This window comes from Mugil cephalus, chromosome 20 (genome assembly GCF_022458985.1).
Source record: "Mugil cephalus isolate CIBA_MC_2020 chromosome 20, CIBA_Mcephalus_1.1, whole genome shotgun sequence".
Classification (NCBI taxonomy): Eukaryota; Metazoa; Chordata; class Actinopteri; order Mugiliformes; family Mugilidae; genus Mugil; species Mugil cephalus.
Window position 1 is genome coordinate 2922957 of NC_061789.1, and position 144179 is coordinate 3067135.

A 144179-nucleotide genomic window follows, 5' to 3' on the forward strand; every position below is an offset into this window, starting at 1 on the left:
GAGTGTGTGCATTGTTCCGCTGAGTGGCAAAAACATGGTGAAATGTATCAGTAAATGTAGATAAACCGGGAAAACCGTGGATTATCAGATCAAATTAAGGACAATTGGACTCAACAATGATTCATATGACTTGAAAAAGGTGGATTAGCCTCAGTTTCAGTTAGGTTTAGTTCATTTCAGTTATGATAAATGTAGCTAAATAAAAGATGCTAACGCTAAGAGCTTTACTGAGAAGTGACGTTAACCATACAATACTGTAGCATTAAAAGGATGATGAGGAGTGATTACAAAGATTCTGTTTATTGTTATTTATCGTAGGAACTGGAATAGTTACTGTCGGCCGAAATTATTTCCAGTTGTTTCTTCTAATGCAGTGATTAATTTTTACAATTTAGACGTTATTAAAGCCTATGATTCAAACTAATGCTGCTAATCTCCTTATTCAACTCTCACTTTTTGCCGCTCAGAGATTGGTGACGTCACATGTATACTCTCTATTTCATTCTTCTGGATTACCAGTGCCAGCAAATTCATTGAACCAGAGTTACATTGATAACCATCATTAGTTCTGCATACTTATAGTTGTTATAGTTGCTATAGGTGTGCCCTGTGGTGTAAGGTGTCCTTTCACCACATTAGTCGTAGAGCTCAGAAATGAGCTGCCACTCACTTGATTTAAGGAATTCTTTTTTTAAAGCTCCATAACCACAGTTTGCTGTTTTGCTGCCGGGGCTTGACGGGAAAACCTTTGCTGCATAACAACGACAAGTTTACACAACCCGAAACTGATAAGGCCTGCAGCTACGAGAGCATTGTGACATAACAAGCCAGAGGCAATTGCCTAGGAACAGACCCAAGCGCACACACTCACACACACAAATAAACACACAGGTTGTCTTTAGTAAAGGTCACGCCTCGCCCTTTAGATTGATAATGTGATGTTGGCTTGGATATTATCACGTTGGTGCTCAGTGGAGGTGGGACGGAGCCAGATACGGAGGCACTAAACCAAATAGAGCCACTCCTGTAAAAAGAAAACAACTGGTTCAGCAGTGAGAATAAATGGATAAAGGAATGAACGACATTCCTTTACGGCAACGCTTTTCAGACCAGGGAAACTCCTACCTACTGTATGTGTTCTACATTAAACTCAGCGTAGTGCTTTTTATAAATATACATTATTATTATCATTTTGCATTCAATGTTAATTCAAATAACACACAGGTTCAAATTTCAAACATTAAGGTGGCCGTGCAACTTCCATAACATACACCTTTAAACAAGCTAAAGCTAAACTAAATGCAAACATTTTGGCCTCAGTTAGCTGCACTGTTAGCTTCTCTTCTGCAGCGTGCATCTGGATTTCACCTGGGGACTGAACAGACTCTCGGCCAATTGCAGAGAACCTGACAGCAGTGAAAGGGGCGGAGCCTAATGTGTACAGGAGGCTCTGATTGACAGGTCTGGGTTATTGCTGTTGAGACGGCTCCTGTATCGCTGAATGAGTGAAGTGCTGACTGACGGATAACGTCGATTTATTCAGGGAACCTGCAGGGTCTTGAAAGGTATTTAAAGTCGATAATGCAATTTTGGGGATAAAGTATTAAAAAGTCTTTATGAGTCGACTTTATGAGGTCTTTGAGATAAATTTTGCGTTTGAGTCCAAAGACATTGAAAAAAGCGCGTGGATTTATAATATAATTTCTGCGCTATACAGCAAAAATAATCCCCCGTGTCCACATATGAGGACATTTAGGTCTTACTAATCCCAAATACCTTGGAGAAATCAAAAATACATACACCAAACAAGAGCTCGGGCCTTAGGAGGAAAAGTTTGTAAGCTAAGAATGCAGTTAGCCTCACAACTTATATTACTTTATATATACGTATATATGCTAATACTTGTATATTTTTTATTCTATTCTATCTTATTATTTATCTTTTATACAGTTTTACTCTTGTTATTTCTCTGTCCCTATGTAAACTGTTGCAAACCACAATTTCCTAATTCTATGTTTTCTAATTCTAATTCTAGAGCTGTTAGCATGACTTTGCTACAAAATGAACTAAACAAATATTTATGTTTCCAAAAAAATGTCCTGGGATCGTTGTTGTGATTTAATTTTGAACTCTCGAGGAGGAAAGTTTTAATTAATTCCAGAAACTTTAAATTATTTTATTCTGTAAAAGTAAAACCAGAGAACTAATCTAACTGCTGCTGGTGCTTCAGTATGAGCTTAGAGGTCCAGATAAAATCCCCCATTTAGAGATCATTCTTCGCCATCGACCCGTTTGCGCGAAAATATTACAAGAATCTTGATTATTGTGACCAAAATTATCACAGTATTGTTGAAATGAGCTCAAAATGTCCAGAGTCCTTATACATCTCATCTCATTTAATCTTCTAACCAAATTAACCAAATTTTATTTAAATTTTGATAATAAAAATTTGAAATGGTATTATTAACCATAGGGTTTATCATGAAACCGGTAATTGTTACATCAGTAGTTGTATGATAATGTGTATAGTCTTTATCGTAAAATGTTAAGTTAAAGGTGTCGGTTACAATTTGAAAAAACATTGAGAAAGTCTTGACAAAGTCGTGTATATAGCCTGTGTCCCTTTACTAAAACATGGTGGATTTATGTTAATGTGCATTTAAACTCATTTAAATTAAAAATATACATAAAAAAAATGTCTAATCAACCAAAGATTTTGCGACCCTGCTGCAGTACCTTCACGGACACTCTAGGGGTCGCGGACCCCCTGTTGGAAAACCTACGCTTTACAGGTGAAACACCCCTAAGAGCTGCACTTATTATCTACACATCAATGCGGAAAAATCTGTAAAAGACGACAACATGTTTAATGGGAACGAGTGAAAATCTTCCCACAGTTGAAGTGAAACTGTGACACGTGATAATTCAAAGTGTAAAAACTGCCTCTTATTAACATTCTCCATTGATTTCCAGTCAATCATCAGTCTGCTCCTCGCAATCCTTTTAAGAAACCCGGCCACCGTGTCACGTTATTCAGCCCTTCGGCTCACATGTACGAGCTGTTCACCTCAAGCTGTCACTACAGAGACGGATGTCCCCGCGAGGCGTCCCGGAGGACCGGCGGCCATGTTGCCTCTGCAGCTCAACCTTGGCAGACGCATTAGTAGATTTAATTCTCCTCTGCCCTGCTGCCTGCGTCCTGTGCGCGAGCTGTATGTCACATACGTCTGAAACGGAGATAGGCACGAGAATTCATCTGCTTTGACTCGTTTGAAATATGGGTTCACGGCCCCCGGAGGGATTAAGGGTTATGGAGTTTCAGAGAGATTGGTGTCTTAACGCTGGGAGTCTGAAGATGAGCTTGGAAAAAAAAGAAAAAGAAAAAAAAGAATATTTTGAAGTTGTTTTTCTGGGATGTTTGAAAAGAACGTCAACATTAAACATGGAAGAAATAAAATCAAGATACAGAAGAAAGTCTGGTGTGAGGAGGAAATCTAACAAATACACAGAGAAGACAGAGGACGAGGAACTAGGAACTAAGAAGGGACTAGGAACTAGGAACTAAGAAGGAACTAAGAACTGGGAACTAGGAAGTAAGAACTAGGAACTAAGAAGGGACTAAGAACAAGGAACTAAGAACTAGGAAGGAACTAGGAACTAAGAACTCGGAAGGAACTAGGAACTGAGAACTAGGAATGAGGAAGGGAATAAGAACTAGGAACTAAGAACTAGGAATTAAGAACTAGGAACTAGTTCTATGGAAGAAATAGAGAAGACAGAGGACGAGGAACTAGGAACTAAGAAGGAACTAGGAAGTAAGAACTAGGAAGCAACTAGGAAGGGACTAAGAAATAGGAAGGGACTAAGAACTAGGAACAAGGAAGGAACTAGGAACTAAGAAGGGACTAAGAACTAGGAAGGAACTAAGAACTAGGAAGCAACTAGGAAGGGACTAAGAACTAGGATCTAGGAAGGGACTAAGAACTAGGAACAAGGAAGGAACTAGGAACTAAGAAATAGGAACTAGGAAGGGACTAAGAACTAGGAAGGAACTAGGAAGGGACTACGAAATAGGAACTAAGAACTCGGAACTAGGAACTAAGGAATAGGAACTAGGAAGGAACTAAGAACTAGGAAGGAACTAAGAACTAGGAACGCGTCTCAACACGACTTTATGGAGGAACTGATCCCTAGAAACAAAACTACATGAGGCAACTGGAAAAAATATGTCCTTCCTTCATTCCTTCACTTTCTTTCCTTCCTTCCATTCCTTCATTTGTTCCTTCTCTTCCTTCCTTCCTTCCTCAGAGTTCATTGGTCCACACGTCACTATTGTGATTCACAAACTACAGACTTGTCTTTGCCTCTTTTTGAAGCCGACTTCTCTTCACGGAGGGTTTTGTTCATACAGTCAGTGTTTCTCATTGATTAGTAGAGAAAACCCAGTGCAGATGCCTCATAACCTCAGAATTGATTCTTTATGAAGTGTTGAAAGGGACTTTGTGTAATTTGAAATTACACAACGCAACGGCCGCACCAGCTGACTTCTTTCTCCCACGCTCCCATACTTTGTACTTTATACTTATATCCAAGTTGCTCTGTACTTTCTCCAGAAATGTCTTTCCACCTACATCGTGTGTGTGTGTGTGTGTGTGTGTGTGTCTCCGTGCGGATTTTCCCTGACACGCTGGGTTTTCTAATGCTGGATGCTGCAGGTTGTCATGGGAACACGTCTTTGACAGTTTTTTTCTCGGCTCAGTCGCAGCAAAGACACAGAAACTCCCTCAGGGTGCAGAGAAAAGTCGAGGCGACAGCTGAACGCGTCCAGATTCTCCAGCAGAGCCGGGCGTTAGTCACACAGACGTTTAACCTCCACAGATCCACCGTCAAGGAAAAACTTTTCAGGTTGGGGGATTTTTTATTTTATTTATTTATTTATTCCCAAACAAACCCTAAAAATAAAATTAGGTTAAGTTGCTGTTGACTGAGGATGTGGAGTTATTACGGTATTATCCGTATCGTAGCAGCTCATGGCCACACAGCTCCATGATAAAGAGTTCTGGCTTGGTTTCATTTCTGCAAACTGACGACAATCATCCAAAGCACAGAGAAGATGCAGCTGCAAACAGGTGATGGTGGAACACTGATAAAAACCAAACAATATTAAAGAAGATGGAAAAGTCCCAAAAATGAAGCAGCAGAACGCGGCTGTTTGGGGTTTTTCTTCTTTTTTTTAATCGTGACAAGACGTCCCTGATTGCTAGGGACAGTCCCCGTTTTGGATGACATGTCCCCCGTCTAAAGATGTCCCTGAAAATGTCCCATATTTGAGCTTTTTATTAATGAGGAAAAAAATGTTGCGCGCAGACTACAATTATTACGGTAACACTCTATTGACATCACAGACATAACAGTTTAAATATGAATAAATACATCAATATAAATTAAAACATAATTGTTCCTGTTTCTTAATTTCATCTCGATAACATATAATTCTTTTTTTTTATTTTAATTCAGTAGTCAGTGCTAACACAGAGCTATGCTAACCTGTTTTACTACTAGTGTGGGATCATTTTACAGTATTTACTCATCATCACAGTAAATAAATCCATCCTTAGTCAATATACTGAATTAATTCCTCTCTCAACCAGGAGAAAATGTTGTGAACAACAACATCAAAATACCAAAATACCATCAGTATTTTGTAAAATACTGTGGTTTTTTCCTGGTCTTTCCTAACCCTCCACCTCCCCTGTCCCCAGTCCTCCTCCATCCTCCTCCATCAGGTCTCTGTAGTGGGCTCCATCCTCTCTTTTGATCGCTCTGTGTTGTATCTGAACGTTTCCCCGGGGTCCTCGCATGTCGCTCTCATCTGAGGAGCCCTGGAGAGACACTGGAGGAAACACTGACATGTTCCATCATCAGTAGAGACGAGTCGATGCCTGCATGTGTCCGTGGTGTTTGTGTGACTGATGCCTTGGATTTATTCTTTGCAGTAAACTCTGCTCTACTTAAAAGGATCTGGGGGTTTATTGTACATAGTTCTTGTCGTTGTTCCTCAGATGATGATGAGACTAAACAGCCTCGTCCTCTCGTGTCTTTAACGCGCCCCGACACGTGAATACATTTTCATAAGCGGCACGCTTAGAGCCGTCATGCGCCATGATGTGATTACTGAGCATCTGCGGGCGCGGCGGCGGCTTTGTGGTGAGACAGAGTCGTAAATCAGCGACAGGTGAGACAGAGACGAGCAGACAGACGAGAGCGGAGAGACCGAGTCTGCAATTCATTTAGTGTGAGAGCGCCGCACGTCTCTGCCGCTGCTGCTGCTTCCACTTAGCGTATTACACGCTGGTGTAGGAGGAGGCTGCCAACGTACCGGCCAACATGAAGAACCGCACCACAGGTCAAAGGCTAAGAGATGAATAATGTGACACAAACCCTTTAAAAGTGAAAGCAAGTTTCAGGTATTAAAGGCCTTGCTTGTTTATTCTAAAAAGATCAGAGTCACAGGACCAAAAACATGTTCATGTGTATTACGGTATTTATAGAGAAACTATGCAAACCATGAAACCATCTGCAAATGAAAAACGGTCCCTACAAACGGAAGTTCTCCAAACCTGCAGGGGGCGCTCTGAAGCTGAACCACTGTGTAAAAATACAGCGGGAACATTCATGGTTTGCATCGTTTCTCTATTTGCAGCGCGTTTCATGATGATGCAGCCATCTTTGTTTTCTGCAGAACGTTTTTTGCATTTGCACCACGTTCCTCTTTTTGTACCTCGTTTAAATCTGTGTTTGAGTTTGTGGTTTTGCATCGTTTCTATACTTGAAGCAGTTTTCTCGAACTGAGACGTGTTGTTGGGTTGTTGCCGTCCGTTTGGCCCTTGTCGGCCACCGTCTAAATTACTGCAATTTGCTGTGACCAGCAGACTTTACTGGTCACATTTATATTGAACATAACATATATTATATATATTGAACATAATTGAACAAGTGTCTGAACCTGCAGTTCCTTGAATGACCACTTGACGCTAACACAAAATCGAAGTGACTTTAAATTAAAGTTAAATTCCTACAACCAATCGGAGGCATTTTGTTATAAATAAATTAAACTCCACAGCGTCACTGCTACTGTTCTGTTCCTGAAACTTCCCAGGAACATTATCAGATCCCAATTAAGAGACAAGGTCTCTACAGGACCTTACTGGAGACTGTGACTTCCTAAGATACCTCTTTTCTGAGTGAACTGTATAGACATAGAAAGTTTCTGGAGGAAACTTACATGCAACTCACATTTAAAAAAAAAAGAAAAAAATTAGAGAAGTAAAGGATGCAAATAGTGTTACAGCCCCGTCCTTTATTCCGTGCCTTCGTGTGATGTTCATGGTACAACTTTAAAAGCAGGACAGAGTAACTTTGTCCTCTAGGGGATCTGGACTAAGCATTTTCTGGGCTATTAAAAGCAAAACACAACACCAACCTGCAGGTGAGGCCTCATCAGACGGCTAAACATCTTGGTAAACAATATGAGATGGAGCCGGTGGTGTGTGTGTGTGTGTGTGTGTGTGTGTCCATTTATAGCCAGTGACTGAAGTCGGGCAGAGGTTATTTATATTGTATACATATACATTGGTGCAGAGCAGTTCTCCTCACATCCTATATTTAGTAAACAAGGATGCAGTTTAACCTTGTTTGTGGAATGAGAAGAAACCAGAGTCTTAATCCATCCTCTCTTCTCTCATTCGTTGCAGGAAACTGTTAATAATTGACCAGCTGTGTCAAGGAGTGCAACGTATATAAATATAGTATGAATATGGTAAAGGCTGTGTGTGTGTTGCACGGCGAGAAAAACCTCTCTGAAAGTGACATCACCGCTCAGCGGAGCGTGACAGGCGGCCACAAGCAGCATCAGCATCGGCAGCAGGGATACGTGGATAATATTACCCACGCTCCTCGCTGCTTTATTTATCCCCCTGCACCCCAAGGGTCTGGTTACTCTTTCATCGGTGACGTCGACATGTTGCTGCTGCTGCTGTTGTCGAGCTCCCTCTTCCCCCCCTTCATCCCTTTTATATATTTATTTTTTTTTATTGCACTTTGCATGCAGGCAGCTCAGCTGGATGATTTTAGTCTCATGAGTCATTCCTCTTTCCTCCTTTTTTGTTTTTTTCTTTTTAATTTGCTTTTGAGTTGTATGATTCACTGGTCTGGCAGCGGTTTTCTCTCCCGGGAGGCGCTTTGAGTCACTCTTTGTGCCAGCTATTCCACCTCTGCAGCTCTGCCTTGTGAATCTACTGTAATCACGCACACATGTGAAAGAGAGTTGATGCAAACCTTACAATATATATGTGTGTGTATCTGTATGTATATTTTTAGGAGAAAAAACCATGCCAATTATAAAGTCAAGCTAATTATGAGCCTTGACTATGCTTTACTCAGCTTACATGCTAACATAAGAGGACTGACAGTACCCACTAAATATCCACATAATGTATAAGTTAGCAAGTTACTACTTGTATTAGCACATAACTCAATGTTGGTATATGAATATAAGCACTGAATGTAATGTTAGCATGTTAACATAAGCTCTTAATTGTATGTTACTATGCTTACATAAGCGCTTATGTCAATGTTAGCATACAACCTTTAGCCCTTACTTCAACGTTCTCATACAAGGATTGGCATTTACTTAAGTGCTAGCATGCTATTATTAGCCCGTAATTCAATATTAGCATACCAAAATTAGCACTAATGTCAGTGTTTTCATGCTAACGCATGCAATTAAATGTTACCATGCTAATACAAGTGCTTCTCCACTTAAGAACGCAAAGTTCCACCGGATGCTAACACACAATTGTCGTTCCTGTTTAAGCTCTTACAGAATTTGTTCGGTTTCTTCTCTACCTCCAAGGCTAAAATTCTACTGGATTAAAAAAAATATCAATAAAGTGGTGATAGTCACACCAAGGGAAAGTTCGAAAAACATGAACATTTACTTCATGTGCATTAGCTTCACATTAGCTTGACCCTACTAAAAAACAACAACAACGTCTACAGTAAATGAAGTTTTGGATAGGGTAACCAGAACGAGGACTATCCCCAGAAATCGGAGACGTCTGGTCACCCTAAAAATAACAATAAGTTAACTATCTAGCTAGCTACCGGTATTCGGTGTGAACCGGTATACCACCTAGCCCTAACTCGAACCATGCTAGCCGTCGGCGTGGCTCGTCCTAGCGAAGCTTCGTAGCCTCGCTGGGTTAATCTTATGACCTAGCTTTTGCATGCTAGCTAAAGCTGAAGCTAACTCAGCTCACCATGTGCCTATTTCAATACTTGATTAGAATCGAATTGTGACTCAGAGCTGCTGTTTCCACGTCCTGGTTCTCCCAGACGTGAGACTGAGCCGGACACAACACACCCCTCTCCTCTTGTTTACTAAGAGTCACCTCCTCCTCCTCCTCAGCTCCCCCTGTTATTCTCGACTGTTTGGATTCCTCACCTCCTTTCATCCTCCTCCTCCACCGTTAACCAGGAGTGGGTAAATCAACCCTGCTGCCATGTCGACAACCTCCAAAGTATTTCAACAATCCATGAACTGCAACTTGTTATGAAGCTGTAAAAGGAAAAAAAAATAAAATAAAAACCTTTCCTGCTCTCGGTCGTGATCGCCGTATTGTTGCACAGGGTCGACTTCTGCGTCACCGAACGTTTCGGGGCCTTCGAGCGTTTATGAAAGGCCTTGACTCTGGTGAGTGATAGGTGGACGGAGACGTGCAGGGAAGACAGCTGGGGGACGCTGCACAACAGCTAAACCCCCGTCTTCAGCTGCTGTGGGTTTGTTTTACTGTAATCTGTGCCTCAGTGAAGCTAAATAAAGCAACACAATCACCAACAGCTCAGCTGAACGAATAGAAATCATCTTTAGATTTGCTTTCACCTTCAAGCTGCTAGTTTTTGTTTTTTTTTTGGTTTGTTTTTTATTTTGCCCACCAGCTTGTGTTGTTCAGCTCAGGCCTGGCATCATGTCTCAGAATCCCCTGTCTGGGCTACAACGAGAGCTGTGACGTCAGAAAACCTCTTCGTATTTGTGTTCAGCCCCCGCATGGCTTAAGAGGAGGAGGAGGAGGTGGTGGTGGGATGGAGGGTGAAAGTGAGGTGGGCTTTACGCTGTGATGTAATTTCATGGAAGTTGTTATGTGCGTTTGTGGTGATGCACCAGTGGAGCAGCTCAGCCGCCTACTGGCCGAATCTGAGAACAACATGTTTTTTTTTAGCATCATCACAATCACACCGATACCTGCAGGAATCATGATGAAGTATTTGTCTTTGAGGAGGAAAGTGAACTGTTTGACATCGAGGAAGAATCAGGGTAAATCCAGATCACACAGTTCTTTATTTTTATTTTTTTGAGGAAGACGCTGGTCAAAGACAGAGGCTGAGGCTGCATCAACGCCCTTTATTTTGGATGCTGCTCATGCAAATCACTTCTGAACATGACTGCTGTGCAGCTGAGAGAATAACGTTTAAAAAATTGAAATGCAGCACCATCTGGTGGTTAACCCCAGTACGTACATAACATAATAGAAAATACATTGTTTTCCTTTTATTATAATTAAAAATGCTTATAGGACCCTTAACAATGTATCATTGTGTGTCTCCATTTCTTCTCTGGTTTGGTAAACGTGTATATATTACATTCTGTAAGTTCTAATGGTCATTTAATTGTTTTGGTGAAAATTAAAGACAATTATTAATGAGTTAATCTCTGCACACACAAGCTAAACAAACAAACAAACAACTAAAAATGCGTTAATTGCAAGAAATGCATTAATTATTCCACTGATATGGAATAAATTAATGCATTTCTTACCTACTGCTGATGGCTAGGCTAGTTAGCTGGTGTTTTCTAGCGTTTACTTCCGAGGCTAGGCTAATTAGTTGGTGTCTGTTAGTGTTTTATTTCTGATCCCAGCAGATGGTAGAGGAGTTAGTTGAAGTGTAGTTGCATGTCCCATCACCTCTATCACTTACTGATGCTGGCTAGGCTATGCTAGGCTAGGCTAGTTAGTAGCTGACTGCTGGGCTGCTAGTCAGTTTTTCAGTTGGACTCGGCCTCTAAATGAGTTTTACCTCGGATCATGGCACAAAACGTGTAACGTCTTGTCCTGTGTATTAATGAATATTACAGGATGACGGTTTAGTGTTTTAAACAGTTTAATTAATGTTGGAAAATATATATATATTTTTTGAGGTTACTGCTGCACAAGGAGGTGACAGCAGGCACTGAAAGCAGAAATAATAGAGAATATGTAAATAGAGGCGTATAATATTTCTGTCCCATGTGTTTGATTGGGTTCTCTTTATCTACTTTTAGGACTTAACAAGTAATAGATTACCACACACCGATCAGGCGTAACATTATGACCACCTTCCTAATATATAAATATCGATACGTCCGATACCAGATCTTTATGCTTTAAAGTTGATTCTCAAGTCAAAGTATTGATACTTTATCTGAGGTAATACATATATTATGGGAGGGATAAAATACTGATATGGCAAAATATCGCGATTCTTCTGTTTTTTCAGTTTTGAATGTCTTAATATTGACTTTAAAAGAAAAAGTCACCTCCACCACTTTTCCTGTAGAAGTGTAATAAACTGGAAGTGGATCATTTGGATTAACATTGTTTTTTGACTCAGTTTGTCCAGTGAATTATCACTGTCATCACATGTAGATATATACAACGTGTATTTGAAGCTGCATTTAATATTTCCCACTGAATTACGTAGATGTTACGTTTCACCCCCAAACAAAATCACAAACTGAGGTCGCAGTGGGGAAACTAACAAGAAATAATGGAACTGGGTCTTTTAGGGTCTAAAAGGCGACGGAGTCAAACTCCCAGTAAATCTATCAGAAAGATCAATGAACAAAGAAAGGCCCAAAAACCAAAAACAAGGAGTCACTGGGAGGAGGATTTCTGTTTTGATGTTAGGGGAAAATAAACCTCGTCACAAAAATAAAGATGCCACACCAACACACGCACAACGCTCAACGCACAACGCACAACCGAGAGAGCAAACTGATGGCGTTTACCCTCCGGTGTCACTCACACACTGAGTTGCTGGACTCAGTCTGCTTTATAACCCAGACAGGCTGATCGGCTGCAGCTGTGCAACGAGTGCAGGTGTAGTCAATTCAGGTGGATCAGGCAGGAGTGGAGCTTCCAACCGACCACTACACATAACATAGAATATTGCAATAATGCATCTTATCGTGAATTCCTTGCCAATACTCACCCCTAATGTATGTCATAAACAAAAACACAGCAGAAAGAAGCTAAACTTATTATTTATTTGTGTGTTTGAAACAACATTTTCAATATTTTGTTTGGTTTTTCTGTCATTGTATTAGCTCGGCTTTATAGTAAATGAGGCCACTACCTCAATATACTCCAGAGTTTAAAATAAATACATAAATTACTCTGTGGTCTTGTATTTTTTATGAAGCAATGATTTGAAATACACTATATTTTTTCCATTTTCCTAATGTGTGTTAATGTTAATGTGTTTTTATGACAAGTATCGGGTCGGTATCGCTGATATCAGCCTGAGTTTTACTCAGTATCGGATCAGGAAGGAAACTGGTGGTATCGAAGTGTCATCGCTATGGGGGTGGGAGGGTCTGGTCTGGTCTACGTGGGTGCTACATGTCTAACGAATGAATGAATGAATGAATGAATGAATGACAGGTCCAAACGTTTCCCAGCAGAACCACTTCTCCTGGTCATAATGTTGTGGCTGATTGGTTTGGTTACCTTCAAACGAGTTCACGAATAACGAGACACGTGACAACACAGCGACTTCTCCATGAAACTGAGTTTAATAGACTGTTAAAAATAAGGCTATGATGATAAACAGGTGTCAGGGATGTTACAGATGGACAGACGCACACGTACGTACACCACACACTTGGAAAAATCAAACACACACACGCACACACACTCACACACACAAACATACTCACGGACATCCACCCCACCCAAAAACGGTGGCAATAAGAACCGAGATTTAGCCGATAGCATAGAGTAGCGGTGCTCTCCTTTAAAAAAAACAACAGAACAAAAAGAAACATGCATAGCTCAGTACACGTACGTGGTTTGTTTTTGTTTCCTCTTTCATCTCACGGTTGGTCAAAAGGTTCCTCGACGTCATTACTATTTTATTTCACATGAATCATGTAAACTCCACTATTTTGTTCACAAGAGATTTGTTTTTCTTTGCTCGTGTAGAAAGTTACATTCTGAACCGGGAAAGGCTCGGTAGCAAAGGAAATAAATACTGGAATGGCAAAAAACAAACAATACGTTTGAAAATGGACTGAAGGAGCCGGACGTGGTCGCTCCGGGTTTACACATCTATAAAAAGAAATCAAATAATCTTCTTAACATCCGCCGTCATGTTACAGTCATGTTACATGATGAAAATGCCCAAAATAAGAACAAAAAACAAACAATTTCGAGGCTTTTAAACACATTTGTAACAACACAATAGGGAATAATGAAGCAATAATCAGGACAGAGTCTCTTAGTGTGTGAGGTGCCACACAAACATGTTATTTTTAGTCCCTTATTCAAAAAATAGACACCGCCCTCAAATGTTTCTTCCGTCCTTTGGTCACCTGGACTTAAAACGCTGCTAAATAATAAAAATAAAACTAAATACATGTTGTTCCCTTCGAATGAGTAGCACACAGCAGTACGTGGGTTTCTTCCGAACCTGGAGCTACAAACATCTAGTATTTTTTTTTTAAAGTGCCGACGAGCTGAAGCAAACAGGAAGCACCGAGTCGGGGGCAGATTTCCTTCACACACGAGGAGGCGAGAGGTTTAGCTTTAAAACGGCTGAGCGGACGACAGACGGAGGAGGATACGGAGGATTCCTCGTGCAGGCTAACGCTAACCTACAGCGCAGTTAGCTGCTTCTTCTACTAACCTTAAAAGTACTCAAAGTGCATTATTCATATAACCAGATACAGGCCTGTGGCAAAACAACTTCCCAAATAATGTTTCGTCCTACATCTAACGTTTATTTAGCGATAAAGACGGTGGGATAAAACGGAAATCAGCCTCGTATCCCACGTGACAAGTTTTTAAATGTTTGCGACCTGGAGGTATGCGACACCTATCCCTTATTGTATAGATTTAAAATAACATACGAATAAATTGTTAGTGAATGGTTTACAAACGTAGCCTTGCATGTGAAATATAAAAGAGCGGCCCGCCTTTTAAAGTCCCCATGAGTTTGGAATTTTAAAAAACAAAACAAAAAATGCTGATGACTCATGCTGCACTATGGGGCCATGATTAAGTTTGTAGCCAATTAAACACTTTCTGGAATTCTCAAGCCCCGCCCTCTCAGAGATTTTTTTTTCTTAACCAGTAGCCCGGCCGGTGTCAGGTTTCAGCTGTGTGGGCGGAGCTTGCCCTACAGCTTTTATGTTTGTCAAGTAAAGGCTTATTCTTTATTTTTCTGTAATAAAAGCCAGAAAATACATAAAGCTGAAGCTACTTATTGCAGATTAAAATAACACAGCAAAAAAATATATATATAAAATGTAGTCTTGCATGTGGAATAAACTAAAGAACGGCCTGCCTGTCAAAATCTCAACAAGCTTTTATTTCCTGGAAAAAAAAAAAAAACATTTGATAACTCATGCTGCACTTGAGGGCGTGTACCAATTTTGTATCCAATAAAATATTTCCTAGAATTCTCAAGCTCCGCCCTCCTGACTTTTTTTTCTCTTAGCTGTGTGGGCGGAGCTTACTCAGAACCTTTAGTTCTACAGCTTTTTCTGTCAAATAAAAGCTCATTTTCATTTAGCAGCAGAAAACGTGAGTAGTTTTCTGTAATAAAAGCCAGAAAATACATAAATCTGAAGCCACATTTCAAATTTTTGACATTTGTGACACTTATCACTTATTGTAAATAAAAACAACACAGCAAAAGAAATATAGTCTTGCATGTGGAATAAACTGAAGAACTTCCTGCCTTTTTAAACTATTTTAAAAAGTTGATGACTCATGCCGCACCTGGGGGGGTGTAACAATTTTGTATCCAATCAAATATTTCCTTGAATTCTCTAGCCCCGGCCTCTTGGAGATTTTTCTCAAGCCGTTGGAGATGACCAATCAGAGCGGATTGGGGTTTTTTATGGGAGGGGGAGGGGTGGGACTTGTACATCTAGTCGTTTCATGGAGACTTTAAAGAAAGCAAAGACCCTGCGAGAAAATAATAATCATCATTCATATCTAAACCCGACAAACAACAACCAACGATTACCTGATCAAACTGCCCGTACGTGATGATGCGTTAACCTTTTTCCTGTGTGCACCAGCTTCTCCAACATGCAGCCCATCAGAGCCTGGACGTTTTCTTCAAGTTAACATAACCTTCATCTTAACCGGTTTCAAATTCATAAAGAATAAAATGTACAAAACATGGACTAAAAATAATTAGTTGTTGTTCGTTTTTTTTTTTTTTGTTCGTTTTCTTTTCTTTACAAAGGAGTCGACTACTCAGGCATTAAGAACAATCATTAATATGAAATTAAAAACTTTGTGGAGGAGGAGGGCATGCGGGGGGGTCGGCGGTCGCCCAGCCCGTGACGTGTTTCAGTCGTGAGAGGTCATGACCTGCCAGACGATGAGGTGGCTGCGCTCGGCCTTGGTGGGCGTCGACTGCTGGCCGGCCGCCGGCTCGGATAAACCGTCCAACTCGCCGCCTTCATCACCTGAGGAGGAAGAGGAGGGAGCGTCAAACCAAGAGGAGGCGCACTCCTTTAGCCTCGCAGTAACTGTGGTGTTACCCACCCATTCTGAAGTCAATGTAGCCTTCTCCCCCGCTCATGACCAGGTACGTTTTGGGCTCGGAGGTCGTCGTGTCGGAGGATTCAGATGGGGGGTCGTCAGAGCCTGAATCTGCACTACCTGGAGGGGGCATCACATGCCCTGCGACAGCAGGAAAAACACGTTTACAGTTAAGATCAGTTGATGTTTTAGGAAGCAGTTCAACTTGAAGCTAAAGAAAACTATTAGCCTATATGTGGACTGGCTTATACAGTCACTTGCCACTTTATTAGGTACACCTTGCTAGTAGAATGTTTGACCTCCTCTTGCCTTCAGAACTGCCTTAATTCTTCATGGCATACTTCAACAAGGAGATTTTGGACCATATTGACATGATAGCATCACACAGTTGCTGCAGATCTATGATGATCTAACCCTAAGCCTAGCCCTAACGATATTCAGGTAGGCTGTGGCATTAAAACCATGCTCAGTTTGTACTAAGGGGCCCAAAGTGTCCCAAATATCCCCCACGTCATTACACCACCCCCAGCCTGAACCGTTGATACAAGGCAGGATGGATCCATGCTTTCATGTTGTTTACTCCAGATTCTGACCCTGACATCTGAATGTAGCAGCTGAAATCGAGACTTGTCAGACCGGGAAACGTTTTTCCAATCTTCTATTGTCCAGTGTTGGTGAGCCTGTGTGAACTGTAGTCTCAGTTTCCTGGTCTTAGCTGACAGGAGTGGCCCCCGGTGTGGTCTTCTGCTGCTGTAGTTCATCTTCTTCAAGGTTGGACGTGTTGTGCGTTCAGAGATGGTTTTCTACATTCCTTGGTTGGAACCAGTGGTTATTTGAGTTACTGTTGCCTTTCTATCATCTCCAACCAGTCTGCCCATTCTCCTCTGACCTCTCACATCAACAACATCAACTGCTCACTGGATATTTTCTCTTTTTCGTACCATTCTCTGTTAAACCCTAGAGATGGATGAAAATCCTAGTAGATCAAAAGTTTCTGAAATACTCAGACCAACAACCAGACCACGTTCAAAGTCACTTAAATCCCCTTTCTTCCTCATTCTGTTGCTCGGTTTAAACTTCAGCAAGTTGTCTTGATCACCTCTACATGAATAAATGCACTGAATTGCAGCGATGTGATTGGCTGATTAGCTATTTGTGTTAAAAAAATACTGAACAGGTGTACCTAATAAAGTGGCAAGTGAGTGTAGATTGACTCTGAGGCCTTGGTCAAACCAACACTCAACTTTAGTCACTGTCCATTAATGACGGCTTCATTCAGACCTTGGTCAGTGATCAGCTTAAAGTCCAGGGATGATCTGATCTCAGTCCACATGTGACCTCATTCTTTTGGTCAGTGTGAACACACAGTGAGTCACATTAAAGACCACCTAGTCAACAGGGCTAACCTATGGAAGAGGAGTTTAGCTCAATTCCTGATCTCTTACCTGGCACGGTCACGAAAAACTTGACAGCGTCCCGGTGTCCATGGAAACACAGCTGGGCGTGGGCCATGGAGCAGTACGGCACAAAGGTGCCTGGCACGGCACAGTCCGAACCGTCATCACCGGAGACCCGAACCGCATGGCCGGGCCGATTTGGCACTATTCCTGTTGTCTTGTTAGCTGAAGAAGAAGAGAAACTAATTCAACAAACAACCCGTGACATGCTTACTTCGTAAGAGAAGGAAAGGATGGTTTTGGTTTAGGAGTCTTTTGGGTTTATGTCACAGCCCTCCTAAAAGTTAGGAAACCAAAAGCCAACATTCAGCTGTCAATCTGGGTTGTACCTTCAGACAACGGGATGGAGATGATGACGCCATTTCCTGTTCCCACCCACAGTCGGTTGCAGGATACGACGAGAGCTGTGATTCTCACAAATGAGAAGCCCAGTTTACCTGTACCTGCAACACACAGAGATAGAAATAGTTTGTTTGTATATCTTTGTGAAATATACAGCTGTGTGGCAAGATCTAGAAAATGGAGTTAGAAGACAAAAGTGTTTCTAGGAGAAGCTGGCAGACAGAACAGTTGAGTGTACCTAGCATCTTGCTGACGTAGGGCTCGATGTCCACATCCTGGAGGTGTTGATAGGTGTGGGCGTGAAACAAGCGAAGGGTTGAATCCAGTCGGATGGACACCCAGATACCGTCTCCAACCCAGGCCAACTGCCGGACCTGGCTCTCCTTACGAGGATGGGCGTCAAACGACTTCTGCTCACACGGGACAGATTGAAAACGATGAAGAATTTGGAACGTAGGACCACAGGCTAAGGTTTACCGGTTTGTGGTCATACCTCTATCCTCATGGCCTTGGGCTGAATGACGTAGATCTTGTTTCTGTAGCCGCACCAGACCTTGTCGTGGACCACCGTCATACAGCGGATAGAGTGGTGGGGCCGTCCCAGATCCAACAGATGGTAGTTGGTTAGATCCCACTGACCATCTGCTTGGTGGAAACAAACATTAGAACTTAGATCTTTGTGGCTTTAACCAATCAGACTTAGGGATCAAACCTTTTTTCACCAATCATATGGAAGCGCAGACTTACCAACACCTCTGTGGAAAATAGCTAAGGTCCCATCAGCCAATGCTACCAAGACTCTTCCTTTAACATGCCTTAAAAAAAACAAAACACTTTTAATACATCTTTGTTCATGTGGTAGAAATGTCAGTTTGATGATTCATTAAGACTTTGTACTCACACTATGCCGAGGATGGAGTCTTTGAGCTTGATGGCGTGGAGACACTTCCTCCATCGAGCCACTGACGAGTGGACATAGAGACTAGGAAAAGAAGCGAGAGTAGAAGAGGAGTAAAATACCAGCACTGACTTCCATCTATTTGTACACTTATAGCTCCCTCTAGTGGACGTTGCCTCACCATCCGTTCTGAGCCCCCAGCCACATTGTCGGCAGAGCGCTGCTCATCCTTAGGACTTCACCCTCTGATGGGTCCAAGTCTTCGGGCAGTGGAGACGCAGTGTCCTGCCCGGAGCCCCTTAAGACAAAAGATCCACATTTACAATGGGTGAACTTTTCAGAATTTATCCAAATACTACGTTTTTCGAAATCCCTTAACGACGCTTTCAACAGTTTTTGAAGCCGGTCATTCTCACCTCTGAGATTCAGCCGGAGACGAGTCGGTGGGTCCGACTCCCAGCGGGTCGGTGAACACGTGCTCCGTGTAGATTCCCGGCTGGTTTTGATCTGCTCCCTGATCCTCTTCCTCGCCTTCTTCGCCCACACCGGCGTTAGCCTCGGTTGCTTCCGTCGCCTCCTCCGCCGTGGGAACGCCGTCTTCTGCCGGACTGTTCTCTCTGGACATCTCGACTGTTGGACATGTGCATCACAGGGTTTTAAAGGTAAATAAAAAAAACTTGAAACTTGGTGATTCAGTCAATCTATGCTCAGGTGAGGCCAATATTTGTCCAGCAGGGAACTACCTGAGCCTGAGGCGCCACTATACTCAGCTGGCTGGTCAGTGCCGCCTGAGCTGGCTGTCTGGGGGACGGCGGTAGCGCCCTCTGCTGCCATGGTGCCATCGCTGCCCGTTGATCCCACGCTAGCCACGCTGCCGGCCAAAGACACCCCGTCGCCTTGGCCAGCCTCCAGGTCTTGGCGTACCTCCTCGCCCGCTGGATAGTCCGATTCCAACACACCTGGAAAAGCAACAGCCAACAGTTAAACACTGACACACGAGGAAGTAACTCAACAATGCGAACGCTCTGACCTACCTGGCACACTGGCAATGCAGACAACGTGAGTGTTGCAGGCGTAGAAGCTGTCAAGAAGGTCGGAGGGCTGGCTGGCGTCCACCACCACCACTTTAGTGGAGGAGTGGGTGCTCGTGCAGACCCACACTCTGCTGGAAATCTCATCCTGGAGGATAAGCTCCTTCTCCTTGTCGCCTTTCTCTTGATCCTTAAAGCAAAAACACAAAGTCACTCAAACGTCTAAAAACTATTTTAAGTCCAATAAGATGTCAAACTCTTTGTTGTTCAAATTGTAATCTTTCCACTTGTTTCTTTGTCATGTGGAGCATGTGAAAGTCTTCTTGGGTGTTTCCTGGATATAATTCTTACCGACCTTCAGTTGATGCCTTCATAGAACCCAAGTTACATTCATAACCCTTGTTTCACCAGCATATGTCCACCATATGGTGTGGATCATTAAGGTAATTATTTATTTTTATTATTTATCAGAAGCTTCTGTTAAACGCTGCATTGGTCTCATTCATCCTGACCTCTAGAGAAGTTACATCTGTAACCCTTGTTTTACCAGAATATGTCCACCATACTACTATTTGATAAGGTGTGGATAATTAAAGCAGTTATGTATTACTATTATTCATCAAAAGCTTCTCTTGAACGCTTCCTTAGTCTCATTTGTCCTGACCACTTAAGAAGGTGTACTCATTGAACCCAAGTTCCATTTGTAACCCTTGTTTCACCAGCATAAAAAAAGTAGTGGGCCAGTGCATATAAATTTTCACAGACACCAGATTTAAAACTCAGGTGTCCAGCAAATTATGTTGCATCCCAATGCATCAATGGGTTCATTCCTCCTAAACGCTTGGGACCATGTATTCACAGAACCTAACCCTTGTTTTTCCACAATAGGTCTACCATACTCTGGCAAATAAAGGTTCCATATCACTACCAGTAACATATTGGCACAGACACTAGATTAAAATAAACTATGGAACTTCTAAAAATATTGAAAGATTGACCTGGAGTTCTTTAGCTTAATTTCCCTAGCTTCTCAGAAACCTTTCTCAGATGCTTCCTATGCTTCATTCTCCTCAACCACCAGAGTCTGAATTCATATTTAAATTAGTGGATGTAAGTCACACCGCTAAATTACTCACCTTACTGTCTTGCTCCAGCTGGTCCAGGCTACTCTGAGAACCCTTCGTCTGCTTAGAAAGATCTGATGAGGTCCTTCCCCCCGCCAGGTTGACGCCTGCAGCACACCACAGCTGGAGAACGGAGAACGTCTTTAGAAATACAAACGCCACTCTGCTCATATTTAGGTGCCGTCCACTCGTTCACCTACGCACCTTCATGGAAGCATCCTTCTGGTCCAGAGGTCTCAAGTAAACCGGGACTGGTAAGTTCATTTTGTTTTCTGTCTGTCCGCCATTCGCCACCTGTGAGGGTTTGACCAGACAGTCAGGAAAAATGGGTTTCAAGAGACTTTAAGCATCTAGCTTGAAAGAATGAAATAAAATTTTGCACAACAAAATTACAGCTATTGTAAGGAGGGAATTAAAAAAAAGATTCCAGGGCAATGACAAGAGCTATGTTCATTTTCATACCTTATCACCTACAGCAAGATACAAGTTTTTGTGTAGTATTTCAAATTTTAAACACATAAAACTACACTCAAAAGTAAAAAATTCTTAATTTTGCACATCTTGTCTCAAAAGCTGGCCAGTTTAAATAAATGGCTTCGTCCATGGAGTGCAGTAATACTTTTACATCTGAGCCTCAAAATCTCCACTTCGAATTTTTTATATATATAAAAAAAAATCACATTTTGCAAATTTTTTCCAGAATATTTACAGTTTTACTGCATGTTATAAGTGTAATAAGAGTGTGATAACCTTCTGTGAGAAGAGAGCAAGTGAAATTAATCAGAAACTGTTGGATTTTTGCCGATAACGTAAACTGTGACGTAAATTAATGCAAAGTGTGTTGACGTGCCACCGGTGACAGATTTTGTTTTAACAGAATAAAAACATGGTCTTGACTCCCATGTCCCACCTTGTATTTGCTGGGCAGACTCCAGCCATGCGCTGTGACCCGTCCGTCCTCCTTCTGCATGTGGGCCTTCACCTGCCTGTACTGGGCCCTCTTCTGCTCTTTACGTGACGGCGAACTGCACTGCTCCGCGCTGCAAGAACAGCAAAGCGATGTCAAGTTGCTCAGACTGGATTGAAAACACACCAGAGTCCAGACTACTCACTCTTCATTGAGGAAGTCAAAAGTCTTGGACTTCTCCGTGGGGAACTGGGAGAAGGTGCTGCTCCTCTTCACCATGCTGGAGGGTGCGTTGTATTTCAGGTTGGGCTGGAAGTCCGGCCCCTTCTTGATGGCGGGCGCGCTGGTGGAGGAGGAGCTAAACAGTCTGCTGAAGCTGCAGGTGGCGAGGTTACAGAAAGCAACAGAGCCGACAGGAGCGCGGGAGGAAGGGGAGAAGCAAGGGAGGGGGTGTCAACTGAGGATCACCAACATTTACTGTACAGTGACGTAAAGCATGCTGGGAGTTGTAGTGTGGCTTCCTGCCACAGCTAGATAGACAGGTTTGATGGAGTAACCACTGATTGTTTATACTACGGACAAACCCATCATGACCACTGGATTCTGAACCTCAAAATTGAAGCCTGAAGTGGGCGGAGCCAGCAGTTGCCATGTTGGATGAGCTTTACTCCGCCCACAATCGGATACTCCAAATATGGGCATGAGACCCGCCCACCAAACTCTCCGCTTTCTGTTAGCTCAGGCTACCACCTGTCACTCAAACTTACTTATGCAGAATTTTAAACCTCAATAAAAAATAAATGAATGAGTTAGAAAATAATGCGCCCCCCTGTACAGTTGTCATGAATAATGAAATAAACTATTGAGACCAAAACCATTTTTTGTACCAGGCTGTAAACACATTTAATAAAGCTGTAAAGTTGGGCTTTTTAACATGGGGGTCTATGGGGATTCGCATCCTTTTGGAGCCTCTAGTGGCCACTCGATGAACTGCAGTGTTTTGTACTTTCACATGGGCTTTATCTCTCACACCTGGAGGTTAATTAAGAGCTGCTGGATGATTTGACTCTACGGTCTACAGTCCTCTTTCTTCTTCTCTTCTTTTTAACGTCCAGAAGACAGATGGTTTCAAATTAAAGGAGTCTCTGGACATTGTTTGGGTCTGTAGAGCATCATTCATTAGAGAAAGGATGTTAGGATCAAAAGAGTTTTCTCCAATCACAGAGTAGCTGATAGTTACTGAAACTCCTCCAAGAAACTCAACAAGTCCAGTTTCAGCTTGTTTTTTTGGATATTGTTTGTTTTACCTAATGAATAAAAGTTTCTGTGCACCTGATAAACTAAACCGTTTGAATCACACGTCTAGTCCAAACTAACTGAAAGCAAGCAGCACCACCTAGTGGACAGAAGAAGCAACTTTTTTTTTTTTTTTTTTAGGTCTTGGGAACAAGTTCTCCTCATATTTACAAGTCATAAAACAAAAGGCACATGTAGATATTCAGCAGGCGGGAGACAGGAAACCCAGGGGGACAAGGAGAGTCACGTCTGAGTGGTTCATTATAACAATGACGACACGGAGAAAGAAAACATCCAAGTCGGATCCCTTTGGAACGAAGGAGCAGTTTAGTGTCAAGTAATGGGGCAGGGGCAGGGGCAGGGGGTGGGAGTCTATCAAATCATCTTTACCTAATGCTGCCAATTCAACGGCCGGAAGAGACGAGAAAAAGAGCGGATTTGAACATTTGAGACAAAATGTCAGGAGTCAACTTGGAAGTTAAAGACGAAGCCAGACTCACAACTGCCAGATGCTGGATTTCTTCTTCTCCGTGAGCGTTGGATTTTCTCTCGAGGCTCTGCAGAAGAGGAAGAAGAAGAAGAAGAAAAAGAAGAAGACAAGATAAAGCCATGTTAAGGTGTAGGTCAGAGACTATTGTTCCACTGGGTCGTATATAGTATATTGTTTTTTGAACAAATCGTAGCTCTGTACACGAGTTGTGTTTGAGTAAATGCTGCAATATGTCGTTGGAAAGCTCATTTTCTTCTGATTTCATTGATATAAGCCATTATAAGATTCAACCAACACAGCTGACACAACCAACAATCAATATTATTCAGGTCAAATCGCTCCTTTTGTATCAATAAGGGTCAATTTCAGTCGTATTTTCAGTCCAAAAACTACTTTTAGTTCCATAAAAATCCACAGAGAGCTGTTTTTAGAAGTTTTTATGGTGGAAAGAAGCCCCTTCCCCCTTCTTTGATTCATAGACTGACCCAATTCAAGCCAGCTTTGCAGATGATTGGCGTGTCGTGAAGCCAACGAGCTGCTCTAAACAATGATACGCGACATGCCCGGTAAAGTTTGGTTTCCTCGCAGATGGACCAGTGCGTATTGGAGGTGGACGTCCGTGCGTAAAAATGGGATTTCACTTCACTAACTCTCTACCAGTTACTCTAATAGTTATAAAATATGATTCCTCTGAGTGTCACCTTTCAGTTGAGCCCAAGATTATGATTGTAGACTGAAGTATTCAAGAGTTATGGCCTTTTTATTCAAGATGTGTCCAAATGGCACAGTTTGGAAACGCCTGGTTATACATTTAGACTAAAGGGTAAAACAAACTCAGTTTTAGTCATTTTTATGTCTAATTTGAACTGGAATAGGTAAGACTTTACGCTCTGATAATCTTGTGTTATCCAGATGAGATCTGTCCTTAGTTTCCTCTGAAGGCATCAAAAAAAATTCAGGCGAACTCAACAACTTCTTATTTTTTAACTGTGTGAGAACTTTGATTCCTCAAGAACAAAACAACTAAGAGTGATTATGACTTTTCTGATAGAAACTTCAGAGTCTCGGCTTTGAAAAGAGACCAAGACCATGAATGAGCTGCAAACTGGTCATGAACAGCTTTCAGTTACTCCTCCTCAGAACCTCCTCTTCACCTGATCATCTCCGTCCACCTCACGGCCTCCTGCAGCTCCATCAGTCTCTCTTTGTACTGGTTCCTCTCCATCAGGACTCGGGCCATCTCCACCCGGGTGAAGCGCTTCCTCTGAGCCGTCGGCACGTCGCTCTGTGGCAGCACAAACACACACTTAACTATTTCAAGAAGCTTCACTGCAAATGCCAAGTAACTACAGGAAAACATGAAAACGTGCCAACTCACATCTTCTTCGTCTTTAGTTTTATGTTTTACGTCCTCCATCTCCAGTCGGACTCTGGAATAGACACATGTTTACATTTAAAAGACAGAAAGGAAGAATCGGTTGTTGTTTTGCTATGAAGCAGCTGATGTAACCAACTCGTACTTCTTGAGTTCCTCCTCCAGCTCTTTGTTCTTGTCCTCCAGCTTGGTTCTGGCCTGGACCACAGCCTCCAGCTCCCCCTGCAGCATCTCCTTCTCACAGGTCAGCTCGTCCACCCTCAGGATCAAGTCTTTGTTCACCACGTTCAACGCGTTCCTAGAAGCAAAAGGCACAACCATTGATGTCTCAGCTGAAACAGGATCGAAGGGGACATCGGATGCATGTTTCCACCAGTCGATGTGTTTCTTCCAAGACTTGATGGAAGCTCTGCTAAAGGCTTTTGCTACAGTTAATGGTCACGATTAAAGCTGTCGTTCATCATCGTTCATACACAACTCAGTCCAGCTACATAACAACTCATTATTCATGGTAACGTTACTCCACTCTGATTATTGGACCTCAGCATTTATCCTCCCCATGTATATAGTTCATATTTAGATTCATTTTTCATTTCTTATATATTTGTAATTATGTAAATATTTAATTTATATATTTATTATTTTATATAACATTAAAAAAATATCTATTATATACTTTAATGTAGCTGTAATATATTATATATTTTATACTGTATTAAAAATAATTACATTTATTTTTATGTATAAATATATTTAATCTATATATTTATTATTTTATATAAAATTAAAACATATAATTTGATATTTATTGATTAAATATACATTTATTAAAAAATATATATGAAAAATACATTTAATGTTATATAAAATTAAAAATCTATAAATTTTATTATTATTAAATATTAAATATTATTAATAATAATTATTAAATGCTTATTGTAATTTTAAATTATTTAAATTAAATAGAAAAATACAATTATCATTTATCAACCTATTTTTTTTTGTTTATCAATATGGTCAAATATGGTAAATATTAATAAAGGTAAATATGCACCAAGTAACGCCACTAGGATTAAAACAGAACTGATGTGCAAACATCAAAGAAGTTTTCAGTTACTCACTTTGTCTCAAGCAGTTGTGAATTCTCCTGAATCAGATTTTCTACTTCCCGGCCCATGCCTGTAAAGTATCGAGAGAATTCACATCAGAATTTTATTTTTATCCCATTAAAAAAAAAAAAAAAACGACAACAAACTACTATTTCAGCGCTACACATGTAGATTATTATTATAACTCTAATAAAGCACAGAAAGTGACATATTCTCTAGTGAGATATTTGTTACTGGTGGTTTCACAGCACAAAAAAAAACAAAAAAAAAAAAACCACGACACACAAACACCCACAGTCCACAGCACATGACCGACGGGAAAAGAATGGATAGAGAGGATGAGGTCTTACCAATCAAACTAAGGTCTGAGAAAACCATGCAATCCAAGTCAGGCGGAAAGAGGAAGGAGGGGAGAGAGGAGAGAGACGTGGATACGGTTTGAGACAGTGAAATGACCAAAATGATGAAGGAGCCAGAGCTAAACGTGTAGCTGCTGACTCCACAAGCAAAACTGAAGAGATGCTGCCAAAATCGCTAAGGCTAGGTACATGTGCAGCAGCAGCAGAGAGAAGGAAAGGGCAAAAATAAAATATATACATGTATATATTAAGCTGTAAAAAGAAGAATTAGGCCAAAAACCACAAAAAAAAAGGTAAGAACTCCGTCATTCATGCATCAAATCCTGTCAGAGAAGTAGGAAATGTTTATCAGATATGGTGGGTGTGATTTCACAGGGTGTAGGAGTGTCAAAGGGAGAAATAAAAGAAATAATACATGTTTAGTTTAAGGAAAGGTTGGAGGTCATACACACCAGAGTACTCCACTGGGATCAGAGAATGAGACACGGGAGAAAGAGAGGGGATGTTAACACGGGTAGATGGCTAACGCTACGTTTAACAAGCTGGATCAAAGCAAGCGTAAGAGTTACAGTAGATTAACTAAAAGAACAGACACTGGTTACAGAGTAAAGAAACATGAAGACATTTAATATGAATATGGGGACCAAGGTGTAACAGGTTTAACAATCTTTTAGTTAGTTTTAGTTAAAGATAAAGTGCAGAACTTTCTTTACTCCCGCTTGGTGATTAATAATTGGCAAGGACTTCACGATACGATACGTATCACGATACTTGAGTCACGATACGATACGTATCACGATACTTGAGTCACGATACGATACGTATCACGATACTTGAGTCACGATACGATACGTATCACGATACTATGATATTGCGATATATTTCAATATTCTACGTAGTTCACTGAGAATTTTTAAATGCAGCTTAAAATACATAATCAGTGTTGCCACAGTTACCTTGAAAAAGTAATCCGATTACTGATTACTTCTCTAAAAAATAACTTTATTGATTACTTGATTTAAAAAGTAACTAAAATAGATTAAAAGTTACTTTATTAGTTACATTCAGCAGCTCCCGACCTCCTGACTTGTCGCATACAAGAAGAAAGCAAAAATATGTCTTTTTATTCAGGAAAATAGGTAAAAATTGGATTAAAGTAACTTAACTTACTGGTTAGGAAATTGTAGCGCATAAGATTACTATTACTGGAAAAAGATCAGAGTACCGGCATCACTGGTGATAATTCATTGGACAAATTGAGTAAAAAAAAAACAAAAACAAAAAAACAATATTAATCCAAATGATCCATTTACAATTCTGGCCCAAAATACGACTTTTTCTTTTAAAATCAATATTAAGACATTCAAAATGGAATTGTATCGGGAAAAAAGCCGTGCTCCATATCATCAGCTGGATCTCCACATGGGAACGTTTCAACAGAATAATAATCATCTTTATTTCTATAGCACTTTTCAAAATCAACGTTTGAAAATGCTTAAAAAAAAATCTGAAAAATAGGCAATTTAGAAACTATAGCAATCGAGACCTCTAACTAAATAAATATATGTAATTAAATCTAAATTATCACTCAATTAAAATCATTATGTATTTGTAACAGACACCTATTTATATTAGATTTTTTTTAATATATTTTTTTAAATACATTTTTTTTGATGTCCTGCACTGTAGCTTTAAGTTATGAAAAAGACATGATGAGGTTTGGGACAAATTTTGGAAAATATTCAGCAAGTTTAAAAATGATTAATAAAAAAAAAACATGAGGTCAAGAACAAAATGACGTAGGTTGAAGGCTGATAATTATTTTTTATCATGAGCACTTGCAAATAAAGAAAGAAGAACACATTAAAATTGTTAATCTTTAAATATCGTAGGTTCTATTGCTGCAAACTGGATAAATTATTACTTTTCATTTTCTATGTTCTATTATTTTCCAAACATAGTTTACATCTAAATAATCGACCGTTCCAAAACCAGGACATGTCATCTGAGTAATAGACTTATTACAGGACATGTTATGCCAGATGTTGATAGACACAACAAGGACACGGTTTCTCTTTAAGAAAAATAATCTAAAAATGCTAAATGAGTTCATGCATCTCATTCCAGATGAAACTGCTGCGGCTACATTTTTCAATCTCCCTGCTGCTTTGTCCCGACCCAGGTCAAGTTTTGTCTCACCCAGCAGATCAGCCCCTTCGTCCACGTCCCCGATGAGCCCGGTGCCTGCGGACGACAGCTCCTCAAACAGGGAGTCTGTATTTCGGTCGAATGCCAAGTTCTCGATGCCTTTGGTCGGAGTGCTGTAGGAGCGACCACAAGAGAAGGTGACGTTCTGCAAACCGGTGAAACTTTGATTTAAACCGGACTGACACTGTGCTTCTGGTTTCTACCTGCAGGGTTTGTACTCAAGCAGAGACATGTCCAGCTCAGGGGTGGACTCAATGATGTCCTGCACGTCGGCCATGTCCTCATTTTCAGGCAAACCTGCAGAAAATAACAAGGTGAGGACACAAACGTGCAAGAAACAAAATGTTTAATTAAATTAAATCACAGAAAATGGAGAAAACCGATTGAGCCTAATAACACGTGACCCTACCCACTGATATGGATCTGGTCCCTGGTGCAGCCTGCACCTCCATGCTCTTACTGTTCCCGTCGTCCTTCTCCACGTCCGAGGCGGTGGTGGACATCGGCGTGAAGTCTGACAGCTCATCCTGTAAGGAGAAGGAACTTAGATCCATGCAGTGTCAAAATAACCTGCTGCAGAAATGATAAAACAACCAAAGCCACATAAAGAGCACAATCTGGGACGCACATGTACAGGGGAAACAACAACAACAACAACAACAACAACATAATAACAGAGACAAAAGGTCCAATTTCTCTCAGCTCTTACAGGATGTAGAGAATTAAAAAGAAAAATCTCCATCGGACACTGAGCTTCTTAAGGCCGTGACACACCAAGCCGACCGTTAGCATCGGTGACCCCTAGCTGCGGTGAAATGTACTGCAGTGTTGAACCTAAGGCAGAACATGTTGGTGTGAGAGTTCACTCTGATTGGCTGATTGGTTTACTGAACCCCTAGCACGCCATTTGAATTCCATATAAAGCAAATGATTAGATTGGTCCGTCAGATCTTCGCCAAAGCATAGTTGATTCCAACAGAGCCAACTAGGCTCAACTAGGGAACAGGAATGGAGCGTCTGATCTGTCCCTCTATGCTGATTGGTTCTGAGCTGGTCACGTGTTTCATGGGCGCCATGTTAGATACATCTAACCAATATTCACCTATAGAGAAGTGGCAAAAACAGAGAATAAAGTTGGATTAAAAGTTAAAATATGCCACAGTGCGGTGCTCAGCTTCAATGAATGAAGTTTGAAGTTAGCCTAGCCTTATGATAGCCTTATGCTGGCTAGTTATCTAGACTAAAGGCTTAGAAAAATAGCAGCTAGCGTCATATATACTGTGAAACCCATGTGTTCATGTAATTTATGTCCATGTAGATAAATTTAATTGACACATAACTTTACCTCAGTTACAGTTATTATGGCTAGCGTGCTAATGCTATAATGATAATACTAAATAACAGTAAGACTAGTTTAATAGTATTTATAATATTTCTTAGCTTTTTATGAATGAATTTTGAAAAATACCTTGATATACATTATTAGTCCACCCAGCTCCAGTCAAAAGACTGAAATTCACTGGAGAAAGAAGACAAGATCAAACAGTCTCCTCCAGCAAAAGGTAAGTATCTGGATGATAGCGACATTAGTTATGAGAGTTTCTGATGGGTAACCCACAGATGTTCTTATTTAAAACTTCAACTCCCTACCAGCCTCTTATAACTGAACAAACTACTTGATTTAATAAAAGGCCTTCAAGGTACTCTACAAGACGACAATGAACTTTCACAGATACTTAAATCTCTCACTAGTTATTCGATGTCTGTTTGGTGTGTCCGTGCCATTAGCAACAATTAATTGCTTTTGTGAAATTGGAGCTCAAATAAACACAGAAAAACACATTTACATCAATAAAACTCAACACTAAACATTAAAAATAAACAGCGATGCAAAGAGGCAGCACAGAACTAATAGGAACACAAGGTCCACACGGACCTTCCCACAGCACGTCTGGGTTCTACATCCACCACACAGCACAACACAAACCCACAGAAGACCCAGGAACGGCTCGAGAAGAAACTGAAATTACAGCTACAGAAAATTAAGACCAATGCTACACATCTACAAAGGAGGCTAGTTTTAGATGTCGCAGCACAATGAGTGATGAATAACGTGGAAATTTTACATGAATGAAGCAAAATTTAAAAGTCATGCATTTTGACAGAAATGAAATCAGGCAAGAGGCCAGATGCAACCACGCCGTTTCTGACAGATTAATAATTGACCCGATTCCCCAAATGTGGCCGTCACACAAGACACGGTTGCATGTAGCTCTCTACGGCTCAGGTGATTTGTGAAGTGAAAGGCGACTCGATTTAAAGAAATGATAAAAAGATGAAACAGCGGAGGAAACTACTGAAGCCCACAAATAAAAAAAAAACTGCTGCTGAAACGACCGCCAACCATCCAACTACCTTGCAGTCGTCTGCGAGTGAATTCCCCCAAGTAGAGTCCTGCGCACCCTTACCCTCCCTTTCCTTTGGGGGGTCGGCAAAGTCCAACTGCTTGGGGGAGGGAGAGTAAGAATGAAGCTCACATGTGCAGAAGCAGTTCATCAGAAATGCGTACACTCCGAAGTGTGCATGTCTGTGAAGTGAGTGGAAAAGTACATTCATACGTGTGCAGCTCTCAGTGGAGGAAGTTTTGCCTCCAACTTCCTGGAAGTTAAGAGTAACTAGACTGTAGTCGTTCCCCTGAATGGTGAGTTTCGGTTTTATCCACATCGTCATACAATTTTTTTGGTCAATTCTCTTGTTCTATTTAAGTTTTGCTGATCTCTGGAGTTCACAGAACTCAGGTTACATTAGTAACTTTGGGTTTTCCAGCATGATTCATATGTATTGGTCTTGTCAGTCATATTCTGTTTAAAGTGCACATAAAACAACAGTGACTAATGACTTGCTGTAGAGTACGGAAGCCCTAAGTGGTCATTCCTTCACATACATATATATATATATATATATTTTTTTTTTCCGTTTCCCGTGATTTCTTGTAAATTTCTTGTTGATTATCTCGTCATACATGACCCGCCATGCTGACAGCTGGATGCCCTTAACAGGCTAATGTAATAGGTAGGTACTGTAAGGTGAGCCGGTTGTTAGATAAGGTTTGTTAGATAACAATTAATTTTCTGGAGATCTGGAGAAAACAAAGCTTTGTTTTCCTGTGGTAACGCGATAAATAACTCAAGATCTCAAGAAAATGAAGGAAATAATTTGTATGTATTCATGACCACTTAGGGCTTTTTACACAATCGATAAACTAATTCTGACTGTCTGGGCAACATTTGAAGCTTCTCGAAAGTGATGATGCTCTTCTTTGTCTTATGTGATAATAAACTGAACATTTGTGGATGGTGGATAAAATAAAGACGACATCTTTCACTATAAAAGACTGCGAAAGATACTTTTTTCTCAGAATAATCATTAGTTTCAGGTCTAATAGACTCACTCATTGAATCAAATCATGAACCTCAATAACTTCCAACTATTTTATATTACAATTTTCTTTACAACCGTTCAAATATGGAGAACCCGAACAGCCAAAAAAATAAAAATAAAAAAATATTCAGAAATGAGCAAATTAGTCAATAAACCGATGATTTTAAATGCACCACAAATATTTAAATTTAAATTATTAAAAAATTAAATTAAAAAAAAGAATAAATACAGATAAAATTAAAAATAATTAATTTAATATACTCTTTGATTTGTTTATTTAAGAGGTCTCCCTGAACGAAATAAAATGCAATGATTTAGAAAACATACTTGAGGCAGTCTTTAGAGATCGTGGAATGGTTTTGCTTGTGCGACTCATACATTAAATCAGTGAATACAAACACATCATTAACCTGCAGTCACTCCCATAAATAAATATGAGCTCTGTCTATTTAACACCAACAGCCTGTGTGCATATCAAAGACACTTGTGTTCAAAAGGCCGTGGCTCTACAATAACCGGCTCTGATTACATAAGAGCCAATCACATTCCAGACAGACTTCTTTTTTCTTTTTTTTTTGTTTTAATCCCCCGTCCTCTGTGACTGGCTTCGAGCCATACAGCCGCTGCCTTTCCCATCATGCACTGCGCTGCAGAGCTGATGTCCCAGTTTTAACAAAAATGCAGCGATGTGACGGAGCAGGTCCAAGCCGTCACCGCTGCAAACAACATGTCAGGAATTTGTATAAAATGGTTATTGTATAGGAAAAATAATTTGAGTTTCTGTCAAGAATTAACATCATTTTAAATGACAAAGAATAACATTCAGCAGGAAAATGGTATTATTTCTAGTAATATAAAAAAGAAAAATGCCGCATTGTTAAATATTCATGGGACTCGTTCAATGGAGTCCTCCGACTGCCACACCGGTGGAAGTTTGAATATTCATCAGTGGCTAAACAGGAGCCTGAAAACAGAGGTGGCCTTGTCAGACGCCGGCTAAAATACACAGAAGCACAGCCGAGCCTCGTCAAAGGCTCTCTATTTTTAAATGGATCGCAAACTCCTTCATCTCCTAGATCTCACAGAACGGCTGGAGAAACTCAGAGAGGAAACACAACAGTTTGGACAGCAGTTAGTATCCAGGCATTTAAATTGAGATATTTGATTTTACAGCGGCAACATCCACATGGACAACATGTCCTCAACCTGATCAATCATTCTGATCACAAGTTAAAATGACACAACCTAAAATAAAAATGATCTGAACAGATATATGCGTTTAGGAGCGTCAAATCTGCTGGAACTAGAACAGAAGAAGAGTCTTCGTCTCACGTTTATTGATTCAGTAGAAGAAGACGACCGAGATGGAGCCTCGTTTTTTAACTAAATGACCTCATTTAGTGCGTTTACATGCACAGCTTCATCAAGCTATGCTCAAAATTCGACTTTCTACAATGCGGTCCTTGTCCCAGTTTACACGCAACAGGAAAAGTAGAATAACTGACGAGGACATGTCCTCCTCCTTCACACTAGGTGGCAATATGCGTCTTTTTAGCAGGTTAATGCTGCCCCATTTCTGGTTGACCTGTTACGTCATTTATCCGCGCAACAACAAACTACATGGATAATAGTTCAGCTTTTTTATCCGATGCAGATAAGATGGCGCTATCCCTCAGGTGGTTCTTCTACGGTCTCTGTTTACCTTCTTCTTCTTCTTCTTCTTCTTCTACCACCTTTCATGTACATTTTTATTCCGGGGCCAGCACAGCAGTTGTTGAACATGCGCACACGTGTTGTCTAGTTTAACTCTGGTTAAGGCGTATACATGCCGGGGAAAATCTTAGTGGAAGTAACGCGTTTACATGCATTTAAATTGTCCAGTTAGAGTCGGATTGAGGCAATAATTAGTTTTATTCACGTGCATGTAAATGTACTGATGGATTCTGGCTTTAGTTTTTTGTCCCTTCCTTTAAACTCCTCACCTGACGTTTATCCCACGTGGAGCAAACATGCTAAGAAAGAATGGATTTAGTCCAACTAGAGAGAAACCAGCACATAGTTATTAGGAGATCAGACTTTCCTGCTGTAAAGTCATGTTTGGGCTTAAATACATTATTTGTCTTTCACTCTGCTACACTGCATGTTTGATATTATGGTCACGCAGCAGAAAAATAACCCACCTTCAGACTGGCGTTGGACCGAGGCTGTGATGGGTCGGTGAACCTCCAGCCCTCTGTGCCCGGCGTCTCGGCTCTGGCCTGCGAATCTGGGATTAAGAGCGAGGTCCCTCCAGATGACGGGAAAATCCCCAACGAGAGAGGCCGTTCTCTCCTTCACACGAATAGAACAAGAGGTCTTTAATGTGAATCTCAATCACTGCAGCGGCTGGACACCACAAAGGTTTTTACTTTGACCTCACCTGACTCGGCCGACCGCGCTAGAATCCGAAGTCTCGCTAATCTGCTGCATTTTGATCCTCTCCACATGCTCCATGTAGTTATGGATCATCTGCAGACGTCACAAAAACACCCAGTAGAGAGTAGTCATCATGAATGTTGTTAATGATTCCAACTTTATGACCACTGGTCTGTATTTTACCTCTGTGTGTCGTTGATGGAGGGAGTTGTATTCCTTCTTGAGGTCCAGCTCTCGTTCTTCTAGCCTGCCAACTGAAACAGATCACATTTGTCAGCTTAAGGGAGACATTTTAAAATGGGTTTAGGACAGAAAACAAAAAATTATTCCCTAACAACTGCTGTTTCAGAACCATGAAATGCTACAAGTGTTCATACCTGGCATTAAATGTGCCGTCTTTATGCCAATAAACACTGACATCATTTACAGCACGGTACATATTGAGCAAAAAGCTGCTGTCTCTAAACAATGGATCTCTGTCTACTGTTGTTTCAGAACCATGAAATGTATCCTGGGTGGCTGATCACAACCTATTTGTGTTTACACCTCTAGTACCATTATCATTTGAGGTGATATAGGATACAGAGCGAAATGCTGCCGTCTCTAAACAATGGATATCTATCTACTGTTGTTTCAGAACCATGAAATGTATCCTAAGTGGCCCATTATTAGCTAAAGCTGGCATTAAAATGCGTCTAGAGTGACTGAATCTCCTTATATGCCAATAAATACTGACATCATTTGGCACACAGTAGAATATTGAACAACAAGCTGTTGTCTCTAAACAATGGATCTTTATCTACTGCTGTTTCAGAACCATGAAATTCATTCTGGGTGGCCAATCACAACGTATTTGTGTTTGCACATCTAGTACCATCAACATTTGAGGTGATATAGAGCAAAATGTTGCTGTCTCCAAAATGCTGCTGTCCCTAAACAATGGATCTCTACCTACTGTTGTTTCAGAACCATGAAATGTATCCTAAGTGGCCCATCATTAGCTAAAGCTGGCATTAAAATGCGTCTAGAGTGACTGAATCTCCTTATATGCCAATAAATACTGACATCATTTGGCACACAGTAGAATACTGAACAACAAGCTGTTATCTCTAAACAATGGATCTTTATCTACTGCTGTTTCAGAACCATGAAATTCATTCTGTGTGGCCGATCCCAACCTATTTGTGTTTGCACCTCTAGTACTATCATCACTTGAGGTGAAATAGGACACGGACCAAAACGCCGCTGTCTCCAAAACGCTGCTGTCTCTAAACAATGGATCTCTACCTACTGTTGTTTCAGAACCATGAAATGTATCCTGAGCGTACCACTAGCTAAAGCCTGCATTAAAATGCATCTTGGGTGACTGAATCTCCTTCTGTCTATCTATCTATCTATCTATCTATCTATCTATCTATCTATCTACCGTTGTTTCCGAACCATGAAATGTATTCTGGGTGGCCGATCACAACCTCGTTGTGTTAAAACAATCTGGCCACAAGCAGCCAAGACCACGTCCAAATGTGGTTTTTAACATGTCAGACCTTCGTTGTACCTCGTTAGAAGAGAACTGGTTGTGTCATGTTTGTACATAAAAGTCGGTGACTGATTGTTGACTTCCTGGCAGGTGCTGTAGAGGACAGAGGAGCTAATCTGACTTAAGTGGGTTTCAGTGTTGGGCCGATTTACGAAGTGACAAAAACAACTAATCCCCTTATTAGCGCGTCAGGTTTAGCCTAAGCCACGCAGCGAGTTGGAGCAACAGACGGGATGTAAGAAACCCGGATGGTATCAATTTCGACAGTTAAAGCCTTTACATGTTGTGAGATGAAGCCGTTGCTTTCGTGAGTCACCAAAAGCCTAGAGACAAGTCGTGAAGGGAGGGGAGGAAGTCTCTGGTAATCCTTCTTGTGTATGCGTATTCGGAAGTTTGACAAATCTGAACATTACGATGTTAATTGAATGTGTCAAGATTACATAAAAAAAATCTGTTTAACACTGTAATATCCACCCAAAAATGAGATTTAGCGCAATGCAACGCCATTAAAAATCACACAATGTAATTTGTCCCTGTCATAGTGGCATAAAAAGCCTTAAATTCAGGTAATCTGCTGTATACAAAAGTTTGATGTCATGCAGGAAATCTTCCTCTCTATATATTCTATATAAGAAAAGCCGTTGAATGAACAAATAACAGAAGAGGAATGGTTTGTTATGTGTAAATGGATTGGAGGGAGTTAAACCGGAAAAATATTGGCAGGTTTTTCCCATAACTCCAAAGATTAGGAAAGAACTGGTGTCTAGAGAACAGCCATGCTGGAGGTAATGAGATACGTGATAACCAAAATATGTAAAAAAATTGTAATTGGGAAACTTGAAACATGACATCGTACAAAAAAAAAAAAAACAAGACTTCCTTTCATTCAACAAACATGGGCATATATTAAATGAGATTACCCTTGGATGCTGGAATGACTTACAAAGAAGTTAAAAATATAATATTATTATAATAATAGTACCATAGTGTAATGGTAACAGAATAAAGCAGCAAATGATTATTACACTGTCAGAGGTAGCACGATGTCATAGCAGTGGCTTCACTTATGCCAGTAGGAGCTAAGCTACGTCAAAACTTCACAGACTATTGAGTTTAGTGGTAGTATGGATGGGTTATCATCAACCCTGGCTCCCGATAACGTCAAAATTCCAAGATGGCACCGCCCTTATCCCCAGATTTTTGGCTTCACTTTTCCCAATGGACAATAATGGGGTGCATTGTTTATATAACTGGATGGTGGGTCACTGATATCACAGCTACACATAGAAACACAACAGCAAACTCCCTGGCTCCAAATGACGTCAAAATTGCAAGATGACACCTTTATTATTTTTATCTGAGTTTATTCTCTATCTTTTCTTTAAAAAAAAATCTATTCTCCTTTATTACTATTTCTTTTACCTTATATTAATTGAACGTAAACCTATGTTGCTATGTATTATTATTGTGTGAATGGTTAGATGGTTGGATGGTGGACTGTAGAAAGAAGCAGCATGGATGGGTCATAACTACAGCTGCTCCACCGCTACTGTGCAAACCTCAGCACCAGATGATGCCAAAATTCCAAGATGGCACCGCCCTTAACCTGAAATGTTTGGGTTCACAACTGACGTAGTGGAGACTACACAGTCTGTGGTACACAAGAATTACTATAAAATGAGACTTAACGACACAAACCAACAAAGAAAATAAAGTTAATCATTTGCCACCTCTTCAGTAGCCGTGGACTCTGCCTCTATAGGCAATCAGAGTTGGTGATTCAACCTACAGTCATGAATAAATGATTTACTATTCAGTGGGAGGAGCAGCAGCAGGTTGGTTGGAACCAATGGTGCAATGAATGTCTACAATAAAGTAACTAACACTGGAATAGAACTACAAACTTCTTTACATTTGATATGCCAGAATAAACCAAACTGCTCGCTTTGCTAATGCTAAAAGTTGAAAATAAATAAATAAAATACGGAAGGAAATTAATCTTTTTTTCCTTCCCCTCCCAGCTTTGTGTGATTGAATGACTCACTTCAGTCTCGGTAGTGGAACAGTCACTGTATGAATCCACATCTTCCAACGTAAGAGGCAGTCGGATCGCTTTGATCCACCAATAGGACGGGCGGTAATGCGTTGCCGCATTAGGAGGATGGGAATAACAGAAATCCTATAATCCCATTACCGTCACCACGCAAAGAGGGAGGGAGGGAGGGAGGGTATGGTTGTGCAAGTGTGTGCATTACAAGCCGTGATACAGACATCAAAGTGTGGGGGGGGGGCATGAAGAGAGTGTAAAAAGGCAACACACTGAATGACTGATGGGATTGCTGTCCATGAATGGGTGATTTGTGCGTTTGTGTGTGTTGCGCTCACTCTGGTCTGCGTAGTTCTTGATCTTGAGTTCCAGCTGCCGAGACTGAGACTCCATCCTGTCCACGTGGTTCTGGAGGTCCTTCTTCTCCTGCTCATGGGTGTCTTCGAACTCAATGAACTTCTACTCGCACACACACACACACAAAAAAAGACAAAGCTATTAATAGTCTTGAGGTGGGCTGAAGTGGTTTTTTGACGAGCTAAAAATACATCACGCTGCACCAAACACGAGCGTCCGAGCACAAGAATCAACAGCAATGAAGCCATTCATGAGACGGCCTACACACAAACACACTGCGAGTGCATAACACAACAGGACAGACATCATTTTCACAACAATGTCCAGTGATTTTAAGTCTGAACTAGAATTGGAAAATCTGCTTCCGAGTGGGAGAATGTTTGTGAGTCAGCGTCCACATCCTGTCCAGATGGGTAAGGCCCTAATAATGTGGCTTCCCTTCGTCCCCTGGACAAACAAGTCTTTACTTTGTCCTCCCTGGACCATATAACCGCTGAATAATGATTTATTTAGTTCCTACGCTACAATATCGACAAATGTTCACACCCTTTTGTAGGGTTTTCAAGTTGTAAATAAAAAAGAAACAAACAAATTAATTCAAATTGACTACAAATTAGATTAAATTTGTTTGGACACAACGATCTTGACAAACGTTTGCGTTTCCCTTTAACAGGATTGATTTGCTGGAATATAGTCTTAAGTCTATATCTTCCTTAGACAATCCCGTTCATGTTAACTGCACTGACATTTATACTCCATGTGTAAGTACAGGCACAAGAAGTAAAAACTCCTGAGTTTATTTATAACTTTTGCGAACGAGTGGCTAATTGGCAAAGCTACACTACAGCGCCTATGCTAAGCTAAAGCTAACGGCTGCACTGACAGATAAGGACTGATTTAAAAACACCTTTTCTTACTCGTCCAACGCTGGGGTACATATAGGAAAAAAAGTCGTGAATCAAACAAAAGTGTGGAAAAAAGTAAAAACTGACCCTTAAAACACAGAAATGTCGATTCGCACCAGATTAGATCCATCTTTCCTCCTCATCTGATGGTATTCACTTATTTTTCTAATTCTTGTAAACACTGTGTATATAGTATATTGTGTTTTCCTGTTATATAGTATGTATGGTGTCGGGTGCCTGTACGTTGCTGCTGCAACTGTGAAATTTCCCAGTTTGGGATGAATAAAGCATCCATCCATCCATCCATCCATCCATCCATCCATCCATCCATCCAATCACAGGACAAATTATGGACATGGATGATTCACATGGGATTAAGATCACAGAAATTATCACAAACTCCCAGAGGTCCCCAGATAAAAAAATTAGTCCCGGTCTTATTTTAGGGATTAGAGAAGAGAAAATGATGCTACAATCAGATAAGAACCAGGGAACCGTCAATCCATCCAGTAAAAGGAAACGTCAATACACGTGAAAGATTTACCAGTCTGTCTTTAGGAAAAGTAACGTGACCCCCTTCATTACTCTGGTATTTTAGGGGGGGGGGTTGGTTTGGTGAAACCCAAGACATAAGAAGAATAAAAAGGAAAACGGACAAAGGATCACATGACCTGGAAGTAACACCATTACTTCCTCAGGGGTGTGGACTGAGAGTGTTTCCCAGGACAATCCCACGTATAAGGATGTTTATATTTAATAGTGCGACCGATGTACGTGAGTGTTGTCTGGCTGTCATCCTGCCTCAGCTTCACTCCCGTAGTGCAGACTGTGTCCGCTGGCATGGCGTCCGAAGCCCGGAGCCAAGGAGCCAAGCTGCGACAGAAGGTCCGAGTCACATCACATCACGTCGGCCTTCACGCTAAGAGGCTCCAAGCAGAGTCACCGCACACACGTCTGAGGAATTATCCCAGGAAGAGGCCGTGATTATACACCTAAATATACACATTCAAAACTTTGGGGAGCTTCCCAAAATCTAAAAAAAAATAAAAAGGCTCAAGATAAAGGTTAGAAAAACGTGACTTATATGAGCTGTGCTAATGGTACGAAATGGTAAATTATTTCTTTTTCCTTAGTGGCTGCTGGATGGATGCTAAATTGAGACATATACAGCTAACAGCTACATTTAGCATTAGAACATGAGTTAGCTAGGGCATTAGTGATCGAGCTAACAGTAATAAAACACCAATAAAGTTTGGTTTGAACATGTGAGGAGTTTTTTTTTATTTTTGAGTATTTTGTTTAAATGCAGACAGGTTTAGAAAATATTTGGCCTCAGAAAAACGGGTTAAATATTTAGTTTTTTGGGTCAAACATTATGAAGAGATGCTGAATTTAGACACTTACATAACTAACGACTTTATTTTGCATCATATTATGAAACTAACTATTATCTTTTCTATCTTTTCTAGTGGACTCCTTCTCTATTATTCTTCTTTTTGTGAGTGCCTTTTCATTAGGTACTTGAGGAACACAAAAGTGTTTGCACAAAGGTGTGGAGGGATGCTCTCCTCTATCCCGCTTCATTAGATACACTAGTGAATGCATCCTCACAAAATGACAGTAAATTACTCTTGACTAAACTATAAAGTGTTTCTGTTATTTAACCTGTTAACTACAGTGTCAAAATAATAGGAACATGTGTCGTACCTAATGAATTGGCAAGAGAGTGCATGATCTTCACGTATCACCTGATATTAACCTTATGACACGTTTGTGTAGAACGTGTCTGAAGCTGCACCAGATTAAGTTCATGCAACATAAACTCACGAGCCAAAACATTAGGTACAGTAGTGAATGTTTTCTATCTGGACTGTATCAACATGTACAGTATCTCTGCTCATGCTCAACACCAGAGGATTTAATACAGGACTATTTATATTATAATGCATCCACTGGTGTACCTAATGAATTGGCCAGTGGGTACTATACTCTGCAAAGATGAGCAATAGTTTGCACTAAACTGTGAAGGCATGTCATCCGTCATCCTGTCCTGTATTTACACCAACCGGCTCTAAATTTGATCCTCAAATCAAAAACTGATACTTTTGATGTAGGAAAACAGTAGAAAGTAATTAAATTATTGAGTTGAGGGAACAAAACAAACCTTGTGAAACACCTCAGGTTAAACCACAACACAATTAATTGTTATTTTATAGTAGTTATTAATAGTGTAAGTGTTTAAAGCAACATTTTCACAGATTTTGTACGATTTGTTTGGCTTTTCTGTTTCTGTATTAGCTCCAGTATATAGTAAATAATCCCACTACCTCAATATACTTAAAATAAAATTTAAAATGAATTTTACTTAGTATCGGATCGGACATCACTAGAATATTACATGTTAATGATCCACAAGGGAAACTGCTTGGTCACAGCAGCTTAGCTGCACATAAAAATAAAAATAAAACACTTCTCTCAGTTATTTTAAAGTAATCCCAGTTTAAAAGGGGAGGGCTGGAGGTGGAGGTGTTCCTAATAAAGTGGCCGGTGGGTGCACGGCTCCAGTGAAACGCTGAGTCACTTCACCTGCACCTTCAGCCTCTTCTCCTCCATCTGATGCAACGATCAATCACACCGATTGATCACCTTCATTTCTATCCTCTGACTTGTTTACATCCACGCAGGAGACGGTGTCTGCTGCCAGGCCACGTGTTCAGGGTGGACTCGTGTCTCAGGGATGCTGGGAGGAGAGGACACCTGAGACACAGGTGTGTTTATTGTTTTATTTTTTGGTTTCGTCTCACCTCCTCCGCGTGCTTCCTGAGCGCCTTCTCCCTCTCGTACTGGGTGATGAGCTGCTCGTTGTCCTCCTTCAGCAGCTCCAGCTCCACTTCGTGCTCCTGGTTCTCCGCGAACACCGAGTCCAGGTTCTCCAGCACGGCCACGACCAGCGGCATCAGCTCCTTCACCACGTCCTCGTCGTACTTCCCGATGAGCCGCTCGAACTCCCGGTAGATGGAGCTGGCCAGGCCCGACACCCGCTCCGACATCATCGCTGATGTCCCCGGGTCGTCCTGGTACACGACTCCGTCCTCCAGCTCCATTTTTCCCCCCGTGTCCTTTCAGCTAACGGGACCGATGTTCGCGGGGAGAGAGGGATGTGGGGGTAAGGGGGGTGTTGTCTTCCCGCGTTAGCCCGCCACTGTGCGTCCAGTTATTCCCTTAATTGATTCAATTGTCTTTAAATAAACGGACACACAGAGAAACAGTCCACGGATGAACCACGGAGACGAGCTACGTGGATTTTCTTCCTATTTTTTTTCCTCGCTTGTCCCATGCCGCGTTCACGCGCTCTCCAAAAGCTCCGACTTTCCATAACTTTCCCTTCAAACGCTTGTCACATCGAAACGCGCGTATTTGTTTCCCATCAAATACACATCCAACGCGTATTGTGGCGCTGAAAAACTAAAAACACATTCAGTGAGTTAATTTTCATTTTGTATCGCAGTTTTAAGTGTTTTTTCTTTTGTGTAAGCCTCGCATTTGTCCCAACATTCCCGAGTGCACCTGAATCCCCCATCTAACAGCTGAGTTGTTGTCTTGATCACGTGATGACGTCACATCATGCTACCGACGTCAGGCCGTTAGAAGTCCAGCACTGATTTATAAGCATAATATATTCGGACCATTATTTATTTATTAAACTGTATTATATAATATTTAATTATACATTTTAATTATGGAATAAAATAATTAAGACGTTTTGGTAAGAAATAGTGTAAATTAGGAAGATTTTAATCCAGTCCTGACTGTATATAGCTCTTAAAATAAGACAAATACACACAACATTTCTTGTATTCGTAGCTTATTATATATATATATCTATGTGTGTGTGTGTGTGTGTGTGTGCGTATATATATATATATATATATATATACATATATATATATTCCACCCCTGTGTTTACTTCATACTTCCTCATGTGTCCCATAATAGTTTTGATATCTTCAGTGTTAATCTGGTGCTTTATTTACACCTTATGCAGAACTTGCAGACCGGATGCTTTGGAACATTTTTTGCCTGATGGTGGAAGAGAGAAGAGGCCATGGCGAGTATCATTAAGATGTGGTTAATTTTTATTTAAATGCTACAGCCTTTGTTTTGACAATGCAACTAAAAAGTAAAAACAAAAAACAAAAACATACATATTGATTTCTTTCCGATAAATAACCTTTTAAACAAAATCATAAACAAATATTTCACTACCCTATTTAATTTTTTTAGTATAATGTCTGTTATTATAATGGATATTTGACTAATCACACAAATCACTTGTAAAATACTTGACCGTCACAATAAAAGCCTCTTTTCTCTGTGAATTATTGGTTAATAATTGTTTGGTTAAGTTCCATAATTGAAGGTTTGTCTTGTCCAACTTGGGGACTCAAATGACAGGGGATAGTTTGTGGTCGTCTCTTTGAGGTTTCCGTGGTCAAAGCAGCACGCAGGTCTTCTTGTCTTTGAAAGGGTTGGACGAGGCAGCGATGCCGGTGAGCAGAGGGTCGCTGCGTCTGTGTTCCTGGCAGTACTGCACCAGGTCTGCAGCCGTCAGTGAGATCTGCTGGGACAAAGGACGCCTCATGTTGGTTTCAAACTGCCTAATACACAATTATAATAGATGTCTGGATTCGGATCAGGATGAGGTAAGGTTCAGCTAATGTCCTCAGATTCTTACATACCTTGAATCTCTCCATGCTCGCCTCCACCCGAAGTTGATCCACCAGTTTTTGTGCCTGAAGAATGCTGTTGCTGCTGCTGCACATCTTCCCTGACATTGCCTTAGGCTTCAAAACACAGAAAATGAACCAGCTATTACCTGGAAATCCACCACAGTCCTCAGCGGAGGGGGACCACAGTAGCTCAGGATGTCCAGGAGGGTCTGCCCACAGACGGCTCCTGACTTTCCCTTTTGACCTGCAGCCCTTTTTTTAATCACTGTAGGGGGCAGTTCAAAGGATCTGTGACAGGAAAGGTCAGAAAACCTGGCGTCGGAAATGTCACAAACACCACACAGAATTTCAGAGTCACTGCTGATGAAAAGATTACTGGCTGAGGTATTATGCAGGATTCTGTGCTTCAGGCTCCAAAGGGTCCGTGTTTACTTTTTAACATGCACAACAAGAGGTCGACTGTGTCATAATAAAGAGGATTGAGATAATTCTCTTTTTTTTTTTTTCACAATAACAGATGTATTTTTCTTAAATATCAAAATGATGTAACAGTTGGTGCTTGAATATTTCCATTTATTCCTAATTTATACTTAATATTTAAAAGGACGAGCCACTTAGAGTGAGAGTTTACTTGTAAACCCCAAAGAATGAATGAGCTTAAAATGAGTTCAGAAAAGAGTTTTATTCTGCTCACACAGTTCAACAATAATAAAACACAACCACATAACCATTATTCATTTTAATTTTGCTACGTTCAATATATAAAAATATTCAAAAGTAGTAAATAATAATAATTCATAAATAAAAATGCCTGTGTGGCATTTCTTGAAGTATTTAAGTGCCTTTTCTACCCTCTACTAAAATAAGACATTGATTTAAGAGCTGATAAATTCAAAATATATTACATAAATATTTTGCTTAGTGTAAAATCATAAAACAAAGTTTTTAGGGAAGTAAAAAAAAAGGCCTTCTTTCCAGTTGGTTTATTATAAAAATAACATGGAAACACACAGACTGAACTCATTTATATTTCATTTGAATCAATAAGCCAAGTTTGAACCATGAAAACAAAAAATATGATATAAAAAACAGACATAAAAACAATGTAGATAGTACAAAGCACAATATAATACATAAAAACACAAGTTAAAATAAATTATATAACCTGACGCCTGAACTGAGTTTCAATTAATTAAAAAATTAATTATTTGTGTTTTTGCTCTCAAGCTGACCGGTCCTACGAGAAACTAGTGCTGGCAAAAGGTTCCTAGGTTCGTATTGAATGCGCACAAACCGGTATTGGAGGAATGCAGATGTTATCTCTACAGGCTGAGTGAAAGCGGTGGCGTCAAGGAGTTAATAACTTGTTAAACTTTGTGTGAAAATTTGTACTTTTTTCATCTTTGTTTTTGTATTCGCGCACATACGCGTCCGCCATGTTGGATTGTCCTTTCCCACTCCCCGTAGCAGAGGCTCGTTCGCCGACGGAGACACGCGAGATGTTTACAGGAGAGATAATTATACATTAATGACTTAACCGCCTTCATCGTCTAAAGCTTCTCAAATAACAGGTGTGTTTTCATCTCTTTCTGCCAACGTTAAAGTTTAATTAAAGCTAAAACCAGCTAACTGCTTAGTTAGCTAGCACTGTCAGCTAGCTGCTCTCTGGGCTAATAGCACCACGCGTGGATGTTTCATGTTTTGACTGATGTTTTTACACCTTTTAAACACAGTGTGTGTTAAAGTTTTCCCTCTACGATAAAAGTTCCTGAAAAAAATAGTCCTAGACTTAAAAAAATTATGTTACTTAGCTTTTGTTGCTAGCTAGAAAGTTTTTGATTGGTAGATTGATGCAGAGATTACCTTTTAGACCAAAAAGAGAAAAGTAATTTCAGAAATACAGACGACTCATGGTTTTATGAATAAATTTAATTAACTCCACAGATTTAGATTGAAGCTAGATAATAGCATTCACTTGTGATTTAATAATATCCTATAAATTAGATTAGATTAGATAATAGTAATAATAATAGTAGTAATAATAATAATAATATAAAATAAAAATGAAGCTGGTAAAACATGTCCAGCAGCGTCCAGCACATATTAAACAAACCCTATTCTCCTGAGGAAGTAGAGACGGCTCTGACCTATTTTACATACTGTCCAGTCCAGTTTGTGATCCAGATGTAGATCCAGGTACTTATAGGCCTGAACCACCTCTACACACTCTCAGTAATTCTGATTAGTTTTTGTTGCACTACATTGGTCGTACAGACAATATTTTTCCACATACATACACTGAAATGCTGTTACAGTGTAATTTAAGTTTCTCATGTGTTATTTGGGAACTACAAGCTCATGTCATGCTAACTATGGCTAAAAACAATAGCCTGGTAAAACCAAAACAGAGACAAACACCATCGGATTGTAGCAAACTGTGATTAATAGTATTTTTTTTTTTACATTTACATTAAAACTGTTAAAACTTGACTATTTTTAGAAATTTCTGCCTCGCGTGGTCTTGTAGTTTTTTATCACTGTAAATAATTCTAGTAAAAAACTCATGAGTTGGTTCAAGTTATTTGTTCCACTTACACTTTCTGTAACTTAAATAACCTAAATTTAGTTTAACGTTATAGTAATAATGTTAGTTCATATCAAGTTGTTGTTTTTTTTATAAACTTTAATTTCGCTCTGCATTCATAAAAAGTAAATATTGAAGACACCAAGTTATATTTGGACAAGAGCTTTCATGGACGGCCATCTTGTTTTTCGACTTCTGTAACTGGAACACCAGTAACTCAGGTGTTACCTCATTCCCAGCTCCGAATTCCGCTCTCGGATATAAATGGAACGCACCAAACTCTCAAACTCTCATCCCTCAGGTGTGACTTCTTGGGGACAGAGATGATGATGCAGGGGGACCCGCCTAAGGTGTAGGCTCATGTTAAATAAGGGGCTCCTCCAGCTCAGAAGCACAGGCCTTGAACAAAATAATCATGAATTATGATGCATAAATACATAAATAATGAGGTTGAGGAAATTTAAACTACAGTTAAAATCAATGTATTTTACTTCCTATATGTTTATGGCTGATTGGTGTTTGCAGAACACTCATTTCTGTGGATGAAACAAACTAATTTAAATATGCAAAAAGCTTTTTTGAAGAACATGCCTTTCAGGATCGTCTTAAGTTTCCTGCATCTGACGGTCAGCGCAGAGAGAGCAGAGAGTTGTTTCTTGATGTCGATGCATGTCGGATGAGGTTCCATTTGCTTCTGCAGAAAAGATGGCAGACAAGGCTCCCTCCGTGGCCATGGAGGCCGTCCTGAAGCCCAGCTGCGAGCTCCCCGAGGACATGCCGAAGATCCGAGGCTACGACTTCAACCAGGGCGTCGACCTGGAGGCGGTGATGAAGTCCTACCTCACCACGGGCTTCCAGGCCAGCAGCTTAGGCCTGGCCTTCCAGGAGATCAACCAGATGGTGAGAGGCGTCGTCACACACAGAAAACACACTGTTTGCTTTTTAGAGTTTCTTGATGACTGGTGGGGAGTTGGAGTCTTTTAGAGCTGAGAAGTGAAACGTCTTAACTTTACACCCACAGATTGAGAAGCGCCTTGAGCCGGCGGAAGCCGACGAAGGAAACGAGTCCAAAGAGTCGGATGAATCCCAACAGAAGTCAGGCTGCACCATCTTCCTGGGATACACCTCCAACCTCATCAGCTCCGGAGTCCGAGAGAGCATCCGCTACCTGGCAGAGCACAAGATGGTACAAATCTGTTTATTCAGATATAAACATATGAATGAAACGTGCGTCTAAAGAAACAAAGGAAGCTGGACTTTTCTTGGAGACGTTTCTATTAGGAACATCTGCTGGTGGTGACGACCAGAGACTCGACTCTAATTGGAGGAAACTGATCTTGTTTTGTTTCTCTATCGACCTGTTATTGGCAGCAGAGCTTCTCTTTTAAATGGATGGAAACTTCCTCAAATTTCAGGTCTTTGTCATATGAGTTTCAGGAGGATTTTGATTAGATTTTTCTCGAACCATCGACAATTAAAAGGACGTAGAAGTTGCATCAGTTTCCAACAACAATATAGAAACAATTCAGTAAAGACAAATGAAGACAAATGAAGAGTTCATGTATGGTTCAGCAACAGAAACAAAAATCCTAGATTATTTTGAACATCGTAAACATTGAACGTAATTAAGATCATCTCTGTGTAAAAGAGTCTAAAATTTTTTAAAAATATTTACCTTTGTCGATGTAGCGCGGATAGTGTTTATTATATTTTTTAATTTGAGTTTCCTTCTTAAATCATGTGTGTTTCCACTTTTTCTTCGAAAAAATCTGAATGTTTTCTAGTAAGAGCTCATTCCAAGCTTTAACCTTTAACCTGAGACCCAATCATTTCTTTCGAACGCATCTTCATTTCTTTGATGAGATTAAGATCTTTAGGTATTTGAGATTAGTAGAACCTGAGAAGTATTAAAAAATAAGCATCATCTTTGAAATTGAAGTAGTCTTTGAAAAAAATAATCATGTGGACATAGGTATTATTTCACCGTGTGTTACAGTTTGAGTCACCAATGTGTAAACAAAGGTATAAAACTCTTTATTTTAATGCATGTTTTCATGTCATATCAAACTAGAAAAGTTAATAAGTATAAATAAACAAATGTGTTGACCCTTCACTACCAGTATATGGCAGACAAAAGTGTCTAAATAAAGCAAAATAAGCTGCAATAAACCTAAAACATAATGTCCCCACATGAGTACGGATGCATGACTTGTATGTTCCCAGGGGCTGGATGCTCCACAGATGTACCTTAAGAAAACCCAAACTAACTAAGACTTGGATGAAACAGAAACTCCACTTGTTTCCTTTCGCTTGTGATTGTACCGTGACCTGGGTGACGGAAAATCCTCCGACATATGAAATAGACTCAAGGGGTTCTGCGCTATATTATCTGACAGTGTTGCTTTGTTTTAGGTGGACGTGATTGTAACGACGGCCGGAGGCGTTGAGGAGGATTTCATCAAGTGTCTGGCTCACACTTACTTGGGAGATTTTAGTCTCCCTGGAAAGGAGCTGCGCCTGAGAGGCATCAACAGGTCGGTCGCATTGAGATCCAAGCTACTAAAGCTTCAACAGGTTTTCTCTTCATACAGCTTCATATTTTACCAGGGCAGGGCTGGGAAGTGACCCTTCAGAAATGTTTGCATCCACTGTCATTGATTCCTCTCACCCTCAGGCAACATTTTTGTTCATTTGGGCAAAATTTTCCTCTTCATTTGGCGGCCATTTTGGTTGTGTTAGTGCATATGGCACAAGTTTTTTGTAACAAATCTCTCTAAAAAAATGACAAATTTGACCATTTTTCTCATCAGTGAAGCCCTAATATTTCAGAATGAATGATTTTACTGTGTCATGGCGGAGAGGTTAAAAAATGGAGTTTTAATGGAAGTCAATGGGACATTTTTGTTTGTTACATTTACAGGAGGGAAGTTAATTTTAAATCTGATGCTACACAAAAACTAATAATGCAATCAAGTCAATATTTTAGATAATGTTGGTCTTCCACCCTCTTGTAACCTTAGTGGACAAAAACGTCCATGTCCAAAAACTGCTATAAAAACTTTTTTCAGATTTTTCTTTCTGCATAAATCTCTTAAAACTCTTCAGCACTTTACAAAACTACCAAAGATTCAATCATTTTGAGTTTTTTTTATTATTTTTTTTCAGGTCAGTCTTGGATATGACCAAGATTATCTAAAATATTGACTGATTGCATTATTAGTTTTTGTGTAATCAGATTTAAAATTTACTTCCTTCTTGTAAACATAACAAACAAAAATGTCCCATTGACTTCCATTAAAACCACATTTTTGATCTCTCAGCCATGACATTTTTTCCTACTGGTTGAGTTCACTGTCACGATGAGTAAATATTATAGAATAATTCCACACTAGTAGTGAAATAGGTTGCATGGCCACTTGTTAGCAGTGCAACTTTAGCCCTGAAAACACCTTCAAAAAAATGTTTTTTCTTTGGTCAACATCAGATTTTTTAAAAAACAAAAAAACACGTCTCGCAGTAACACAGTTGCACCATGTGTTTTAAGAAGCACTGCACTGAAAATGGTCTGAAACAGTGTCTCGCGGTGCAGCTTTCCCAATGCTTTATTACAAATAATGTTAATATAAAAATTCATATAATAACGAAAAAAAATGTCCCCCCTCCACACTACATTGACTTTGACAGAAAGATTTCCTGGACTCTAGGAGAATCGGGACATCCCCAGCACTCACACTCCATCCAGGAGCAAATGAACTTATTATTAGAGACAGATGTTCAGGTTTTCCAGTATGACATAGGCAGCTTCCCTTCCTCCTCCTTCAAACCATCTGTTTTCTCTGGCTAAAATGTCTCTGGGACGCTTCTTAAATGCAGACGAGGTTCCACAAGGATTAGAGCAGCTCCAATCTGCTCCAGCAGATATGTTGCATCCAGAAACCCAGCGCAGCCTCCTCCTCCTCCTCCTCCTCCTCCTCCTCCTCCTCCTCCTCCTCCTCCTCCTGTGGGAGTCCTGGCTTAGAAGAGAACATCAACAACACTCGGCTGTAGCTTGAGACTGTATTAGGCCGTGTCCACGTGTACCAAAATGATATTATAGGGCTATTATATCACGGTATGTTGCCCCGTGTTGGCACTGCCTGCTGATGTGGGAGTTTGGGGACATTTACAGCTCAGTAATTTAAAAAAATGTGTTGTCAAGATGAAATGAAGAAACGGGGAAAATTATGGTTTCATTTGTTTTGACACATTTATTCATATTTTTTAAACTGTTAGGTCTGTAACGCCAATCGCAGCCCGACCAGCTACCGTAATAACTGTAGTCCGCGCACAACAACTTTTTTTCATTCATAAAAAGCTAAAATTGGGGACATTCTCTGGGACAGCTTTAGCTGGGGGACAGATCGTCCAAAACAGGGACTGTCCCGAGAAATCGGGGACGTTTGGTCACCCTTAAAAAAACAAAACAACAAAATAACAAACAAGTGTTCTCGTTCTGCTCCTACATTATTCCGAACTTTCCATCTTCACTGCCGGGCCTATGGTGGCGCTGTTTCTGCTGCAGAACTCAGCAAAAAAAAGAAGAAGAGGCCGAGCAACATCTGAATTCCTTGTAGGTACCAGATCTGCTCAAGTTGAGTATCTGCCGTTTCCAAATGACGTCAACAATATGTTTGGCTCCATTTTGCATGGACTGTGAGATCTGTTCATGGTTAGACACAAGTTTAATTTATTTTTTCCAATGTTTTTGGAAGAAATAGCTCGATAAAGTTTTCCACAAAACCAAAAATACAATGACAGCACATTTTTCATAAAAAATAAATGACAAATAATTCGAGTTCAATTAATTCATTTGTATGGTAGCTGCAAAAAGATTGAAGAAGTTTTATCCAGAAAAAGCTTAAATAAAAATACAACTTTTATATTCTGCTTCCTCCTGTTGTCCAACCAATTATAAAACACATCCCCTACATCATGAAATCATCTCTGGATACTCAGCCCGAGCAGATCTGGTACCTGCACCGTCATGACGCTCGGCAGAAACTTACAAAACCCCAAAATCTGATTCCTGTAAATGTGGCGTTAATCCGTCGTCCTCGTCCTCTGTCCTCTCTGCAGAATCGGGAATCTCCTGGTGCCCAACGACAACTACTGTAAGTTTGAAGACTGGCTGATGCCCATCCTGGACCAGATGTTGCTGGAGCAGAACACCGAGGTCCGAACTCAAAGCCGCCGTCCACATGTAAAGATTTGTTGCCCCAATAGTCAGAACTTTTTTTTGAAATGATATTTTCTCCTCTCAGGGAACTCGTTGGACTCCTTCCAAGATGATCCACCGTCTCGGCAAAGAGATCAACAACACCGACTCCGTCTACTACTGGGCTTACAAGGTGAGTCCTGGATTACGTCGCACTATCCAGTGTCAGAAAGTTTATGTGAAACCCTTAATCACACCTTCCTGTTTCAGAATAACATCCCCGTGTTCAGTCCTGCTTTAACGGACGGATCTCTGGGCGACATGATCTACTTCCACTCGTTCAGAAACCCCGGTTTAGTTCTGGACATTGTAGAAGGTACGAACAACGTTTAACGTCAACAAGATAACGTTTTTTTAACGTTTAACGTTAACAAGATCAGTGTTGTTGCATCATGAATGTGTTTTTTTTTTCCTGCAGATATTCGCAGGTTGAACAGCCAGGCGGTTTTCGCCAAGAGGACGGGGATGATCATCTTGGGCGGAGGGCTGGTCAAACATCACATCGCCAACGCTAACCTCATGGTAAGTTTTTGTATAATTCTGCAAAATGTTTGGTAGATTTAGTAACTAAAGAGGGAAAGGAAGTGGTGACGCCAACGACCAATCAGAGACGTTTTGTTAATGTCAGATGATGTCACCACATAAAGCTCCGCCCCCAATGATCCCAATAAAGAGACTCCAGACTTCAAGTTATTAGACGATAGCTGATTGGTTCACAGGTTGGATTTGACTATAAAACATGGATATCTTGTATAAATCAGATTAAACTAATCAGATACAGTGAAATGTTAAAGTTTCCTGTCACTAGCTAAAAGCGACATTTCTGAAATTTCGATCTTTGTCCGTGTTTCCATTGAAAGGTGTTTCGCGAATGAGCTGTAACTCTCGTAAAGTCACACCTTTTCTTAACCCTCAGGCAAACTTAGGGACATTTTTTTCCATTTAGTCAAAAATGTTCTCTTCATTTGGTGGCCATTTTGGCTCTGTTAGTGGATATGGGGCCCAATTTTTTGTAACAAAGTCTATCGCTGCACAAATTGAAATTTAAAAATAAAATAGGTCAACAGAACACCGTGAAAGAAATGTACCACCCTCTTGTAACCTAAGCAGAGAAAAACGCCCAAAAACTGCTAAAATTTTCTGCATAAATCTCTTAAAACACTTTTAAAAAAACTACCAAAAAATCAATATTTTTGAGAAATTTTAACCCTTTAAATGTCAGATTGATTACGTGAAGTCACTGTTGTTTTTATGGGGGAAAAAAAAGAAAAATTTGCTATTTCCAATAAATTGAATGTTGGCATTTTTTTCTGGTCAGTCTTGGATGTGACCAATATTATCTAAAATATTGACTTGATTGCAATATTAGTTTTTGTGTAGCATCAGATTTAAAATTTACTACCCTCTTGTAAACGTAACAGACAAAAATGTCCCATTGACTTCCATTAAAAGTATATGATATAACTATGATCTTTCAACCATGGCACAATAAAATCATTCATTATAGGGCCAATGCATAAAAGGTTTGGTATTTCATTGGTAAATTAGGATGCCTGGGGGTAAAACTCTTCACTTTGAGGAAGATGTACTGGTCACATGACCTCCTGCATCTTCTGTGGTGACGGGGAAAAGCCAAAAAAGTGTTTCCATTGCACTTTTGCGATAAACTTTTATATCAATATGTCTGAAAAACCACCTCACGAGAGCGTAAAAGTGTTTCAGCTTCAGATATTTTAGAGGTTTTTTTTTATTGCGATATTTAGGTTTTGTGCATTTGAAGGGTGAATGGAAACACAGCATGTGACTCTTCTTCTTCTTCTTCTTCGTGTCCTTCCAGAGGAACGGTGCGGACTACGCGGTCTACGTGAACACGGGTCAGGAGTTTGACGGCTCCGACTCCGGGGCCAGACCCGACGAGGCCGTGTCCTGGGGCAAGATCAGGACCGACGCCAAACCTGTTAAGGTACGAGTTCTGATATAGACATTACGTAGTTAGATCACATCCTCGGATTAACGCGTCGAGACTTCAAAGACTATATAGCATCATAAATTAAACTCCACTTAGAGTCAACGTACAAAATATTTAGTTTCTGGGAGCATTAAATGTGTTTTTTTCCTCATCATAAATGGCGACCGGTCACTGAGGCCAGTTATACGAGAACATTTCAAGCTGGTCTACAGTTAGATACAGACTGGGCTTTAGTCTAATGCATGCTAGCAAGAATTTAGAATTGACTTCATTTAAATAAATCTGGGCTCAGACTAAGAGGTGTTTGAAAATCCTATAAGATTTTGTAATGTTGAAGCATCACACACAGATTTTTTTCTACCTCTGATCTGAAACTGGCTCCACTTTAGATGTTATTTAGATAAACGGGAACAGGGTCAGGATGTTCCAGATGTATGAACTACTTCCTGTTTCACTGAAGGAAAGAAATTTAGATGAAAATGTTAACTTTTTGTTTTAGTTTTACACTACAGAAAAGATTTTTTTTCCAAATCATTTTTTTATTTTTCCTTCATCTTTTTTTATTTTTTCATTCATTTCATTCTTTTGTTTGTTTTTTAATTTAAAAATTACAAAAAAAATAAAATAAAATAAAAAAAAAATGAATGTGCACAAAACACCAAATTTGATAATAAATAAAATTAAACCGAAGTCACAAAAATAAAATTCCAGTAGCTGAAAGTAGCATAAATCAAAACCGGAGTGGTTTGATCGGCCATGTTTTCTTTTCTTTTTATTTTGGTTTAATTTCATTTTAATTAAGTTTTAATGTGCCTCCAGAAGGCATCGCTTTATTCAACATAATTGTTTTAATAATAAAGTCTGGTTCTCAGTTCCTGAAACCAGCTCCGGTGATTCCGGCTTCAGCCTCAAGGTGGCGACACAGGCTTTGTTCTCAGGGTGCATGAGAGCAGCAGCAGGACGTAGAGTCTAAAACGCTGAGCGTGGTTTCTGAACAGAAGGAGAGAAGCTTGTCTCACTGCTCTGCTCTGGGTCTTCAGGTGTACGCCGACGCCTCGCTGGTCTTCCCTCTGATCGTGGCCGAGACTTTTGCTCGACGCGCCGACAAGCTGACGGCCGGCACCAAGTCCGAATAATCGCTCGCTGCCTTAGACGCACTCCGCTCCCTCTGGCTTCTCCTCCGTTTGTCTGAATGAACAGAGCATCCAGCGCTTCGTTCCTCTCCCGACAGGAGACGATGCTTCCTGTCTGAAAACGTCCCGTAACATTGTTTACTTGTTTAAACAAGTACAACGTGCCGATGCATGAGCCACAAATAAGAGGCCGTCTGGAAAGCTGCAAACGAGAAAACACACTCGTATTTAAAGGTTTGATGAAACGAGACGAACCTCAAGAAATCAGTGATTTCTTTTGGTGTTTAATTCAAGTTTAGTTCAATATCCCAGGAAGCTGGAAGGGATGGTCATAAAATCATAGTTTCTTTTTATTAAATCTTTATTTAAGCAGGTGAAAAAACACAAAACATCACATAAAGATGAATAAATAGAAGTTTATTCATGATATATTTGACTGGATGTTAAGGGTGAATGTAGCTACTGGTTTACTTCAGTTTAAACTTATTTTTCCTGTAGTTTCTCGTCTTTCTTCTCTTCATACTTTTTAAATCCAGTCGGCGTTCATCGCTCCTCTGATCTCATAGATTTCTATGAGGAGGCTTCAGGGAAATGGGAGAGGATTTTATGAATGGACATCGGATCTTTCCCGTCCACGTTTTAAACTAACAGACTTTTCTGTAAAACCCAGTCGTCCAGGTCATGTTGTGTCTGAAAACAAGTCTGAAACAGTCAGAACCGAACTCGCTGAGTTCCTCGAAGACGTTTCGTCCAAATCTTTAGTCCTTAAAGTCTGGTGAGGAGTTTAAATAGGAAACAGATCCCGTAGAATCTGTTATTCATTCAGCCCTCGAGTCTAGAGTTATTAAAAAAAAAAAAGAAGAAATGATGCAGCTTAATGTGAATTATTAGTTCGTCTAATTCCTGTTGAAACTTAACTCCCGACCAGACGTGGATTTTTTAAGGTTTAGAGAAATATCTGTGTCTTATTTATAGGTGGTGTGTAGAGTGCATGAAGTATTAAAGGATTTATTTCTCTATTTTGTTTTTCTTTAATGTTTAACTATATAATTAACAGAGCTGTATGAACCGTAAACTCAAATAAACCTTCCGTTTTCCTCACGCTGTGGGACTGGATACGGCTTTTATTTTACTTTCAGATGCTTTAAAGCCGGAGTGTTAAACTCATTTTAAGACGACAGCATAATAACCTATAAATAAACAACAAGTCCTGATTTTATCCATTTGTTTTAGTGCAAAAACGAACAAGGAAATTAGGAAAATGAACTTAAAATAAGTTCAGTTGTTTAGTCTTGTTAAATTAGAGAAAGCAGTTATTTTGATTGAAATATATCGTCCTCCTCTGGAGTTTCCACGGCCGGATCAGACCCTCTGAGGGGCCGCTTTTGGCCCGCGGACCGTACGTTTGACACCTGTGCTTTAGAGAGTATTTATTTTTCATTAGTCAGATGTGGGATAGTGTCATCTATCCGCCGGTCAGCGCTGGGCGTTGCTCCCCGGCTACAAACTGCTTTTCCATTCGGCCGCGGTATCGTTTCCTCCTGGCACCGAGTGTTTGCCCAGGGCCTCGACGGTTAAAAGCGCTGCGTGGATTTCACCGGCCGCCGCAGACGCTCCTGTTTGCTCTGCGCTGGGAGGCGAGATTAGAGAGGAGGGAGGCAGAGACGCCGTGGACGTGGATGAGCCGGAGTCACGCTAACGTTAGATACTGTGTGGAAGACGATGTGTTTCCTCGGCTCCGTGTGATGTGATGAGGAGTCATAACGTTAATTAAGAAGATGATGTAGAGCTGCTGCACAGCTGCACGGTGGAGGGATGAGGAGGAAAAATGCTCAGCAGGCTGATTTGAATGTCGCTTCCTCGTGTGCACCACATGTTTGTTTTACTATTATTTTTAAAATTGTTTGCATATTTGTATCCAGGTCAAAAGTTAAGTCCTGATAGAAGTTTATCCCGTCACACAAGACTTTAGACTTTACTTTTTGCAGAGTTTTCCCTGAGGTTTGTCTCTCAGGCTGAAGTCCTTCATTGATTCAGGCTCAGAAAGAATCATATATATGACAAAGACAAAAGTAAAATGTATTTATTAGCTTTTTTTTTGTTGTTGTTGTTGTTGCAACTGTGAGTTATGATCCACATCTCAATTTATCGCTTATTATTATGACTCGTCTGTTTAGAGGCAACGTTTTTCAGACCAAGGACCCAAAACTGAAGGAGAGATTAAGGAGGAACCCTCCTACCTACTATATGTGTTATATTAATTCAACTCGGCCTGGTGCTATTTATAAATATATGTTATTATTATTATCATTTTGTATTCAGTGTTAAGTTATTCAAATAATACACAGGTTCAAATATTCATTTTTTTTATTTATACCGTGCAACGTGCTGGAAAATTGTGGGGGAGCGAAATAATTTTAAAAAATGTATAAAAAATGTCCATTCAACCAGAGATTTTGTGAACAACATAATAAACAAGGTGCAAGAGAAATTAGTTAAAACTAAAAAAACCTGAGTTTAAAAGTTCACGACACAACGAAGCTTTTAAGAAGAATAAAATACTGAACATTAAACTGAAAATATAATCTCATTCACAGACAGAGTGAGACATGTTACAAAGAACGTAAATCATTCAGGTGGGTTTTTTTGGACCTGCATCGCCCCCCAGAGGTCAGGAGGTCAAACAGGTGGTGGACGGAGTCCGTGCACGTGTCTTTATTTGATTTAAAACCTCTAGAGTTGTGCTATAGCTTTCATTTTAAGCATCAAATTAACTGAGTAACGAGTTATAATGACGATAATTAAGATCATTTAGTGACTAAACTCTTAAAACAAATGCTTAGTAAGAAGAATTACCTTGTAAAACAAGCACATTTTGCCTTGATTTAAGATATTTAGTCTAGAAATAAGCAGAAAATATGAGTTTACACTTAATACTGTCGACGGTATTTCATTAGTTTTCATTTTAATCGTTTACTAAGAACCAGTAAGAAAATCTCAAGTTATAGGAACAACAATTCAATTCAATTAACTTTATTTTATAAACTTCACATTCACAAACACCGACATAAGAACACAGACAATACAGCGAACACACAAACACATTGAATAAACCAGACGTAGCAGATAAAGCACAGTCGAGTGGGAATCAGTTAAAAAGTAGGTTTAGGAAGAATCTGACCATCCTTGAAAAAAGTGCATAGCTAAGTGCACAGCTAATTAAATATCTTTAAAAAAGTAGCAGTTTATCTAATTAAGATAATTTAGGAATAAATTAAACCCGTTTTTAAATATTTTCATGTCACAAAATGTTCTATAAATGTGGTCTCACAGTGAACTGTAATTAGTTGCCTAGCGTCGTCGCGTGGTCGTCAGGAAGTCGAATCCTCTGACACAGAAACTGCCAAGTAAGAAGACGCTTTAATGTTTTTTTCAGAGGCGGAAAACAAAAAAAAAAATGTGACGTCTTCGCCAAGAGCTGCACAAACCGAACATGAGTCACAGATAAGACAGAAAACCACCGTGTTCTCAATCAAACCTCTGCCCTCGTCACGTCTTCTTCTTCCCCTTATCTCCGCCCGTGTTTACCTGTTGTGTTGCCATGGCAACCCCCACCTCCGCAGCCGATTGGTCGGCTCGTGGAGGCAGGTAGGTAGGTGAAGGAGTGCGTGGGCGTAGCGAAGGGAGGACAAAATATATATATATATATATATAACAAAGAAAAAAATAGAAAGACATTTACAGAGTGGGTGAGAGGGGAGGGGCTGACACACAAAGGTCAACATTGAGAAATGGATGGAAGACAATGGGGCAGATTTAAATGTTTTCTTTCTTTTATGCTCGGTGGAAGGAACACGACACAATTAAATCAGTGAGGAGTGAAGAACCGTCCTCTCTCTGCAGACAGAGTCAACAAGGCTCATTTATGATCATAATCAGAGGAGGACACAGAGTCTGTCGGAGCCTCAGACTCAAGTTTCCACGCGAGACATGAGCCGATGAAGGAAGAACAAACAGGACAATAAAGATAGTGGAATCTGTTTCATTCAGGTGTCTCTCCTCCGTGTTTGACTCGTCTGCCTCTTTCACCACCGTCTGGTTTTTCTTTTTTTCAGACCCCGACCATTGACTTCTTCTCTTTCTCTTTCGCCGTCGTCATATTTAACTAAACTCGTTTAATGATTAATGAGGCGTGTTTCAAACGACACATAGAAGAAGAAAAAAAAAGATCTTTGCAGGAGGAGAATAAGTTCCCGACAAAGAGAAATACTCAGTTAAACTTCAGGTTTCAGGGTTTTGACAAAAAAATCACAAAACTTTATTAGTTTACTACAAATTTAAATGTGTGTCCGTTTATAGTTTCATAATAACTAATACTAGAAATAATATACATACTATGTAGAAGAATTATATGTAACTTATAATTATTCTCCATCTTCCTTTGTAGTTTGAACGACTTCAGTATTAATCAATGTAGGAAAATAATAAAAGTTTGTCCAAACTCCTGAACCTGAGAGAAAGTCGTACAATTTGACGTCTTTAAAGAAAAAAAAATCAGATAAATACAGTGAAATATGTGACTTTTGAGATTTTGAGGCTGTAGTTTAGATAATAGTGGAAACTTAAATGTATTAAAGCGCCACCTGCAGGTGCAGTAGCTCATGTTTTGCGATGCATTTATTCCATAACTCCTTTGTGTTCGTAGTTTTAATTCATGATGTGGGAAATAAAAGAAAGAAAGACAGAAACATTGAATCTAAACCTCTGATTTTTAAAACAAACAAACATAAATAAGGAAATTATGTGAATTCTGAGACGTTGAGATGGTTTGTGGTTTTAATTCACAATGCAGATATAATAAACATTGAATGAGAAGGCATCTAAACCTTTGCGAGTGTGAGGCTGTTTTTGGAGACTAAAGCGCCACCTGTGGGCGCAGTACCTCCTGATTTAGGGCTTTACCAGTGGAGGTAATTCACAACCCACCTGGTAATTTTGGTGTTAAGAGGTTTTTCCACTTTTTGCTGCACAAACACTTTGAGTAAGAGCTGAGTAAGCAGGTAACGGAGGTGGAAGAGGGGCCGTACCTGGGTGGGATCTGATCCGCGGGGAATGAGTGGAGGGTAAATAATTTTTTTTTTTTTAAAAAAAGAGCAAAGATGGGTGCGGTGTGATCGAGAGAAGGTCGCTGACTTTCACCTCCACACCTCCAGGCTGCTTTCTCAGAAACAGGAACTCGCCGGTTGAACCGTCTCCTCCTCTGACGCAGCTGGACGAGGCTGATGACGGCCACGTGTCCCCGTTGCCACGGCAACCGCCAATACAAGCAGGCCTACTAATGCATACAGTACACTGTAAAAAAAAAAAAAAAGCTGCTGCAAGTCTTTACAATCTAATGTGGACGTGTGTGATCAGAGGATGGGTGCAGTGGAGTGTTTACACTGTAAATATCAGCTTTGGGAAATGATTATGCATTAATGTTTCAGCTTAGAAAGGTGACATTTAATGCTCATTTTTGTTTTCTCAAGTTAAAAATATATCAGCCTGCAGCTGTTAAATATTATTTGCATTAAAAAACAAAAAAAAAACCCTCAACCTGCACAAACCGAGGGCGAGTAGTAGAGTTTATTTCACCTTTTCTGTGCAAGTGATTTATAATTTCTAAAGCAGCTACTAATAGAGTGGCAAGAAATAGAAGTTAAAAGCTTTTTATCATTTTAAAGTAACATAACTTTATTCATATGTCATTAAAGAATGTTCTCAATGTTTAGTTTTCTTCTATACATGTGCACCTCTGTCATTTTACTAAGAAATGTCAAAGCAAAAATGACGTTTAAAGGAGCGTAACTAATAATTTAAAAGGATGAACCTTAATAGTCAAACGTTAAACAGTGTTAACATCATTTTTATATTTTCTACTAAGTTTTCTTTATATGTAACTAAAACTTTGTAAAGCAGCCAGAAGTTAAAAGCTTTTTATCATTTTAAAGTAACATAACTTTATTCATATGTACAGACGCTGTTTAAAGGAGCTTCACTAGTGATTTAAAAGGATTGACTGTAATAAACCATGTACATCGTAGTTTTATTCATTATCTTTTCTTCTCTAAATGTGCAGCTCTGTCATTTTACTGATAAATATCAAACTTGGACTTGTTCAGACGTCGTTTAAAGGAGCTTAACTAGTAATTTAAAAGGATTAAACTTAATAAACGTACTTACGAGGAGACATTAAACAGCGTTACATCATTTTCATATTTTCTAATACGTTGTCTTTATATGCAATTAGTTAAACATTTGTAAAGTAGCTGCTAAAAGAGTAGCAAGAAATTAGAAGTTAAAAGCTTTTCACTTTATTTTTAGGTCATTTTTAAGTAACATAACTTTATTCATATGTCGGTAAAAACTTATTCTATGCAGATTGTAGTTTTATTCATTATTTTTTCTTCCATAAATGTGCACCTCTGTTTTTTTTTTACTAATAAATATCAAAGCATGAAAATGTCATTTAAAGGAGTTTAACTCTATAAACTTAAAGAAGGAGACTTTAAATCATTTTTCTAATAAGTCGTCTGTAAAGGCAGTGAATGCACTTTGCATCTGAGGTGGTTGTGAACGTCGTTCTCGACTGTACGAGCTCCAGGTTGATCTTTTAATTCAGCAAATAAAAGAAGAAATGACCTTTTATTTACTTGCATCTCCTTTTCCGTCGTCACATAGTTGGTTTGACAACGTTTAAGGCTCCGTCTGTGTTTTCTTTGACAGTGGAAACTCCATTACTACTCTAAATTTAATGGATTGATTCATTTTGTAATTTTTTTAAAGACTTTTCACTGTGCAAACACAGCAGACGTCGAACACGCAGCTCGTAGGAAGTAAAAGGTTAGCGTTGCGCAACGGCGCGGTGAGCTCTCGTAATTCAGCCCGAGCGTCGCCTGTAACGTGACTCAACAGCAGAAAGAGTTGACTTAAAAGTCAAGATCGGGACTAAATATGAAAGTCTGATCTCCTGATATTGACCTCGACACGGATGATTAGTGGTGGAGAAAAAGAAAGACGACAAATCACCAGACACTCGCTTACGATTTGGAAGGAAGTCGAACTTTAATCTGAAATGGAAAAACAATTGACAGAAATTATGTTATTTATACAACTCATACATGCAGGAATAAAAACACATATTACGGTTGTTGCATCTACAAAGGTGAATTTTCTCTTTCTGTGCATTAAATTGAAAAAAAAACAAGGTGCAGATTTTATCTTTGTGATTAAACGTCGTCATTAAAGTGTGAAAGGAGCTCGGACTCCTGTTCCTGCTGAACTGAGCCAGCCGACGTCACTCACTGATTATCAGCACAGCAGGCACAGGAGGCCGAGCCAGCGGGAGGCGAGTGGAGGGGGGGGGCCGGGGGAGGGGGGGCGGTGTGATGATGCTACCAACAGGTGGAAGCAAACTGAATGAATCCATAAAAAATAAAACACACACACACACTGAGACATGAGGCGACACACTGAGGCCCGAGACGCTAATGAGACAAATGACATTTAGAGACGGATTCAACACCAAACCCTGATTCCTGCATCAGTCACGAGTCAAGAGTCAGGAGTCGGTCTAGAAGCGGTTTGTTTTGGGCTTTATTGAGACGATTCTACTGTTTTTTTTTATAAACAGTCCTGGTAAACACATTAAAACTACGTAAAAGAGTTTAGCAGCTTTTTTTTTTGCGCTTTATTGACGAGACCAGTTAAACCCGTGAAAACTTTTTTAAGTTAAGAATGAATCTAGCAGCTTGTTTCTTCCCCTTTATTGAAACAATTAGTTACTTTTACGAGGGAAAACCCCTTTCAGGCGTGATTTAGTGTTAATCTGAGCTACACAGTAAAACATTTTCAGAAATTCTGCAGCCAAACTAAGTTTTTTAAGAATCTAGCAGCATTTTTTTTTACACTTTATTATCGAGATTAGTTGTTTTCATGAGAGAAAAAACCTTTTCAGGCAAAAGTTTAAATGTTAACTGGAGCTACACAAAATCTGCAAAAGTTAAAGAGTGAAACAATTTGTTATTTTTATGAGAGAAAACCCCTTTCAGACCTGATTTAGTGTTAATCTGAGCGACACTATAAAACATTTTAGTTTAATTTTCAGCGACATTTTCAGAAATTCTGCAGCCAAACAAAGTTTAAGAATCGATGTAGCAGCATTTTTTTCTTGCCCTTTATTAACGAGTTTAGTTGTTTTCACGAGAGAAAGATGAAAGTGTCACTGGAGCGACACTGTAAAACCTTTCAATTCAACCCACAAAATCTGCAACCAGTGGTAAACCCATAGTAACTTAAAAGAAAAGTTTGAGAATCGGTCGAGCAGCTTTTTTTTTTTTACCCTTTATTGACAAGTTTAGTTGTTTTCATGAGAGAAAAACCTTTTCAGACAAAAGTGTTCACTGGAGCTACACTGTAAAACCTTTCAGTTCAAACCCACAAAATCTGCACCCAGTGGTAAACCCATGAAAACAAAGTTAAACAATCAGTGTAGCCACATGTTTCTTCCCCTTTATTGAAACAATTACTTATTTTTGTGACAGAAAACCCCTTTCAGACCTGATTCTGTATTAATCTGAGCTACACTATAAAACATTTTAGTTTAATTTTCAGTGACATTTTCAGAAATTCTGCAGCCAAATAAAGTTTTAAGAATCGATGTAGCAGCATGTTGGTTTTTTTACACTTTATCGTCAAGTTTGGTTTGTTTTCATGACAGAAAAACCTTTTCATACAAGTGTTTACTGGAGCTTCACTGTAAAACCTTTAAATTCAAACCCATAAAATGTGCAACCAGTTACAAGTTACAATCAGTCTAGCAGCATATTTCTTTGCCTTATTGAAACAATTAGTTGTGTTTGTGAGAGAAAACCCTTTTCAGACATAGTTTGATGGACAAGATGGACAAGATTAGCTGTTTTCATGAGACATAACTGTACATTTAAGCTTCATAATGTTACGTGGACGTACTCTATAAATATATAGTTTCAATTCAAGTTAGTTTTTTTCCCCCCAGAAATCTGCAACCACTTATAAACCTATAAAAAACAAAATAAAAGAATCAATTTGGCTTCTCAGACATAAGTTTTAACTGGAGCTACACTGTAAAAGTTTCAAATTAAGTTTATTTCCAATCTGTTTTTTTCTTTAGAAATTCTGCAACAAATCAAAGTTAAATAATCAGTGTAGCAGCATGTTTCTTCCCCTTCATTGACAATATTAGTTGTGTTTGTGAGAGAAAAACCTTTTAACTGGAGCTACACTGTAAAATTATTTCAATTGAAGTTTTATTTTTTTCCTCCAGAAAAACTGCAGCCACTGGTAACCTCATAAAAGCAAAGTAAAAGGATCAGTCTAGCAGCAAGTTTGTTGCCCTTCATTGACAAGATTAGCTGCAACCACACAGTAAAAGACTAGCAGCACATTTGGCCTTCATTGACAGGATTAGTTGTTAATCACATTTAAAGACATAGTTTGATGTGTTAGTGGAGTTGCACTATAAAAAAAGTTTGTTTTTAAGATGTTTCCAGAAAACCTGCCGCCAGTGGTAGTAGTTTTTTGTTTACTGTCAAGGTTAGTATATGTTTAAAAGAGAGAAAAAAGACATGTTTATAAGTGTTAACTGGAGCTACACTGTAAAAAAAAAATGTTGAATTCAGGTCGTATTTTTAAAAAGAGTCCACAAAAACTGCAGCCCATAAAAAACTATCAGTAACAGGATCAATGTAGCCAATTAGCTGCAGAATGTAGCTCAATAAAAACAAAATGTGGACGTGGGAAACTGTTCTGACTTCCAGGCAACGTGACACCTGTTAAATGAAAACCGGTCCAGGTGTCGACCTCATGAACACTTCTAATTTCCTACATAACTCCAAACATTTGGCCGACGCTGTACCTGAGAGAAAACATGTACAATTGTGACAGTTTTAAAGCAGAAGTTGCGGAAAAATACACAGACTTGGGTGAATTTTGACTCTGGAAACATAAAACAACCAGTGCTGTAGTTTTTAGGGGAAGAAAACTGTAACAAGTGTCAATTTGAGTTTTGTTTTTAAGAAATTTAAAGGAAAAGAAAGTGCTACGGTCCATAAAAATCATGAATAAAGCAGATTTTTTTAATTATCATTCTTTGCCTGCAGCTACACTATAAAAAAAAAATCCTGAAAATCTTCAATTTCACAAACCCTGAGAAAAAAAAATACAATTTGACAGATAAACACACAACATTAGATGAATGTTGACTGTGGAAACGTAAAACATATCAATAAAATGATCACGGTTTGATTTTACATCCAGTACTGTAGTTTTTAGTGGAAAAAAACTATAAAAAGTGTCAATTTGAGTTTAGTTTTTTACAAATTCAAAGAAAAAAAGTGCTTTTTTTGCTTTTATTGACCAGATAAAGTCTGAACTGCAGCTACACTATAAAAAAAAATCAAAAAAACAAAGTCAATCTGACGCAGTCATTTTACAGTCAGGTGCATTAAACAGCGATGATGTGTGTCCACAACAAAGCGGTGGACGAGAGCCATTTGCGTTTTGAAGTGTGGTTGGATGCCGGGCGGCCCCTCCCTGACCTTTTCCCTGCAGGCTGCAGCCCTGTGGCGGCAGAACTTAACCACTGTGAACACGGCAGTCAGTCTCTGTTCACATGTGGGTTAAGTCCTGCTGCCGCACAGCCATCATTACTACGCCCCCCCCCACCTCTCCCCCCTCCCCATCTCCCCCCCCTCTCCATTCGTGACACGGGTCATGTTCATGTTTGAGTATTCAAACCAGAAAGAGGCGTCTTTCTTCGTGTCAGCCATTGGAAATCCCTGGCAATGTGATTCAGTCCTGTAGTCTCAAAAATCACTCTGCCAGGAATTCCCCTGGCCAGACAGACAGAGACAGGTCGGTGGTTTTTGTGGCGACCTCCAGCAGCAGCAGCGGCGGCAGCGTCGCCTCGCTGTGTTTCCTAGCCTCCGCTAGCGTGGTGGTGGTGGTGGTGGTGACGCGATGCCGGTCGGACGCGTGTCGTCCCCGGACTTCAGAGAAAATGAAGTCAGAAGGAAGTGGAGTGGCGCAGAGCTCTGGGCCGGGCTTCCTCAATGATGCTTCGCTCGTTAACTAATCGTCCTCTTCCAGTATTTTCAGCAGCCATGAGTCAGTGGGACGCTTCTGGGGAAGTCCAGAGTCTAAATAAGTTTTGAGCCTGTCTGGGACATCGTGAACCCGGCCGAGGGGTTGCTATCAACACCCGGGCCGCGTCGTTGTTGCTGCAAATCTGCGGCCGCTTCTGAGAGTTTCACAAAGAGCTTCCTAAAATAGTGCGATGCTCTAAGCTTCTCGAAAGTCCAGCGCCGACATTTGTTTCGAACTAAAATACCGACTTCTGGCTGTAAACCGGGACATATTTCAGCAACGAAAGGTCATTTAAGGTCCTCCATCCCGCCGTCCTTTTCATCTGGCAGCCCGAGCTATTTTCTCTGCCTTTTCATCTCTTCCTTCGGTTTCTCTCCTCCTTCCCTCCCCTCCCTCCCCTCCCTCCCTCCCTCCCTCCCTCCCCCCCGGTCGAACCCACAGCCGTTAATGTCCATGAGCTCATTCCTTCCCTCTCTCCTCTGTAATGACGGCCGCTCTGGTTGACGCACGCCGTCCAACACCTCACCTCAAACGCTCGCCGCGAGGAGCTCGACACGTCTCTCACTTTCCCCCCTTTTTCTGTTTTTTTTTTTCGTTTCTTTTTTCTTTCCTCTCTGGCTCCCAGACGATCCAGCTCGAGTGGGTTTGGAAATAATCACAAGGCTGCGGTGGCTTTCGCTGCTAGCTGCTCAGAACATGTTGACCGAGCAGGAAAATCAGTATCAGCGAGTGACGGATCGCCAGCAGATGTACTCGAGAGAGAGAGGAGAAAGAAAAAAGAGAGAAGGAGGACTTGTGGATTTCTTTGATGGGCTTTCTTGTGCCATGTGGACATGTTGTGTGTGTGAAGTGCAGACGTGGCCCCGGATCAAGATACGCTCAACGCAGACAAAACGCTCAAAAAACTGACAATTTAGCTGCTTCTCGGACAAAAAAGGCAAAGAGCTCTTTTTCTTAAAGTGCAAATATGTTTGCTTTTCCTAATTGCTTGTTTCCTCCTCTCGGTCTCCGTAAACAGGCCCACACATCTGTTTGATTGATGCAAACAAAGCCCTCTTCTTTTTTTTTATTTTTTTTTTCCTCTTTCTCTTTTTTCTCCCCCCCCCTCTTCCACCGCCACCGACCACGAGACCCAGCAGTGAAACTGCAAAACACATCCCGGCGAGTCAAACCCTCGATCTCTTGAACACCTTTTTCGACGCGCCACCACCACCACACCTCAGCTCAGCTCAGCTCGGCTCGGCTTCGGCTCCACTCGCTGCCAGACGTCTGAGCCACGTGATTGATTCTGGTTTGCGTGTGAGGGTGTAATTATTGCCGAGGCCGTGACATTCAGTGACATTCAGGGCCCGGGCTTCGGGCCGGCTCTGCTGCTGCTGCTGCTGCTGCTGCTCCCTTTGAATCAGCGGCCACATGTGGGACATTAGAGTAAGACTTTTTTAAAAAAAAAAAAAAAAAAAAAAAATCCTGCTGCTTTTATTTTTATTTTTTTTCTTTCTTGAAAAAAATAAATAAACAGAAAAAAAAAAAAGCTGTAAAGCTTGGAGGACCCAGCCCAAGCCTGAGGTCCACTCCCTGCAGCCCAATGCGTGTAACCCTATCCCCGGGCTGACTCGGAGCCAAACACCCTCACCGCCACCAGGCCTGTACTTAGCGTACAGCTGCCCTGCTGCCGCTGAACCACACAAGCACGAATGGATGCACACACTTTTTTATTCCACTACGCCACGGTTTCCTGAGCCCAGGCCCATTCCTGCTGCTGCTGCTGCTGCTGCAGGCTGCAGGCTGCCGCCGGCCGGGGCACACCCACCCACCCACCTAATAACCCACCCACCCACCCACTCAAACCCCTGAAAGCTCCTCTTCGCCTCCCCCCTGCATCCATCCATTCCCAGAAGTCAAAATAAACACAACAACAACAACAACAACCCTCCTCTGACCTCCCTCGTCTCCTCGTTCCCATGTCCTCCCCGGGCGTAGAGGTTATCAGATCAAAGCCAGAGGAGGAGGCGGGTGGTGGTGGTGCTACGTTATCTCGGCTTCGGTCTGAGAGGAAACTTCTCCAGGAAGGAGCTGCAGCTGAAAGTGTGCTAGCTACAGTAGCCGCTGGATTCCCTTCCTTTCATGGAGGTTTGGGAGCTCGCAGACTTACGGGGCCTCTGAACAATGAGAGGAATGTTTGAGCGGCTCCGGCCTCGCTTCAGCGCCACCACTACGCCTCCTCCGGCTGCTTTTCTACAACTTTTTTATGACCTCTGTTTTTTTTTTTTTTGTTTTTTTTTTTTTTTCCGCTGGTGGCAAACGGGCCCCCTGACGCACGACGCATGACGAGTGACATGTATGTATGAAGGAGCGGAGACGCAGGTACAGGCGCAGGCTCCAGACGGGCGCTGATGTGATCTCTAAATAAAGCCCGAGAGAAATGAAGCCATCCCATTCAAAGGAGCTATTCACATCTGACCTTTGCAACGGAGCCGGTCCACGGTGGCAACAGTCCAACGTCAATATCACAGTTCATTTGACTTCACAGCGTCTCCGTGTGAACGTCTGCCCTGATCAACAGGTTGCAGGGTTCGCTTTGAAGCCACGTCTGGCTCTGACAAAGTCATAAAACAGTGTAAAAAAAAAAAAAAAAAAGGAGAAAAAAGAAAAAGAAAGAAAATAGACAGAGAGGGGAAGGAATCTGCTGCACTTACCTGACCGACGGGCTTTTTTTTTTTTTTTTTTTTTTTGTTAACTCCTCCGCTGCCTTCGCTCTTTAACTCCCCACTTGTCAAGTTTTCTCTGTTCCCCCCTTTGGTCGGAGTTCCTCCCTCGGCCGCTCAGACGGGACTGTGTGTGAACACCGAGTGTGTCTGGGAGCCAGACGGGCTGAGTGTAAGCGAGTGGGCGGGCCGAGCCCAGCGAAGGGGATTCCTTTATGACGATGTCAGAGAGAGGAACCCTCCTCCTTCTCACCCTCTCCTCCTCCTCCTCCTCCTCCTCCTCCCCGTCCTCCTCCTCTCGGGCCCAAACACAGGAAAGGGGGCAGGGAGATAATTGGCCGCACAGCTGCTAATAAAGGAGCAAAAAATAAAAAATAAAAGAGGCAACAGAAGAGCTGAGTGTGTCCCTCTTTCAGCGGACAAGTCCTCCATTTATGTCTCCCCAGTCTGGTTTAAATTAGAGATTACACGAGTGTGTGAGTTCTAAATAAAGGGATATGATCAGATGTTTGCGTTCGCGAGCCGCGGCGCGTCGGTCGGGACGAGGCTTTTTGATACGTGCAAAGTGGTGGCGGCCAAAAACGGAGCAAACAAATCTCAGCAACGACACGTGTTTGAGTGGAAGAGGATGACCAGTGTTCACGTTTAGAGATCGGGATCATCGTTAATCCCAGAGGAATCCATTTCTCCATAAAACGTCCTGAAACAAAAAGAACTGAATCTAACAGACAAAAATATCACAAATATACAAAATATTATACTTGTTATTATCGATATTTACGGCGGTAACTTTTTATTTTGAATGAATGAATGAACTTTACTTTGAATGAACTTTACACAATCGCAAACATACAACAAAAAACACAAAAAATGAAGGGTTAGGGTTAGAAAGTATATCGGACTGATGCATAGATTATAAAAGCCGGACCCTCGTTTCCTTTTTCTTCAAATCTAACAAACCAAACCTGATAAGAACAAGGCATATACATGTAATATATACACACACAACTCCATAGATACAATCACCTCGATCAAAAAGAAAAAAAAAAAGTTTTTAATACAAATATCTTATTTTTACTCTCCTTCCATAGACTGATACTTTTCAATGTGCTACGAAAACTTTTAAAGTTCGCTCTCAGGTTTTTTTTTATTATTTTTTTAATATTTCCTGGAAGTAAATTATGCTTTGCTTTATACAAAATTTTTGCTCTGGTTCGTGCCATTTTCAAAAACTCTAAGGCGTCAAGTGGATCACATCACTCCGTCGCTTGTCCATGTTTGGTCACCATGGTCACCATCAACGACAACAACAAATCCTATACACCCCTACGCATTTTTTAAACAATGTAACGTTTTTTGTTTTTTTTTTGAGGGGCGGGGCTTAACTGGAGGCAGAACATCTCAAACACTGTAGCCTGTAAACGCAGGTTAGCATATTTCAATGGACCGTTTTGGCACGAATGGACGAGGAAAATGCATATTTTAGAGAATATACTAATGCACTCAAAAAAAGTTGACTGACTGGATGGACAATTTGACCAAAGCAAGAAGCCTGGTCTGTCTTTATCAAGTGAAGCCTCTCCAACAAAGGTATTACAAGAAGTAGGAGGAACCACTGTGGAGGGGAACGTGGTAAATTAACCAACGTTCCATTAGCTCACGGTTAGCATTAGTGTTACTATGCAACAAGAATCCCCTAAATAAGCATTAACGTAATGTAATTTCAGTCACAATTCATTTCCCACCCACAACATTATCCGGACTGAAACTGATGATGTGTTACATAATAATGTTAACTGATAAGAAGCGTGATTGCTGTTGATTGTCTCACTCTAATCTTTTCTTTTAATCGCCAACTCTAAACCAAAGTTGTACGAGTTGCAGCGGCTGGCATGTGATAAAAGTTTGTGGTTTTGATGTTTCGATTTTGGTACAACCCAAAAAAAAAAAAAATACAGAAAGACCACATTTTCATGGTTCAAAGTGACTGTTCACCTCTAGCTTCCCTCTGTCCTGCCTCCAGTTAACATTGTGACATCACATTGACGTAGGTCACGAAGGGGTCCGCTGGCCACTCCCGTTACGACTTCCGCTCCCATCTTGGAGTTGGTACATTCCATTACGGGTTGATGGTGACTTTTTGCGTCTTATTAGTTTGTTTTCTGAAATGTAAATTTGTTTCAGGGCTCGTAAATGTGTCATGTTAATGTAATTTTGCTTTATGACGCGTAGAAATGTTTTCTACAATGTCTGTAAAAGTGTTTCACGTTTTGTGATGTTGGTTTGAACCTCCCAGCCACGGTAAATATTACATATCTGCGAGGTGCAGCTCCAAGATTACAAGGTAATGTTTGTTCAGAAGCGTTTTCTTATCAACACGATGAGACTCAGGAGTCGTTCGGTTCTTGGTAGTTTTGAATAAATCAGGGATTCGTCTCAGTCTGATCTTCACACATGTTTGTGTTGAAGTGCGTGATGGAAATGAACAAAGGAGCTTTCTGAGGAGCTCAGATAAAGAGTTGTTGTTGCTCATCAGGCTGGAAAAGCTTATAAAACCATCTCTAAAGAGTTTGGAAGCAACAAATAAAACCACAGTCAGACAGATTGAAGACGACATAGATCACTCCATAAAAGCCTGAGAGGTCACAAAGGGAACTTCTAAGAAGCTGAAGGCCAATGTGCACTTACGCTGTTGAAGCACCTGAAGGAAGCAAACACTGAACTGATCCGGTTCTTTACTCCTCTACAGCCGCTGTAGACGACAAATCAGCAGATGTCAGAAACGTTTCGTTCCGATTCGTTGATACGTTTAATGCTAGTGTCCATGTTAAAAGATGTTAAAAAAACAAACAGTAAAACAGGGTTGCATTGAAGCAAGATGGGAAATAAAAGCAGTTTAGGGTTAAAAACATGTGCGTAGAAGGGGGCTGGGTCATCTGTGCAGATGTGTGGAACGATTTGTGCGACCGAGAAAGGAACATCTTCTTCTTCTTCTTGTTTTCTGTAAATTACCAACAGAGAAAGTCCCAGAGAATGAGAAAGACGGTAACACAATCTTCCGAGAGGGGCTATTAGGAGCTTTACAACTTCCCCTTCTTGCCCCGGAGCCTCTGTCTGGGTGTGTGTGTGTGTGAGCGAGTGGCAAAGTCCTGCAAACACACTCACACACACACACACACACACACACACACCCGCGACCACGCCTCTAGGACGTCACACATTCCACACACACATACTCGTCTCCTAGCAACACATTCACTCTCCGTGGAGCTCGGTGAGGTGACTGTGACGGTGAGACACATGACCCCGAGACACATCGTTTGTCTTCGGATGCGACGGTGTTTTGTTTGTGGACTTCTGTTTCTATGTTGTTTTCAACGGGGGGATTTTTACAACTTTGCATAACAGACGTTCTGGTGATGACAACGGCGTCCTCGGCGCTTTGGTTACCAGTTAGCAAATGTTACACGTGGTTTAAGTAAATCCTTTCTCACCTTTTAATGTCCCGTAGGTTAGATTTGATATGAGTGTGTGTGTGTGCATGAATATGTTTCTCTTGTTTGGGACGTAGCCTTCAGTCTTTTATCTCATTCTTGTAAAATGACTTCATATTTCTTTCTATTTTATTATTATTTTTGTTTTGTCCTGCTACTCTTACACCTAAAGTCTTTCCTCGTGTTATGAACAAAGGTCACCGTCTTTTGTCAGTAAAGTTTTCCCCCGTTGTATTACTGGCAGATTTGATGCTGCGCTTTGGGCTCCACCACTTTTCTTCTTCATTGATGTTTTGCACGTTTTGCACGGAAACAGACAGAGTCTCTCCGACCAGATCATTTTAATTTACTTTAGTACTTTTAAGATGGTTGCAAGGAATTAAGAATTTAGCATTGAAGAGCAGTTTTATGTTAGGTTAGCATGATAGCATTAGCCTAAGCTACTCTGTGTTCAGTGGCAATGGATTAGCAAATGCTAGAACGCATTTATCTTCCAACAGGATGATATTTTGTTTGCAGACTTCTGTTTCCACATTGTCTTGTCCAGTGGATTTGGCAGGTTAAGAATATAGCAGTGCTCCTATGCTGCTCCATGCATATGCTAATTAACAAATGCTAGAATGCTAAAACACTCAACTAAAGTTGATGTTAACAGGTTAGCGTTCATTTATCTAACAAACAGGATAATGTTTTGTTTGTAGACTTCTGTATATTGTCTTCTCTGGGGCCCATTTTTCAAGTTAGCATGATAGCATTAGCTACTCTGTGTTCAGTGCTAATTAGCAAATGCTAGAATGCTAAAAGCCTCAAGGCTCAATTATGTTCCAATAGGATAATATTTTGTTTGCAGACTTTTGTTTCTGTGTTGTCTTCACTGGGGGATTTGGCAGGTTAGCATGATAGAATTAGCCTAAGCTACGCTGCCTTCAGTGCTAATGAATTTGCGAATGCTAGAGCCCCCAAACGCTCAACTAAAGTTAATGTAAACAGGTTAACATTAATTTATTTTGTTTGCAGACTTCTGTTTCTATGTTGTCTTCACTGGGCCATTTGTGAGGTTAGCATGATAACATTAGCCTAAACTACTCTGTGTTTAGTGCCAATTAGCAAAAGCTCAACTTAAGTAGGAATAAACATTATACCTGATATAATCATTAACAGGGTAGGATTTGTATTATCTTCGGACTGGATAATGTTTTGTTTGTGGACATATGTTTCTGTGTTGTCTTCACCGGGGGATTTATGACTTTGCATAGGCTTTGGTTGTCAGTTGGCAATAAATACTTGTGGTTTAAGCGAACCTGGTTGGGACCTCTTTTTTTCATTTTCCCGTAAGTTCTGCCTTATGCTCTAAAACCCATGAAGTCATGTGCGTGCCATGCTCGTTGCCCTGCCCTCGAACTTTGCATCACAGACGTCTATCCACACGCAAACACCAGTGCAGTAATGACTGAGACGATCCACATCTGAAACAGAGAGTCTCATCTGAGGAAATGTCACTACTGCTCTGAGTGCTCGCGGTTCTTTCAATCTGAAATATGAACCAAACACAGAGCGATGCCATATCATGCCAGTCTATTGAGGGTGAATTCAGGTGCAGGGTTTTCCCTGCTGGCAGTCAGGGTGTTTGGAAAATATTGCTGAAAGAGGGTCCTGTGTTACTTCTTCTTCTTCCCTGGTGGCAAAACTTATTTTCTCTCTTTAATGGATAGTCCTCGTTCAAAAGACACCACTGGATGCATCAAGTATTCCTCTAATATTCAGAATAAGCCACTCTAGACAGAAGACAATGGACTCCAGGTAAAGGGCCTTCTTCTCTTCACTGACTAAACTCTGGTTTTGACTGGTTTTTATTGCTGTTGCTAACCGTATTAGCAAATGCTAGCATGCTAAAATACTCAACTAAAATGGCAATAAACATAACACCTGCTAAACTACAAGTTGGCATTGTCACTGTGAGCAGGATAGCATGCTAGGATGCTAAACTAAAATGCAACACACATTGTAATTGCTAAATGACAGGTTTGGCATTCTCACTGTGAGCATGGTAGCATTAGCCTAAGCTACTCAATGTTTAGTAGTAATTAGCAAATGCTAGCATGCTAAAATTCTCAACTGAAATGCAAAGAAAATGATATCAGCTAAACATCAATGGCTTAGTATTGTTACTATGAGCAGGTTAACATATTAGCAGTAGCCTGTCACCATTCAGTAAATGCTAGCATGCTAAAAAAAAAATCTAAGCTATAATGTCAATAAACATTAAAGCTGCTAAAATAAGTGTTAAATAAAAAAAAACAGTTTTATGTGGTTGTGCTGTAGTAAGGGCTTCAAATGTTGACACCTGTGAGGGAAAAGTCTTAAAAAGTCTTAAATTTGCTAATTTTGCTGAGCCTAAAAACTCTTAAATACAAGCATATTTTACATTTAGTCATTTATTACCACTTCATTGGCAGTATGGCCTCCCCTGCCTTTTATGTGTCCTCATTAGTGGAGCCCAACCCAGGGATGTCCTGAGTTGAATAAATTTTGTTATTTTCAAACTTTGTGTAGGTTTCAAATTTAACCCATAATTGTCTTATAAAAGTCTTAAAAAGTCTTAAATGCCACTTGTTCAAACCTGCAGAACCCCTGTTTTTTTATGGAGTCATGGTGGAGCTGTGTCCGCTTTAAGTTAATTGAGTAACAGTTCATTGAGAAATCGCTGAGAACCGGGTTCAAAGTGCAGATCTGCGTCGTCCTGTCTGAATGCGTGTACAGTATCCATGTTTTCCCTCGGTGTTCTTACGCTGTACTCTCATGTACCGCATGAGTGAGGCAGTCGGTCACAGGGTGCGTTGGGTTGAGTGACCGCTATCGACCGTGAGTCAGACGACATAAAGTGACTCTAATCTGGGCTGCAGAGCCTGAGAAAAAAAAAAAATACACAACTTCCATTTGGTAGTCATGGTGACTCAGATCCAATTATAAAGCAAGCAGTGGAAAATGGTTTTGGAAAGAGAGAGGGAAAAAAATCAGGAGGATGAAAAAGAACGAAGGATCTGGTGGCGGTGCCAGCTGATCTCAAAGGTATCAGTGTTACACTTATTTAAGCAGACATGTTGGCTAACTGCACATTTCTTATTGACTAATTCAGTTTCTGCGGCGACACTGGGGAGATATTTGAAATGACTCAGTCTCTCTTCCTGCAGAAAATACTTTGAGCCCTTCGAGATTAGCATGGAGTATTTGTTTTTCCAATTTTAAATGAATTTCCATAAAGTTTTGTGCAGATATTTATTTGGGAGGATGAAAAGTGTTCCTTGATAAGGCCACTCTGGGTTTAGACAGATGCTAACATGCTAAAATGCTCAGCTAAAATGCAAACAACAAACATTAACACCTTCTAAACATCAACAGGTTAGCATTACCACCGTAATAGGTGTAGCATTTTAGGATTAGCCTCACCACTCTGGGTTTAGTGCTAATCAGCAAATGCTAGCAAGTTAAAATTCTCAGCTTAAATGGCAGTAAACATCATTAGGTTAGCATTGTCACTGTAGGCAGTTTAGCATGATAGCATTAGCCTAAGATAGTCTCCATTTAGTAGTAGTTAGCAAGTGCTAGCAAGCTTTAATGCTCAACTAAATTGGCAATACACACAGGTTCACAGTGTCAATATGAGAAGCTTAGCATGCTAGCCTTAGCATATAGCTAATAAAGGCTTATGCTATCAAGAGGTCATTAATTCTGACCCTTCTTTTTAAATAAAAAGAAATAATCTTTGGTGACGTGAAGTGGGCACTGCATTTAGTGCTAATTAGCAAATGTTAACATGCTACAACAACGCACTGTACTCAACCGAAATGGCATTTTTACCAGGACGTTGTCATGAAGCCACGCTACTCTGTTTGTAGTAATAATCTGAGAAAGAGCTTTTGGCAACATGTCAGTAGGCAAAGGCGAAGCAATCATAACTTTGTGGTAACGACCGATGGGAGTGTTCACCTGCAGGAAACATGCGTCCACCATTCATGGACACTAATTGCAGCCTTGGAGCAACGGGTGAACCCAGATGTAGCGGCAAAAGTGAGCTAGCGCCGTCTTTTATGATCTGCCCTATTTCATTTCTTGGGACGGGGAAAAAAACGTACAGGAGGGTTACCGAGGCAACCAGAGCCTGGAACGTCCACTGACACCTGTCATCCTCGTCCTCCACCCTAAGTTAGCACCCTATTGGCTTTTTTTTTTATTATATATTTTTATTTCTTAACTCCTCATCCAACCTCTGATCCAATCCTGGGACATTTGAGGTCATAATGTTTCTACACCTCACCCACGCTGGACTATTTCCACACAAAAAAAAAATAAAATAAAATAAAAACAGTCCAGAACCGGCAAATCTTAGCTATCGACTTGACTTTGACTGGTCTGTCCTTATTCTCTCTCTCTCTCGCCTCCTCCCTCCCTCCCTCCTGCCTCTCTGGTATTTATGTGTTGGCAGTTTCCATGGAGACAGGATACACAAACATTGTGGCGGTAGACAGGAAGTGCTGTGGAACCACAATGGCGTCACTGCGGCTGTGCGCTCGCTCCGTCCCTCTCCCCGTCTCTTTCTCTTTCTGCCTGCCTCAGCCAGCGTGCATGCTATTATCCTTAGCAAGCTACACACAGACCACACTCCCTTCCCTCTCATTTCTCTCAAACGTTATTAGCATTGCTTTTTCAGCTGTCTACCCCTCTCTCCGCCCCTCCCAACACCCCCTCTTCTTCTTCTCCTTCTCCTTCTTCTTCTCCTCCTTCTTCTTCTCCTCAGCTTCGTTACCACATTAGCTGCTTTCAGTGTTTGGAAAAAAAATCGCCGTCTGATTTGCGGTGTCTGGAATGCCTGGTGTCAGTTGACGTGCGGAAAAGATCTTTTTTTTTTTTTTTTTAATTTTTTTTTTTTCTTTTAAAGAAAGTTCGGACCTGTTGACAGGGCGTTCACCGGCTTTAAAAAAAAAAAAAAAACTAGGTCGAGTATTTCTTTGCCCCGTCGAGTTGAGCAGGAGTGGGATAAAGCGAAGGGCAGCGCCGCCGAGAGAATCAGAGGAATGCGTGTGGTCCTATTGCAGACTCTTACATCAGACGAGGCATTAGTGAACAGTGCACATCCCTCCTGTTCTCCACCGCTAAATATACTCCTCTGGAAAAACCCCTTGAGAAAATACCGCCCTCCTCCACTCAACAAGCTAAAAATATCTGGCCAAGACCACCTTTACAATCCCCCCCCTCCCTTCTTAGCTTGCTTTTCTTTCAGGCTCCCGGCTTTGTTGCTTAATTTTACAACTTCATTATCATTCATTGTTATTTTATTCCTACGGCTACTCCAGCTATCCGAACTTTCTCATATCGGAGCTGCTTTGCATTTCTGCTGACACATCCATCCATCCATCCATCCATCCATCCACTTACTGCCTAACAGACATCCAGCTGTTGATAGAGCTCCAGCTGTTGGGTTCCAACACACAAACACACCAGAAACAGAGGTGGATTTTCTTGGAGTGAGCTCATAGTTCGGGAGAAATCAAGGAGAAACATGGAAAGACTAAAAAATGTTTCGGATTCCCAGGTGGCTTCTATCGATTATCCTCCCTTTTTTTTTTTTTTTTTAGTCAGGGGAAGAAAGAGATAGAGGAAAATGTTACCAAAACCTAAACTTAGGCTTAGGTCACAGTGAGGTCTAACCCTAACACCTACGTTCTCGGTTTGAGAACAGACGGCTGAGTTTGCATGTTCTCCTTGTGTTTGCATTTGGTTTTTCTCCGAAAACAAAGACGTGTTTGTCAGGTCAGGTGTCTGTCTTTCTGTGTTGGTCCTGTGATAAATTGGTGACCTGTTCAAACTCATGAAATGCAAACAACAAACAGCAGGTTAGCATTATCAGTATAAGTGTGGTAGCATTTTAGGATCAGCCTAAGCTACTCTGGGTTTAGCACTAATCAGCAAATGCTAGCAAGTTAAAATGCTCAACTTAAATGGCAGTAAACATCAATAGGTTAGCATTTTCACTGTGGGCAGTTTAGCAAGATAGCATTAGCCTAAGATAGTCTGCATTTAATACTAGTTAGCAAGTGCTTAAGTGCTCTACTAAATTGTCAGTCCACATTACACTTGCCAAACAGCAACAGGTTCACAGTGTCAGTAGGAGAAGCTTAGCATGTTAGCCTTAGCATTTAGTGCATGAATTTTTACCTTTTTCTTTTTGTCTTTTTATGAAACATCTTTGGGGGGAAATAATCTTCGGCGGCAAGAAGTATTTACAGAATTTAGTGCTAATTAGCAAATGTTAACTAGTTAGCAGGTGTTAGCATGCTTAAATGCTCAGCTAAATTGTCAGTCCACATTACACTTGCGAAACATCATCAGTTTCATTGTGTTAGTATGAGAAGCTTAGCATGTTAGCCTTAGCATTTAGTCCATGAAGGCTTTTTCTATCAAGAGTTTGTGAATTTTTACCTTTTTTTTTGTCTTGTTATGATACATTTTTTGGAAGAAATCATTTTGGTGATGTGATGTCGGCTCTGCATTTAGTGCTAATTAGCAAATGTTGACATCCTACAACTACGCAGCATTTCTTGACTTTGCATGTTCTCCTTATGTATGCATCGGGTTTTCTCCTGTCCAAAATCATTTAAGCCCAATTTAATCTCAAGCATAGCAGCCTATAAATAATGATAATGTTTACATTTAATGAGGTTTTCTTTTACAGAAACATTTTATGAACATTACGTTTCTTAAGAAAAGTAAGTGCAGTTTTACTGCAGTCTACTCTTTACCTGCTTTCATGCTTCTGCTAAGTACCGCGCCGCTATAGCATCAAAACGTTTAGCACTGTATGCTTTTTTTTTTTCTCCTGGGGGTCTAAGGAGGCACTTATATTTATATATATATATATATGTATATATATATATATATATATATATATATATATATATATATTATTTCCCGCCACAAATTTACCTTTCTTTAAATACACATTAACATGAATCCAACTTATTTTAGTAAAGGGATAAGGGATAGCTAATATTGAATGCAGTTTAATATAGAACACATATAGTAGGTAGGGGGGTCCCTACTTCATCTCTCTCACTTTTGGGGTCCTTGGCTGGAAAAACATTGAAGACCCCTGGTTTAGTTGTAGATAGGCTGTAGTACATACAGCCCAGACCTCATTTTTAAAGAAACCGCACATGCATAATTAAAATCTGATAATTTGACCCCTTCAACACATGACTATTAGCAAATATAAACAGTGATGTTAGTTTATTTAAAGGTAAAACTGCATTATAACATATACTATATGGTCCTGATGCAATAATTTTCCTTAAAATATGATAATTTTAGGCCTCTGGTGCGATAATTTATCATTTCACAACTAGCAACACTGACCTGGATTCAAAAAGGTGCGGCTCCAGTCACCGAACAATCCAGATCCGTCATGACAGTCGGCCTAAACCTGCAAAACTTATGTGGTTCCACCCAAAAAAGTCTTATTTGTGTAAATGTGACCTTGTTCATCCGAGGAGTCGACTCAGACAAACGCTGCTCCCAAACAACAACAAACACTGAACGTTTAAAAGAAGAGAAAAGTTTCCTGGAGATAAATCTCTCAGAGAGGGTTAGAGAGTTTATGGCAGCGTTGGAGGACCAGAACGTTTCTGGAGTAGAGAGAACACACGGTACAAAGCTCCCTTCTCCACAGTACATTAACTTTAAAGAAAGATTTATTGGGCTGAATCCAGTCGCCTCTATAGGAGAAGACTTTAGGAATCTACAGGAGGCCAAGTTTAGCACGTTTAGGGTCACATCAGGACTGAGGAGGTTCAGAAGTCGTGCGTTTTCTCTTTTCTGCGTTGTAGTGATTTGTTACTAACGTCATCGCTCTTAGTATCACTTCCTCATTTCCCCCAAGCAGAACATGCGTTAATATAAAGCAATACTTTAAATTAAGGCTGGATACATCACTTCTCCCATCTGGTCATCCGGACAATAAAAAGACAAGTGATCTCATTGAGACGAGAAAACGGGAACAAGAAAACGGAGGTGAATCACCAGCACTTGTAATTACACTGTGCATGTATATTTTTTAAGAACGGATCTGTTGTGTTTTTGTGTCTAAGGAAGTGATGAAACGTAAGCTACTATTCATGTAATGTTTGTGGCGGTCGGCGAGAGAGGAAGCCTATCGGCGGCCACATGGCGTTTCTGTTCCTCTGTTCGACCGCTGACATCATCTGGAGTGACACACGGCCCGAGCGACTTCCTCCGTCTCATTAATCACTCTCATGTTAGCAGGCGCACACACAAACTCCCTCTCTCTTTAATTCCCGCAGCCTTTTACAGCTCCTCACCACATTCTGCCCTCCCTCGTTAACTCCCTGGCTCCACCGTCGACCTCCGCAGCGTTTTTTTTTTTTTTCTCCTCCTCCTCCCCAGCCGGCTGGCCCCCGCTTAGCGCCGACCTCTGACCCCTGCCCGTCATCCCGGCTGTAAAAACCCCAACAAAAAACCTCCTCCACCTGCTGTTCACCTGCTGCATAGACGGAAAGATAGCCGCTCACAGCTGAACTCGCACTTTGACTTCTTTTCTTGTGTTGGGAAACTGAAAAGAAGAAAAAAAATGCTGAAACAACACGCGGGCGTTGGAAGGCAGGCGATATTTCTAGCGCTGTTATCTCTTCATCAGATAAACCAGACAGGACTGTAACCTATATTTACACTTTAAATACTAGTAAATGTTATTGCAGTGGGCGGACGCCCAAGATTTGGCAATTTATAAATAGTTTTAAGACACTGTAATAAAGACATCGTTGCGTCATCTGTTTTTTTACATTTGAATATCATTCACTAGAGAAGCATGAGGCCACGCCCCCTGAGCGGCAAAAAAAACATGGCGAAATGTATCAGTAAATACAGAGAGAGCGGGAAAAATGTAGATTATCAGATCAAATTAAGGATTAAAGAACTAGTGTGGATTTGAAAAAGTGGATTAGCCTTAGTTTCAGTTAGTTTCAGTTCATTTCAGTTCTGATAAATGTAGCTAAATAAAAGATGCTAACGCTAAGAGACTTTACCGAGAAGTAGCATTAGCCACACGATACTGTAGCGTTAAAAGGACGACGAGATGTGATCACATATATTCTGTTTATTGTTATTTATTGTTGGAATTGCACATAGTACAACTAGTACTAAACTTAAAGTATGACTTCATCAGCAAATACAGCATAAATTATTATTAGCTGACACGAAATGTGAACCACAACACCAGGTTTGTGTCTGGATTCCAGTTGTTTCTTCTAATGTAGTGATACATTTATTTTTCTTTTATATCTCTGACTGCTTCAAATCTGTCGGTTCAGTCAATCACACAGCAGCTCTTCCCTATTTTTTAAATTAATTTTACCTTTTATACACTATTAAAGTCTCTGATTCAAACTAATGCTGCTAATTTCCATCGTGAACTGTCACTTTTTGCCGCTCACTGGCGCTGACGTCACGTCCATACCCTCCGTACGGGGTGAGTCATACGCTCCGTGACCTCCTTCGGGCTGATACAGTTAAAAGACATTTGCCTAATTTGGTTTGTTTTTCTTCACTGACTGGACTAAATCCACCTGTTGTGCTTATAAATCGTATGGAAGACCACAACAGCCAATATAAAATATTTATAGTTCATTTGTTTTGCATATAATAAGTTTTATTTTATGGACTAAACTAATCCTGCCACTGCTTATAAACTGTACGGAGGATCTAAACTGCCTTAAATATGTGGGTAGACACTAAGTGAGTAAATAGTTTACTTTTATTTTTTGGATTGTGACACATTTGATCCTCTATAACACATCTTTATTAAATGTCAAACAAAACTTTTTGATTAAATGCTGTTGCTTGGGTGTAAGTGTATGGAGGAGTCAAACTGTGTGCACCAGGAAACATTCTTAATGTAAAGGAGTAAACTGAATAAATAGTCAAATACTCAATAGCTAAATAAATACAGAATTAGAACGTTGCAAATCTAAATTGTATGGAGGCCCAAAACTGCCAATATACAACATGTACAGTTAGGACGTTGCTGCACAGATGACATAAAAAGGTAAATTAATGTCTACATTTATTTAATAGTACAAATGCATGCCTGTATGTGTCTTTATATAATTGTTTTTGCTTTTTTATTTTATTTCTAGGGGTTAATGGAAGTTGCAGGAGCTAATTTGTTTATGCTTTTGATGTTTAAGGGGTTCAAGATTGTGGACTGAATGGTGTAAAAAAAATATACAACATGTATAGAGGACATATCTAAACATGTAGAGTCAATAAATACATAGATAATGGTAAAATTAATACATAAATATGAAATAAATGTCTTTAAATAATTAATATATATCATTATATATATAGTTGATACAAAGAGAGGACTATATTTGTATTTTATTTGTGCTTTTTATATTATTTTATTGAGATAATGACAATTGTGGGACAATCATTGACTAAATTAACCTTTGGCTTATTGAATCTATGGAAGCTCAAACGTGCCAGATTAAAAAGCCAGTTTTGCGAAAAACATCGATGACACTGTAAAAACGCATCATTGCAGTGAGAGTTGTCTGAGCATTTAACGTGGGATGAGCGATTTTAAAATCACTCCTTTGGGGTGAGTGAAGTTAGTCATTTCCACCAAAAGGCAGCGGGCTCTGGGAACGTAAACCCCGAGGTCACGGGGGCCAGAGATGACGACAGAGCAGCCGCTCTCGTCTGCAGCCTCGAACTTTTACGTCGGCCTGCAGAAAAAGCGCTTGCTGTGCAGAGCCCTTCCTGGTGGCGTGTGGGCGTCAGACAATGAGAGAGCGGTTTAGCGAGTTAAGCCAAGGTGTGCACATTGCTGGGTGTGTCCTGTCTGAGCGTTTCCGCTCCCCCCCCACCCTCCACCCCCCCACCCAGGTTGAAGGTGCTCCTGGGGGCAGAGGGGATGTGCCCGCACTCGTTTGCCCACCCTCTGTTTTTCTATGCATGCACTCTCTCTCTCTCTTTTTTTTTTTAAATGTGAAGTTTCTTTTTGCTCAGCCCTCTCCGAGCTTGTAGCTGTCCTTATTTGGTGTCTCTTTGAGTGAGTGGGAGAGCATGAATGTGACTGTGTGTGTTTCCTCCTGACTGTGACTCACCACTCGTCTGACTCACGAGCGCTAACAAAAACACAGTCGCCATGGGGACACTCGCCTCCTCCCCTCCTCCCCTCCTCCGTCTCTCTCTCTCTCTCTCTCTCTCTGTCTCCCCCTCCCTGTCAGACTCTGGTTTCTTTCCTCTCTCCTTGCAGGCATCCTGGGCAGCCGTGGCTCTGTTATGACTGGGCGGTGAGGTGCACACAAAAAAAAATAAAAAAAAAATAAATAAAAAAATGAATAAAAGTCCAGAAACAACAGTCTGAACTTAAATTAAAGCCCAGACAGGAGGAGCAATCATCTATCATCAGTAGGGGGAGCAGAAAAAGTGCCCACCTGTGGCTCTATTCTCTGCTTCTGTTCTCCAGCTCTGCAAATTGCCCGGCAGCCTTTGAGCCTCGGCGTAACCTTCGAGGAGCTCGATAATGCGCCCACGTGCGCCGCTGCGCTTTCACACAAAGATCAGGCGGGGCGCTGGATGTACCCAGAGGCTCACGCTGCTCGGGGGTTTGGCCTACTTCCTGGATGCTAAATGCAGGTGGGGTGCTCCCTAGTGGACTGAGAGCATTTCGGTTTTATTGTCGGTTGTTTCTCACACTCAGAAATGTATCCACTTTTTTTTTATATATATATATATTTAATTCAGTAAACGAATAGAAAATTTAACGCAAGAGTTAAAGAAACACAGAAAACTACAACAGAGAATGTATTTGCTGTAATGTAAAGTTATTTTTTTATATTATTTTGCGCAAATTTCATTCATGAATTTAAGTTTTTAATAAATTTTTCTGGCATAAACATGAATTTATTGAGGATCGTATTATGTCTGAGTCCTCCATAATATCAATTTTATTAAAAAGTTACTGCTTATATTTATTTTTCAGGTTATTTTTGGCACATTTTTATAAATTAATGAAATCCTAAACTTATTTCTCATATTCTTTTTAATACATTAATTAGCATATATGTATTTATGAAGTTATTAATCATTATGTTATTATGACAGTTTCGGTCCTCCACTAAAAAAACAGAATAAAAAGTTAAACGAAATTAAAATTTGATTATTTCTTGTAGTATGGTGTGGAGGGCGCAATACAATTTTAAGTAATTTAAAGTTTAACAAATATAAATATCATACTGTTTTTGTTGCATAATATTGCAAATACATATTTTTTATAATTATTATATATTTTTATGTTTTGTGACACTTTTGCTCCTCCATAGTTTAAGCACCAGTTTAAAAAATAGGTCTTTTTTTTGCTAGGTTGTGAAGCATCAATAAACATCTGTCTACTTCTGGACAAGGCTAGACTAGCGCCACCTGTTGGACACCTCAGTGCAGGCAATGGAGACACACATTGACCTGTGTTTAACCTCCTGTGTGTCCCCGAAAGCTGCTCGCTTTCGGCAGCTGGCTGGCGGAGAATCCTGGGAACAGGCTGAAACTGAAAACTGTTACGCCGACATAATCCTCCGAAAGAGAGGGACAAAACGGTGCAAGGGAAAACAAAAGACAAATAAGAGAAAAATAATATGTTCTGAAAAAAAACAACAACAAAAAAAAAAAAAACGCCATGTCACACTTTATTGAAAAATGCAACTTGCCATAGATATGCTTTTGCTGTATGTACATGAGTGTCAGAACATGAAGATCAATGAATGGAAAGACTGAGGGTGCAAATGAGTACAAAAAAAAATCCATCTCTCCAGTAATTGCATTATGTCAACGTGGCTTGTATTGCTGCACTTCCACCTTCTCTGCACACACAAACATGTGCGAGCATGAGTGTGACAGCTGTCCCTGTTTGAGTTATAATCCTCCGTAAGCTCCATGGCTCCCACAGTCTCTTCCCCTAGATCCTCCAGAGCATCTCTGAAATTCACTGTGGGCTCCTCCGACACTCCCTCCACCCGAAGCCTCCGCCGCCGCACCGGCAGCCAAACACGCTGCTCGTGTTGTAGCTGATCCCAGAACCGGCCTGCGTCAGACACATGCAGGATCCTGTAGAACATTTAGCTTTAGGTGGCTTAAGGAATAATTCGGCATTGTGGGAAAATAAACCCGTGAAGCAACTGGGAGCAGCTTAGCTTAGCTTAGCATAGCACAAAGACTGGAAACGTGGGGGTGTTGGTGGGGAGGTGGGGGGGCTGCTAGCATGACTCCATCCAGTTGTTAAAAATACCTCAGATGACTGATGTATTAGCCTTTATGTCTCAAATGTCACAAATGTCAACTGAAAAGTTTGGTTTGTGCAACGTGTTCTTTTATTTATTCCTTCAGATGTCTCGGCTCTTGTGTCAGTCTGTCTGGAAAATTGTTAAAAATGTGTCTTTAACACATAAAATAGAAAGCAGAGTTAATTGTTTCCCCTTTTGTTCCAGTCTCTTGCTAAGCTAAGCTAACTTGCGGCTAGCTAAAGCTTCAAATTTACTGCTGCACAAACATGTAACTAGTGAATGTCTCTGCTGTCTCCAAATCCCTTTAAATTCAACATGTCCTTCAGCGCGTTACACAGAAAGCTTGGTTAACTGTTTCCCTTTCAGTTTGCTAAGCTAAGCTAACTTGCTGCTAGTACAGCTGTGTTCAGTCCAGTTGTTTGTGAATGTCTTAGATTTTGAAACTTGTCCACTCAGCCTCAAAATTTCTTTAACTAATCGAACCATTTTCTAAACGACATAAGGTGTAGCATGTATAGCATGTTAATTAGAAAGTTGTTCAAATGTTTCTACCAAACGCTGATTGTGTTTCAAAAGTCCCGAAAATTAGATTTTTTTTATATTATATAGTTAACTTCCAACAAGTAAATATGAAGCTTGATGCATGGAATCAGTTTTAGTTCCAGACTCTTGCTAAGCTAAGCTAACTAGCAGGTAGGCAGCGCTTCAAATTCACAGCTGTGTTCAGCTCAATAGTTTAATATGTGTCTGGCTTTTTTGTCCTGACTCAGAATCTCTTTAAATTCAACATGTCCTTCAGCACATCCCAGCTGTTCAGTGCCTAGCTAAGCTAACTTGCTGCTAAGTTTCAAATTTAAAGCTGCATTAAGGTCAGTTCGTAGAAACTGTGATGAGCAAATGTCTTGGCTTTTTTTTTTTGTCTTGTCCAATCTGTCTGAAAATCTTAATACCAATAAATACCAGTTAACTGTGACGCTAATGGGAAACAGCTTAGCAGAAACACCGAGAACACGTGGAAACTGATAGCATTTGCTATCATTTTGTGACTTCCTTGTCATAACCACAATCTCACAAATAGGATGCTAATAGAAATAGCCTTACATTGCTTAGCATAGCTTAGCTTAGCACAAACACTGAAAACACATGGAAACTGCTAGTGTTGCTTTGTCAAGTTGTTAAAACTCTTAAATAAGGAAACAAAAACAAATGGCATGTAGCATAGTAATTAAAAGTCAGCTCATGTTTCCAATCTTTGTGCTAAGCTAGGCTAACCTGCTGCTAGCTGTAGTGTTATATTTAGCATGTAGCACACAACAATGGCTTCCTAATTTCCCTTCGCACTCACTTAATCCTTTTCAAAAACATGATTTATAAAAGCTGCACTCTTCACAATCTTCTTAAAAGGGGACGCGTTCTAATAATAATTAATTAATTCATTAATACTGACTTATAATAGTGAATAATTGGCCAGAAGTTACGTTTTCCAGGTTATGAAATCACAACAGCATATTTTCTGCCTTCACTTTTACCAACTTGTCTTCAAAGTCCATCACATTACAGCTTGTCTCTCCTGATGGACATGGTCTCTGTTTGTGTTGTAAGCTCGCCCTCTAGTGTCCACATGAAGCCTTCGTCCCTGAGAAACGTCCTCTGTTCTCATGTCCACTGTTTCCTTTAGTGATAACTTCAAAGTGAATGATACCTTTTTTACTCTTATTATATCTGAGTGGTTATTAAATTTCTTCTGAACAAAGCAAAAGCTTTTTTTTTTTTTTTTTTTTAATCATTTCAGCTTTTCCCTACATGTTTAATTAACTCAGTGTTACACAAATACACAACCTTCATTTCCTTTGTTAACATTAAACAGGGTTATGCATGGGCCTAGATGGTCTCAACTCTTTCACAGTGATCTTCTGCCGATTTTCCCACAATCATTACCGTCACAGTGTCTATAAAACTTTCGGATGCAGTCCACGACGATGGGATGCTGTTTATTTAGAGCTGCTTACATGTTTTTAAATACAAAAATAGCCTTCGAAACAAGTCTGGGAGTAGAGAGGACGGGATTATTGAAGTAGAGGAAAGGCAAGGGGGGGGGGTTAGTGAATACTGCAATATTCCCGACAGTTTTTTTTTTTTTTTTTGGTGGAAGAAAGTCAGAAGTGGCTTAAAAAGTAAAATCCTTTCATCACATTTAAATTCCTGGAGTGAATTATCTTCTGTCGTATGGGTCGTCTTGGTTCTTTCACTAGAAAAAATATATAATAGAAAAAATATGTGAATACGACGTTAAGAGACGCTGTCCCCGTGATAAACTCCACTCAGAGCGGCTGCAGAGACCTTTGTCCTTTGGTGTCTGCAGTGTCCGTGCAGGGCGAATGTCTCAGAAGTTACTGAAGAGCTCGTGCTTCTTCATCCAGTCCATCTGCGGCGCCTTCCTCTTCTCTTTGCGGTGAACCTTCATCTTTTCCTCGGCCGCCGTCGCGCTCAGACTCAGGCCCATCTCGGCGAACGGGTCCAGTCGGCCGCCATCGTCGTCCGCCAGCTAGTGAGTAAAGAAAAAGGAAAGGCAAAGACATCACAATGTTTACCTTCCTTTATGACGCCTCATGTTCTCGAAAAAATCCCGAACCAAACAATCAATGGATTGTGAGAGCATCTCAACCGCTTCTCAAAACAACAAGACACCAGAGCCCCAGTATCTTATATTGTTGGTTGGTGGTACCTGAACCTGGGAGTCATCACTGTGTCGTCATCTATTGTGTTTCAGACAAGAACTCACCAAAGACTCGACTGGTAGATCACCGCCAGAAGTTCATTTAAAAAAAATGTTTTAGAAGTCTATCATTTATCCTCTTTATGGTATTTGACACTTGGTCAGAGAATGGACGCGGACCTTCTAAAGGGTGTTTGGTAACACAATGTTGTTAAGTGGGGGGCTCTTTGAGGGGAGGGGGCCTCTGTGGATCATCCCAAAGATACTTAATCAGTTCAGGATCTAGTGAATTTGGAGGCCAGGTCAACACCTTGTGCTGTTCTTCATGTTTTTTTTTTGAGTTGTTCCTAAAGTGTTTTTGTGTATCTATGTCAGGTTACATCCTGCTACCACCAAGGGGCGTCATTGCTATGGGGTGGGGGGGCGCAAAGCTAGATGTTTAAGGAACATCTACACCAATGAATGCCAATGTCCAAAAGTTTCCCAACAGAAGATCTTGTCACAAGATGGTTGATGTTATTTACTCTCCTCTGAGGTCACTGGTCATAATGTTGTGGTTGATCGGTTAGGGTTAGGGTTAAGTAGGTAGACAGGTCGTATTAAATTCAGATCATGGAGTATCCAAAAAAAACAAAACAAAGCTTAGTCTAGTTGCTTCCCAGCTTTGCTTTTTTTTTTTGGTTAGGATGATTAATTATAATAATAAAATAATAATTGTGTATCTAAAAGTCACACCCACCTGTGTGCTGTTGCCTTGGCTACTGAGGTCGGAGCGCGTGGACCTGATGGACTGTGTAGTGGAGCTGCCGTTGATGTGAGGGCTGGGGGAGCCGTTGGATATGGACGGACCGTCGTAGTCTGAAAAAGCAAACCAAGTGTTTGTTACAGGGAGATTTTCTGAGGTACAATGAGCATAAACTAATTCATAAAGGTTTAATTTACAGATCCACACTTTTTTAGGTTAATTAATGTTAAAAATTAAGACACGGTTGCTTTGGTTTTACCCTCAAGACTCTAGTTATGGGAGTTTCAGGTAGACAACATCCAACTACCCACCAGTCTGTAAGTTACATGACATTTTAAAAACTTGAAATAAGACACAATATTTAGAGTTAAACTAAGCTAAGCTTAGAAGAAAGTGATCTACCATTAACTTTGTACGTTCCTGTCAGTCTATCTGGAGCTAGTTATGTAAATATAAACATTTTCCTCCAACATCTAGCCACAATCTGGTCTTAGCTTAGCATGTTAGCATGCTAGAGCGCTAACTTATACTCACTAGATAAAAGGGCATAAAGCGATTGCAATTCACCCTGAGAGAGATAACAGCATCTACATAAATCATCCCAGACATTTTGTTTACATATTTTAAGCTATGCTAAGCTAAGCTAAGCAAAACTGTTTATTTAACTTGCAGACACAAGAGGTTTTATTTATCATAATGCAATGATCTGTTCCTGTCAGACTATCTGAAGATGATTATCTAGCCTCAGTCACACACTAAATTTAGCATGTTAGCATGCTAACATATTCTCCTTTGTGCTACAGTACGATTTGTTAGTGTTTACTGGGGGAAAAGCTAGTGATAATGTGATAATTCTTCAGATATTTTAGTCTGGAAGCATCTGACATCCAACGACCCACCAACCCACCACCAAGTGTTCTGTAAGTTGGATGAAACCTCTTCAACAAACTCTCCAAGTCCAGATGCCTTCGAGTGTTTTCTCACCTTTGACGTGGCTGACCGTGGGAGTCACTCCTCTCCTCTTGAAGTGTTCGTCTGTGTCCGGATCCACCACCAGGAGCCAGGTCTCGTCGCCGCCTTTCTTGATGAAGGCCACGACGTCGGCGTGTCGCATTCCCTCGATGTTCACGCCGTTCACCTGCAGACAAACGTAAAAAAGGACAGAGTCAGCGGTGCAAAGATGGAGCTCGGTAATAAAATACCTAAAATACTGGAGAAGAGTTCATTGTTAGATACGGTGCACCTTAAAAGTAAAATGTTTCTGTGTTTCTGCATGAAAATTATTCAAAACATCAACATTTCCTGACAAAAAGACACAGATTAAACACAATTACATATTATATTGTTATATTATGCAAGAAAATTTGATCCCATTCCTCAGAACCACTTGGATGCTGGTGGTTTCCTCTCATGAACTGATGCTACAACATTTCTATTGGATGAAGCTCAGGACTTAAACATCATCTGGTTCTTCTTTAGAACCACTTGTGTTCTTGGGCTCGTTGTCTTCCTCCATGACCCAGTTTCTCTTCACATTCAGCTCATGTCCTGACATTTTCCTTAAGCGAGGTTCTGACGGTTCATGCTTTTCGTTCAAACCAAACTATTCCAATTTGCTCTCATCTGCCCACTAAACAGTGTCCAAATTGTCTTCTGGTTTGTCCACATGATGTTTAGAAATGTTCTTTTTGTACAGAGAGCGGTGTCTTTGTCCATGGTTGTTGAGTGGATTCATCAACATTAACATTGTGGCTTCCAGACTCTTTAGAGATGGTTTCTGGAACATTTTCCAGCCTGAAAAGAAACAACAGCTCTTTCTCTGAGCTCCTCACAAAGCTCCATTAGTCCTTTTTCCATCATGCACTCCCACAAACATGTGTTGTGAAGATCAGACTGAGGCGAAACCCTGATTTAATTAAACTTGGACGCCTCGAAATTAACCTGTAATCCCAGAGGTGCTCCTCACTGTCATGTAATATTGGCTCATTTTGATGAATAAAATCTGCTGTATGATGCTAGGAAAAAGTTGTCACCTCAGTGTCAATAAGGATTTTTATAGTAGCGGGAGGTAGATATGAAACAAACTACAACTTTTTTCCATTTAACAAGGAAATACATTTCCATTTAAAACATATATTTGCTTTTATTTAAATACAGCATCCAATAAACCTGAGATATTACTACTACTGCGCTGCCGCATGCAACCACCAGGGGGAGCCACACAACCACAAACTATTTCCACAACACTCAACGTGTTTTCGTGGTGTTTTCACCAACCAACCAAATATTCCTCAAACTCTTGTTATGATATTTTTTTTCCTTGAGGTTTGACACTGAGTTGTTGATTCACCCTGAACGTGTTGACGTGTGAGACGTAGACATGTGTCCACGACGCTGTCATCTCCAGTATGAGATCGCCTGCCTTTTTTTTTTTTTTTTTACACCCAGCTGCTAAAACACAACGTCGCGTTTCTGCCCGGTCTTATCTCGATGCTGCGTTTCCACAGCTTTGTCTAGACCTCGGCTCCGCGGCAGGCAGCTCCACGCCAACTTTGTGTTGGTACACAATCAATTATGGATGGCTCTCCCCGGGCTCCCGGGCTACGGGGCAGGTTTCAGGTGTCAGGCGTTCGTCCTGAGGGGGAATTTGTTTAAAATTCACTGCTTATGATAAAACCGGACAGAGCAGGTATGAAATTGGAGAATTTAAGGTTTTATTTGTGAGTGAGGAGAAGAAAAAAGGACAGTTTATAGGTTCTTTAGAAAAGAAAGAGACAATTAAGAGAAAGTGGAAGGAGCATTTAAATGAGATTAAGAAAGTGATACTGACAGATGGAGACGCTCCTCTTTCCTTTTTTTTTAATCAAAAATCTCCCATGCATTTCTATTTTAATCCACATAAGACAAATCTTCAGGCAGTTTTGACGCAGAGGGAACAAACATCTTTGTATTTGCCCAAACAACAGGTGTTGTGTCATGTTTCACTGACTTCATTAACAGTCCATCCCACACAAGACAATACACTCCGTTATCTGCCCACTGGGCTAATTAATACAAGCTGTAGGAACCAAGCACAAGCTTATTTCTCATGGGGGTGGAGGTGGTGGTGGTGAGTCCTCAGGGAACCTCTCGACAATGAGCGTCTGTGTTTTAGTGCCACCTGAACTTCACTATCACAGGTTTTGATGTGGTCCGTGCGTCCCAACAAAACAAGCAATTTTCGAATGCATCTGCACATCTGTGCGTGTGACGCATGAGGCGAGTTTTAACTCTTCTGTCTCCAGAGACAAAAGTCAACGACCCGTGAATCAGCCGCTGTGGGGTCTAGTTAGTTGTTGTTGTTGTTGTCGGATAAATTCAGACGCTGGTTTTGCTCTGTATGTATCAATAGAAATGTTCTGAGATGAGCTATGGTGCACGCTGGCTCCTCTTGCAAGATGATTTTAATCTCCATCTAAATCAAAACCTTGTTGATCGCTGCCTGAACACGACAACACTGCCTACGCCAGGTTCCTTTCTCCAAGTTTTAAAGGAACTGCAAAACATTTGTTAAGTTCCAAGAGTCTACAGGCATGCTAGCAGGTCTGTGGGGCTGGATGTTAGCATGCTGGTGCTAAGATATTATAATATTTATGCTGCCTCCAAAGGTAATTTGAGATCTTGTGCTTAGGACACGCTTAAGTGATGTACACAAAATGTCTACTGTTCAAGTGGCAACATCCGCTTTGTGAGGACACCGCTGCCAGGAAACTGTTAGCATCTAGAAACTGTTTAGCAAGCTAGTGACAACACAACTTAATGCAGAAAATGCAAAGGCAAAGTGAAAGACCTCGAGACATGTTATAAAATAACAATTAAAACTATACGACACAGTATAAGAGACCACAGTTAGCAGCAAGTTAGCTTAGCTTAGCTTAGCACAAAGATTGTGAAAAAGGGAAAAAAATCCGCCAAAAATGACACAAACAATAAGCTAAGCTAATAATAAAGTGATCTACCATTACTTTTGTCAGTTCCCTTCAGTCTACCTGGAGCTGATAATGTGAATATAAATATTTTCCTCCAATATCTAGCCACAATTGCGTCTTAGCTTAGCATGTTAGCATGCTAGCGTGCTAACCTATACTCATTAGATGATTGAGAATAAGCTGATTGCAATTCACCCTAAGAGAAATAAGAGCATCTACATAAATCATCCCAGACAACAATTGCTTAGACATTTTAAGCTAAGCTAAGCTAAGCTATGCTAAGCTAAGCTAAGTTGCTCCTGCTTATGTAACTTGCATTCATCATAATGCAATAATCTGTTCCTGTCAGACTATCTGAAGCTGATAATCTATCGTCGTATAACACTCTTAGTTTAGCATATTAGCATGCTAATATATGCTCCTTTGTACTACAGTACTATTTGTTAGTGTTTACTCATGGAAAAGCTAGTTGAGCATAACAGTTCACCCTGAGAGACGTTAAGAACGTCTAAACAAATCACCAGAGATGATAATTCTTCAGATATTTCAGTCTGGAGGCGTTGGACTACCAGTTACACCAACGCTACCTCCGCTAGTGTGGCTAACGGGCCTAAAAATACAATAAGTGTAGCTCAGTTCTAGGCGGCACAGTAGGAAAAACTGTTTCGTGGTGTGTGTGTGGGAGAGAGTGGACTGATCATCAGGCAGGTGTCAAATCACTGTGGAGCCGCGACGAAACCTGAAATTAACCCCAAGTGTTTTCACCGTACGGGCACACGACTGCATGGAGAGGCCGAACGCTGCCACAGCGGAGGCCGATGAGGCGTTCACTGGTGTCAGGGCTTCTGCCAAATGGCGGCAGAAAGCTGAGCTCTCATCATCGCGCAGCCTTTACAACGCTCGGCGCTGATACACCTGCGGTGTAATGGGGCGTGGTGAGAGAAAAAGACGCCGGGAGACAGACGGAGAGAGAGATCTGTCATGGTTGTTCACCTCTCTAACAAGCTGCTGACAGATAACACAAGCGCTGTCCTGATGCATGGTCAGTTAATTATCAGTGAGCACAAACGGCAGCCAACCGACCTAACAGGGCTCAGATTTAGAGATAAAATTATTAAACATCGCCTGGAACGAAACCAGAATCCTTCAAGTCAGATGAAACAAATCTTATTAAAAGTCTAATATAATCTAAACTGTATGAATAAATGAATAGACACTAAAAAGGAACTACTACTTCAGGTTTATAAGGAAGAAGTGGCTGCAACTATCACTTATTCTGTCGATTCATTGTTGTTTTAAAGTCCCAAAACTTTAAAACAACAATCACACAATAGACAATTACAAAACCAAACACAGACAGACAATATCTGATTTATTTTTAACCAGATTTCTTTTTTTTTCTTTTAAAACTGTGACTGTGCACATTCAAATAAAACTACTTTAATTGGATCTGCTGCAGAATTCCAACTAAAGCTTAGGCTGGAGATATATTAGATATTTAACCATGCATTTCGGGCATAGACTGTATATAAATATGCACAACGCGACCCCACTTCCCTGCATTGGCCAAACTGACGCTACTTTCCCGGAGATACGAGTTTGATCAGTACGGTCCCAGAGTTTGTCTAATTAACACTATAATCTGCTCTACCTCCACCAGTTACAAGGAAATGTTGGATTATACACTGAACTTATTCCTATTTACTTTTCCAGCTCTTGCTTCATGCGGTTGGCATGGCAACCGGTAATCATCCCGACGTCACACCCTGTTTCTAAACTAAAACTAATCAGAAGAATGGACACTTGAACAATGTGTAAACATTTTAGTGTTTTAGTTTGTATCCAAGTCCCACCCACTGACATGGAGGGGGTGGAGCTTGTGACCTGCACTGCTGCCTCAAGCCACCAGGCGGAGCTCTACTAGCTTTGGATTTACTTTTGATGGTGTTCTATGCTTATACAGTCCATGTCCGTGGTTTCACGTAGAAAACATATTTGTCATGAATGTAAATCTTCACATATTTACCACTAGAGGGCACACGTCTCAAAATTGCAACTTTTTTTGCATCAAAAAAACAAAAAAAAAACTCCATGGTCATTCGTGAACTACAGTTTTTTTTTTTTTTTTTCCTGCTTCTTGCTCTAAACCAAACATTTGATCTCTGGTGGCTCCATCTGAGGGTAAACACTGTCACACTGGTCAGATGAAAAACACATAATGACGACAACGTTGTTACTGCAGCGTGTGTTTTTTAACCAGGGGAAAGTCTTTGTCGCTCCTCATCCCGATGGAGATATAAACAAATTATCTGTAACCTTTATGTGACTCTGGTCCCATTCGTCTCGTTTCCGGTGCTTTCTTCTTCTTCTTCTTCTTCTTCTTCTTCTGTACTGTTGTGTGTTTATTACACAGAGTAGAGGAGACATACATTGAGACTCCCCTCGGATCAGACTGATTTATAGGCGACAGTCGTCTCCCCTGAGACCGGCCGCTTTGCTCTCCCCAGTCGGACACACAGTAAATACAGAGGTCCCGTCGTCCTTGGAGACGCACTAATCGTGACCTCTGGCCTTTTAATTACAGCCGTGATAATACATCAAGATGGGTTCACATCTGTGTCTGATCAGGCTGCGTAAACTCTCCCAGTGGCTGTATTTTAAATCTCACAATTTATCTTTTCTCTTGCTGGATTCAGTTGCGGCACCAATGGGAAACTTTGAGTAGAAATAGATACGAGGAGACATATTGGTTCCTGTGCAAACATCTCATAACCAGCGACGTAGATTTATACACGTAGATTCAGGCTTGTCGCAGGCGTCAACGCGGCCGCCATCTTGGGCAGGGGAAATTATTAGTATATTGTGTTATTTCACACATACACATTCCTGTATCTTGTTTTATTTTGAATATTCTATCATAAATTCTATTGCATTATTATTATGAACTGTATTATTATTATTGTTATATATTTTTTTATATTATGTAGAAGCTTTTCAGCGCTGTTACACGTCTGTATTTTTAATTTAACCAGCGTCTATATTGTTTCATAAATATATGTCTGACATTTATATATATATATTATATTATATATATTTATCTATGGTTTCTAGAGAAGACGGAGGCGTTTGTCGGTGGAGAAAGTGGACACACAAAAAACTAGTGGACAAAAAACCAAATAAGTGCACACGTAAGCACTGAGGACAAAGTGTGTTCGTGCGCAGCTCTAACCAAATGTAGCCTGAACCACTGGTTCTCACTGTCTTTCTACAGGCCCAGAGACTCCGTCCCCGCCCTCCTACCTCCACGAGTCTGTCCTGTGGCCGGAGCCCGGCGTGGTCGGCCGGCGAGCCCGAGTCCAGGGAGCGGATGTACTGGCCGGGGCGCGACCGGTCGCTGTGCAGGTTGAAGCCGTAGCCCGTCTCGGACCGGACCAGGTGGCACAGGCGGGGGACGAGGTCGGACGGGTCGGCGCGAGGCCGGGACTGGGACTGGGACTGGGACTGGGACGCGTCGTCTGGGACATCTTCAGCCTGGACCTCCTAGAAGAGAAGAGAACAGGTACGATAAGACTTTACTGATCTGTGTTAAAGAGATGTCACAGCAGCAAGACGGTGCAAAAATACATTTAGTCCGAAAAAAACATGAAGGAAAACTAAACACATGAAAGACACAGACACTAAAACTTGGTGGAGTAACTGCAGCTAAAGAGACAGAAGAGACGTTTAGTTAATATTACTGATTGTTACACATCAGAGTTTTGTAAATAATAATAATAATAAATAATAATACATTTTATTTGTAGCACTTTTCTGAACTCAAAAAACAGAACACATTCAATAAAATGGTTGTAAATAGTTGCACAAATACACCTGATGCATTTCAAGCATATTAATGTAAATAGTTATAAATAACTTTGTTATTTGCTAAATTTGTTCATAAGCTTTTGAAATTTTCACTTTAGATTTACATCCTAAGTTAAAAATGGTTCGTTAAACATGTTTGTGGTTTTCACAGTGAAGAATCAAACTTTTTTCCAACTCGGATTTGATGGTTTTAGGTCTAATGTGTTGATGCAGTTTTGTCAAAATGAAAAAATAATCACAAGGTGCCACAGGTGAGTTTAGGCTGAAAACAATGAAACCAAACAAGGCAACGAACAGTTTTAAAGATGAAATATGAAGATAAAACCAAAAGTAGTCAGAAAACATCCGGTTCTACTCTGGACTCTGGAGGATTTAAACCCTGCAGAGAAAACCTTTTATCATGTGTCTGTAGCTTGACTCCGCGGCTCCTTCATCGCTCGTATTCATCGTATTTCGCCTCATTTCTCCGCGGCGTCGTTTTGTCTTCATGCCCCCTGATGTTTGATCTTATTACACTTTTACTTTTTAGTGATATTGTCCAGCTGCAGCCAATCAAGGACATTTATAGAGCCTGTATAGATATATATATTATACATACATATATATATATATATAATTGTGCCTGGAGCTCTACCACTGAGATCGCGCTGATTTACCGCCCACGCGTGCAGGAAGAAGAAATGCTGCGGATGCAACTGTGGAAGTAGAGCTGATATTAGCGCCGAGCTAACTGTGCATATGTTAAGATAAAGCTACGCTCTGCAAGAAATGCACATCTGCAGCCGCACAACTCTAGACAAACATCCCTGCAAAGACACCAACAGACGACAGCGTGAGATTTCATTTCTTTACGGAGAGCAGAGGTCTGGGCCTGAAACAAGACGACATGATTTCTTTTTTTTCTTTTTTTTGGCTCCTGGCTGAAGTGGAAGCATCCGGTGAGAGAAATATCATCATCATCATCATCATCATCATCATCATCATCATCATCATCATCATCATCCTGGGAGATGAAAGAAAATGGCAGAGAAGGAGAGAGGAGTGTGTGGGAGTGAAATGAGATGCAGCGAGAGGGCTGACGAGTCGGGGAATATGCAGAAAAGAAATACAGAAGCAGATAAACGGATAAACGGAGGAGAATGGCTTCCAGTAAGAGAGGACGGGGACGGGGACGGGGGGGGGATGTGGGATGGGTGGGGGGGGGGGGGTGGGGCAGGACTAACAGCAGTGGACTAACGTAAACAGAGAGAGCAGCTGGGAGTTATTACGTGGAGGAGACGCAAGTGTCTGCCAATCTAACCTCCGACCGCCTCTCGATGGATGTCTGCGTCCCTCTAATCACCCCCCCCCCTCCCCAGAGGCCTGTGCCATCTCTTAAACCCCCCCCACCCAACGTAACACAGCGAGCATGTGGGTTTGATCAGCGCAGCCTCAACTGTGTAGGTTCGACTTGTCGTTCACGTCAAAACGGATTCAAATCAAAATGTAGAAACAAATCTGGTTAGAGGCAGGAGTTACCAAACAACCCCCCCCCCCCCAAAATAAAAAAACAAAAAAAACACAGGGGGGCCGCCACCGTGTTTGTTTGGACTGAGGGCGAGAGACATTTAAAAAAAAAATGACATAGAATGTTTTCCAACTGTGTCGTCAGGTTTCGTCCGTCGGACGCTTCTTCCAAAAACAGAACCGTCCCGCGCGGGCGGAGGTTTCGCTGCAGGAGCCGCTGACATGTTGTGGAACATGTTCCGACCAGAGAACGTTATCGTGGGGTTTTATTTCCCACAGCAGCGCCCCCGACCCCCACGTCGTCCAAAAAAAAAAAAAAAAAAAAAAGGGATGTCAAAAAGCGAACGGCCGCATGAAGCATGAATTCCACCGGTTTCCTGCCACAATCGGCTTTTGTTTTCAGTCCGTCTCTGTGAGTACATGTGTGGGGGGGGGATGAACCCACCGGCCTCGTGTTCAGGTTCCTTTTGTCTGCACGAAAAATTTGTGTGAAAATTTTAGACTTGTAACCTAGAGGTTGGTTTATCCTCTCAGATCAGATCAGATCAGATCTATGTGAAGCTACGTCGTAGTTACTGGGTGAAATTGCACAGTTACTGAAATTTCCGCAGCACAGAAGAAGCCAGTAGCTGTGACTGGTCAGAAATTATTAAAATATTTTATATTTTACATTTAGCTTGAACCTAGAGGCTACGTGCATGTGGACAAAAACACTCTTGATCCTCTTTAGTATCTCAGATTCCTTTGAACTCATCCTCTCTGCTGTGGACCTGACATTTATTCTCATGGATGTTACTTAGACATGTAGCCCCCACCTAGACCAGACCAGACCAGACCAGACCAGACCCCCCCACCCCATAGCAAGTATCTGATCCGATACATCAGCTGGTCGATATATCGGGCCGATATTTGTTTTTTTTTTGTGTGTGTGCGTAAGAGCCTTAAATATTCTCTGAGTTCAGTAAATGTTTTTGGTTAAATTGAGACGTGTAACGTTTGTTGTCATTGCGTCATTTCTATCGTGTAAATGAATGAAGTTGCAGTATCAGCTCCAGATATCGGCTCGGAACAATCAGCAGCAGGTATCGGCCGTGGGCCAAAGCTGTTGTAAAAGAGTCGATATCGGGACCAAAAGATCCACATCCTGTAGCCAGACACCCTCAGAATATCACAGCTGGGAAGGTGGTCATAATGTTATGCCTGATTCATTAAGGAATTCTCAACAAATGTCTTGAATGTAATGAATGTTAACAACATGAAAGGACCCTGAACTCGTGTTGTCTGCATGATTCCTTCACGTAGAAAGAAAAAAGGTTTGTGGCGGAAAGACCAGCTGAGCTATTTCCCGTCTTTACGCTGAGATATTTGTATTTTTGTGCACGGCTCAATCGCTGCACGAACATTTAATGAACAAATGCATCTTCATGAGACGTTAAAACGCGTCCGGCGCGTGCGTCCTGTGTTTCCCTCTCTTCGCTGCACATGCAAGCAGCAGCGAGGAGCGCTGGCGGCCGATGAAACCGGATCGCAGCCTGCTGAATAATTGAGCGTCGGCCTACTGCGGTGCACGGATCATGACCGCCGTTAACCCTTTCACAGCCAAGGATCACGGGCTCAGTCAGGATGTGCTGCTGCTGCTACGGGCCCTTGATTTGAGAAGAGGCTTCAAAAACATCCACCGCGTCCATTTTTATAAACTCAGCATCCACATTTAATGTCCACGTTTGGAGCGACGCAGGGAAATATGAGGGGGAAATCCACCCTGCAGCTAAAAGACAAAGACTTTTCTTTTAAAATGTCACATTTAACATGAAAAATCTGTTATTCATGTACAAAGGAGTGTTATTTCTTTAATTTATTAACCTCCTATAACGTGCAGTAAATACTAAATAACTGAAAGATAATGTAAAATCCAAGTATTCTGGGAAAAATGCACGTTTTTAAGGTTAAAATTTAAAAAAAAAAGTGCATGTAGACTTTTGGAGACTTGAAGAGTTAAAGTTTAACTCAGTCAGGTTTTATTTTTTCCAGTTATATGGTGCTGCCTGAATATGTTTTATGACTTTTCCACAACCCGACCAGAGTTCTTCCATGACCTAGAAACTGAATCCCAGTTTGTTATTGTTATTTCTCAGCTTGGAAAAAAAAAAAAAAAGAGAGCGTAGTGGAGCCGACGGCCTGTTTTCCAGCTGGGTTTGCTATGTAGAAATGACCAAAAACTGTTTGAAACACACGAAAAATACAGATTTACGTTGCAGTAAAATGTGAGATTAGAGGGTATTCTAGTAATTCTTGTAATTGCTGATCATTGGAAGTGTTTTCCAGCTTTTCACGACTGGCTTCGGTTTTCTTTACTGAGCATTTAATTCCCTCTTTATAAATAGAACCGGACTTAGACTGAACTTTTATTTCATTCTTTGGTTCATTAGTAGAAGCACAGACGTGGCCAAACAGCAGCCGCTGATTTTACCACTTCAACACCGAGTATTCAAATTGGATTGGGTCGTTATCCAGCTTCAACCCAGCTTCATCTTTTATAGCTACGTACACTGATCAGCCATAACATTATGACCTAATTTTTAGATTTTGTCACCGTGGAGACTGTCAGACTGTATCACTGTAGAAGCTCCAGGGCTGCGAGAGCCGCTCACTCAGATTTTCCATTTTTTTTCCCAATCAAACAAATCAAATGCGTAGCTACACGACCTTTAACTGTAGCGTATACGTGAATTAGCCCCACGTCGTGCTCAGGAAATCCTTTAAAGCTGCAATGCACAAAACAACAACGCTAACATTCAACTTGCTGACGTCCATACGGCCCATTGTTCACCTCGCAGTGTTCCCGCGCACATACATGTGTAATGATGATGCTGTCGAAGGTGATTTCCAAGGCAGACGTGGTCATAAAATCTAGTTTCAATGTGGATGTGGTGCAAGTAAAACTCAAAAGTCTCCCGGCAGAACACTGAATTATTATAACACTAATAATAATAATAATAATAATGCACAGTTGGCACTTTTCCATTTTTAGATATTCAAAGCGCTTAATTGTATGTATTATTCATTCGCTCACACAGTCGCACCCTGGTTGTGGTGAACTACTTGAGTTACAGGAAACGTGTCTACCTACCAATCCACCACCAACATCCCTCACTCACATTCATACATACACCTGGGGACAAGGTGGGTCAAGTGTCTGACCCGAGGACACAACGGACAGAGTAGGACGCCAACCTTTCAGTTACTGGACGACCGATCTGTGTGTTTCAGATCAGCCAGAAACCGAAATCACGTTCCTGTAGCGTCTGAATATCTGTGTATCCAGTTCTGTTTGGACGGCAGCGGGCTGGCGTCCAAAAATCAAAGAAGAGAAACCAAAACCATTCGACTGAACACGTAGGCTGTGTACAAGGCAGTAAATTTGGAAATTATGCAATGGTGATGTTTTGTTGATTCCCGTAGACGAAGGTTAGAGAGTATTAGACGAGCTCCCGTCTCCACATTAACTCTGAGACAGACTTTAGAGATTTACTGGAATGAATCCAATCGACTCTAGACTTCAGGAATCTACTTTTGATTGGGTTTCTAATAATAACTCCATGTGTCCATGTGTGATACCTTCATTAAATGGGAACGGCTACTGATGTTGCACGGTTCAAACAAACAAACAAACAAACAGCTGACATCACAGTTGATCTTCAGTGGAACTAGTGGAACCGGCTCCGAGGGTGGAACCCTGAACACGTCGGGTAACTTAAAGATTAAAAGGGACACGCATTCACTATTATCGCCGTCTACATCTATCTACAGACTTCATGCTGACTCAATTCTTTTTTTCTTTTTTTTTACCGTTTGCTGCGACACATGAGGACCATTTAAAGTTTATCAAATTAAGCAAATTGCTGTTTGGGACTGTGGGCCGTTCCCGCAGCTGCTTCAAGTGTTGCTCAATCACCGAGAAAAACAACAGACCGGACCAGTTCACTGTGGGCGAGGAGGACGGGAAAGGCAGAGAGGGGGCTTGGAGGCTGTAAAAAATGAAAATGACGAGGACTCGGCTGGATGGAGAGAAACATGGCGGGCGAGAGAAAGATGCACAGGATGTATGGGAGGGAGGAGGGCCGGAAGAAAAGCAGAGCTGGAGAGGGACAGAGAACATGAGACCTCTGTGGTTTTTCCCACTGGTGTTTTTTTTTTTTGTCGTGTTGCGTAACAGCTCTTGAGATACGACGGCTCGCTGCTGTTTGGTTTGTGCAGCTCGAGTCGGACGGCCCTGCAGAGATGTGTTTGCTCTGCTGAGGCTGGACCTGCTGCAAGAGAGTCACCAGAGATCAGAACTACCCATCCCTCTCTGTCTTCTCTTTTATCACATTTAATTCGTCATTCAAGTTATTGAAGTCTCATCCATCCATCTGCTCGTCCTTTTAACCCGTCTCATGCCTCCGTCTGTTCCCATCATGTCCCGTCCAAGCGTCAACCTCCAGGTCTGAGAGATGAAGCCCATGCAGAAGTGCAAAGAAAACTGCAGTTCATCAAGTGGCCACTAGAGGCTCCAACATGTAGCAAACCCCCATAGACCCCCATGTTAAAAAACCCAACTTCACAGCTTTATTAAACGATTTTGGTCTCAATTGATTACTTCACTATTCATGACAACTGTACGAGGGGTTCGTTTAGTTTTTTATTAAGGTTAAAATTCTTCATAATTAAGGACGTTCCCGCTTTAAGTGACTGGCGGTAGCCTGAGCTAATAGGTAATGCAGTTATATCTGTGTGGGCTTCTTCGGGCTTCATTCACGATGGGTTTGTCCACAGTATGTACAGTACTATATACTATATAGTCAATGGTCCTGTCTTGCTTCAAATGTCCTTCCATCAATTAGTGACGTTTTCGTGAGGTCTTCAGTTCTAAAAATGAAAGGTTTAGATTTTATTTGGAGCATCTGGGCCTGAAACACAAACTCAAACTCCTACTGGGGGTTAAACCTTTTGGAAAGCACAGAAGAAGAACCACAAAGTTTGTTTACATTAGCATTTAGGCGAAACGCAGGTAGGACGCAGATTACATGAGATATGGATCTTTTTATATTGAAGACAATGAAGGACAAAGACTCTTCTAACTCATAGCTAGATAGATAGATAGATAGATAGATAGATAGATAGATAGATAGATAGATAGATAGATAGATAGATAGATAGATAGATAGATAGATAGATCCACTATATACACATTATTTACAGAATTATAAAAATAAGTGAATTGAAAGAAAAAGTGTATACAAGGAGGGAAAAGAAATAATGTAATCAGGTGATCCAGCGTAAAAATGAGTGTAAAAGGGAACAGTTTTACTTGATTGGATTTGTTTTGTTTTTTTGTTGTTTTCATACTGACGCTGTAACCTACATACCTGGCCGACTCCAGTGCGAGCCATTTAAACCTATACCTCGTCTGTCAGCCTGACGCTCTGTAACAAGTCAGTCAGGTTCATTTTGTTTCTACTTCCTGCTTCACTTTCAACAGTGACTGAAACTTTAACAAAAATAGTACTACAAGTGTTTCTATCTCCGAACCTCCTCAGTTGACATTTTTAATGCGTTCCATCTTTAAAACAAACAATCTATTCGAAAATTGTGGAGACAAACAAACATCTGGAAATACAACACACCATGATGTGTAGTCACATTTCTGGGAAGGTGCACGTCAGGCTACGGTGTTATGGTCTGTGCTCAGGCTGTAGCTATGGCATCAAATTAAAAAACAGAAGATTTCTGAATGCAACAGTCTCCCGGTCCTTCAAATCAAAGGAGTAATGCATTCAATCCCAATGTCGTAGGTTTAACTGGATCACCTGATTACATTTAATACAAGGATTTCTTCTTTGACGCCAACATTTCTTTCTGCAAGAAGCTTCTTTTTAGATTTAATTGTATCAAAGTCGCCAGCGTAGACTCTCCTCAGCCCCTCAGTATCAGTTTGCTCTCAGCGTCTCAGCATTTTAACATCTTATCATTTCCTTCTGTTTCATTTTCACGGCCTTTATGTGACATTAGTGAAACCATACAGAGACAGAAAACCCCAACAGGTGGTTTAAACCTCCATTATGCATCTGTCTCGCTCTTTCTCTACACTTCACTCTTTGTAAATTTCTCCTTTCAGCCTCCGTGCCATCACATTTCATCTCCATCTCCGATCTAAAAAAAGATATTTGACTCTTGTAATGAATGTTTTTTTTTCCCCTCTCATCGTGTTGTCTTTCCACCACCGTGTGTGTCGGTCGTGTGTGACCGTTGATGTAATGTTTGTGCGTGCATTCAACCGCGCCCTTGTTATCAGAGTGCAGCAGATAGTCCTCGTGGCCTCGGAGGCGGCGCCGGGTTCGTGTCTCGTTTTATTTCTGTGTGAGTACAGGTCAAAAAGTTTGTAGCAGACTCTGGTAACACTCTTGTGTGTTTTCCACCTTAAATGTTTGCAAAATATTATTTGTGGTGTATGGATGGAGCTAGTTTGAACTCCATTTGAAGAGAAAATACTGTCAACGCCAGCGCCAAACGCTCTAAATCTACTGTCTGCATGGTGAATTTGGTGGTAGGAACTAAAATGGTGGATGGTGTTGCAGTATTTCAATCAACTGAATCAGTTACGCCCATTAGTGGTCATCCCAAAGTTCAGATTAGTTCAACTTGGTACCACTTGGCAAAAGATCTTTTCTTCCATCAACACTACAGCCTGTTGTGTTTCACTCCTTTTTTAACTAAAATAAACCAGAAAAACTCCAGCATCTCAAACTGGAAAGATTTACTAATATCTTTATCTCCTGACCAGGTTCAAGAGCAGCTACTGTGCAAAAAAAAAAAAAGGATTTCATCTATAAAACACAAAAAGGCATCAGGTGACGCATAAAGAGTTGTATTTTATCCATACCTCCAAAATTTAAGGACATTTTTTTTTCTATTATTTTCATTTTTTTCTTAAACAATTTACAGAAATGTGAATAATCATTAGTCGGGTGCTTGGATATAGGGCTTGGTGTCGGTACTGATTTACTTTACTCAAACCAATATTTTCCCTATATTTTCTCATATTTCATGTGTCTTTTTGGTTTTGTGCATTTCTTTTCTGTCATCGTCCGCTTTAAATACAATCAGCTTTCAGGTTTTGCAGATGTTAATCTTTCAGTATTTTCCTCTGATCTGCGGCGTACCCCAAGGCTACCACCTAGGTCCTCTTCAATTCTGCATCTGCATGCTTCCACCTGCCTTTAATTTCTTTCCTTCAATGGCATTGGTGCATATTTACATATATACATATATTTAAACATGAGAACATGAGAAAAAAATGTTGGAGAGGCCTCAATGATGTGAGTTTTTTTATTTTAAAACACACAGAAACCTCCTCTTCTGAATTGTCAAGTACCACTTGAGCATCTTTAGGATTCCCAGTTGATGATGAGGGATGGGAAAAAAAAGCTCTCTCCTATTACATCGACTCCCACAGACAGAGAACAGGACGGCGGCAATTAAACTGACCCAAGATTATGTGAGCTGAGCCAAACAGAACGGGGGCCAGCGGGACATCAGAAACAAACTGTGTGGGGTTTTTTTTTTTAAGTGTGTGGGAATGTTTGCAGCTGTGAGTGCTGAGCATGCAAGTGTTCAGGAGTAGAAATGAAGGAATAGTATATAGTAGTGACAGCCAGGCCTGGAGTGGAGTTACTACAAAACACAAAGTAGTCGATGAGCAGCGATGCTGTGTAGTGGGAATCTTTTACTGCCTCATATTTGAGTAATCTCTCAGTTACTGTCTCTATCTCTGCCTCATGTTTGCTGGCAAAGCTTCTGTGTGGGCAGCACTGATCGATCTTCAAGGCCTGGCAACAGCTGACACTGATATTCCCTCGCTCAACCACTGATATTTAAAAAATGGAGACAGAAAAACAGAGCAGACATCTCTAGAACAGGCCCTTATCATACAGCAGTAATGATTTCAGCCGGGGGTTTTAGACACACAAACATGTTGGGCCTGTTTTACACATTCTGACCCATAAAGGGTTTTTACAAAAGTAGTACAATCTATAAATAATGCTGAGCATTTGGGTCAAACACATTAATTGGTACAGTTACTCAGACAGGAGAGTCTTGTAAAGATATGTTACAGCTTCGTAAACCGCATATTTTGCTATATAAATAAAGTTTGTCTATCTATCTATCTATCTATCTATCTATCTATCTATCTATCTATCTATCTATCTATCTGAGGATTGTATGTGAACGCAACTGCAATAAATGAAAAGAAAGCATGTAGATGCAAACTTAAAGAGGACCTCGACGACAGCCTTGAGATACGCCACCATAAAACCTTCTAAAAAGATTAAAATATATTTGTAATTGTACTTTTATCACGTGATACTTAAACCAGAAATGCCTGAAGTTGCTAACATCAAGCAGATGATGGGGAAATTATTTTCCTGCATTTTTGTATTCTACAGGTACGGCAATTAATATACGCTCTCCCAACTGAGCTATTTCGGCTATGAGAAATATGCAGAACCTGATTGCTACGTGCTATGACAACACATGTTAGAAATACCTTTTTGGCTGAAAGCATGTCATTGCAAAATTGACTTAAGAGAGAGCCCAGAGGCTAACAATATCACGAGCATCTAAAGATTTAGATTTATACTAGTAGGCTAGCATAGCCTAAATTTGCTAGCATTGAGCCGAGATGAGGTTGTCCCTGAATTACGGAAACATTAAGCTGCATGTCAGCAGCACAAACATGAATGTTAAATCAGAGGAAGGTGGAAGCATGTAGGTGCAAAATTGAAGAGGACAGAAACAGGAGCCTTGAGGTACACCAAAATTCAAAAGCTCATATAAGACGGACCAACCACTCTAGACTTAAATATTTAACAAAATTTTAAAGCTGTTCTAAAACGCAGCTGGAATGCAAAAAGATTAACATCTACCTATTTAGCACTGTACTGTACAGTATATTTTGTATAAACAAGAGTTTCATCATCTTTTTCATTCCACAAACACATTGTCTTTGTCTAAATCTAGCCTCTACATTACAGCCAGTCCAGGTAAGTCTTTTTGCTAGTAATGGGCTAGTATAGCCTGAAGCTGCTAGCATCAAACAATCATAACACTATCATTCATTCGTGTAGGGGCATGTAGATACAGAACATAAAAAGAGCCTAGGAGAGAGCCTTGAGGTACGCCACAATGTTATTGAGTTTCTAATAATTAATAATGATCTTATCTTCGTATTTAATTACGTTTTGCTAGTTTAGATAAATGTAACTTTAGACAAAACACTAACAAAAAAATAATGAGCTTTGGACACGAGCAGTGAAACAGGCAGGTCAACATCCTCTGGTTTAGCGAGACCAGGATTTGAATACATTATCAGCTCTGCACAGGGAGATAATACACAGAAACGCACAGCTGTGTTCCCTGTCACATACCAACCCACACACTTTTAACACAATACACCCGGTTGTTCAAATCTCTAGCGACATCACCCACCTTCTTTACTCCCCCAATACACACCCCTTCGTCCCCCGCTTGTGATCCTTTGCCATCCTACATGCTTTTCCTGCAGGAATTTGATTTTTCTTTCTCTCTCGCACACACACACACACACAAAACTGAATCAGGACTCTCGATGTAACCACATTGGTATTCAAAGCAGGGGGTGGAGGGTCTCGTACACCAGCTCCAGATGTGAGTAAAGACGTGTGCACACTCACTCTCACAAAATGCATCTTAATTCTAATTTAATTCCATGTCTGTCATGGTTTAACTAGAAGAGGGTTGATGTTTTCTAGGGAAGGTACAGTGGTCAAGCGAGTTAGGCACAACTGCAACTTAAGAAAACAAACGAAAACAGAAAAAAGACCAGGGGGTAAGAAAATGTCTTCATCAATGTGTCAACACCAGCAAATACAAGAAGCACACTTGTTTCAAACTCCTGGAGGTTGTCGCAAGTTGTTGGTTTTTGTTTTAACATCCTGATCACATGGTTCCTTATCAGCCTTTTCCTCATTATTAGTTTGTCAAGTTACATAATCTGATGACACACGCAGTTCATTTACAGATCGACGCCATTAATCATATTTAAGCATTTATTCCAAGACATTTTGAGGTCACCTGGAAATATTACTGTTGTCATTTTTTTTTTTTTTTTTTTGTATTTGCTGTTTTCATGAAACTGATGGAGACGTTACTGTAATTTGCATGTTTTTTCTTGAATTGCAATGCAAGTGCAAGACGTATTCATGTTAGCCTTGTCTTAAAGCAACGAGCTGCAGAGATAAATCCAGCATCATGTAAGTTATCGCATGAGCTGCAGTGCTGCTGCCTCCAAACGACTCCTAATCTGTAGCATCAGCGGGTGACGGACATCTTTTTCTTTTTTCTATTATCAAAAAAAAAATGAGAAACAGGACGAGGAAGGAGAGGGAACTCCCGCAGAGTCAAAGGCGATCTCATTTTCTCACTTTTGTAATGAGCTAATGGTCAGAGATGATAGTTTCTAGAGGGCAGGGATGAAAAGAAACAGCAAAAGATCCAGAAGCAGGAAATAAGGGAAGATTTTTATTTAAAGATTGAGACAAAAGTGAGAAAAATTATTGCATTTTTGCAATTCTGATCTTTAATAACACTATACATGTCAATTTAATTAAATAATGCTCACTAGATAATGTAGAAACTAGCTTTGAATTCAACAAGCACACAAGGTAGATGCATTTTCCACCCGCAAACATCTTCTCTGGCTGTTACTATTTAATCTGGACTCCTCCGACCTCAAGCCCTGACCTTTAAACCCCGACAACTCCATCTGCGATTTTCTCACGCAGATCACTCCAACAGCCGCCACAATCTGCATGTACCCGGCGAGATTTTGTGAAACCCACGTCGGCCTTATTTAGTCTGTCGTTAGCTGTTGTTTAGACAGAAATTTGGAGTTTGTTAGGTTTCGCCACCTGTGACACGTCTGCACATGAACCTGTGCCGTCAGCGCAGACATGGAGTAAAACATACAACGCGCCGACTCGTGTCAAACAAAGCTGCGTTTCGATTCTCGCAAGAACGGTTTAGACTCAAACACACCCCCCCACCTCCTCCTCCGTGCAGCTGCTTTAACAGATGTGTGTTCTCCACAGGAAGGAGGTGATCTCCAGAAGGCCTCCGAAAATCCTTAACATGATGTAGCGACTTTTATTAAAACACAAAGAGCTGCTCTCGGGTCGCCCTGCGAGCGAGATGTGGAGTCAATCATATGGACTTTTACAACTACAAATTTGCCTCCCTTTATGTGTGTTCAATTTGGCCATGCACCGACCAGCCACAACATTATGACCACCTTCCTAATATTGTGTAGGTCTCCAAAACAGTTGTAACTCATCAGATAATGGACATGGATCTTCTGAGGGTGTCCTGTGGTATTACATAACAGGATGTTGTTAGTTGGAGGGGGGGGGTTCCTATGGGGTGGGGGTGTCTGGTCTGGTCTACATGTCTAAGTAACATCCACACAAATTAATTCCAGGTCCAGAAGTTTCCCAGCAGAACGCTGAGTTGTCACGAGATGGGTTTAAATTTCAATTCACTTCTCCTGTCGGTGGTCATAATGTTGTGGCTGATGTAGGTATGCATATTAATTTACGGCACACCGAGTGGTCGAATCCGTTCCCCCAGCCGGCCGTCACCATAGCAACGACTTCCTGTTGTTAAAAGCAGCCAGGGAGTGCAGCGGGACTTTTAACAAAACCTTGCGCCTGCGTTCGATGGAGGCTTCACCGCTAACACAGAAGTGAGATTCAGGCCTGGAGGCGGAGGAGGTGGAGGAGGTGGAACAGAGAGCACCAGAAACTCTCACACGTCTGTAGTTCACTCATTATAATACGTCATTTTCTTGGTCAGAATTCACACATATATTAACTCAACATGATCATCTAGAAACACCTGATCAAATAATAGCTCTTCCAAAGCTTCCTAGCCTTCCAGCTAACAGTAGCTCCACCTTGCTAGTTCCAGCTCTTGTGGTTTCCCCTGAAAGGACCAACTAGCCTTTTACCGTACTTTGATGTTGGTTTGGTTTAAAAGCGTGATGTGACGATAAACATTATTGCACTCCTCTTTGACAGAACTAGAACTTTTTATTTAAGTGTTATTCATCAAGCTAGCCGGAAGTGATAAGCTACTCGATAGACATTTATTTAAAAATCATTCAAACTGCACAAAGCTTGGTTATGCAATGAGACCTTTAAACTTTTTTTTTTGTTGATTTGGTTAAGTAATTTAGCATGTTGAAGATAACTGCTCACAATTTGTAGGTCAACGTGTGTGTGCTCATGTATCTGCAAGTTAAAAAAAGGCAGCGGCGAGAAAGTGACACCCAACACTTTATCTGAGGCTGCAGTGTTAATGACACAACCATGCGACACACCTGACTATGTACACTATGTGTGAGTGCGAAGCGGCGGAACTCAAGCACAACGATGTAGCGCTGACACCTCAGGTGTGTGCGCAGGTAAGATGATATGACTCATAGCGTTCCTGTCCTTGAAGCGTCTCTTCCGTTCTCCCTATTCACATGTGGCTCGTCGATCATTGTTTGTGTTACATTCCTTCCAACCAAAACATTCCATTCCATTACATTATTGAAAATAACTCCTCCTGTACAACGACTAGTAGCTATTCCTAGCATCCGAGCCTCGAAAGCTAAATATAGCTCTAACTACCCTGCCAGTTTATGGTAGCTCTAACTAGCTTCTGAGCCTCCCAGTTAACGGTAGCTCTAACTGGCTTCTTAGCCCCCTAGCTAATGGTAGCTCAAACTAGCTTCTGAGCCTCCCAGCTAATGGTAGCTTTAACTGGCTCCCTAGCCCCCTAGCTAATGATAGCGCAAACTTGCGTCCTAGTCTCCCAGCTAATGGTAGCTTTAACTGGTTTCCTAGCCTCCCAGCTAATGGTAGCTCTAACTGGCTTCCTAGCCTCCTAGCTAATGGTAGCTCTAACTAGCTTCTGAGCCTCCCAGCTAATGGTAGCTCTAACTGGCTTCCTAGCCTCCTAGCTAATGGTAGCTCTAACTAGCTTCCTAATCTCCCAGCTAATGGTAGCTTTAACTGGTTTCCTAGCCTCCCAGCTAATGATAGCTCTAACTGGCTTCCTAGCCTCCTAGCTAATGGTAGCTCTAACTAGCTTCTGAGCCTCCCAGCTAATGGTAGCTGTAACTGGCTCCTTAGCCCCCAGCTAATGATAGCGCAAACTAGCTTCCTCGTCTCCCAGCTAATGGTAGCTCTAACTGGCTTCCTAGCCTCCCAGCTAATGGTAGCTCTAACTATCTTTTAAGCCTCCTAGCTAATGGTAGCTCTATCTGGCTTCCTAGCCTCCTAGCTAATGGTAGCTGTAACTAGCTTCCTAGTCTCCCAGCTAAATATAGCTCTACCTAGCTTCTTAGTCTCCCAGCTGGTTTTTCCCTTAAAAGACTAATAAAAATAAATCCTAGCCTCCCAGCTAATGGTAGCTCTAACTAGCTTCCTTCCTCTGAGTCTGCCTCCAAGCAGATGGATAAACATATCTTTTAAAAATCTAAGAGAAGATCTGATCTTGTAACAAAGAATTGGAAAGAGATTTTATGTGGTTTAGTTCGAGTCTGTTTACTTTAAGTGGGTCGAAAGTAGCGGAAAAAGGACAGCAAGATCCTCAGTGACAGTGACATTTTTAACAACAAAGCATCTTTTATGCTTACTAAGCTTATATTAGGTTGTGTAATTCACCACAGTGGCATTAGCGGTCAAGAATAATGGTTTATTAAGGTCTGGAGATTGAATTGAGGACGGCGTGACTCAGCTGTAATCTCAAAGGACATCTTTAGAAAACAAATACATACAGAAAAACTGTTCATTTATTGTCTGTTGGTTTCATCTAGATTGCGTTCAAATGCAGACTCAGAGCACATGATGGAGTTGTATGTGGAAGCTCGAGCGCGTGCACACACACACACACACACACACACACACACACACACACACACACACACACACACACACACACATACCGAAGCGTCACAAATCAAGAGGGAAGTAAACATTGGAGGAATGCAACTAAAAACGAAACCTGGGGGACAAGTGGCCATAAAACAGAGGAAAAATACAGGCAGGATCATGTAACCTGGGGAACACAAACACAATCTCCAGTGGCGATATTTAACGGGCAAATGTGCAATCGATTAGGCGTGTCTCGGTTACCGTGTTATTTATCTTGTGAAGTCATACTGTAAATACTGAAACACTCAACAACAATATTCTCTCTGCAGCAGGTTTTATTTTCCTTCTGCTCAATGAGAGACTTTAGCATCATGCTACATGCTACTGGACGTTTTACGGGCTGGTTGAGCTGCAGCTGAATGTCTTCCAGGCAGGAATGTTTATAACTTTTTTACATCGGCAGCAACACTTGTCTGAACTTTAAGTTAACAGCTAGCTAACCTACTATCCTCCGCCTGCCCTCGTCTTCCCATTCTGGGGTTATTGATGGTGGTTGAACCAGTTTAGAGATGCATTACTGCTGCCTACTTGAGCGGCTAATGTAATATTGCTATCAGACCCATTAGTATTACAGTTATTTTATGAGTATCTGAGCACAGAGGCAAATATTGGACTCAGACATTAGTATTAGATTTGATTAGAAACTGAAACTATGCAGATCGCCTCCGTTTTAAACCATATTTCAGTTTTCTTTCACGTTTTCTTGGCTAACAGATCGCAGTTTAACAGATGCAGGTGCATTGAGTTTAAATATATTTTTTGGTCTCAAAAAGAGGACGTGTCCTGCAAAAAGAGGACGTCTGGCCACCCTAGCATGCTAGCGTGTGCCTGCGCTCTTGCTAGCTGCAGTTTTAGCCACTTTAGTTTTGCTAGTTGCGAACAATGCCAAATAAATCTTGTTTTATAGTTGGAATTCAGATTAAAGATAGCTGTAAGCATTAAGCTAATATACGAACGTTTGCTGTGACTGTTTCAAACTAAACTCCTGCTCAAGATTTTCCAGTTCAATGCTTTTAGTTTTTTTTTGTTTTGTTTTGTTTTTTCAGAACATCACCTGTCTCTCTGCAAACCTTCTCTCTTCTAAGCTGCAAAACTTTGCTTCCCATAAATCTTAAACTCTAGTACTCTGGTTTTCCAAATACTGTCTGCTCTCTTTCCTTCAATCTCTTCCTCTTTGCTTTCCTGTATAACCAGCATGTCTGGCTCTCGTTTGTATCAGTGTGAGCAAAACTTGAATGACTTGTGAATCAAGAGATGTAATTATTTTGGTGGTAAATCCTCCACAGTGATTTGCACGTGGCTGAGCGACTGTTAAACAAGACACTGAATCAATATAGGAACCGGAGATGTGTCTCAGTCGTCCTCACTCACGAATCACATCGTGTTTTTCCTCAAACAGCAGCACGTTAATGTCTTTCGGCTCCACTCACTAATCTTTCACTTCAGTCTTTCATTAGAGTCATTAAGACACAGAGAAACGAGAGATCTCCGAGTATTTCCTGAACCTAGCTGAGCCAAAACGACCCTGGACAAGCTCTGGGATTTCTCCCCACGGGTCGCGAAGCCAGAGCCGAACAAAGAAAAGCACACATTTTCAGATTTAACCGTTTGGCCCTGTCACTGCTCGGGTAGAAATAATGCCTGAGCGCTGCTCGCGTATTGGCAGCGCAGACCTAAGTGAAAACACATGTTGTGCAAAATGCAGAAAGCAGAAGTCGAGCGGCGGTGGAGGCGGCGTCCACCCCCGATAGGGACCGAGTGAAATCAAATCCGATCGGATCTTTACATTCCAGGATGGACGGAAACGCATCCTGTTCTCCAACACGGAATCATAATAAACAGCAGATCAAAAAATGAAAACAAACACGTCCAGCTTAGATATCAAATTCTTCTGCAGAGCGTTATACAACCGACTGTGACAGTGACTCATCCCTCCCGGCCCTTTATTAAAAACCTCTTTCAAACCTACAAAATAAAAAAGTATTCAGAGAATCCCGCAGCCAGTCAGCCGTCTGCATTCATTGCTTTTTTTTTTAAGGATTTCTGTGGATTTCCTGTTCTGCAGAGTCACCACCAGATTCCTAACCCCTGACGAGTCCCGCCCTCTGACCTTTCACGTCCTCCCTGACCTCCAACACAACATCTGGAACGGTTTCCACTCGGGCCGTGTTATCCCCTCAGGACGCTCATGGGCAGACGAACAACAACAGGGCTGCAGAACTCGCAGGACGTCTACTAATCTAAAGTTAAAGTGGCTAAAACATCAAGTAAACAAGTTTGCGGCGAAATCTGCTCAAAGAGATGACTCACTACCTGCAATCTGTTCACTAATGTGTTAAGTATTTTTAACTGGAACGGATAAATCTCCAGGAAGGTTTTGTTTGGTGTCTGGGAAAGCCTGTTTTTGTAGATCAAGAACTAGTTATGTGTTTGTTGGTCACCATAACTGTTCAGGTTAGAAGCCTGGAAAATGAACTTCACAGGACACAAAAGAAGAGGTGATAGGTAGGAGGGGTGTGATTCCTGCTTTTGCAGTCGATAGCCGATAACTGTCTGAAGCTGCTGAAAAAACAATAATGTTTTAAAACAATGTTCTTTTCCTCCATCCAGTTATTCAGTGATACTGAACCCTGATAGTCGATAGAAAGCAGAGCAGCATACACATTTATAGCACATAAAAGTTAGGAGATTTCCTGTAAAATAAGAAAGTAAAATGTTTTCCATGAATTAAAATAATTTTAAAAAGTAAAATATGCACAAAACACCAGGTTTTATAAGAAAATAAACTGTACTGAAACCTCAAAAAACAAAAACGAATAAATTCCAGTAGCTGATAGAAAAACCAAAACTTAAAAGTCTTTATCTCCTCTTGTAATTGGAGGTAGACGCGTGCTGCTTTTGTAGTCCTGATAAAAACCTTTGAGGGACGACTGGTTCAGACAGGTTCATCTGACGCCAGCATACGTAGCACACAAGGAGCCGATTGGTGGAACTTTCTATGCTCCAGTTCTCAAAACAGACCATGCATCAGTCAATACGTTTACATGCATGTGAAAAAACGAATGAATCCGACTTTAACTGGACAACTTAAGTTCATGTAAACATGTTACTGCGGCGTGTATACGCTTTAATTGGAGTTAAACTAGACAATGCGTTTGTGCACATGCTCCACAACCGCTGCGCTGGAACAAAAAATCCAAGAAAGTCGGTCGCAGAAGAAAAAGAAGGTAAACAGAGCAGGTAGAAGAACCACCTGAGGGATAGCGCCATCTTGTCTGCACCAGAAGTTGGTCAAACGGAAAGGGGGGTATTAACTCGCCAAAAAGACACATATCGCCACCTAGTGTGGAGGAGGAGGACATGTTCCCGTCAGTTATTGGATTTTCTCCGTTGCATGTAAACTGGGACAAGGGCCACATTCAGAGGGTTGATTTTTTTTGAGCATAGCTCCATTAATCTGTGCATGTAAACACATCGTGTGACTGGAAGCCATTTGTGGAAATGATTCGGTGGTTCTTGTGTCATCTGATAGGCTGATAACAATCAGTGCAGCCTTAGCGAAAGCTGTAGATTACTAAGGTTTTTTAGCCGACGACCAGTGGTTTACTTTAAGGCCGTCCAAAACTAAATTCACCACCGTGCTGATAGCGGCTTGGGATCTCAGATAAACTGCAGCCAATGCTGACGCTACTTTCCTTTTCAAATAGAAGAAGAGCTAGCTCCATCCACCTACTAGCAACCGTTTCAGGTTCCATTCAGATATAATATAAAAGAGGGTTACCTAGGCGACCAGAAGCTGAAACATGCAACTGCAGCAACCAAAGAGATGGACACCAAGGTTTACATGTGGCACTGGTGGACTGAACCAAGCTATAACTGTTTCCCTGTGTCCAGTCTTAGCTTTAAGCTAAGCTAACAGGCGTCTAGTTCATATTTGCATGTTTTCATTTGAAAAAGTCCAGGTGGCCTTGTATTTGTTTAGGAATTTCTCTACCTGTAGGTTCTCAAAGAGCTTTAGGGTCATTTACTCCCACATCCACACATCGTTACCAAGCATCAGGACCAAATCAGCTCAGCTAACCTTCTGGTTCATGGGCGCCCACCTTTTACCTACTGGTCCACAGCCACCCATTCATGTCTGTTCAGTTGCTCCCTTTCTGGTTCAAGCCAATCGGCATCAGACCTTCACACAGCATCATCACTCAAAGGTTAAGAATCGTTGGCTTCACGGTGGACTCCATAGCCTACAAGTTGGATGCATTCCCATAATCCTTCACTCTACGCCAACAGATACCAACGTGGAACCATGAATGGCCAAACTCCTCATAAATCCACCCCTCTCACATCTTTACACACAAACTTCACGAGGACTCACCTTCTTAGCAGCCTTAGACGGCGACCTCCTGGTGGGCTTCTGCACCGGGCCGCTGGGGGCCACGGGCTGCTTGGACACTGAGCCGTTCTCAGGCTTCTTGTTGGTGGAGGACGGCGCAGGCGAGGGGGAGGCTGGGGGTGAGGAGGAGGAGGAGGAGGCGGAAGAAAGAGGTCCGCTCCCCACAATGGCCATCTCCTCTGTGGCCGTGAGGCCGAGGCTGCGAAGGCTTTCTAGCGTCTCTTGGTCGACCACCAGCAGCCTGGTCTCATTCTCCACGGCCTTGATCCGCTGCACCACCTGAGGGAGGGGAGAGGACGCCAAATCATTAGGTACACTAGCGTGTCCACTCTAATATAAACAGTTCTACTCTGAATCTTCTCAAATTCAGCCTTGGTTTGAAATATCTGGGAGAGCTGTCGATTCAGCTTTTCACTGCAGAGGCTGCGGTTGGTACCGACATGTGTTCCTATTATTTTTGTCATCTTACTCATATGCTGTGCATCTCCTCCCACTCAGGTGGATTAAGTTTTGCAGGGAGTCGCCAAAATATCAAACGTGCATCACGCTAAGATGTGGAGAAAACTGTGACTCAGTCTCGTAGAACTAGTCTCTGTCTGACATATGGCTTAAGTTTGGTTTCAGTGAATAGAGTCATACAGACACTCACTGGCCAGTTCATTAGGTACACTTGAGAAAACTTTGTAATATAAACAGAGCTGCACTAAATCTCACCATCATTCAAGGTCCTGGTGTTCAACATTGATTTAAAATAACTGAGAGTAATAAAAAAAAAACAGAGCTATTATATTAGAATGCATTAACTTGATGAACGGGCCGGGGAGTCTTTAATCACTTTTCACTTGCACTTTAAAGCCCTTTAAACCTCTGAGCTTAAACCCAGAGTGGTAAATCCTTTTGTGCATAAACTGTCAGGATTAAATGTGAACCAGCAGGTGCTGCCGTGTACCTAATGAACTGGCAACACAGTGCGTTTTGTTTGCACAAAGCTGTGGTGGCATGTCCTCCTCCATCCTGTCTTATGTTAGCAATCAACGGCCAATTCATTAGGTACACTAGTGGAAATTTATGCAGAAAACTAATACCAGAACCTTCAAAATAAGAGCAGAGCTACTGCAGCACTGTTGCATCATTATGCGTCCACTGGTGTACCTAATGAACTGGCATGGGAATGTGTAATGGGCAGAGGTGTGATCAGAGCGTCAAACATGACAATGTTGCTGCAACAAGTTGACTCACAGAGACGTTGGTAAATAATTATCTAATGGAACCAGGACAACATGCAAACAATTTCTGTACAGTGACCGATATTTCTGAGGAAACAGAAGCCTGGGGTCATTTGTTTGAGTTTTATATTCTCTCTAAACAAAGGCACCGTGCAGTCAAATCAGCCAGATATGAGCATGAAGTTCCAAGGAGGACATAAAGCAGGTTAACCTGATGGTGCGTCTCCTTCTCCACGTTCACCCCGTTCACCGCCACCACTTTATCCCCCGCGCGCAGCCCCGACGCTTCCGCCGGCGATCCGGGCTCCACTTTACGGATCGTCTGTCCGATCTTCCCCTTCTCGCCGTGCAAGTGAAACCCATACCCGCTGTCCCCTTTAGCCATGACACACAGCCGCGGTTTCCTCTCGCCGGCCATTTCCTCCTGTCGTTTCAAACCTCCCGCAGCGTTAAACTCTGACAATTAAAGAAAAAAAAAAAAACGCACAAGAAAAAATAATAGGATGGATAGTTCAGAGAAGGAGATGTATCAGGGCGAAACTTTCACGGTCTGCCCGAGACGCACACTCTCCTCCATGTCAGATGGGAAAAAAAGAGCCTCACAAGAAGAAATTAGTTTAGAAAAAAAAAAATAAACGCAAAAGAAGAAGTAAAACCGCAAGTAAACGGTGCAAGCAGCAGCTCTCCAGATCTGTGCTCGTGTCCAAGCCTGACGCGCACTGTCTCCAACTCCAAGCCAGACCTCAGATCCTCCTGCAGAGCTCCATTAATCTTCCAGCATATGTTGCATGAAAGCGGCCAGCGGTCATCTCCCTCCACGTTCATCCGCACAGGCTGCTGCGGAGCGCGGATCGGTTTGCGCAGGGGGTTTAGCGCCGTGTGCGCAATGGCACCACCTCCCCCTCCTCCAGACGTTCTTTTACCTGTGCGCGAACCGACGCGGTCATGGGAGAGACGGAGGGAGGAGTTAAAGTGATACAGCACCGCCCCCCAGCGGCCGAGCAGCGATAGTGAATAATGAATAATATCTTCTGTTTTTATGGAGAGTGAAGGAGGCAAAATGATGAACACAGCTGATGCTACCTGTTGCAGGAAGACACAATCATACACTGGACAGTCACAACACAAACCGTAATATCCTTAATATACGTGCAACAATATCTCTCATGTGCAATTATTATCATTTTTAATTCCCATTCCAAACTGTATATACTTTATGTCCTTATATTTCTATTTATGTCCATGTATATTTTCCAGAATCTGGTTATTTTTTTGTATATTTTGTATATTCTTTCAGATTTGTGACAAACTGTGACAAGGAAATTTCCCATACGTGGGTGGAAAACAAGGTCCAAACGTTTCCCAAGAAAACATTGAATCGTCACAAGATGGTTTAAATGTTATTTACTTATCATGTCGGTGGTCATAATGTTGTGGCTGATAAATTTAGTAAAATTTTGTAGTTCCTCAGTGTGACCACTTGGGTGCAGTGAAAAGTCATGTTTGTAAATATGCTACTCACTCCTACCATTAGCAGTAGAATACTAGTAATACAAGTAATTGTCCTTTAGTAACAATTCAATTATAATGTATTATATGTAATATTTTATTTATTATATTTTGTTATTTTTGCACATCACCTAATTAATAAAAACATATCTACATTTAAAATAATTACTATACACTTAATAAACATGGTATAATTAGAGGTGGAGTCTGTGTGTTTACACAAACTGTTTGTTTTTACCGACTCCAACAGGTTTGACACCAGGACACATAACTACCCTTGAAACACGCTTTTAATGAATTCAGCTGCTTCTCGTCACACGTCGAATCATAAACATTCCCGATGATGTAGCGTCGATACAAATCCAGTTGGATCCAGTTACAATGAAAAGCAGACGTCTGTGCTCGGTTTGTTACTGGTCGTGCACATCTTCACATCCACGCTGCCTCGGACCATCATTTCCTTCATCAGCTCCTCTGGGAACACACACATCCAATCAGAGAAGTCCTCCCTAGTTTACGGCCTGCTAACTGATAGACGCTCTGAGGATGACAGATCCATTTAATACTCTTGCTTCCTGTCAATCAGCCCCAGGAAGACACTTAAGTGGATTTAAATCCAGCGGAGACAGAGGCAGCGTTTCTTCGTGGGCTGATTGCTGCATCTCGGAGGTTAGCTCTTTATTTTTAGTTTTAGCGTGTCCCGAGGAACAAACAAATCTCTCCTGACTTCTGGTGCTAAAAATGTGACAAATCCTGTTGATGTTTTTTGTTGAGTCCCCGGCTGAACCGACCGCCGCCGGTAGAAAGGTCTGAAAAACCTCCTGGGAACAGTTTCGATTAATAATTTGGAGGGTTTTTTTGTGTGCGTGTGTGTTCGGTTTCCTATTTTTGGTCAAAAAAATGATGCAGGCTCTGTGGAGATTTTAAATTTAAATAGGTGTTTGGTTTGGCCTTTAGTGCCGATGGTTTCTTTTAAAGTTAGGCTGCACGAGGTTCTTATCAACATAAAAATGATTTTAGTGACCAAAACAATCAGTATCAGTTTAAATACATGCTTTATTTAGTCTATTATCACCTCTTTTATCGTCTTGCTCTCAGACAAACTTTCCTGATGGGGAACAGAAGCTAATACATTGCTTTATGTTTAGCCACCAGACTCCATTAAGAAAACCTGTTATTTTACCTTTAACAGCTCTAGTTCAATCTAAACTAAACGTGTTAACACACAATTACATTTTACAAATTACATACCTTATATATCTCCAATATTTTACACAGTATTTATATATCTTGTATCCACATATAAAAGGTATGCACGAGATGTCACAGCCAGCAAAGTCTCCATGGTTACGGCACTGAGGTGACAGTTGAACATAGAGATTAGCAGCATTAGCATTAAATAATTTTTTAAAAAAAGGTGAAGAGCTGTTGTGTGATTGACTGAACCAACAGATTTGAAGCAGTCACAGATATATTTTATATTTTCTGAAGAAACAACTGGAATCCACTGTTTGCGTTGTGGTTCACATTTAGTGTCAGGTAATATTAATTTATGCTGTATTTGTTGATGAAGTCAGACCATAAGTTACCTCTTAAGTTACGTTCTGGAGGCTGTAACGTTATGTTTGTGGATGATGTTGTTTTGTCGTAGTTACGGCCGTAAATATTTCAGTTCGAACAATAAATAACAATAAACGCAATATTTGTGATCACTCCTCGTCGTCCTAACATCCGGTCCGACGCTATAGTATTGTATGGCTAACGTCACTTCTCAGTAAAGCTGTTAGCATTAGCATCTTATAGCTACATTAATCATAATTGAAACGAACTAAAACTAACTGAAACTAAAGCATTTCTTATTTGGTAGTTCGTATGGATCATTGTCAAGCCCAAATGTTCTTAATTTGATCCAATAATCCACATTTTCCCTGGTCTCACTGTATGTAGGGCACCGCGATGTTTTCACCACTCAGTGGGCGTGGCCCCAGGGGGGAGGGGCATCGACGTCATGGTCGCCATGTTTGCTACATCAGAGGTTGGATTCTACAGTGTAACTCTATGGGGCGGATGTGATATGTTGAAATAAATGTCCTATTTTCACCATTAACAGGCCTATAAATTTTATTGCCAACATCTGTCAACATGTAAAAGGCCCTCACTTAAATATCCCAGCGTCTACTTACTTCAAGTCTCTTAAATGAGCCTGTAAAATGCTTTGTAGCCCAATCACCTCATCAGTCATGGAGCTGTGTTTACCTTCTCCTCAGTCTCCGTGTTCATCCATCACCGTTAAAAGGTTGAAATTACTCAGAAAAATTACTCAGTGAAACGTAACGTCTTATTGTTATTTAGTATAATCATTATAGCATTAGCACACTAGCAATAATAATAGTAGTAACTGAGGTAAAGTTACGTGTTAATAAATGTGTCTACATGGACATAAATTACATGCACACATGGGTTTCACAGTATATATGATGCTAGCTTCTATTTTTCTAAGCCTTTAATCTAGATAACTAGTTAGCATAAGGCTAGCATAAGTCTAGGTTAACTTCAACCTCCATTTGTAAAGAGGTGTTGCGGTGTCTATCTATCTATCTACTCCTGTTTTCTTCAGTCTTAAATCATCGTTTTTGTCAATGGACTCTGGTGGCTTCTAAGAGTCAAACTCAAGATTTTATTTCCTGGGTCATAGCAGGTTATGACAAAACAATATTCTAAATATAAACATACTATTATGTGAGCGAATTCCTGAGACAGTGGGAAATAACTTGAACGTTGTTGCACAACTCCATCTGCAGTTATTTGTGACATCAGCTGTTAGAAATAAAACACTTGACCCCGATGTTATAACGTAAAAATATTTGGCTTTCAAGTGGTAACATCAGCTGATAGTCGTGAGAACGAGGCTAGAAGTTTCGCAAGCTTAATGTGGAAAATGGAAACACTTAAAGTAATGTAAATGTAAAATCTTCTTTTCCTCTTTTCATTCACTTTCTGATGATAAAAAAAAATGGATTTCTCATCGCAGCCCGAATCACAAGGCATAAAATCACACGTTTAACATGAAATCTTTACGCCCACACAACAAAGATGCAGTTCATCACACAAATAACTTTAAAACCTCCAAAACACTTAGAGACATACAACAAAACTGATGTGGTAATGTTGTTCTATAACTCCCTCCCTCCGCGCTGCGCATTCTTTTCTTCAATTTCGCAAAAACCCTTCACACCAACATCTTGTTGCCAGAGTCCTGACAGATGTTTTCCAGCACTGCAGGAACTTTCTCAGTCACGCTAATAACCATTAAACACGGTTAAAAATCAGATTTTAGACGTTCATGAAAACACAAACGTTTTAATCAGTTACGAGACAGTCAGGTGATGATTGGGTTTGTATTTCTATTGATGTGTTCACTGACATAAAGCCCTCTACTCTACATTTAAAGGGATAGTTCTGTTTGTTTAGCATTGGGTCGTATGGGTTGTGCTCCTCATGTGGCGTCACTTATGGAGTTGGGAAGTTGATTTTGCAACTTTGGTGCAATCGAAGTTTCAAACAAGACGTAAGAAGAGATTCAGTTTCCCTCAGAAAAGGTAAATATATATATATAAAGTATATATTCAAACTGAAACTGAGTGTTTTAGGTGAATCTTGTTTCCTAAATCAGATCATTATGTGTAGTTTACGACTTGTAAAACGACCTGATTTATTTCAGGTATGCTTTTTGGGCAGATTTCACCTCGTTGCACCCGAGGGCTTAACCCGAATCCTGGAAACACGTCTCAGCCCATAAATAGACGTGAGAGGTGAGAATTGGCCCAAAAACATCCTCACGTCCGAGACCTGAAAGATCGCAGAGATTTTACTGGTGGATACTGAGCCGTGTTTGTGTTGAAACAGTTTTGCTTCGCGTTGCATTCTTCTGCTGACGGACGGCGCGAGAGGAGATATAAAAATGCAACCTAAGGTCCAACACAATCATCCTCCGGTGTATATTTTTACACAATCTCCTTCTCAGCGTCCATTTCATCATCCCTGCTTCCTCTCTAAACGCTCCATAAGGAGGTTTATGGAGGAGGAGGAGGGTGTCCGCTGATTGACGGCTCCTGGCGGTAAAAGGGGAGTTTAGTGCTTGTCTGCAGATATGAAGGAAGACATCTGGGGAGTGTCAGCCGCGGTGATGCTGCAGCCTTTTCCTGGCCTAGGTAATGGATGGGTTTGTCAGTCATCTGTCAGCATCTCACACACACAAACACACACCGAGGCCTGTTTAGTGACGCCGGCCGTGTCTTCGTCTCAGTGTTTGTATTGAAGGAGACAGTTGGTGCCATCGGGGGAGAGAATTCCTGGGGGAAAAGTCCAAGTTTAGTCTTTGTCACAGCTGTCACGGCTTCACCTAAATGCCTGCATGAGTCAACAAGCACACGGGACACGACACACACACACACACACACACACACACATACACACACAACATGTCCGCCCGCTGCAGTTTTTGTTTTTTTTGTTTTTTTAGGGCAGATGACACATTAAATTGAGTCGAAAGCTCTGCAGTCTCATGCCGCTCAATTTAGACCATCCCTGAAACACACCACAACATTCGGTTTCCTGTTTATGATTCTCTTTCGATTTCTAAAAGACAAAGAAAGCAAAAAAAAAAAAAAATACTAGATGTATGGGTAAAATGTCAGCACCTCAAAGACATAAAAACTGATTTAGCTTAAATATCCATCAGGTTTTCTAAGAGCAGCGATTGAGTTGAATAGAGTTGAGCTGCAAAAAGGGATGCAATAAAAATATAATATAGACCAGGGCTAGTGAGGGCCCTACAGATAATAAACAACAAAGTCATCTTGTTAGCTTAGCACTGCATAACATGCTAACAGGTGGTCCGTGAAAATATAAATGTGACATTTATCGAAATAGGATTATGTTACTCAAATGTGACTGAGATCTACCTAAACCTCAGCAGGTAACACGACTTTTCTTTCTCTAATCAATCACATCTGTTAAGTGTAATTTACTGTATTTTATATTTTGCAAAATAATTATGCAAAATGTTGCATAATTGCATATAATTTTGCAAAAGAAATCTTGCTCCCGCTTTGTACCGAGTTACTCCACGATAATGTTCGTGCAAACTTAACATGATCTGCATCCAACTGAAATTATGAGGCCGCTACTGTCTCAGTGGGCGTACACTATTAATTCTTAATAATGCTCTTATTGTGAAATATCTGCAGGAAGGTTAGCAGCTAAGCTAGGCTAACCTGGCATTAACGTCAAACCCCAGCAATCGAGACTCAAGTGATCACCTTTAAGTACCTGGTGTTAAAATGTGTCTCCACACGCGTCCCCAGTCACCATTTTAAATCTGATCTCAGTTTGTGTGTCCGTAAATAACCAGCGCCACCACATGGTGAGTACAATATCGTGTTCAGACTTTAGCGTAGCGTCATGACTTTAGGATTCGATACATATTTTACAACAAACTGTAAAATGCACATATAAACGTATTATTTATTTATTTATCTTAATTCCATACGGCTCCTTATACCTTATACTTGTGCAGTGAGGCATGGGGGGGTTCAACAAGGGTCAGTCCTGGGTCCTCTGCTCTTCTGCTCTTCACTCTCTCTGGCACCACTTGGTGAAATTTTACATTCTTTTGGAATTGCCTTCCACACAGATTATTTATACTGAAAACGGGTCCAACATGTCCGAACTTGAAGCCTGTCTGGCAGCTGGTTGTCGAAATAAGCTCCTGCTCCTGGACTCTGCTAAAGCGGAGATGATGATTATTAGACCCCAGACACTGCATCAACTGGTTGGATGATTTGGGCTTTGTCTCTGGACGACTGTGATATTCATTGCAGAGACAGAGTGAAAAATCTTGGTGTTATTTTTGATTTTCGATTTGCACATCAAGGAGGTGACAAAAGTGTCCTGTTTTCATCTTAGAAAAATTGCGAAGATCCGATCGATCCTGTTGTTAAATGAAGCTGAGGTCCTTATTTTCTCCTTCGTGACCTCTCTACTTTACTATTACGCCCTTTTGCCAAAAAAAAAGTTTCGAGGCCTGTACATGGTGCTTAATGCTGCAGCAATATGAGCACATTACCCCTGTGTTGGACTCTTCAAGCTGCTTTTGCTAACCTTTAATATTGTAAATCTTATATGAATGCATCCTCTCATGCACTTCGCTCCCGGGGAACTGGTCTGTTGAATGTTGCCAAAGTCGGAAAAAAAAAAAAAGACATTTGTTGAGTTGTTGTGCTTTTTCTTTCCGTGCACCAATGCTATGGAACAGTTTTCCTCAGGACATTAGGCGGACATGTGCTATTAAGAACATTAGCTCTCTGGTCTAATAATGGTGGGTGTATTCACATCTACACTGTGAAGCTTTCCACTTGAAAAACGCGCATAATTATCACCAGAAAAAAGGAAAAAAGCACCATATGTCTGTTCATTAGCAACGAGAACATTAAAAAACATTACATATTATATATGTTATGTATTTCCTCAAAAATAACCGGTATCATTATTTGCTTCTATTACCAGAGGTAAGAGGATGACAAAAGGATGACATTACTCTGTGTGCAGACGCTTCCAGGGTTCAAGCTCTAATCTGGGGAGAGATGATTTAACTTAACGTGTGCTTCGTGGTTCATTAAGCTCCACAATTGATATCATATCCCCGGGTCACTGCTCCCACACAACAAGCTGAGACAACAGGAGGTAACGTTTCAGAACCATGAACCTCCAGAGTTTTCCCAAACAATATACTTATTACTTATTTTACTTCTTTTTTTTTGTCAAACTGTAATTAATTACTGAAACTTGAGGCAGCGACTGTAAATATTTCTGTACATTTAATATATTTATTTTTATTATTCTAACTCTTAAATTAGAGGTGGAGGACGGCACAGAATGTTTCCAAATAATAAAATAAATATTTAAAATATGGATTGATTTATTCTATATTAGTGGAATGCTTTGATATTTATATGCCTTTCTCTTCCTTCTTTACTTCCTTCAAGGATTCAAGGATTTTTATTTGTCAGTTTGTCATATCAGAGTGTGTGTGCTGGGTGGGTGGGGTCCTTCCTTATGCACGTTTCCCTCGTCCTGTATCTGGAGTTGTAAGTGTCCATTGTTGTGGAGAGGCCGACTCTAACCGTCCTTACCTTCACCCTTCTTTACTTCCTGTTATACTTCCTTATTTATTTCTCTTCTTCCTCCTTAACGCCCTTACTTTTATTTTCTTTACTGTAGTTCCTCCTTTCCTTGTTTACTTCCTTCTGTACTGCGGTTTTTAATCGAGGCAGAGCAACTTAACGGTTTAGTTTTGTCTTTTTATTCTTTGGATAAATTATTAAAAGCTGTATTTTTATTTAATCAGGATAAAACTTCTTCTTTTGCACCTAATACACAAATTATTGGATGGAACTCGGATTATTTAGACATTTTATTAAGTCATTTATTATGAATAATGTGCTGTCATTATAAATAAAAAACTTTATCAAGCTTTCTCTGCCAGACATATTGTGAAAAATACATTAAACTCATGTTGTCTAACCATTTCACAGTCCGAGCCAAATAGAGCCGAACGTATCGTTGACATCACCTGGAAACGCCAGATACTCAAACAGATCTGGTACCTACACCTCCTTTACTTCCTTACTTCCTTGTTTACTTCCTCCTTTACTTCCTTACTTCCTTGTTTCCTTGTTTACCTCCTTCACAAACTCAACAAAATTAACACAAGCACAAGACAAAGCTTTGTGTAAATAACCAAAGTGCTACCGATGAGTCACAGAAGGAGGCTATTATGTATTTACAGAGTCTTAACTGCAGGGGGCGTAATACTATGTAATAGTCCAATAATAAGTCAGTATGAGTAAAAAGTCACAATTATGAGCTAAGAAGACATAAATATAAAGGTGAAATCTTCATATTTTCCCTTTTTTTACTGTGATTTCTACAGTAATATTCAAACGACAAGGTTTTACTGTAAACAATACATAACTGTAGGTTTCACAGATTCTTTTATGGAGAATTACTGAGTCACTGGAGTCGCATTAAAAAAAGTTTTTTAATTTTACATTCACTCACATGCAGCAGGTCCGGCTGTTACATGTGGTTCCAGAGAGACGACCCTGTTGAAAATCAACTAGTCACATTAAAGGAGCTGCAGACTGGGATTCATCTGTACCTTATCTGTGGGACATCTTCCATTTCCAAATCTTGTGCAACAGTTTAAACTTGTATTTTTCCGACACTATAATAACCTCAAACATAAAAGTTCCTTCCACACCCAAAATCAACATTTTCTCCGTTCTTTTAATATTCTCCTGCCAGGAGAAGACACAAAAATGATTTTGTGTCAGTGTTATAAAAGATCTTCTAATAACCCAGTATTAGTCTCTTTGTCCTAAAATCATATTTAGAGAAAACTGTATGAGAGTTGTAGCTCGTTGGTTTCTTGGTGTAAAAGCCGACAAAAGTGTCGCCTGGTTAAAAATGAAAAAATAAATAAAATAAAAAAAGCTTTGACCTGGTTTAATTGCTCTTGACACTCAGAAGTACTCCCTGCTGCGCATCTCCTCCCACTCGGGTGGATTCAGTTTTACAGAGAGTCACCAAAATATCAAATGGCCGTAAGGTGAGAAAGAAAAACCACTTAGTCTGTGCAAAGCGTCAAACATGCGGAGAAAGCTGTGACTCGGTCTTTTAGCACCGAAAACACTTTCATATATGACTCGACGGCATCGTGCAAACATTCACAGGACAAATCATTAGGCACACGGCTAATATTAATGCTTTCCACAAATCTGACCTTCAAGAAGGTTTTGATTCTACTGCGGTTTTATTTTGGAGGCTGCCATTTGTCGTGATATACATGTTCCTAGTATTTTGGCATTTTGGTTAGTTAGGCTAACAAACTCCATCCTCCAAAATGATCATCCAGTTGAATTACCTTCCTTTCTGACACTGCTTCAGCATAAACCGAACATAGTGGAGAAGAGAGGTGTTATATTACATATAATAAATGTTTTATTCGCTCTGTTTATCTGAGTACATCACAGGTTTATTCTCCTTGAGGTATTATCTGTTACACTTTACTGAAATGGACAGATGCATCCTGGCTTCCTCCCCGGGCCGAAGAGGGAAAAGACAGTGTGTGGTGGAGAAGGGCACAGCTCTCAGCTTTAATTAACCACAACTTGCTTCTCCTCTTTCTGACCCCTTCATTTTCCTCGCTGCCCTGAGAGCGAGCGTTTGTGTTTCCTGACTTTCCTTTGAACGACGCTACACGATTTGTTTCAGGCCGACACAACTGCTGCACACGTGACTGTATATAAAGTGATATAAAGAAACCCGTAAGTTTCCTGGAGGGGAATTTTGAAGCTCAGTGTCGCGCCTCTGACCATCTCCATCTTGGACTTATTTGAAAAGGTTTAGTGTGAGAATAGCTGAAGCTAAAGACGTAAAACCTGTGAGGAAACACACCTGCCACTGAAAAAAGCCCTTAAGTCTGTATGATTTTAATCTTTGATATAATTCAAACAGCTGAGTTACATAAAAACTGAGAAGTTAGCTACCAAAACATTCTCTGTAAACATGTTTATTTCTGCTCTAAATTTGTACAACTTTACCTCTATGGAGACTGATTTGCTTTTGGAGCCTCTAGTGGACATTGGAAGAACTGCAGTATTCAGTCACGCCTGCCTCATAGTCCAGGCTAAGAGGTTTGCTCTTGGTGGTGGTGGTGATTAAATAAGTGAGCTAACATGCTAATGTGCTAAAGCGCAATGATAAACATGCTACATTTAGCGGTGTCACTTTAAGCGTGTTAGCATGATGACGTTACCCTTTAGCTCAGAAGGTGCAGTCACACATTCACTATAGTGACACTACATAAACATGCGACTCCACCAAACAGTAAAACACGTTTCTGACGGAGCCAGAGTCGTATATTAGACAGAGTCTGGCCAACTCAAATCATGGGCGCCATGTTTGCTACATCAGAGGGAAGATTCTGCAGTGTGTAACTCTATGGGGCGGATGCACTATGTTGAAATAAATGTCTTATTTTCACCATTTATAGGCCTATAAATGTTATTGCCAGCGTCTGTCAATATGTAAAAGGTCCTCACTTAAATATCCCAGCGTCTACTTACTTTAAGTCTCTTAAATGAGCCTGTAAATTGCTTTGTAGCCCAATCGCCTCATCAGTCATGGAGCTGTGTTTACCTTCTCCTCAGTCTCCGTGTTTATCCTTCACCGTTAAAAGGTTGAAATTACTCGGAAAAAATATTAAAAACATAGTGAAAATTAAACTAGTCTTTCTCTTATTTAGTGTTATCAATAGTATTGTCATTATAACATTAGCATGCTATAATAATAACTTACATGTTAATTAAATGTGTCTATCTACATGGACATAAATTACATGCGCACATGGGTTTCACTGTTAGCATAAGGCTAGCATAAAGCTAGGTTTACTTCAGACTTCATTCATTTGTAAAGCAGTGCAAGGAATTTTTGAGATCAAGGTTCACATTAATGATGACTTTATTTTTCTATATAAAATCTTAACAAATATCAAAGAGAGACATTGACATTTACCTCATCACATAACAGGGAGAAATCAGTTGACAACCAGCTCTTCCATTTAATCTTCTGCTCCATAACTTTCTCCGTTTTTCTGATCCAGTTCTGGAGCCGTAGGTTGAGCACTGTGGCATATTTTAACTTTTAATCCAACTTTATTCTCTGTTATTGCCACTTCTCTATGGGTGAATATCGGTTAGATGTATCCAACATGGCGCCCATTAAAACACGTGACCAGCTCAGAACCAATCAGCATAGAGGGATAAGTCAGGCGGTCCATTCACTGGTTGGACAGACTCTTTATAATATATGGCTCTGGTAGCGACATGTATTTTCAAAGGTATTTGGCAAAGACAATTGGGTTTATCTATTTCGAGGAACATCGGTGATTGTTCATGTTCCGTGGGAAAATGATCAGATGAGACACTTACCTGTAGTTGGAGGAAACCACCTGGGCTACTTCTAATTATGAATCATCCAGGTGAGAATAAGAGCAAACCTCTCCAGAACGGTCTGTGCAGGTCACACGTTTTTGTTTTTTTTGGGTTTTTTTTTTGGATTGTGCGTGGAAATCCGCTGAGGTGGAGCCAGATTAAACAAGTAATGATGCGGGAAGTCGACAAGGGAGGTAGAAAACAGGGCGAGGCAAAATCCCCCCCCCCCCAAAAAAAACCAATCCATGAAAATATACAACTGGCAAACGTAGAAGGGGTCGGGAACAGGTTGGGATCAAAACACGAAGAACAATAACACAAGAGGCTGGATAGTGAACAACAACAAGAGGGCGACTTGCAGCCAATATGTTTTTAATGTTAAGTAGATTACAGCATGTTTTTCTTTCTCATTTGCCCTTGATCAGTTAATTAGAAACTCATTCCTGGAAAATCCTACACTTCCCTCACAGCCGCCGTCGTTAATAATGTCAGCGACCTACACAATAATTAACCTCCCTGCAGCTTCTACTTATTATACAGATTTCTCAGAGCGTTAGCATCTCGGGCCAAATTAGCAACATCTTACTCAACTTCAGTGAATGTTCCATGAGTCGGGTTAAAGGGCTCCAGGCCGTCTATATTATAGTTGAACAGCTGTTTAATTAGCACCTTAGCTCTAATAAAAGCTAATAAAGCCGTCATGGGAAGGTTACTGGTTGACAGCATCGTCACACGGAGTCATCACGAGACGCTGCAGCAGTTTTGAGGAAGAAAAGTTAAACATTAAATAGTTTTTATGCTTTTTCTGAGTATTTTAGTGAAAACGTCTGTGACCAGCTTGTGTTCTTTGCTCCCACAGCTCCTCGTTCCTTACGGCGATTGGGTGGGGAGCAATAAAAAACAAATCACTCAGAGAAAAATGTGCCACAGATGCTCAGTAACCCCGTCCTCACCGTCGCCTCACAGACCGACAGACAGTTTATTTGGAGAGGCCGAGCGCTCGCCGTGCTCGCCCGCGTCCTCGTGTGCACCTCGACGACGCGCCGTCCATCTCATTGACTTCACAGTGTCAACAAACAAAAGCCAGGTGTGCCCAGTTTCCTGGTGTCCGATTTATGTCTTCCCAGAGAGCGCCTGAACATTTACGGCGGCATGTGTCCCACGCCCGGCTTTATCTTCCACTTAAAACGAATCAGAAGGATTTCCTGGAAGTGCCACCGTTCCCCCCGGGGCGTTGCATGAACACCGGTTCAAACCAGCATCCTTGCGCTGTCCTGGTTTATTTACCTGCACCGGATAATTTATGTGCTAGTTCTGCAATAGAGAGACGTATAAAAGACATAATAAAAAAATACACGTCACCTCGTAAAAAGTCAAAGGAGCGCAATTGCACAAGAGACGCCTCAGACGCATCATCTACAAGGACCTGGACTCGTGTTTCTTTCATGAGAACGAGCCTCGGTGACAATCATAAACGTTTAACTGTTTCTTTTTATCGTTAGTTTGTTTAACAGTGGATGAGATAACTGTCAGTCAGAGGCTTTAATGGCGTTTCCATGAACAGACGGGTGGTTTGGTTTCATGGCAAAGCAACCACTCAGAGTTTGAGTTTTTATCTCGCAAAGCAAAACAATATAAAATTTATATTTATAATTTTAACAGACGCAGATGAAGGGAAAATCAAAGTAATGCACTGTGAAGTTTCAGTTCTACAAAAGAAGATGAGATGGTTGAGTTGGCTAATGTAGACTTTTGTGGACTATTTGTTAACAGATACACTACTCGGTCTAAAGTTTTATACCAGCACCAGTCTCCTCTGGTGTCGTTGGTCAGAGCTTCATCCTGCAGCAAAATAATGACCCAAAACTTTAGTCCAAACTCTACCAGAACTACCTCAGGGTCAAAACAAGACGGAAAGCTTGAAAACATGGAGTGGGACCATGGCCCAGTCTCTAAACTTGGCTAGTCTCTAAAAATCCAGACTTTAAACCAGGGGTCTTCAATGTTGTATATGTGTTCTATATTAAACTCGGCCTAGTGCTATTTCTAAATATACATTATTATCATTTTGCATTTAGTATTAAGCTATCCCTTATCAGTTTACTAAAATATGTTGGATTCATGTTGGTGTGTATTTAAAGAAATTTAAATTTGTGGAGGAGAATTTAAAAAATATATATAAAAATGTCTAATCAACCAAAGACTTTGCTGACCCCCTGTTTAAGACCCAGTCTCTAGACTTTAACCCCGTGGAGCTGGTTGGTGATGAACTGGACAGAGGAGTGAAAGTAAAGCTACAAGTGCTGCACATTCCTGGGAAAAACTCTCTGAAAAATACTTGATTTCCATTTTAGAAAGAAAGAAAGTCACAAGTATGTTCACATGTTAAATCAGACAGAGATAGTTACTGTGACGAGTCTAAAGCTTAGAATAGATTCTGTGTTATACATTGATAACTTCAGCTGTTTATTTTGTCTATGCTTTAATTTCATAGTAAAATAAGACATTAAAGAACAAAGAAAGAAGTACTGGAGTGTTCTAAAACTTTTGGCTGGTAGCGTATATGAACAGATGCAATGAACTTACGTTAGGATCCGTTGGTTACAGGCCTGATCTACATTATATTTGTGGCTCAGGTTGACGTCCACTAAAGTTTTAAGATTGGAGGACCCAAAGAAAAACACTGGAGCAGAAGTTTCTCCCATTTGCAGCTCATTGTAAAACATGCTGAGTACCACTAAGGTAGGAGAGAACAAATTATAGGATTTAACTTTCACCAGTAATCTATTACCGAACCAGAAATCAGATTAAAGTTACGCATCCAAGTCACAGTGCGTTACTATTTTTCTTGAGTAAAAGCATGTGTTTTTTGATTCCTTCTTGCATCTCTGGGAGTGACGTCGCGTTTTCACCTTGAGGAGAACTCACATGTAATAAATACCCCACAGAGACACACTCGTAAACAACAGCGGAGGGAGGAGAGAGATGCTTTCGAGCTGGAAATACAGCCACTATTTAGAGTTTGTGTCAGCTAAAGATGACAGTGTTGAGTTTCACTGAACACCCTGTGCTGGCGACAAAGGGGTATCAAGCTTCAAAAACACGATTTAAATACAGAGCTGCACCTAATGCTGGAGGTCCCCCCCCACCAAACAACAAAAAAACAACAAAAACTGGTGCAAAACAAGTGGAGGAGAGTTGAAGAAGTTGTAGAGAATATGCTGCTTTTTAAATATATTTATATAAATAACTTGTATTTTAAGTTTAGGTTAAGCTGTTAAAAATACACTTTTATGTAGAGTTTGTAAGTGCAGACTGTTCGCTAGCTGCTAATCCTGCAGAGGGTTGCAGGGCGGGATGGATCGCGTCCCAGCTGGCGTTGGATGAGGAACTCCCTGGATAAGTCATGAAGCTGGAGCTCACAGATAACACCGACACTGGCACAAAGAGAACCACCTCCACCACCCGACCTCATGCATAATAATTCCTCCACATCCTGCACAGACTCTGTAAACCGCTGCTTAGAATTAACTTGTGGGTTGTGTGTGTACCATTACAGAAACAAACCCAGTCCAACTCCCAAGTGTTGCAGTTGGATTCCTTAAGGCTAAATGTGGCCTGACCCCCCCCCCCTTTTAACCCGCAGATCCACATGGAATTTGCCGGATAAATTTAATTCTTAAGCCCATGTGGACATGCTGATGCTCAGAGATCCTTAATTGACCCAATGAGGATGTTAACGTGACCTTTGCGCTAAATAAGGCAGAATATAGATTTCTAGTAATGACTTCCCAGGAATAAATCTCTTGCAGAGAAAACGGAATTTCTCACGATGATTTTTATTCCACCATTAAACGGACAAATGGCGTCATGAAGAGACTCCTCTTTGTTGTTCCCATGGATTTAAACCACGTTAACTGGAGCTCGTTTAAAAAAAAAGCTCAACGGAGCGGTGAAAATGTAGATACCTTTGTTTTTTATTCCCTTCAAATGTGCACGGAATGCAGTGACATCAGTGTATGTTGTGAGGACTTTGTTGCCAGGCAACTGTAGCTGTCTAGCTTCAGGTAACAAGCTAAGCTAATGGCTAATTTAATGCATGAAAAAAAAAAAAGGATGAGGCAGCGGAAATATCAACAAGTTTCTTAGATGTATCATAACATTGACCACTATTAAACTCTGTGCAGTTAATTTACAACACACACCGATCAGCCACAACATTATGACCAATGACAGGAGAAGTAAATAACATTTGAACTGTCCTGTGACAATTCAGTGTGCTATTGGGAAACTTTTGGACCTGGTATTCATTCATGTGGACGTTACTTAGACATGTAGCCCCCACCTAGACCAGACCAGACCAGACACCCCCCACTCCAACAGCCTGACACACACACACACACAAAAACATGAAGAACAGCACAAGGCGTTGACCTGACCTCCAAATTCACTAGATCGAGTGTCTGTGGGATGATCCACAGAGGACCCACCCCTCAAAGACCCCCCCCCCCAAAAACATGCTGTCACCAGACACCGTAGGACACCTCACGGGGTTGTGAAGGCCACAGGACGGCAGATTCAAGATGGCTTTATTGTCAGCTTAACAATATGTTTCTGCAGGCCTATAAGAGACAGGTTTAGTGTGTTTGCCTTTGTAAAGCTAATACTGATAACAGCTGATATCCTATTTATTAACATTTATTGGTGGCTGTGTGTGCTACCAGCACAATATTATACCTGAGCACATTAAGACAGCGTCGTGATCATCCACGTATTATATATGGGAGGTTAGCTAAGGCGGCACAGCGGCTCGGCGGGTAGCGCTGATACCTCCCAGTGAGAAGGTTCAGGTTCGAGTGCAGCTCAGTTTGTATGTTCTCCCTGACATGCCCATTAGGTTAGGCTGATTGATGACTCTAGGTGTGAGTGTGAGTGCGAATGGTTGTTTGTCTACGTGTGATAGGCTGGTGATAGGGAAGATGAGCTGTTCATATGGCAAAACATTTTAACATTTAAAAGCCAGACTGGATATGTGCTGCTGATATCTGTAATTCTGTTTCTCCTAGTCAGTTTTGTCATTTCAGATATCTACAACTACATTCCTCCTGGGACACATCACTTTTGCCATTCATGTGTATGGAGTTCGTCATTACAGATACCTACAATTGAGTTACAGAATTCACATTGTGGATATCTGTATCTACAATTTGATTCTGACTAGTTAAAATTCCAATTCAAGACATTTTTAATTCACCTCAGTTAAAGATATCTACATGTTCCTTTTCAGATATCTTAAATTAAGTTTTGACTAGGTGAAATGACGTTGTAGATATCTGTAACTAGAATTAGGAATAGTCACAATTTAATTGTTATTATTAAGTTTTAACTATCTTGAACTGAAGTTTGATTATAAATATTTGAAAATGGAGATATCTCTAACTTTCATTCCGCCTAGTCAGAATGTAATTACAGATATCTTAGAGTATATAGTTTCGACCGGGCGAAATGACGTTGCAGAAAGCCCGGGAACAGGTTGTTGATAAACATCGCACTTGTGGTGAGTAAGATGGCGGAGCAGCCAGAGCTACTCGAATATTCATCGCCGCAGCCCGTGCAAGGCAGGAACCTCTATTCCAGGGAGGAATGCGGAGAACACGTTACTGGCCTCCTCGTTTTCTTGTCGTTTTCTCAGTTACAGCCAACGCCATCCTACTTCTTTCTGAACGGACTTCTTTTTATTTGATTACGGCGTGGAGGGGAAGTGACGTATTTCTGGATATCTAAAAAAAGAAACGTCATGCATGACGTTTGAGATATCTTTAACTTTCATTCTGCCTGGTCAAAACTGAATTACAGATGTCTCTATATGTCGTCACAGTTACGTTACAAATATCTTGAATGAAAAGTCCAACTATTCAAAATGTAATCGCGAGTAGTCAGAAAGACATTATTGATACCTACAAGTTTATTTCTGGATAGTCAAAGTTTCGATTGCCAAAGTCATATTTGTACTGTGAAAAATGACTCAGTCATTTTGCATTATGCTATTAGGCTAATGCTATCTACACATGCTAGCTAGACCATGAACTACCTGACAAATCCTGTCTGAAGTGTTAGCAGACATGTGGTGTTGTGGTTTAGGGTAATTTAGCGTTAGAATAACTTAAATGATGTAAATAATTCCTAGTTTTTGTTGTTGAAAGTATTCACAAATGGTCAAACTTAAGTTAGCTGCTAGTCCACTAACTAGCTTGTGTAGCTAGCTAGGCTAACGTTGGGATTACATGAGATTAAATATGTTTCAGACCAAAGACAGAACCTCCAAAAGGTGTTAGCTGACGTGGACAGTAGCCTACATCAAATATAAATAGTGATTTGTAGTGTTGTGGTTTTGGATCATTTAAAGCACTACAATAAATAAAGCAATGTATATTTTTTCTTAATTCTGTAAAAAAAAAAAAAAAAATACACTTTTTATTTTAATCTCATTTCATCGTTCTTGTGTTTACCTTTATATTCAACAAAGCTACAGTGACAAAGTAATTTCCCTTGTGGATCTTTAAGTCTAAATCTAAATCAATCCTATTTTTTTTCTGTTTTTGCTGAAAATACTCACAAATGATCAAATTTAACATTGTTCATAAAATAGCTAGTCCACCAACTAAATTGTGGAGCTAGCTAGGCCACCAGCTAGCGTGTGGAGCTAGCTAGGCTGATGTAGCTGCATCATTTGGGTAACGTGACATGAAATATATCATAAAAACCAAGACAAAACCTGCTTTAAAAGGCATCTGCAGTGCATTAAATGTTAGTAGTGACTTGTTGTGTTTTGATTTAAGGTAATTTAGTAAAACTAAATAGAGCGAAAATGTATAGAAACACCTCTGAGTTTGTTCGTATTCAATTATATTTCTTTATAAGTCGCAGAGTCTTTGAGGAGACTTCAGTGTTCACTTTCATTAGTTCATCCACTAACAAAACAATACATTTAATTTCCTCCAACCGAATACGTAGAAAACTCGTAGCCCTTCACATCAGATTTTTTCTCAGAATCATCCCGCAATCCAAAAACAGTTCTCGTGTACTGTCTTCTATCCTTTGTTTGATGATAACACCGTTTTATTTAATATTTGACATTGAGGTTTATGGAACAGAAGCAGCATGACCGCAAACACTGAGGTAAACAGAAGCTGCAGAAGTGTTTCTACCCCCACGACCCGCCTCGAAAACAGGTTGTCAGTAAACACGCTCGGAAAAAGAAACCACAGTTTACGTATGAAACGGAGCAGTGGCAGGATGACACTACTGCAGATACGATCGGTGGCGAGTGGCGAGTTCATAGACAGCATATATTTATCTAGAGAGCGTGGTTTCATTTTTGATAAAGAACATCTTCCCTTTCCCAATATTTAGCACGGACGAGAACATGAAGTGAACGTCTGCCCAGATTTTTTTTTGAAATGTCAAGTGAGGACAGGTCTTTTGGGAAAGACTCACATACCTGTAAATAATAAAATAATACGTGATAATAATAATGTCAAGGTGCAAAAACGTGGTGAAATGTATCAGTAAATACAGAGAGACCGGGGAAAATGTGGATTATCAGATTAAATTAAAGACAACTGGAAAAGTGGATTAGCCTCAGTTTCAGTTAGTTTTAGTTAATTTCAGTTCTGGTAAATGTAGCTAAATAAAATATGCTAACGCTAAGAGCTTTACTGAGAAGTAACGTTAGCCATACGATACTGTAGCGTTAAAGGGATGACGAGATGTGATCACAAATATTCTGTTTTATTGTTAATTATTGTTGGAGCTGAAATAGTTACTGTCGACTGTAACTACACCAAAACAACAACATCCACTAACGTATCTGGCAGCCCTCCAGAACGTAACTGAAGAAGTAACTTACGATATGACTTCATCTAAAATTACACCATAAATTAATATTATGTGACACTAAATGTGAACCACAACACCAGTTTTTCTGTGTCTGGATTCCAGTTGTTTCTTCTAATGCAGCGATCAGTTTACTTCTCTGTTCTTTGGCAGATATAAAAATAGACAAAATATAAAATATATCTCTGACTGCTTTTTAAATCTGTTGGTTCAGTTAATCACACAACAGCTCTTCACCTTTTTTTTAAATTAATTTTTCAATTTAAACGCTATTAAAGCCCATGACTCAAACTAATGCTGCTACTCTCCTCTGGCTGTTACCATGGAGACGCCACGTACATACCCTTTATTCCTCAGAACTGGAGAAGCTACTTAGATGAGAGATAAAACATCCACTTTCTCTTATTTCAGCTTAGCTTTTTTTTTGTTTTGTTTTTGTTTACACCTTAACTCGTCCGACTGAGAACCTTCACAGATGTTTGCTCCTCGCATCCTTTCCACTCGACAGTCACGTTCACAAAACAAAAACCAGTAACCGACGGTTGGAGAGTTTGCCAGATTTATTTATTTCACTTTGAAACCTGTTTTCTGTTCTTGCACAAATGAGTTTGTGTTTACCATGTGGGTGAAATTTACAGAGATGAATACTGCTTTCAGTGTGCAATATATCCAAGAAAAAAAAAAGAAAAAGAAAAACAAGCCACGGTTTACACACTAGAACCAGAACCTGGGAAAAACTAAAAGAAAAATCCCACCACCACCACAAACAACAGCAAATAAAATGCCAGTCCACAGGGAAAACTCTAAACTGCTTGAATGTTTTTTTTGTAAATGTTTTATTTGTGTGGTCATTTAGCCATTTAGTTGCTCTGGGACTAAAATCTACTTCTTGACATTTACTGAGTTTTAACTTCATTTACAAAACTGCACTAAACGTGTTGAGACGTTAACATCCAAGCGTTAAGCTGCCATTTTTTAATTTTTTTTATTTATTTTTTATTTTTTTGGTTGGACTGGAAATAAAGTGCATCTAAGACACATATTCACACTGATACGTTTCCACAGCAATAAACATAAACTCTGTTTGTGGGATGGATGAGCACTTGGAACTGTTTCATGCATGTCAGCAGCCTCACGTACATGTATGAATTAAACTATCATTTTTGTTTTTTTTATATGTATCTGTTCCAAAATTCACAGTGTTTCTAACACAAATACCGACAAATAAATCCACCACATCCACCTCAAAGGTATCTACACTTCCACGGGTCCTTTGAGCTTCTTTTTTGGAACGAGCTCCAGCTGAACATTGTTCACGGGGTCTCTGCTTCGCTTCAGATACGGAGAAGCTACAGTGCTGTCCAGGAAACATGCTGCCTAAAGGTGATAGTCCGGTAATTACGTGCTCCTTTACTTCCACCATGTCCTCCACTCCAGCTCCGGAAGCTTCAAGGGAAAAGGTTTGAATCGAAGCAGAGGAGAAAACTTATCTCGTTCTGGAGCTGACGGTGTGTAGGAGAAACGTTGGTGGGAATGAAATTGCTCAAGTCCAAAAATATCCCATGTCCAGTAATAATTCTGCATGAAACTCTGATACCGCATAATAATGCCCGATTAGGGTTAACAATGGAGTCTCACTGTGAGTCACCAACTATCAAATGTCCAAAAAAATCTCCCCAAACCAAAGCAGTCCTTTGGTAAAATTTGTCTTTATTTAGTTGACCAAGCTCGAGTCCTGTTTGTGTCCTTGTATATTTATATATAGATACACATATATATACATATATATATAGAATATCGCAGTGGGTGTGAAAGGCCAACATCAACAATCTCTTTACCAGTTCATCAAGTCTTTTTCAAGGCCTTTGTCACAGCTCTGTAACACTGACGTCAAAATGTACCTGTCCCGACTAAAACCAGAACACAAGTCGTGATCATCAACAATGTTTCAAAACACATTTACAACAATCAACAGGACACAACTAAATACTGTAAATAAAAAGAACATAAAAAATAATGAGGCGAAGGCCGATCCCTAAGAAAGGCAGCTCATGTGGTTAAGTTCAGCAAAATGTATAATGTATTTCCACAGTACTAATTAATCGCTCTGAGTTTCTCGTCTTTGAAGAATTCTTCCACTTTTCTGGGAATTAAGTGAAGCGAACGTTTGAAGGTCGATATCGACATCATTAAAGGGACGCGCCACCCCTGGGTGAAATTTAGTCACTCCCTGTATTCCCTAGAGTCAGATAAGTGAGAAAACATCCAGGCATTGTCCTAATCCAGCTAAGCAGCTGTTAGCTTTAGCTTAGCATAGGGGCCAATACGCCAGTCCTTCGCAAAAGTGACAAATAAACTCAGACAATCCCTTTGTTCTAGTTTGTACTTGATGTGAGTGAACAGGCCACAAGAAGTAATACGTAAAATTCTTGAGTTTATTTATCACTTTTGTGAACAACAAGCTAACTCTACATTACAACGCCTATGCTAAGCTAAAGCTAACTGTCGGGACAATGCCTGAACTAATTTAAAAAAGCTTTCCCTCACTTCCTCACTTATCTAACTCTGGGGGAATATGGTGAGCGACTAAATTTCGTAACGTGGCCCCTTGGAAAATATTTGGTTGATTGGATATTTTTTATACATATATATATTTTTTTTTAATTTTGCTCCACAAGTTTAAATGTCTTTAAATACACATTAACATGAATCCAACATATTTTAGCCAAGACCTGTCAATCTAAGCCCTCTGCACACAGCAGGCCCCGCCCCTATCGCTACAGTATTAGCAGAAAAGAAGCTAACAGTGTAACTTGCTCCCATCAGACAACTACTGGATCGCTGTGTCAACAAAAAAATAATATTTGAACCTGTGTATTATTTGAACAGCTTAATATTGAATGCAGCATGATAATAATAACGTATATTTAAAATGTGCACTAGGCCGAGTTTAATATAGATTTGATTTTAAATCAGATATAGATCTGATTTAAAGCCTCAGTGAGTTTAACACGAAAACACGAGTCGGCCATTAAACCGACTGAGTTCGATATTGACCTAGATTCAACTCGGCACTTTGTGAACAGATGTCTCTCCGTGTTGTGGAAATACTGAAATAATATTAAGAGCAAACGGGACCGAATTATAACAAAAGCAGGTGGTAGAAAAAGATTCTTCACTTAAATATAAACATAAATTTGGATGAAAGTCAAAGTTAAAGAAGCATTAAATTATGAACTAATGCTTTGTACAATGTGATAAAACGTAGAGAGACATTTAAAAAACACTCAAACACACACACACACACACAAAAAAAAGCTGCATGTTGCCGGTCCTCTCTGGAAATGTTTCAGTCTGTGAGGAATGATCAGCGATGAAGACGGGACAGTCAATAAAAAGCTGGGGAGGGGAAGGGGATGTTGTCCAAGTTCCATGTGTTGGTGCGTTTCGTGCACGGTGCGTCGCATTTAAAAAACAAAAACATCAATCACTGGCCATTAGCCACGAGTTTTGCAGTGAACATCTCGCTGTCAGGGTTCCTAATAGCCTCCTTCTGGACGGCCTGCGGAAACAATAGCAGTCATTAGAGACACACTAAAGACAGCGACAACAGAAAACTTTCAACGGAAGCTGCTGTTTTCGTTTTCAGCGACCCTGGAAATGTCGTTAGTGCGGGTTGAGTCAGTTCTTTCCTCTCCGTTACATAAGGTGGACCTGGTCTCTGGGGATATGTGAGCACTCTGGTTCTCTGGTTCTCTGGTTCTGGGGTTGGTACACGCTCATTTTTTATTCATGATTTTATGATATAATGGTGTTTATCAGAAATGGGGATGATACGTAGTCTTCTAAAAAAGTAATGTCTTACATTACTTAGTGCTTAAAGTAATTAGTTACACTACTAGTTGTACTTTACTCCATGAGGTGCACCGCACCTTAATTGCCAATTAACACTATAATGTCAAACAATATGCCTAAATAAGCATCTTTATTCTAAAAAGAGGACATGCACACAGTCTCTTTTATGCTCGTTCTTATGTGTATTTTGCTCGTGGAAACACGCAACATTTCCTCCACAATTTTATGCAGCTACAAGCCTGTGTGTATCTCCACTTTTGTTGGTCATTGTTTCAATCTTCTTTGTTGTCTTCCTTTAACGAGATCGTTTTTGTAGCTGTAATGTGATTCCTGACATTATCACTAACGCTAATGTGTTACATTACAACATTACGGACAAATGTAATCTGATTACTGTACTTTGTAATGTGTTTCCCCCGACATTTAAGTTAAACTTTGACCATTTTGAGCAAAATTTAACTTTCTGAATGAGGTTCTTGCTCCAGTTTACAAACACCAGAGAAAATCCAAAAACTAAATAAACGTTCAGATTAAAAGTAGAGGTACATCAGAACAGATCGCCTCACATGACCCGAAACCTTCAATCAGAATGAGAATAAAGTCTCCATGTAAACCCGGCTATAGTGACGAGTGTAGTCAACGACTTTAAGGCTATTTGTACGTTCTCTGGATTCTTGTGGACACGACATTTCAGGAATGCCTCGAGGGAGTTTCTTAAAATTGGGCTCAGCCATTCATTTCGATGCAGTGATGCACTGGTTATAATGAACTGGAAATAAACCATGTTTCTGAGTAGCGACTTCAGGAATTCCTTAAAATGACCTATAAATGATTATTGTTTTGTGGTCCCAAAAACATGTTTCTGAATGTGAATGTCTTCGGATTAATGTGGGACAGTTTGATGGTCAGAGACAACTGGTAATGAATTGCCTTAAGATGACTTCTGTTGACTTGTCAATAAGTCTGTGAACTTTGGTATCATCTAGTTAAGTTTGATAGTTTGTTAAACTGCACATGTCAGAGACTGAGATGGTCTAGAAGGCCTACGTCCTTTGTAATATTTAAATTAAAACATTATTGTTTGGACTCTGGACTGATTTTGATCCAGAGAATCGTGGGAAAAAACAAAATGATTTGTCGTGAATAACTTGATATGGGAGAGAATCATCCGAGTGAGGAAAACTTAACGACACAACTATAAATGTGGGAATAATATCTCCAAAAATGAAACAAGCTGAAACAAGAGCATCTGGATTCAATAGTTTCTCGAAGATGTTCAACCCAGTGTTCTAAAACATAGGTCTTCAACAGGGGGTATTGCAGGGGGGGCCGCAAAATCTTTGATTGAATAGACTTATTTTTTACATATGTTTTTAATTTTCCCCCACGAATTTAAATTTCTTTAAATACACATTAACATGACTTTCACATATTTTAGTAAAGGCATAAGGGATAGCTTAATACGGAATGCAAAATGATGATAATAATTTATATTTACAAATAGCCAAGCTTAATGTAGAACACATATAGTTGGTAGGGGGTCCTTGGTCTGAAAAACATTGAGGACCTCTGTTCTAAAACACTGGTGGGGGTTTGGAGCTTAAATAGGAACATCTGTGGGTGTTGCCCATCAAAAACTGACTAGACTCCCTTTCTTTAATGAAATCCAGTTGCCCTTGTTTGAACTCGCTCTTTGGATATATCCGACCTGGAGCAGAAGAGTGTCTTTCACCATTCTTTGAGGAAGTTCAGAATCTCCAGTGATGTAACTGGGCAGTGTCACCTGGAGCAGGGAGGTTTTAAATGTTTGAGTTCAAGCAGCTT

At 40.6% G+C, this 144179-nt stretch overlaps 4 protein-coding genes and 1 long non-coding RNA gene across 20 annotated transcripts in view; 1 reads left to right on the forward strand and 4 right to left on the reverse strand.

Annotated features, from left to right (window-relative positions):
- Positions 1-12870: 12870 nt before the first annotated feature.
- spag9a (sperm associated antigen 9a) lies at positions 12871-42583 on the reverse strand. 14 transcript variants are annotated; one of them, XM_047571766.1, is made up of 33 exons: positions 41981-42582; positions 38253-38373; positions 34514-34584; positions 34335-34423; positions 34096-34246; positions 30890-30979; positions 28884-29001; positions 28678-28771; positions 28466-28587; positions 26719-26730; positions 26258-26272; positions 25920-25977; positions 24944-25096; positions 24802-24853; positions 24578-24708; positions 23434-23490; positions 23324-23329; positions 21843-22013; positions 21641-21770; positions 20935-21024; positions 20743-20853; positions 19610-19796; positions 19319-19534; positions 18992-19205; positions 18757-18873; positions 18579-18659; positions 18425-18492; positions 18171-18322; positions 17916-18087; positions 17665-17778; positions 17324-17500; positions 15882-16019; positions 12871-15802 (listed from the first exon to the last, which is right to left on the reverse strand). In XM_047571766.1, exons 1-33 carry the CDS (start codon positions 42278-42280, stop codon positions 15684-15686), a joined length of 3897 nt encoding a protein of 1298 aa, XP_047427722.1. In that variant the 5' UTR covers positions 42281-42582; the 3' UTR covers positions 12871-15683. The 14 variants fall into 14 exon arrangements, with proteins under 14 accessions (XP_047427722.1, XP_047427725.1, XP_047427724.1 ...); XM_047571769.1 differs by lacking the exon at positions 26258-26272; XM_047571768.1 differs by lacking the exon at positions 26719-26730 and having other exon boundaries at positions 41981-42581.
- A 2682-nt stretch (positions 42584-45265) lies between these two features.
- On the forward strand, positions 45266-55947 carry dhps (deoxyhypusine synthase). The gene is made up of 10 exons (XM_047571705.1): positions 45266-45477; positions 47191-47390; positions 47512-47676; positions 48903-49024; positions 51606-51702; positions 51791-51877; positions 51955-52060; positions 52163-52266; positions 53582-53707; positions 54754-55947. Exons 2-10 carry the CDS (start codon positions 47196-47198, stop codon positions 54847-54849), a joined length of 1098 nt encoding a protein of 365 aa, XP_047427661.1. The 5' UTR covers positions 45266-45477; positions 47191-47195; the 3' UTR covers positions 54850-55947.
- Positions 55948-57798: 1851 nt separating this feature from the next.
- On the reverse strand, positions 57799-70080 carry LOC124997741. Its single transcript, XR_007110995.1, has 2 exons — positions 61867-70080; positions 57799-60178 (listed from the first exon to the last, which is right to left on the reverse strand). It is a non-coding gene; the product is annotated as an uncharacterized LOC124997741 (long non-coding RNA).
- Positions 70081-84955: 14875 nt separating this feature from the next.
- Positions 84956-118980, reverse strand: LOC124998053 (Na(+)/H(+) exchange regulatory cofactor NHE-RF2). Of its 2 annotated transcripts, XM_047572182.1 has the most exons (7): positions 118250-118980; positions 116795-117091; positions 96293-96532; positions 90009-90162; positions 89019-89137; positions 87904-88108; positions 84956-87811 (listed from the first exon to the last, which is right to left on the reverse strand). In XM_047572182.1, exons 1-6 carry the CDS (start codon positions 118454-118456, stop codon positions 87947-87949), a joined length of 1179 nt encoding a protein of 392 aa, XP_047428138.1. In that variant the 5' UTR covers positions 118457-118980; the 3' UTR covers positions 84956-87811; positions 87904-87946. The 2 variants fall into 2 exon arrangements, with proteins under 2 accessions (XP_047428138.1, XP_047428137.1); XM_047572181.1 differs by having other exon boundaries at positions 84956-88108.
- Positions 118981-139042: 20062 nt separating this feature from the next.
- LOC124998484 (somatostatin receptor type 5-like) overlaps positions 139043-144179 on the reverse strand; it is an 8007-nt gene continuing 2870 nt past the window's right edge. Inside the window, exons 4-5 of one of the 2 annotated variants that reach the window (XM_047572927.1) lie at positions 144064-144138; positions 139043-142062 (exon numbers count right to left, since the gene is read on the reverse strand). In XM_047572927.1, the coding sequence (XP_047428883.1) occupies positions 141988-142062; positions 144064-144138 (150 nt within the window). In that variant the 3' untranslated portion in view covers positions 139043-141987. The remainder of the gene's footprint in view (positions 142063-144063; positions 144139-144179) is intronic. The other variant, XM_047572928.1, reaches the window with a different exon arrangement.

Coding starts and splice junctions, on each gene's coding strand:
- spag9a (XM_047571762.1), bottom strand. CDS start 42,280: ATGGAGCTGGAGGACGGAGTCGTGTACCAGGACGACCCGGGGACATCA. Junction 18,874..18,991: donor TCTCCGGCTGAATCTCAGAG/GTGAGAATGACC, acceptor TTTTGTCTTAAG/GGGCTCCGGGCAGGACACTG. Junction 17,501..17,664: donor CTCCATCCCGTTGTCTGAAG/GTACAACCCAGA, acceptor CTTCTTCTTCAG/CTAACAAGACAACAGGAATA.
- dhps (XM_047571705.1), top strand. CDS start 47,196: ATGGCAGACAAGGCTCCCTCCGTGGCCATGGAGGCCGTCCTGAAGCCC. Junction 49,025..51,605: donor CGCCTGAGAGGCATCAACAG/GTCGGTCGCATT, acceptor TCCTCTCTGCAG/AATCGGGAATCTCCTGGTGC. Junction 52,267..53,581: donor TCGCCAACGCTAACCTCATG/GTAAGTTTTTGT, acceptor GTGTCCTTCCAG/AGGAACGGTGCGGACTACGC.
- LOC124998053 (XM_047572182.1), bottom strand. CDS start 118,456: ATGGCCGGCGAGAGGAAACCGCGGCTGTGTGTCATGGCTAAAGGGGAC. Junction 117,092..118,249: donor AGAAGGAGACGCACCATCAG/GTTAACCTGCTT, acceptor CCCCTCCCTCAG/GTGGTGCAGCGGATCAAGGC. Junction 96,533..116,794: donor CGTCTAAGGCTGCTAAGAAG/GTGAGTCCTCGT, acceptor CTTCTCTTCTAG/GAGGTCCAGGCTGAAGATGT.